Below are 101,752 nucleotides of genomic sequence, written 5' to 3'. Positions count from 1 at the left end.
CCCCTAGGGGGAATGATCAGGCCCTTCGGAGCACATGACCCCACTTACCCTCCCTGAACCCCTGAGCTAAGATAGTGAAGTTCCCACCACAAGCACTCATCCCTCCTCCTTCTCCCTGAAGACCCCAGCCCAAGCCCTAGTCCCTAAATTTGATTAGGAACTCTAACAGACATCTCCTCTCAACCCTTCTGCAATAGAACCAGAAACTCATGGATTAACAAAGCTGGGAGGAACTTAGAGGAAGTTTATGCCAGTCCAACCCCTAACTAAAGACCAGGAATAAGAAGGCCTTGGCCTAAAATTGTAGCTAATTCATAACAGAACCCAGAACTCCTGATTTGCAGGCCAGGGCTAACACCTGACATTTACCCACACACCACACTTTGCACAAGTCTCACCTTCTAAGATCTTCCTTCCCTCCCCACCCTAGCCCAGCCAGCCCCAAACTCTCATCTCTGGACCTCTGGACTACCCAAGGCAGTGACTGACTTGTATCTTGGAAGAGGTCTCCAGGACAACCCACTTTGGGCACCTGTCTCTCTCAGTAAATGGTACTTTTTCTGGCCAGACGCAGTGGCTCATGCCTGTAATACCAGCACTTTGGGAGGCCAAGGGAGGCAGATCACCTGAGGTCACGAGTTCAAGACCAGCCTGGCCAACATGGTGAAACACCGTCTCTACTAAAATACAAAAAAAAATGGCGAGGTGCGGTGGCTCACACCTGTAATCCCAGCACTTTGGGAGGCCAAGGTGGGCTGATCACCTGAGGTCATGAGTTCAAGACCAGCCTGGCCAACATGGTGAAACACTATCTCTACTAAAATACAAAAAAAAATGGCGAGGTGCGGTGGCTCACACCTGTAATCCCAGCACTTTGGGAGGCCAAGGTGGGCTGATCACCTGAGGTCATGAGTTCAAGACCAGCCTGGCCAACATGGTGAAACACTATCTCTACTAAAAATACAAAAAAATTGGCGAGGCGCGGTGGCTCACACCTGTAATCCCAGCACTTTGGGAGGCCAAGGTGGGCAGATCACGAGATTAGGAGTTCAAGATCAGCCTGGCCAATATGGTGGACACCTATCTCTACTAAAAATACAAAAATTAGCCAGGCGTGGTGGCATGCACCTGTAGTCCCAGCTACTCAGGATGCTGAGGCAGGAGAATTGCTTGAACCTGGGAGGTGGAGGTTGCAGTGAGCCAAGATCATGCCACTGCACTCCAGCCTGGGTGACAGAATGAGACTCTGTTTCAGGAAAAAAAAAAAAAAATAGCTGGGCATGGTGGCGGGCACCTGTAATCCCAGCTACTTGGGAGGCTGAGGCAGGAGAACCACTTGAACCCAGAAGGCAAAATGTTGCAGTGAGCTGAGATCGCGCCATTACACTACAGTCTGGGGGACAAGAGTGAGACGTCATCTAAAAAAAAAGTTACTTTTTCTTTTTTTTCTTTCTTTTTTTTTTTTTTTTTTTTAAGACGAGGTCTTGCTCTGTTGCCGAGGCTATAGAACAATGGCACAATTTCGACTCACTGCAGCCTCTGCCTCCCAGATTTAAGTGATTCTCCTGCCTCAGCCTCCCAAGTAGCTGTGACTACAGTAGTGAGCCACCATGCCCAGCTAATTTTTGTATTTTTAGTAGAGATGGGGTTTCACCATGTTGGCCAGGCTGGTCTCAAATTCCTGACCTCAAGTGATCCTCCCACCTTGGCCTCCCAAGGTGCTGGGATTACAGGCATGAGCCACTTCATCCCTCCAGTAAATGTTACTGTGTAACAAGACATTTTCTCTTTGGTCACTGGACTCTACCTGAAATTGCTTAAAGTGTAATCAAAAACACTCTTGTTTCAACATCATTATAATGTGTTAGTTTGAATTTAGGCACAAACAGTTGTTTAGAAGAGAAGTATGTAATTGGCTTGGAGAGGATCCCGTGGCCTCTGAGACAGCCTAGGAAAGGGTAGCCAGGTGTAGAGTGGCACAGTGGCCATTGCACCTACTGAGAGGCCCTGGCGGAAACAGTTCCTCCCTGATTCCCATGGGAATAGTGAGTACCCTTACTCTCCCCTGGGCTATGGCTCCTCCCCTGCCTCCATGCTGGGTCCAAGGGGGTGCTGGGGTACACCATTCAAGCTTGCCTTTCTCCCACACATTGATTTCTCTACAGGCTTCATCCTGATTCCTCCTCTTACCCACGTCTACTGCCCTGTTTCTTTCCCTTAACAGCCACAATGGGGACAAAGGACGGAGTTAAGAGCATTCATTTTAAAGTCACATAGATGAATTCAAATGTCAGACCAGCCAGGTAACCTCCAGTAAGCTACTTGAACTCTTAAGACTTGAAAGGACAGCCCTAAAGGCTTCCTCTCACAGGATTGTTGTAAAGAATGAAGAAAATTATGGCCTAGAATGGTGGCTCATGCCTATAATCCCAGCACTTTCGGAGGCTGAAGCAGGAGTATCACTTGAGGCCAGGAGTTGGAGACCAGCCTGGGCAACATATCAAGACCCCCATCTCTACTAAAAAAAAAAAAAAAAAAAAAGTGTTTTTAACTAGCTGGGCATAGTGATACCCAGCTGTAGTCCCAGCTACTCAGGAGGCTAAGGCAGGAGGATTGCTTAAGTCAAGGAGATTAAGGCTGCAGTGAACCATGATCATGCCATTGTGCTCCAGCCTGGACAACAGAACAAGACCCTATTTTAAAAAAGAAAGAAAGAAAACTGAAGAAAATGAAATGTGTCCACAAGGCCTGGCCAAGGCAGGCATCAGATATCAGTCGCCCCATCTTCCATGGCTACAGCCCCGAAGCTCCTGCAGCTCCCGGGACTGGGCTCAGCTCCGACTCCACCAGAAGCAGCAGCCTCAAGGTCTTCATGAAGCCTGTGGGAATCTGTAGGGCTGCCAATAACATTCCCTTCCTAAAACTTGTAGGCAAAACCAGCCTAGCCTCTGAGCTGGCTGTCATTATCCAAGAAATGACGACCTCTAGAATGCCAGGCAGGACTGGCCAGGAGGATTCCACTGTGACTTGTCTGTCACCATGAAGCCCTGTGGCACACCCCAAGATGGAAAACAACTGAGGACCCTCAAGATAACTGCCATTCAGGAGCAGTCCTACCAGGGTGGGTTCCATACACAGGTGCTTGGTGTGACTGGAGGAACCCAGACGCTCTCTGCACCCAAGTCTCCCACTCCTTGACTCTGATATGCCACAACCAGATGCCATTTCACCAGGATTCATGAGCACCTACCACTTTCCAGGCACCATGCTGAGTACTGGGCTTGATTCCTCTGGATTATATATTACCACCCCTAAGTGTTTTCTTTTAAAATGCAAACACCCTCTGAGAAGGGCAATGCAGTAATTAGATTGCTCACACCGCAGATTGAATTAATTCAGGGTATGGGGAGTTCTTTATTGTAAGATAGCAGAGAAGGACTAGGTATCTTTAGCAAACAGGGCAGCTAAAGTTCAGAGGGCAGAGTTGACTAGAGAAAAAAGACCAAGACAGCTGTAACTTTGCATTTTTCTTCAGTGGATTTCAGGGACCACATCTCCCTCCTTTGTCCTTAATCAAGACAAACACGCCCATGCCCACAACAAGTAGCAGCAGTCCTCGTAAGTGCAGCTGATGAGTTGGACTCCGTAGGAGAGAGCGGCCAGGGGCAGGCGGCCCTGGCTATGCCGCAGAGGAGCCGGCCTGCTTTCACCATCTGCAGGATGAGGACGCCCTGAACCAGTGCCTACTCGCTCCCCAGCAAGTTCAGGGCTTAGAGTTCAGGTAATTAGGCCCTTGGCAGTCTCACCTGAGCCCGCCAATAAAACAGACAAACACCTTCAGCTCCTGTTCAGGAGGGAGAGAGAAAACCAACAGGGTGGAAGGGAAGGAGGAAAACTTTTTTCTATTCTAAGACTTGGCAACCAGAAGGGAGAATTCATTTACAAAGCAGCCACTCCAACACCCCACTCCTGCTCCACACCCAGGGTTGTCCCCTCCTGCCACAGAACCCTGGACTCCATCTGCCACCATCATCGAGGATGACAGGGGACATCTGTGCAGGCTGCAACCTAAGCAGGCACTGGGCACTGAGGGCCTAACCTTGTAGGGCAGGCCTTCACCAGCATGGTTCCTTCTAGCAGAGGAGAGAAGGCTCTCTCCCACTCCAGGAGCCACACCACCCCCCGAAAAATGTCTCAAAGGCTGCTCTAGAGTGTTAGAGAGCAACTGAGTGACTTCTTTGAACCCTGCCTTGTGTCACCACCAGATGTTGAGGGCTCAGCTCAGTTGGTGTCTGGGCTCCTTCAGACCGGGGGCCATTCCTTAACCATCCCTAGACTGGGGCAGTACCCAGGAGATACTAGGCACCCAGATAGGAATTTCCTTTTCCCCCTAAATAATCCACATTATTAATACTTCTCGCATGTGATCACGCTGGTCTGTGATGGAGTTCCATACCCCGCCTTTTTTTACCACCTATATCATCTACATTTACTCCTGCCACACACGAGAGGGAAGGGCGTATCTGTCACATGGCAGTTTAACAGCAATTGCAGTTGATTGGGTGCTTGCTTAAGGGATTGGCAAGTACTCTATGAGGATTATCTAATTTAATTCTTCCTAAGGGTAGATACTGGTATTATCCCAATTTACAGACAAGGAAACTGAGGCTAAGAAAAAAAAAATACAGACATTTGCCCAAGGTCACAGTGAAGCTTTAATGAAGACTTTAATTGAAGGCTCCCGTTTTATGCAAAAAACTAGTAGAAAGGAGAAGGAAGGAATCGTGTCCCCAGACTCCTATCCAATCTTGCTGACGGGTAAGCAGGTCCTGGTGCAGGTCGGCAAAACTTGCCCCATGTTCTTCTACTTGGGAGCAACAAGTCCAGCGAGCTGAAAAGTGTCGGGAGAGCACCGGTCTCCTCCAGTTGGGAGTGGCTGCACTCCACTGCCTCTGGGGCCCTGGAAGCTTAGGATCCCAAATGCTTCCACTGCCTCTGCCTTTCCCAACGCAGGCCCCAATCGAACAGCATGAGGGCTTCTAGCTCCTCACTCTACAGCCCCTCCTCGGGAGAGATCCTGACAGGTGGAAAGTGGGTGCATCACGGTGGGGTCCTCCGGAGTTGAGCTGGGCGGCCCGGAGGCCTCTCACTTCCTTCCCACCACCCCCGCAGGCTGAGCTCTGCCTCGCGCGGGGAGACATGGGCACTGCAGCCTTCGGGCCTGCAGCTCGCCCAGGACCGCGGACCCCAACACCGTCTCCCGGCCCCAGGCAGGAACCCGTGGAGACCCTCCGCAACCTCCGGGTGCACGCGCAGCAGGAAGCACCCTAGAGGGGCCAGGTCTGGGACTGGCGCGCCCGAAGCTCGCTGGTAGCCGCCCCTCCCCGGCCTTCTCCTACTGCCTGGCTCTACGGCCAGAGGCCAGAGCCGCTGGCTAATTTTTCACGCCCCCCCACCCCCACCGCCTCGCTGGGTGACGCTACAGCCTGTGCGGTTCCTTTAAAGGCTGCGGGTTCCGTTCTTCTTTCCTTTTCCACTGGATGCCAAAATATGCAAATCTTGGGACCGGAATCTGCAGCCAAATCGAGAAGGAGAAGGGGCGCGGCCGGCGCGTCACCGGATCCGCTCCTTGTATGGCTCTTCCCGGCTTGGCCCGCCGCCCTGCGACCCTCCCTGCAGCCGCCCGGGCCCCTCCCGCACCTAGCCAGGCTCACACCGCCGCCCACGTCCCCCGACCGGCCTCGCGCCCCCCCCCCCCACAGGGAGGGAACCGGGGGCGGGAGGCGCAGCCTGCCCTGATTCTGACCGGAGCGCGGGACCGCTGCAGCGCGCTCCCTCCCCGAGCCGCGCGGGCGGAGGAGAGCCCGGGGGCGCTGTGGCTCCCTAGTATAGGAGTGGGGAGCCTGGCGGGAGAGGCGGCGGGGGTGGAAAGAGGGGGCTCGCGGGAGGCGGGAATCCCTCCTTTCCTAAGAACTAGAGAAGATAGGGGGAGGCCGGGCCCTCCTGTCCCCAGCCCTACACCGAGTAGAGGGGAGGGGAGGGGAGGGGAGGGGAGGGGAGGGGAGTGAGGTTGTCATCCACCTCCACCACAACGTGCAGCTCGGGAGTTCCTCCCACACGTCCCCGGCCCGCGTGGCCCTCCCACGGCGTGCGGCCCGGGGATCCTCTCTTCCTCCTTGTCAACACTCCCACTCCCCCCGAGAAATGCACGTTCCCCCAACCCCGACTCCCCAGCAGGGGACGAGGGATTCACCGCGCCCACGCGGCCACCGAGGAGGGAATCCTCCCCCGCCAAGCCGAAGTGATTTGGGGTCGCACCCCCATGCTCCCGCCCTCTCCTCCCCCTCGCCCGCGGGCCGGCTGCGCGCGCCTTGGGAGCAGGCCCCAGGGAGCACAGCAGCCGCCCCCGGGATCTGCTGCCGCTCCGGGAGGTGACAGCGCTCCGGGTCGGCACACAGGCCGCCCCTGACTGCGGAGCGCCGGCAGCCAGCAATGGGGACAGCCCTGTGGAAGGCGAGGAGGAGGGCAGAGACTACGGGAGACCGCCAGTGGCTCAGAGACTGTGGGTTCGGCGTCCTCCCGCTGGAACTCAGTGGCGGACCCTTAGCAGGCAGCAGTAGACAGCGACTGCGCCCGGGCCTGCTGGGCCCTCCTGCCATCCTGTGGCCACAGAGGCTGCTTGGAACCGTTAGGGAGTTTACTGGGGATTCAGTGCACGTGTTATCCCTTCAACTTCATTATTTCCTCTTCAGCACCAAAACCGCACATCCTCGACCCCAGATGGATGGGGCTCTTGTCTTTGGCGCAACTGCTGGGGTGCTCCGAATCTCGTCGCCACTGCGCTCAGCCAGGAGTCAGCGCCGGGTCAGGGGCCCAGGGAGGGGCAGGGGCGGCGAATCAGAGTGAAGTTGGCACAAAAGTTCTTGGGATATTGGACCAAGGAATTCTGACACGTTGGAACACCCCCCCCCCAACCCTGCGCGCAGCTCTCCTTCCCCCCACAAAGGGAAGCACTCCCTTTCTCTTAATCTCGGATAGGATCCCAAACGCTGGAGCCGCTGCGGTAGCTGGGGCGCAACGCACGCCTTCCGGGTTCCCCAGCAGTTCCCGGGCTGCAAAGGGACTTTGCCAGGTGTTTTTAACTCTCTTTCTAACTGCTAGGGTGTTGGAGACCACTTGCAAACAACCCCACCGCATCGCCCATCACCCCCCAATGCGCTCTTCTAATGCAAACCTCAAATATAACACACACAATGAGTTACTGGCGTTTCGACTCCACGCTACGCGCTTTGCGCTTTGCATGCAGCTGTAACCTTCTTTCCTCTCTCTCGCATTCTTCTTCTTTCTTCTCCCCTTCTCTCTCTTTTTTTCAAGAGCCGCGAGCGGTGCGGGCGCCGCACGTTGGCTGCGGCCCGCTTCCTGCTTTCTAATGTTCCATTGTGAGGAGCTTCCATTGTGACGTCGCGCCCCTTCGGCTGGGCTTTGTCTGTCCATATATGGGCAGCTACGTCACGGAGCTTTCCCGGGGCTCAGATAAATAGGCTGGTGGAGTTCCCTGGCTGGGAGCTTTTGGGCAGCAGTGAGCTTGCTAGGAAGCGGCGGGGCTGGTGGTGGTGGTAGCGGCGGCGGCAGCGGCGGCAGAGGCGGCGGCGGCGGCGGCGGCGGTGGCGGTGGCGGTGGCAGATCGGGGGGCGGGGGGGCGGCGGGCGCGTGTCTGTTTGCGAGATCAATACTGAGGCCGCGTCCGACCCCCTTGAGCCGAGATCCCCTCAGCCCAGCCCCCACCCCACCCCTCGCACACGCCCCACCCACCCCCCCACGACCCAGCCTCTTACCGCACCAGCTGAGGCACCCAAGAGGATTACCCCCTGGGGCCCCCTCCCGCCCCCCAAAAAAGAGAAGATCCCCTCTCCTGGCCCATCCCTTCCCTTCTTCCCTCCCCCCTCCCCCCGAACTTTCCCTCTCGCATGCTTTTCCCCTGCACCACGGATCGCCTCTCGGATGCCGCTTCCCTGGAAGCTGCGTTAGGAGCGAGCGGCGGCGGTGGCGGCGGTGGCGGCGGCGGCGGCAGCTCGGGAGTGCTATGACCGGCAAACTCGCCGAGAAGCTGCCGGTGACCATGAGCAGTTTGCTAAACCAACTGCCTGACAATCTGTACCCCGAGGAGATCCCCAGCGCGCTCAACCTCTTCTCCGGCAGCAGCGACTCGGTAGTCCATTACAATCAGATGGCTACAGGTAAGGGCGGCGGGGAGGCGGCGAGGCAGCGAGGAAGGAAGGGGAGAGGAAGAGGAGGAGGGGACGACCTGGTGATGGATGGATGGTTGGATGGATGGATGGATGGATGGATATATAGATAAATGGATGGAGAGATGGGGGCGCGCTGGGAATTTTGCGGGGGGCGAGTTGCTTTTCCCACCCACTCCTCCCGCCCTCCTCGATCGAGAAGGCTAGGTTGGCGACGCCACGGTAGAGGCTTCGGTTCTCCCGGGTGGGGGCAGCCGCCGACCGGAGGGAGGTAGGTGCGAGAGGCTCTGGGGTTCTCCCTCACCACGCAGGGGGCCCGATCGCCGGACTACGCGCAAGGCGTGGTGCTGTCGCCCCCTTCCCGGGAGGAGCTCGGCGTCTTTTTCACCCGCGCTCTCCCCCCTTACTCCCTCAGCCTCCCACCCGGGATGGAGCCATGTGCGGCGTGGAGTCCCCGCGGTGGGAGAGGTACTGCGACGCTGCCTTTCCGGGGCGTTCAGCAAAGCCGTGGGGGTGTGGGGACGGCGGGGAGAAGGAGGGGGCTCACCCGCGGGGCGAGGGCCTGCCACGGGGAACGATCTCCGGGCCGGGGAGCTGGAGAAGGGCGGCCGATCCCGCCATGGAGACGCCGGCCGGTTTTCCGCCGCTCTCCACCCTCCCTAGCTGGGGCTAGGCTTTTCCCCTTCAGCAAGAGCCTAAAGCTCCTTCATGCCCGAGGAGGCTGGGGCTGGGGTAGGTGAAGGGAGAGCTCCCTTTGAGGGCGGCACCCTTCTACGCTCCAGGGACAAAGCGTCGGAGCGCTCTGGGTCGGCAACCCGGGAGCAGCGCGCGTGGGGGGCATCGCCGGGGAGGGAAGGGCGCGGCGTCCTGGAGCGGACAGGGCCAAGGGAAGAGGCCGAGTTGTGTGCGGTGGAGAGCGAGAGCCCAGCGCGCTCCGGGTCTGAAACTACCTGTAGCTGCAGCTACCTGCCCGCCCCACCTCGGGAAGAACAACAATGCTTCTCGCGCGCGCGCGCGTGTGTGTGTGGTACGTGAGTGTGTGCGTGGCTTGTGCGGTGTGTGTGCAGCAGCCACTCCACACCCCGATCCGTAGTATTTTGCTATATCCAGGTTGCGCCCGGGAGCGCGGCACCGCCCGCTTTGCGCCGGGCTCAGCGTTCCTCTTACCCCATGCGCTACGCACTCCACCCGGCCGCACCCTCCGCACCTGGGCAAGGACCTGGGCCCCGTGGCCCGGAGCCGGCTCGGCTTCACTCACCCCTCCCCTCTCTCCCCCGCTCTCCGCAGAGAATGTAATGGACATCGGTCTGACCAACGAGAAGCCCAACCCGGAACTCTCTTACTCCGGCTCCTTCCAGCCAGCCCCCGGCAACAAGACCGTGACCTACTTGGGAAAGTTCGCCTTCGACTCCCCTTCCAACTGGTGCCAGGACAACATCATTAGCCTCATGAGCGCCGGCATCTTGGGGGTGCCCCCGGCTTCAGGGGCGCTCAGCACGCAGACGTCCACTGCCAGCATGGTGCAGCCACCGCAGGGTGACGTGGAGGCCATGTATCCGGCGCTACCCCCCTACTCCAACTGCGGCGACCTCTACTCAGAGCCCGTGTCTTTCCACGATCCGCAGGGCAACCCCGGGCTCGCCTATTCCCCCCAGGATTACCAATCGGCCAAGCCGGCGTTGGACAGCAATCTCTTCCCCATGATTCCTGACTACAACCTGTACCACCACCCCAACGACATGGGCTCTATTCCGGAGCACAAGCCCTTCCAGGGCATGGACCCCATCCGGGTCAACCCGCCCCCTATTACCCCTCTGGAGACCATCAAGGCATTCAAAGACAAGCAGATCCACCCGGGCTTTGGCAGCCTGCCCCAGCCGCCGCTCACCCTCAAGCCCATCCGGCCCCGCAAGTACCCCAACCGGCCTAGCAAGACCCCGCTCCACGAACGGCCCCACGCGTGCCCGGCCGAGGGCTGCGACCGCCGTTTCAGCCGTTCGGACGAGCTGACCCGGCACCTGCGCATCCACACGGGCCACAAGCCTTTCCAGTGCCGGATCTGCATGCGGAGCTTCAGCCGCAGCGACCACCTCACCACTCACATCCGCACTCATACGGGCGAGAAGCCCTTTGCCTGCGAGTTCTGCGGTCGCAAGTTTGCGCGCAGCGACGAGCGCAAGCGCCACGCCAAGATCCACCTCAAGCAAAAGGAGAAGAAGGCGGAGAAGGGCGGTGCACCTTCTGCATCCTCGGCGCCCCCTGTGTCGCTGGCCCCAGTGGTCACCACCTGCGCCTGAGGATCGGGCCCCCAGATCCCCACTTTTCCCCTCCAGTGCCTCCCGGCTGCTAGCCTGAAAGCAGCGGGAAAGCCAGCCACGGAGGTGCAGGGGCCGCGCCCTGGTCTCTCCATGGACGTGCGGCCCCTTGCTCCCCTTCGACGCCCCCGGTTCCCAACCTTTCACGCCGGCCAGCGGTCAGGGGCCAGGGCTGGACGCGCCTTCCCCTCGCGGTCCCCCACTGAGCCAAGGCGTGGGAGCGGAAAGGTGGCGTCTAGCCCGCTTTGTTCAGTTCGGATCGCCTTGATCCAGGGGCCGCCGGGCCGCGCCAAGGACCTGCAAGGGACTGAAGGCGGAGCCCATCCAACCCTCGCCCGACCCAAACACCTCATTGTTTCCCCCACGTCTCCCTCTGTACCCCCTCGAAGACTCGAGAGGGGGAGGGGGTAAGGAGCGCACCAAAGCGCAGAGCTTGCTGCCCGCCGCACGCACGCGCGCCTGCGTGCGGGGATGCGCGCGAGTGTGTGCGTGCTCGCGTGTGTGTGTATGTGTGTGTGAGTGTGTGTGCGCGCGCGCAAGCGTGTGTGTGTAAGACTCTTGAGCTGAACTGGGCTGTGTTTACCCCAAACTCTTCCCCACCTCGGGTTCCCAAGCCTCTGGGAGATGTCCCAGGCTGGGGGTCCGCACGTGGCTGGAAGAGGTGGTCTTCCATCCGCTCTGAAATCATGTTTCTTAGAGAAATGCCTCGGATGCCGCCGACGCGGTGCTGCTGCCGCCGCTTCGGGTTTGGCCCCTCAGAACCCCTCCTTTTCTGAGCGCTTCCCTCTTAGGCCTCAGGGCAGTTTGATCTGTGGGGAGAAAGAGCAGCCATCGCTGAGCCTGCCTTTTAAAATATATGTGTATTTCCCTAGCCCCACTCTAAGAAATCTACGTTCCTGAGTTTGCCCTCTGCCCTCCCGCTTCTTCCCCTTCTCCCCTCTAAACCTTCTCCCATCGCTTCCAAAATCTTTTCCCAGAAAGGCAGGCTTCAACCAGCCACTCCAGCTTTGTGTCTTCTCTCAATTACATAGCAATTTCTCCTTCCCACCATCATGGGGAAGCTGGCTCTGCTTTTGCCCTTTGTCATCACCAACACAACAGATAGAATTTAAATATATGTATATGGTGTGTGTGTATGTATGTGTATGTATATGCATGCATGTGTATAAAAATGCACATGCATATATATACATAACATACACACAATATGTATTCCTAGCAAAATAAAATCTCTAAGGTACTTGGTTATCCAGTGCAGTGCACCGGAATAAAGAGAATTTGTAGGCGTATACAGCTTTAAATGATTTATTTTTTATGAAAATGTTAACTGATGAGATTATATCTACATACGTGTGTTATGTGTGTGGATATACATACACACATATCTGTACATATACATGAGTGTACATGTGTACACATACACACATATATGTACGGATATGTGTGTATACACATATACGCATCTCTGTCCAAAATTTCCTCAAAGATATGAGGATTTTTTTCATGAATCCATGTTGATGAATGAGGTGTCTCCTTTCCATACCCAGTCTCACCTTCTCCCCACCCTACCTCACCTCTTCTCAGGCACCCCTCTTTCCCAGCTGTCCTGCCAACCCTTCTCGCACAGGGTGGCTCCTTAGAAGTGGAGTAGTAGGGAAGGTTGCTCTCTGCCACAGCTTCCAGCGCGGTCTTGACTGAATGTACTGTTCCTGTTAGCGTTATTTCTCCTGTGGTCAGTAAGCTGCCCAGAGAGAAGGAACAAAGGTCTGGAGTTTACAGAATGTCTGTTTTTAAAGTCACTTTATGCGTTTTCCACTTTTTTGTTTTTTAAGGAAAAGAAGTACCATTTTGTTTTGTTTTGTTTTGATTTTTGGTGGTGGATAAATAATACTAAAAGGACTCTAGTGAAAAGGGGGGAAATCGAAGAGCAGGGGGTTGTGAATATCCAGGTACTTGGACTTTTTGTAGAAGGAGAGAGAAGAAGATGAAGTTTGCCAGGAGGGCCCATATTTTTTCAGCTGAAGGGTAAAATCTTTCTTTGCAGAGACAGTATTTTGCTGAATACTTTTTATAATGTGATGATTATTAAAAAAGCAAAAATTTTGGTCACTTCCAAGCTAGAAGGAGGAATCAGATACCCTTTAATATTTTTTCCTCGCTCCTTCTGGTATATGCATGTCACTGCATGATAATTGAGTTTTCCTTTGTTTTAATAAAACTGTTCTCAGACATTAAGCTAAACTAAGAGAAAAATAACTTTGTTGCCAAAAGGTTGTGCTATCCAGATTTTTTATATGTCTGCATGTTTTAAAAAAAAAAAAAGCAACAAAAGAAAATGCACTCTAACTTATGTGAACTGAGAGAAAAAAATCAGGTTTTAAACAGGAAAACCTATGGGGAATGATATTTTTTGAAAGACTTTTGTATAAAGTTGAGTACTTAGAAAAAAGACAAACCAGATGTAATATATTTTGTGGATGTTTTTATTTCTTGGATTTATAGTACCTTATACTAAGGTTAAAAAAAATATGCTTGATATTGTGAAAAGGTGAAATTCTTCACCAACATTTCATTTGCTCCTTTGTCATATTGTAATGCCAATATAATATAGTTAATGAAAACAGCATTTTTAAAAACCGAAATATTGAAATGGTGTAATGTTGTACCATTTGCACTGTGAGCAAATGCTAATACAGTAAATATATTGTGTTTGCTGACAATCAGCCGGCCTATAAATCTCCTTATTTTATTTCTTGTTTTTATAGCATAAAGCTTTAGTTTGGCCTGTTTTTTGTCTTGGGTTGTTTTTGGCTGGTGATTTGTTTGATAGGTTGTTATGCCTGGTTGTGCCATTCTTCCTCTGAAAACTCTCAAAGTGGAAATGTGGCACTTGGTGTTATTGGAAGTAGGTCAGAATTTTGTGCAAGGTTCTGGTGTTTCAAATAGTTTTTAGTGTTTACTGTGGTACCAGGAGAATAGGCTTCCCCTCCACCCTTCTGTAAGCCTCACACTGCCAGAGGGGTTAGGCGAACGGGTTAGGTAAATTCATGGGAGTCAGGGCTGGTGACTGGGAATCTTCTAGAACCTTCTTTCCAGTTTCCGATGGATATTCGGGGGTAGAAGGGAAATCTCCCGGTTTATTAACAGTTGCTCTAGAGACAGTCTTAGGGAACGCCAGAACAGGACACTGGAGGGCCTGTCAGCCACATTGAGTAGTTCTCTTGCCAAAGCTTTCGAAGCCTGAAAAACAGGTGGAGACTTGACCAAGGTTCTTCAGGGTTGGCAAGATGACCAGAGAGATTGGCAGCTCTTCTGTGGTCAGATCACTGGAAAAAATCAGGTTTTAAACGTCTACAACTTTAATCCCACTTAGATGGGATTCCTCTAGGCCTCACTATTTGGAGCTGCCTGGTAAAGTTGAACCTCGCTGAAAACCAGCTCCTATGAATGACCTAGGGATCCAATGCCTTGAAAGGAAGAAAGAACATTTGGGATTTGCAGAACACACGGGGAATGTTTGCATAGCCTCAAACTGCCATACCTTATTATTTCTACCTCCCATAAAAGCAATGCTTCTCCTATCCTCCAAGCTGTCTTCCCTAGAACATTCCTCCTCCTTAACTTAGTTTATTTGCCAGCCCTAGAGCTTTCTCCATTTCTCTTGAGGAAAATGTATCCTCCACTTCCTTCTTGTGTCTGCATCTCTATTTTGCACCCCTCACCTTGTTCCCCATAGTCCTTAGAAGACTTTATCCCTTGAGGCTTATTCTAGAGCTGTCTTTGGACAAGTCAGTTTTTGCTGCCTCCCCTTCTTCCTGCCTGCCCTCTAAAAAAAACTCACCTGGGTTCCTTTGCAGTTCATTTCACATATGATCTGCCTCATCCAGGTTTAGGGGCCTGGTGTATAATGCTGCACTATGTAAATGCCCCACCAGATTGTGACTGGGGTCTGTGTCTCAGACCGTGAGGTGCAAACCAGGTCAGCCACAAAGCAACAGAAATGCCGTGTGCCTGCTCAGAAACTGCTCTTCGGCACCCCCAAGGCAGGCCCACCACAGAGAAAAATACGGGTGGTATTTCTGGTTGACTATAGTTATCAAGAAGTTGAGGCCAGACCTGGGTGGAGGAGGTAGGCTGTGGCCCTAGAAAAGAATGTTTTTGAAGTAAGAGATGAAGAAGGAGAATACAGTATGGAATCTTAAATTTTCCCACCCACACAATTTTAGGTCACCGGCTGCCATCTTGAATTCCCTTCTCTTCATGAAACTTAAAATTTCAGACTGAGGCTTCAATAGCCTCAGAGAAGTATCCTTCCTTTTTAACAGAGGGAATCCAAGATGGCAGAAAGGTCCTGACAATTGAGCATATAGTCCATCTCTTTGCTAAACTAGATATTTCCTTCCAGATTTCTGTGTGTTTCTCAAGTGAGTAGTATGGGAGGAAGATACTGTCCCTGAGTGTCTTCACAGTCAGCATCCAGCCCCACCTGCACCTTCTCCAATCAAACCAGGCCTTCGGTGTTACACTTTCATCAACTGTGTACTATGCTGCATGATTAATAAACTCACTATCCATTGGTGGATATTACTCAACCCAACCTGGTTCAACCACTGGGTTACTTGGCAATACGGCAGTCCGCCTGGCTGGCACCAACCCTGTGTGGTGTAATCACTGATTCACACTTTGTAGCTAGATAAGACTGTCCCAGATAGCATCACACCAGCTACCCAACCCGCCTAGGTTTTGTAAATATGGGGAGAGGAGACTCAACCCCGAAACTCAGGGATGAAGTAGGGAGAAGGTGGAGGCAAGGCCTAGATGGGGCTATCATGGGAGGGAATTAGTAGAGGCTTTGCAATGAACAGGCCCTGGGCCCTGGGGCAAAATTAGGCATCAAAGTATGGAAGGGGTAGAGGTATAGCTCCTCCCAAGAACCCCTAGGGTGTTTGGGGATGAATGAAAGGATGCCCCACACACGCGCGCGCGTGCACGTGCACACACACATACATCTTGGGAGTGGTGTACTGAAAGCGATGACTCTTTGCAAAATTGTACTTGGTGAACTGGGGTTGAGTGTAAGTGAATTACTTGGAGAGAACATGGGGCAAGGCATGGCATATGTTTTTGTGTGGTGTGTGGTAGAAGTGGTAGTGGCAAGTGTGTAAGTGTGTCTGTATTCACAAGCATATCAAAAAGAATAGCAAGGTGGATTCTGGTGAATGAAGATAATAGCTCATGGCCAGTTGTTATTGATCTCCTTTTGCTAATCCATAATTTGCTTGTCATAGATGAGGGGGTTGTGAGCTGCCTTTTCCTGCCCCTGATTAGCTTCCCTGGTGTTCTGGAACAATAAGCCTGGGGAAAGCAGGAGGCTTCTGTGTGTCCCAAGAGCTAGAAATCATACTGGCAAAATCTTAAGGACAAAGGGGAAATAACTGACTGTCTAAAAGGTGCCGTGGAGTTTTAAAAATAGGTCATAGTCTCAGATCTATCCCAAGGGGTTCTTTCCAGAATAACCATTCTTTGTGCAGAGAGGAGAGGGTTCTCCAGAGGAAAGGGAAGAAGGTCCACATGGACCACACAGTCTCACTCACTGGTCAGACATCCGCAGAGGCCAGGAGAGCCCCTGGCCCTGGAGCCTTCTCCCAGCATGTCAGCTCTGGAGTGTCACCATTCTTGTGGCTTGAATGTTTCCATCAACTCCATCTCTAATATTTTTAAAAATTGGTCATTTTCACAGCCCCATGTGAACAGGAGTAGGCCAGGGTGGGAGATAGTGTCATGAAGCTTTCCCCAATTTGCAGTAAAGCCTCTGATGTGTCCATGCCCAGGCAGGATAGGACCAGGCCCTGACTATTCCTGCTCCAGAAGAGTCCCCATCCCTGTCACAGCTGGTTCATCTCTAGCCTGGAATTGGAGCAGTTCCTGCCACCACCTCTCCTGGCTTCCACCATCCTCTGACCCCAGGCTGGGAACACTATTTCTTCCCCTCTAGCAAACACACAGATGCCTAGAAGGATGTTTTCTGAGCAATTTTACCAGGGAGCTAATGCAAACAGAACATGGCTACAGAGCTGCAAACAAGAAGAATGTCAACAAAAATGTTCTAACTTCTAGGCTGGGTGGGCGCCAGACTGTGATTCCATACAGCTTCTTTCATACTGCCTACCTGCTTCTGGGTCTTGCCTCCTCCAGGGAGGCCCCCAGTGCATTCTCTCAGGACATGTGTGGCTTCTCTGGTTTACCGAGACCCTGCTCTGCTCCCAGGGTCCCTGGATGAGGAAGGCCCTTCCTCTGGGCCTCAGAAATGCCTTCCCGGGCCCCCAGGCACCCTGTGCTGCTCCTATCAACCCCTCCTTCACCCCATTCCAGGGTAACTCTGGGGTTCCACACCCTCCAATCCTATCCTTGCTCTGATGGTGCCCCTGAGCTGAGCCCTGCTCATGCTGCTTGGAGCACGATGGCTGTCCTTCGGGTTGGTCCTTCCCACCAGACCTGCCCACGGCCTGCAGCCTTCTCTGCTTGGGCCTTTTGTTGTGGCATCATGACCCAACCAGAGACAGACTGCTCAATGATAGATTTGTTGCTTGGGATTCCCTTTTGGGTCACCCACTGAGTTCCTAGCTAGAGTCTCAAGAATGCCTCCAGCTCTCAGCTCCCTGGAGGAATAGAGATGTCTGTCACCCTTGAGTCTGGGGACACCCCAAGCCCTCTTCAGTAGAAGTTACCCTTGTCTGTGGGCCTGTATTCCTTGAAATGGCTCACCCCAGGGGTGGCCATTCACTCACCTAGAATCTGTCAATACCCTGTTCTCACCAAAGAGAGAGAGGTTAATGGCAAGAACAGAACTGAGGCTTTGGGCCCTTTGGTATCTTTTCCACAACAGGCTGCAAGAGAACACTTTTTACCTTAGCGTCACCCTTCCACGTTGTCCAGATGCCTGACAGTCTTCCATTCCTCCCCATTCCTTTCTCTGCACTGCTTAGGAAGGTCAGGTTGGTCCAGCAGGAAGGACAGAAGAAAACTTCCAGTACCCATGGAACCCCAGGGTGCTAATGAAAGCCTTCTTTTGGGTACTTGTTATTTAGTTAGGTTTCAGTCCTAAAAATAAAGAGGCAGTTTGATAACCTGGCAGCTACTCTAGTTTTTCTCCTGGGGCCCTTAACCCACTTTGGGACCATCACCTCCCTCCTACATCTGAATCTCAACTCTGCCACTTTCTGGCAGTGTGACTCTCAGCACGTTCTTAGTCTATCTGACCCATTATTTCCTCTTGTCTTATCATTGCTGTTGCGGAGTTTAAATGAGATACTGTGTATGGTGCCTGGTTCATGGTGGGTGCTCCATCAATGTCATTTATCTTCCAGGTCCCTTACCCCGTCCCCATCCTCCAAACACAGTGGCAAGAAAACAGGCTCTGTCTCCACTGGGGATCAGTACATCAATTCAAACAGCCAGGGGACCTCGCAGTCCCTGCCACCACTCCCAGCCCCTACCATCCACTGCATATCTGTGTTCTGAAAATAGATCCTCTCCACCCTACCCCCTAATCCACTCAAGAGAACATGAGTCCTTTCCCCTCTTGGCCACAGCCAAAGTTCATTGTTGTCATTTCCTGGACTAATTCCTGACCCCTCCTCAGGTCCTTTTGTCCCATCTATCTCGCTGAGATGGGTGGATGGGACACCTTCCTGATCCAGTATCATCTGCAAAGTTAATTAACGTGTCATCGGGCTGTTGCCTGCTTCCTGATCCTTATCAGGGATTTAAATAAAACGCAGCAGCCCCAGTTCTGCCCCGTCCATCTCTTTCCCTTCATCTTAGTCATCGGTCCTTGATCTCAGTCTTCTGGCTAGTTCTTAGCTTCCAGCTGCAGGGCTGGTGGTCCTGCTTCTGCCCAGGCCTGGTCAGGGGCAGAGTTGACATGCAGGGCTTTAATTCTGTCAGAGAATCATGGACATCAGGGCCCTTACCTCAAGGTCCCACTTCCTTGGGTGATTCCCCCTAAATGTTAGTCATAAGGGACCTTAAGATGCCATTTAGTCCAACACTCTCCCTTTCGGATAAGGAAACAGAGGCCTAAAGAGGTTTGTGACTTGTCCAAGCTCATACCTCAAGGAGGGGCAGAGCTGAGAATTCAGATCCCGCCGATCAGTGGAAGGTCCTGCAGAAAGGTTAATTGCTTCATTTATTTATTTAAATATGTGTCAAGGGCCTGCCATGTGCAACACGTTCTAGGCACTGGGGTTATAGCAGTGAACAAAAAGTCCTGCATTGTCACAGCTTACCTTCTCCAGGGCAGAAACAGATGAAAAACAAAGAAGCAAATATGTGTTGTGTCCTATTGTGATAATGGAGAAAAATACAACAGAGGAAGGAGAATGGCTAGCATTGGGAGAAGGGGATTACAATCACATATGGGTGATCTGGGACGGCTTCACAGGGAGGGGTCTTTCAGCACAGGCCCAGGAAGTGACAGGATGGACCACGTGGTCATGTGAGGAAGAGCTGTCCAGGTGCAAAGGTCCTCAGGGGATGATGGTGTTCTTGGAAGTTCGAGGAGTAACATGGAGGCAGAGTGGCTGGAAAGGAAGGGAGTTAACAATAGGAGATGAAGTCGGAGAGACAGTATGGGACCAGGTCACAGGAGCGCTTTAAAGGAAATGAATGTGTCCAAAAGCTGCAAACAAACGCTGAAGGCTAATGGTGAGGGAAAGTCCCCATGACCCCTGAGCAGAGCCCCAACCTGTACTAACTGAACTGCCAGGCCAGCCCTGGGCTGCGGGTACCCTGTCCTTTCAACCCTCAACGCCCCCATTCCTCTGCCTGGCTCTGTCATCCCCTGACTGCAATCTCCTTAGCCTTTCTTTCACATCTGAGATGTCAAAGACCACCAATGATTCCTAAACTCCAGCCTGGCCAAGCAGAGACAGAAGTGCCTCCTTTGAGAACTGTAACCGAGAGCCTTCTCTCTTCCTGTTGACATTTGCCTTGGTACCGAGTTCCTAATGAGATGAATGACTCTTCCTGCTGCCCAGCCTAGGAGTGGGAATCTCCCTTGGCCTCATCTCTCAGAAATCGCTCCTGCAAAGCCAGCTCCCTCTTTTGTCTGTGACTAGACTGACCATGTTCCCTCCCTTGACAGAAAGCTGGTGGATGGTCAGGTTCTTCCAATACGGTCACATTCTCACCCATACCCTAGGCCCTGAGCAGGCAAGATGGTACCCAAAAAATCACTTGATCCACAGTGCCACTTGCCACATCCTTTCTTTTTCCCTGGATTCTGGCAAATCTCCGTCTAGTAGCATCATTTCTATAACCTAGTCTAGGCAGTTTCATGCCTGAGAAAAAAACATTTCTTCCTCCCTCTCCCCACCTTTTTTGGTCTTCCATTTCATGCCTCCCAAAAGTTCCCCTCAGTTCTTGGCTTTTCCTTGCAACTTGGCATCATCCAGAGCTTCTTCACATCTCATTCATTCATCCATGAATTTAGCAAAACTATTAAGCCAGGTAATGTTCAGCATCGGGGTGGGGTGGTCACAGTCTGAAGATGAACAACACACAGTCCTTGAAGATCTTACACTCTGTCGAGGAAGCAGATACAAAAACAGATGATTTCAATACACTGGGACTGGTGTCATGATAATGGTTCATTCTGATAGGAAGGCGCCTAAATCAGAGTTTGGGGGTAAGTGGGAAGGATAGGGTGGGGTAGGGAAGCTTCCTGGAGGATCTCAGTCTTCTTTCAAGTCCCACATCAATAACAAAACCACTAAGCTGCTGAGGACTTCCTACGCACCAAGTGCTGTGCTAAAGGCTGGACATGTATTATCCCATTGGACTCTAGGTAGAGTAGAACTACCCCAGGGTGCTCACCGGGTAACCTGTGGGGCTGTTCACTCTGTCCTTTCCCTGGAGGAGGAAGAGAAAATCCCAGTGGCCCACAGGCCCCAGGAAACAACAGAGCAGCTTGGCATCTCTGGAGTATGCCCAGCTGGCTTAGTGGAAGTTGTCCAACCCAGATGACATGTCCCTGTGTTACATTCTGGCTGCTTCTCCTTGCTACAGAGCAGAGTTTTCTGGAGTTTGAGGAGGGATAAGCCTCCATCTTTGGATTCTTTGGATACGGGTACAATATCCCTCCAGGTGACCTCCACCTACCATGGCTCTGTAGGCACTAGCTCCTCAGCCCAGGACCTGAGGTGGTGAGCTGGGAGGAAACGCACCAGACGTGCTTTCCTTCCCGGGGTGCTTAGGGTCAGGTTCCACAGTTCCAAGCATGGCCAACCTCCACCTTCCCCTCTCTCAGCCCATCCACTTGCTTCTCCTGTGCTGTTGGTTGAAGAGATCAGACAAAAGACCAAGGCTGTGGCTCCAGTTCCAGCACTGCCTCTCTCTGACCCTGAGTCAATTTCTTAACTTGGCTGAGCTTCTATTTTCCTGTCTGACAGTGGGGATAATATACCCTTCTCCACAGAGTTATTGAGAGGATCCACTGGACTGTAAATTATGAAAAAGAGCTGTCCTTTCAAAAAAGCCAAAAGAAGACTGTTGGAGGAGGAGGTGGGCGATGCCATTCTCCTTCGACAGGTGAATATACTATGGGGAGACATTTCTAGGTGGAGCTACAAGCCCAGTCTGAACTCAGTCACTATTCTTACTAGATCAAGTGAGAAGACCACACAGGATTCAGATGGCTCAGAGGTGGCAAGCTCAGGAATAATCCCTGCTTCACTGTTAGAAACTGTATTTTCTGCGTCTTAAGACATGGAAATCTCCATCCAATGAGGATGTAGATCATTGAACAGATGTACACCCTCTGCACTGCACTGCATCAGGCATCAGGAGACCTGGCTTCTAGTCCTGGCTCTAACATGAGAACAAAGCTCTATGACGTCTGCAAAGTCACAGCCCTTCTCTGGGCCTTGAAGTCCCTGTTAGAAAATCAAGTGGTCCCACTAGAGAATCCATATGATACCTTCAGTCCTAAAGGGCAGAAGTCCCAAGACTGTCACTCTGTGCAAGACCCACCCCCATGTCACGGCTGGGGACTGAGCCACGGCTCAGCAATGCTAGCATGAGACTCAAATGCAAAGATCCTGCTTCCCATTGCCTCAAAGTACCAGCTCTCTCTCTCTCTCTCTCTCTCTCTATATATATATATATATACACACACACACACACACACACACACACACACACACACACACATCTCCTCCTAAGAGCCTCCAAGGCGCCATTGGCTTCTTGGGGCTCTGAGTCTGCCGGCCTCTTTCCCTGACTCCAGTTTCTTCTGGCCTGAGCCAATGGGGCAATGTTCTGTGACTGCATTTGTATCTTGGGTTGTGTTTTTAAACCCATTTTCTCTCATATTTGCCTGAAAAATATTTAGAAACTCATATACAATGCAATCCTCTGGTTTGGGATCCCATTCAACCCAATGCCAGAAATGCTTCGCAGTGGTTTGCGGTACTCGGATCACTTCCTCTCTGAGGACTGGAAAGCTCTGTGGACTTGTAGGCTCCTGAATGCAGCCTCTGCTCTAGTGAGGGAGCAGCAGGGTCCCCAGAGGGCTCAGAATCTCTGCCTTTGGGGCCCTCCTGAGAATTCCTGCTGCTGGGAGTCTCCCGTTTTGGGATTTCAGCCTTAAATCTACCATCTGAGCCGCTGCCCTACCTGCTGGGTTTTTCCTCCCAGATCACCATCACAGGTCCCTCCTTCATCTCAGGAAAGGACCCAGTGGTCCTAGAAGCCCATCCCTCTTTTCATCCACAAAGCCCAAGTGTGCCCCACCCCATCCTCCTCCCAAACTCTGCCCGGAACCAGCAGCCCCTCCCTGCCAGCACGCCCTCTTGCCCTTATCTCCAGCATCACCCATTTATTCCAATCCTCACCCCACTGGAGCGTCTGCTGAGTTACCCAACCTCCCCTAGGTCAAGCCTGTGTTGGATGAGTTGAGTCATTACCTCCATCTCCTCCCAACCCTCCCAGGTCTCAGGAATTGGGCTGGTTTGGCAGGCTGGGAGGGAAGCCTCCATCTCTTCCATGGAGGCAGCCTCCTGGGACCAGGATTTTCCGGGTATTGAACATAACTTTGTCTTTCCCGGAACACCCTCTGTCACCAACTAGACCACCCAATCACCCACCTGAGTTTGCTCACTGCCCGTCTCCCCACACTAGCTCCTTCTGTGACCAGTCATGGAAACTTGGACACAGCAATGAAGCTCTCTGGGCCTCAGATGACACATCTGTGAAATGGGGGATAATGATACCTCTCCCGCCCCAGGGGAGGACGCGGAGCTGCTACTATCCCATGGTCCTCCTCCAGCTCCCCTAGGCTGCTCATCTCAGCTCCCTCTCTCTCTCTTACTCTTAGAACACCTCATGTGCAAGCACTTACGATTCTTAGGTCACTATGCAGCCTAGTCTCTGTGCCACCGGCTCTGTCCTTGGCTCCTACCTCTCTCCCATCCACATCCTCCCACCCTTGGGGTCTTGGTTTGGTGACAGCCACCAAACAGGAACTGCAGACAAAGCCCCCAGAAGTTCAGGCCACCTCTTCCTTCCTTGCTCTACCCCACACTGTCCAGGCAAACCCAGAGGTTAGACAGCAAGGTCCAGATTCCCTCTGGGGACAAGAAGCCAGGCTCTGTCCTTAGTTCGCACAGCATTCTGGAGCTGGCAGGGCCCAGGACGATCCTTTGTGTACAGCCCGGGTTCTGTGGCTCCCATCTTTGTGCATGCCCTGCACACACATGCAGGCAGCAGCCCTACTCAATTCTCCCACGAGCACACGCTCTCCTGCTCTCCCTCCCCCTTCTCTATTTCTCTCTCTGAGCTGTGCTCCCAGAACACACCCTCCCAGCCCACCAATCCTACACACGCCACTGCGCTTTACAAGCATCAGCTCAAGAATCTCCCAGTTCCCCGCTTGCTCCCTCCACTCCATCTCTCAAACTCCTCCACCCGCAAAGGGTGGGCCCTGTCTGCCCACAAGACTAGGATGCCTCAGCTTCTCCAGGCCTGCCTTTGTGGGAAGAGTCTTTGCTGGCTTCTTGCAGCCCCTCACCTCCCCTTCTCTACAGGCAAAAGCAGCCCAAGGCCCCCACAGCCCGGGCAGCCCCTCCCCAGCATCTGGTGAGAGGACAAGAAGAAGGAAGAACTGTGGGTTCTTTTCCCTGAGACTCCTAGATTTTGTACCAAAATGCAGGGTGTGCTCCTGTTTGCATTTTTTTTTTTTTTGTTTCCTTTCTGAAAATAACCATGAAACTATCATTTCCTCCCACTGCCTTTTCCCTATCTTATTTGGATTAGCAGAGTTGCTGCAAGAGGTGGTTTGGAGCCACTGACAGCCTCCTTCCCTGACCTGGGTCCAGGGAACTCACAGGTGGCTTTGGAGCAGGCGCTGCCAGATGGGTGCTGCCTCCTCTGGGGTGGCAAGAAGGAGTGCAGGCACTGGGCACCCTGGGGTCACCATGACCTCCTCAATCAGAGACCCCTGGGAAACCAGGTGTGAGCCTGCCTTGTGCCCACATTGGTAAATATCAGGAACAACCTCAGGCCTGGCTTCCTCTCTGTAACTTTTCTGGAATGGGGGAGCAGCAGCTCAGCCCTCTCCCTTGGCTGACAGGTGGAGAAGATGCAAAGGATACAGGGTCTCCATGTGGGAAGGGGACCAATACAGAAGAACTGGTGCTTATATAAGAAGAAAAATGGGGTGCATGGTGAGAGGGGGTGCCTCTCTTCTCCCTTTGTTTGTATCCAATGCCTCCTCCCACGCAGCTGTTCCAGGCCTTCACGCTGCTCCCTGAGAAGCAACCTCAAAAAGATCCAGCTTCAGGGTTGGGGTCAGTCAGAGAGACCCCCAAAGGAGCCTGTCTCTTATGACATCCAAGGGCCTACAGGGCACAGCCCACCGAACCCCACCACTTGCTTGAGAAACTGAACTTCCCTATAATTCCAACACTTTGGGAGGCCGAGGGGGGAGGATCGCTTGAGGCCAGGAGGTCGAGGCTGCAGTAAGCTATGATCACGCCACTGCACTCTAGCCTGGGTAAACAGCAACACTCTGTCTCAAAAAGATAAAAAAGAAAAACAAAAGAAAGAAAGAAATGAAGGGGGCAGCAATGCAGGCCTCCCTGCCCTGAGGATGGTTCTTTCATGAGGCCCCTTGCCACAGGCCTTCAACCTCTGAAGCCCACCACTGCCTGACTTGTTTCTGGTTGAAGAGGACCCCGGGGGAGGGCCCCTCTGCTGGTGCTGCCATCCCTGGGGCCTGGCCAGTTGCAGTTCCATGAAAAGAAAAGGATGGCTGAGGCTGGAAAAGGGGACCACAGACTAAAGTTGCTTGTCCTGACCTTCCTGGCAGAGGGCGTTGGTGCCCATGGGAGCCTTCCTGCGCTTGTTTAGCCTCTCTTCCCTCCTGCTGTGTGCCTTCTTTGGGAATTCCTTCCTGATTAGTCCAGAGGTACAGCAGGCCAAGGCTGGAGGGTGGCAGCTGGCCTGGCCTCAGTGGCACCACTGTCTCCTCCTATCCATCAGTGAGGCCTTCTCCATATGCCCCTCATGCTGGTTACCACCTTTTCACTGTGACCAGATTTGGCATGTGCCCCATCTAATTTCTCTAGGCCAGGCTGCTGCAGTGGGACCTCATCACTTTCTTTGAGGGTCCTGGCTTGCCCCAAAGGTGCAAGCCTTGGTATGAAATCCTCCCCCAGCCCCGTAGTCCTTCCTGACACATCCACACTATGCATCCCTTAGTTCTGCCTCTTCCTCCCCAGCAGGACCCTTCTCCTCCCCCAGGCTGAGCTCCTGGGCTATTTGGGGCACTGCCGGCCTTGTGGTGTAATCAGTGCCCGCGGATAATTACCACCTGCCCTGCCGGTGTCTGGGGGCTGTCTCCACCACAGCAGCAGGGGGTGGACGCTGGGCAGCCAGGCCTGCAGCAAGGTCAGGCTGGGGCAGTCCTGCCCTCTCCCCAGGCCTGCTGCTCACGCGTGGGACTTGCAAGGATTCCCTAGGAAAGCCATGCGTTCCTACAAGCTATGCTCACCTGGGATGCTCTGTGGCTTCAGCTGGGGGTGGATGGCTATCCTAGCCAGGGGACAACAGTCCTGAGGCTACTCTATGCACCCACAGTCAGCCCAAACCCTGTTCTCCCATACTGCCTTCTGAGGTCAGGGGATATCCCCTGGCTGCTGACCTCTGGACAGAGCAACAGCCAAATCAAGAGGGACTTGGATTTGACCTTCAGTTCACCAGGCCTCATCATCTTCCTTCAGGGAGGCGGCAATGGCTAATGAGATGACTGTGAAAGTGAGTCTACTATAAATGCTAGCTTCCTCCCTTTTTGCTACATTATTTTCTGCTCCAAGGCAGCCTGGGTTTAAATGCCTGTCCTTCTCACTTAGCCAACTCTGTGACCTTGGGCAATTAGTTCAGCCTCGGTTTCCTCATCTGTAAAAAGAAGATGATCAGAGGAGCTGCCTCACCAAGTTACTGCAGAATACATGATCTAATACATGTAAAATGCTTCGCCCAGTGCCAATGGGACTCTACAATGGTGGGTATTATTATTGGGAACTGCAAAGGGCAGAGAATGGGGGTTGGGAGCATCCATACGCCAGCTCTAGGATGCCCAGGAAAGCCAAGCGGGGCTGAGGGCACAAACCACAGGCAGCCCCAGGGTTGGACATTCTCTATTGCAGCTAAGATCCTGGAGGCTGTGGTGGGGCATCTCACAGACCTTCTCCATCTAGGAGCACCCACTCCCAATCTTTTGACCTCATTTCCTGTAACATGGTGCCATATAAGCTTTTTGAGGCCAGAGCACACCAAATACCTGTGAATACTTTATTTTGCAAAGAGAAAGTCAGCAGCAGCTACATCCAGATGAAATACTCGGATCTTGAGAGATGCAGAAATTGAATTATGTTTCTGTCTCTTCCTTTCCTGTTACAGTAAAAAGGTTATTTGTCCTAATGCTTAAAGTTCTTTACACAAATATTCATGGCCCTGTCACTTGAAAGGCCACTCAGATAAATAAATATCTGCTTTCCAGAGTGAAGCATTTGGGGGTGGGTGGTGAATGGGCTGAGGGGCTGGGCCAAAAGACTAGGACTGACAAGGTCAGCCTGCCCCCAAAACAACCAAGCAACCCAGCACCATTTTCTCCCTGCTTCAGTGCCTTCCCCAGCAGGGCCCAGAGCTCCCACTTCTGACACCTTGCACCAACAGGCTAGACCAGAACCTTAGCTCTCCAGCCTCACCAGTGCCAAGGTGGGAGCAAAGAGGGCCGCATTGGGTAGGAACATCAGTCAAAAGTACTAGATACTGCCCCATGGAGATGGAGAAGAAGGGAGAAGGCCAAAGGGTGGGGAGTGGGGCGTGAGCACCAACCTCACCTCCCAGGAATGTCTCAACCCCAGCTAGAGCCATGAGGGCCCCAGCTCAAGAAAGCAGCCTTAGCCACACCACAGCCTGGCATGAGCCCCACATCAGAGCCATCCTGAGCCCCACCTCAGGAGCCATGTCTTCAGTGATTTCCTCTGACTTCCCCTTCTGGGTGTACCCTGGAGCTACCTGGAGAAACAGGCCATCCAGACCCAACTCAGAATCTCAGGAGCCTTGGACTCAGTGGTCCTCCTGCCAGTTATCTCCAATGGGCACCTCCTATTGTGGGTCTGGGGGCATCTTAGAGCCTACCTGTCAGGGGGCTGCCCAGGCTGGACAACACTCGGCCTGATGCCCAGGGAACATATCATCCTGGGGGGATTGTTTTCCCTACTGGTGCACTCTCCCTCACTCGAGTCTCCTCTTGGGTTCTGTGAGCTAATCAGAGAGAAGGAGGGGGAGGAGGGGGTGCTGCTTGCCTTCCCCGTTATCTGCAGCAATCCACGGTGACTAATGCTCCCAGTTGGTAAAAAGGCAGTGTAATCAAAACACTTTTTTTTTTAGTCCTTAAAGTTAGTCATTCTCCCAGAGTGGAGGAAAAAAAAAAAAAAAAAGCCCACAGCAGGCACCACGAGATGCAAGCTGAGAGGCCTGCACTGCTGGGTGGAACCAAAGCATTGGCTGTGGCAGCTCCTGTGGGTCAGATGCCAGGGCTCCTCCTCCTCTGGGCCCTTGGGTATCCTTCCTCCACACCCACATTTGTTCTTGCTTTCCCCAACATCTGGGCCTTCTGATCCCTGAAGGACATCCATGCCATGTCAGGGGCTGCCCTTTCCTCTCACCCTGCCCGGTGCTGCCACCTGCTGGCCTGGCGCTCTCCGTGCTGGAGGAAGCATATAAAAGCTCCCAGGATGAGGCCCAGCTTGGCAACCTGGTCGTAGGGTGGTACTCCCTCCATCCACAACCTGGCTATTTAGTAGCGGTGCTTCTCCTGGTTCCATCTGCCTGCTGGCTTCTGACCTGACTGTGCCTTGACAGAACCATAGGTTGTTGGAGGTCAAATGGCAAACTGTAGTGGCAAAAGCATACGGATCAAAGCTAGGGTACTTAGGTCAGAAACCCCATTTCAGTGCTTCATGAAGCTATACTATACCTCCATCATCTGTGAAATGGTAATAATGGTAGTATCCACCTCACAGGGTTGTGGCAAGGATTAAATGTGAACTGCAGAGAATAGTGCCTGTCATGTCATGAGTGCTCTATTATTATTGACTTATAATAAAAATAATAACAATAAAGTGGAATATAAACCATCTCATTGCCCTTTCTTGTCCAAGGCAGACATGACTAATCAATCACAGAACTTCCCCACTGATGGCAGATTCCCCAGAATCCTCAACACTGCATTCCAGGCAGACAATCAGAGCAGGCACAAAGGATGATATCCATTCGCCATCCCAGATCTAACCTGGACTTTTCCCATTGCAGTTAAGGAAAATGAGGTCCATAGGGGGACAAGACTTCCTCAAGCCACTTGGGGGCAGAGTCACAGGTCAGACAGGCGTTCCTGGTTCTGCCTGCTTCTTGCTGGCCTGGCTTCTGATGTGTCACTTCACCCTGACCTTTGAGCAGTCCATGTGGGCTTCCTGCCACTGGAAATCTCACCTGATTTCTTCCATCTTCTCCCACCCTTGTTCCTCCTATGTCCTTGCCCCCCAAAGGCCCTGGGAAAGCTATTGTTCTGAGACATCCTACTGAGCAGGTACAGAGCAGGGAGAAGTGGGGCAGTGAGGCCACATAGAAACCTGAGGCCTGTGTCTGAATATCTGCAGGAGCCTCCCTGAGGAATCAAGACCTTTAGGGCTCCAAGAGAGCTGAGCCCACCAATTTGGCCCTGTCACATTCAGTTTTTCAGCCTTAGCCTGGTGCTCTAATGAAGCCCCTGACAGCCCAGGTCCAGGTTCTGGGAATGCTCACTCTTTACTAATGAGAGTTGGTATGGTGAAAGACTCAGGGGCCAGCCCTAGACTTCCGTGTGGGAAAGGCTGGGAGAGGACAGGACATGACAATCCCAGAAATGAGGGTCAGGGGGAAGTACCTGCCTACCAACTTCTGAGTAAAAAACTCCAAGGAAAAGTTGGGGGCTGATGGCGGAGCAGGTTCTGCTGCTGCTTTTCCTCTCATAAACAGCTTTGCCCAGAAGTAGACCTCTGCCACCTGAACACTCTTTTAACTTCAGGCTCAGACTTCTGGGGAAGAATCAGTATTTACAAGGCTGGAAACCAGGAGCATCCACCTCTACCCAAAGTGCCTCCACTCTCAGCTTCTACTCAGAAACCCAATTTTCTCTTTTCCATTCCTTCCCGGCAGGGGCAGGATCAATCTGTATCATGCTGTCCCTTTGGTTATAAATAAGAAAGATATAGCTCCCGACCTTGTAGGCTGAGTTTTTCACAACAGTGGGAAGTGTTTGTGTGTCTCCATGTTCAGCTCCCCAGGGATCAATGCCTCATGGCACAGCAGGCTCAGGACAGCAGGATGCCTGACTGTCCCTCCTCAGCCCAGTGCCCCTCTAGCTGAGTGAATGAGCCACAGGTAAGGAGACCAAGCAGGCACATTCCAGACTGACTCCTGGGAGGACACCATTCTTTTTAGTAACCTCAAAGATCCTGCTGGGGACATTAAAGATTTGAGGTGACCTGTCAACTGCACGGCCCCAGAAAAATTCATATTTAGCTTTATCCAAGATATCGCCAGTTTCTCAGACCTGCCCACTTCTCTGGGCTTGCCCCTCTCTTCACCTGCCTTTCCCATTCTCCTATTTCCCCAGAGTCTCTAGAGTCAACAAGACAGCTGACTTGGAACCTTGCAATGCTGGAGACTTTGGGGATGTGATCTACCCACTCCATCTTATAGATGAGGGGACCAAGGCCACAAAGGGGATGTGACTTATCTGAGGTCAGTTACAGTGTCAAAGGTGGAACTAGAAATAGAGCCCCAGACTCCTCCAGACTTGTAGTTCAGAACTTATCCATTCTAGACCTCTAAGATGTGTCCGCTGTCCTCCAGCCCTGAAACAGACTTCTCCTAGGATATGGCAGTTACCTAGGCTAAAATTTGGAAATAATTATCCCTGTGGGGCATAACTGAGGGAGGCAGAACATGGGGAAGGGAGGAAGCAGGTGGGAGAACTATTCACAGGTGCTAAATGCCAGGAGTCTCCTAAACCCACAACAGCCCTTCCATCCATCACACTCTCTGCAAAGCAGCAAGGACTCTCTCTCTCTCCCTTCACCCACACTCTCTGCCCAGGCTGCCCTTTGGTGACTTCTCCTCATCCTCCTTACTCTTCAAGGCTGCTCTTGTTCTCATTTTGGCCTGTTTCCTGAGGAACAACATGGTGATGAAGCTGATCTGCACGATGTGCTTGGGGACCCAACCTCCATTGGAAACTTTGAGTCAAACTATGGACTCTCAAGAATGGAAACAGAAAACACAAATGAGAGACTGCATCCTGTGGCCCACCCTCCTACCCCTCCTGCTGAAGCCCTCTACTCCACCCTAGGAGGTCAGAACAAATCATACACTACTTCTGCTCTAGGTCATTGATCATATCTTTCACGGTTAGGTCATTGATTAGCAACTCCCTAAGCAGTCGCTGAAGCACTCCTGGTCCATTTTAGGAAGGAGAATTCCTAGAGAGAAGGTCACTGGGGACCCAGCAGCACCTGCACGGGCCTCACTGCCTTCTTGTCTCTCTTCTAAGGCAGGGAGGTACTTAGGGGTGAGGAAACCAAATCAGCCCAGAATCTCAGGCAACTTGTGAGCCACAAGGCCCTGAATTCTGACTTTAGGAGACCCAAGGCAAGTCAGCTGCTTGTTGGACCTGTCTGTGTTTTTGCCATGGTAAGTTCCCTCTGCCTGGAGCCTCCTCACCCCTCATCTCAGATTCACCTGGCTAGCCCTGATTCTGCCTTCAGGGCTTGGCTTACACACTGGCTCCTCCTGGAAGTCTTCCCTAAAACTCCATGTGCTGCCTCAGGGTCCCTTTCCAGGCTGCCACCACACCTCATTCTATCCCATCATATAGCATGACTGTAATTGCCTGCTCGTCTCTCCCTCCAGGAAAGTAGCTCTGGGAAGGAACAAGGGCAGGGCAGATACTTCCTTGAGATGGTTATATCCTGAGATTGGCTCAGTACCTGACACTAATATTAGTACAACTAATATTAGTTAAATGAAGGAATAGAAAGAATGGGGAAATTTCCATCATTTGAGTCCTGTAGAGGAGACCAACGGGAAGGGCTGAATGGTAGGGAGCAACCCATACTCTGCATCTTCTCGTGTTGAATAAATCTACAGAACATTCCAACCTGAAAAGGACCTATGTATTGATATTCAGAGCCCTGTGCCATCTTGGAGGGGAAACGTCCATTTGTTTGTAACAGGTAATGCATGTGTGGTGTACAAACTGTAAAAGATAGGAAACAGCATTCAGAAAATGTAAGTTTTCCACCTTCTCCATCCCCAATGGCTTCTTCTCCCATAGACAATTGCTGCCACTGTATCTGGATTAGAAACCACTTGACAGAGAGAACAGGCCGGCTAAGGGCCCCGCGTGGTCCGGTGAAGAGATCTTTAGGAGTCAGTGTTGAAGGCAGAAAATGGCCCCAGAAGTACCCCTCATCGCCCGTTGCAGCTTGAGTCTCTAAGTGCTAGGCCAGAGCCAGAGGGTCGCCGGCAAGCGAAACTCCACAGCGAGCACGCTGCAGCAGAAGGGTTAACGCGCCGGGCTCCGCCTCCCAACCGCCTCTTCCGGGCAGAGGGGCGGGCTTACGTCACTTCCTGGAGACTGGCTGAATCCGGAAGTGATCCCAGAGGAACGAGTTGTGGCTGAGGACCCCGGCGGCAGGCCCAGGTTCGGGACCATGAGCTGGTGAGTGAGGCCCAGGCGGCGGGAGCTGCTGGACCCGCGGACCCACGAGGCCCCTGGCCCTGCGTCAGTGCCGCGTCCCGGCTCTCCCCGGTCCCGCACGACCCCTCCGCCCCAGAGCAAGGCCCGATAGCCCCTGCCCTAGGGTCGTTCCCTCGGTGCTTTCCCGGAGTCGCCATCTCTCCGCAGGACTCCCTGGGAGAGTGGCGGAGGATCCTCTTAGCCTGGGACTCTGCGTCTGACCCCTGTTTTGCCGGACTCGTGTCCTCCTAGCTCCTTGAAGTGAGGGACTTCCTTGTTCCCTCCTTTTTTAAACACCCATTGAGGTGGAGTCAGTGTCGTCTTTCTCCCCTGTGGGCATCTCTGCCCCGCGCCAATCCCTCCAGAGCTGTGGCCCTCTCTGTGGCAGCCTGGACCCAGTTCACTAATCAAAACCCACTCCCTTTTGGGTAACTATCCTTTGCACGACTTAACAGTCTTCAAAAGACAAGGAAAACTTGCTTCTCTTCTTAAAGGGGCCAGAATTACACCCCGCACACACCCTCCCACTGTGGGATTGGACTGGTTTTAATCATTCCAGGGCTATTACTCACTGCCTGGCCTCTAAATAGGCATGGTCAAGTTTAAACTTATGGGAACTATCATGCCATAAGAAAAGAAGCCAGGGAGTCTTAGAGTAATAGAGTCATAATTGCAGTTGCTGCAGAATGATGTGATACTTGGGTCATAGTAGACACTGCATAATGGTGTATCTATTTTGTAAGACTCAGTTTGCCCAAAAGGCAATCCCCATTTGTTGCTCTCGATTTTATGTTCACAAGAGAGAATTGTGACTTGCCTGCCTTCGTGGGGCTTTCTTAGAGGATACTCATATACAGGACCTTACCTCACCGTCAGGCCCAAGGACCTGTATAGCCACAACCCTGTAACTCAGGGGATTCAACTATAATGTGTGAATAAATTGACCCCCAGAGATGTACAAGATTAATCAGCCCATGGGCATAGGGAACATATTTGCCACTCTGTCCTCAGAGTCTAGTGTGCTTGTTTATGCAAAGTGCATGATAACCAGTTATGAATGAATGAAGATGGTAGAATATCCTTCAGGAAGACTTTTGCAGTTTAACTTTTGGCCATCAGTGGAGACCGCAAGCAGCTGATGTCAGTCAGTGTCAGGGATAGCGCTCTAAAGTAAAATGCGAACCATCTGTCCCCTCCCCCACCTGTTTCTTAGACCAAGATTGATGGACAAATGTGAGACAATCACCGCTAGCACGTGAGGGAAGCCCGAAGCAATGCCCTAATAAGCCCCCACAGGAGCTGCTGCTTCTACCTCCACCATTTGCTCCAGGAGGCCAATAGGGGGCTGGAGCCTTAAAAAGCTACCTTTCCTGTCTTGTGAAAACCTTAGATAGTGGTGGGCAAAGCGGCAGTTCTTCAGTTCCCTTTCCTGGAGGAATTACGTCCTTTCAGTGTCATTCTGGGCCCCCAGTCTTGGGATATAGATGTCCTCTTGGCTGCTGTGTCTTGAATCTTTAGAGTGTTCTTGCCTAATTTTTCAAAGTGAACAGCAGGCAGTACAGGTGCTTTATATTGCCTAGATTGACATTTACTGTCTTTGCTTCACAAGTTGGGAGAAGAGCAGAGCAGAAACTAATAAAGGTAAATGATTCTCTGGGTGATCTGAAACAGGTTGTTTTCACCTGTCTCACAGAAAGTTTCCCTTCTGAAAAAAATAGTAGCCCATTCCTTAAAGGTTAGCCTGTCAGGTTGGAGAGAATTGAAATTGACAACTGTCTAACAAGAGCTGAGATTTTCATCTAGTAGCTTTAATTTACCAGTACATGCACATCTTGGCACCTCCTCAGACTGAGAGTCAAAACCAGAAGGGTGGCTTTTGTCCCTCAAAGCTGAGATTCCTTTCTCTTCCCCCTTAAAGGGCTTCTACGTCATCTCTTGCGTGGACTCTGACCCTCTCAAAGAGAGGAACAGCACCGGCGCCTGGGCACACAATCACACTCAGTTCCTAGCTCAATGGCTGGCAAGGAGACCGGGGCTGGGTCCTTCTGATTCACTCCCTGAGCGGTTTTCCTGCCCCCAGAATGAATCCATCCATTCATGTGAGACTGGAATTCTCATTAGGGGAAGAGACCAGAGTGACGTAGAGCCATCATGGGAGGCTGATGCCCAAGGTCAAGTTCACCAAGTACATGGGCTGTGCCAAGCCATCATTAAATAAGGCCCAGGGGCACATGGCCCATGGTCCCCAGAGGATAACCATTGTTCTGGGCTAGGCTGAGCTTTCAAAATGTCACAGTGAGAAATGTCCAATATTGATGCCCTTTGCACACTGTGGACTTTGCATGAAGAGTGAGAGGCCTTTGTTCCCTGCTTGCTCTGTGCAGGCAACCCGCCTACCCCCTGTTTGTTTAGTGGGTACCTGCTGTCTTCCTGCACCATCTACCCATCCACTCAGCCACCACCCATACACCCATCTGCCTTTCAGCAGAGTGACCCAGTGGTCTGTCCTACTAAGAAGAAGGCCTTTGATATTCACATCTCATGTCACAGATTCACTTCTTGGCCTCAAGCCAAATGCTTCTCTCCCCCTGACTCTCTTTTTCTCTCCCTCCCTCTGACTTTTTTCTGACTCTTCTAGGGTCTTCTGCCACTGTCTGCCCTTTGCACTTTGGTGTTCCTCACGCTTGATCCTTTTTGTTTCTTTCCTGTTCTCACCCTGTATTCCCTTGCCATCATCTTCAGGATAGAGGCCCAACTCTGGGCCAGGGCTTCTGAGGCTCTCTGGGCCTGGCTGTCCGTCTTCACTCTGTGTGTGCCATGCTCCAAGCTTCTCCTGCTCTCTCATGCCCTTGTGCCTCTGGATAACTGTGCCTTCTGCCTGAAATGCTTCTCCTTCACTCGCACCCTGTCCACCAGGCCAGCATCCACTCATCCTTCAAGCATCAGGCCACGCTTCACCTCCTCTGAGGGTCTTCCCTGAACGGCCCCCCACACCCTGCCATGCTGCACTGGGTGCTGCCTCTCTGACCTTCTCTTCTGACTTTCATCAGCATCTGTACTCCACTGGCTGGTTTACTTATCTGTGAGTTCTTGAGCATGGGGACTGTCTTGTGGTCACCGCTATTCCCTAGCACTGTTCCTGGCAGTCAGGAAGTGTTTATTAAATGTATGAATGGGGCCTTTTTTCCCTTTTCCTGACTTGCCTCAGCTCAGGAAAAATGTTAAGATAAAAACGTGCAGAACCTACAAACCACTTCCTAAAATGAAGAGCCTCTGAAAGTACTATTGTTAAATTGACTGGCACAAGTGGCTTCCAGGTCAGGCTGTCTGTGATTTCTCCTCCCCACTCCTCTCTGATCCTCCACTCCAAACTGCTTTACTGGGTTTCTTCTGTACTTCCATAGTGCTTCTACTGTAGCGCTTCTGTGTCCTTCTAGGTGTCACAGACACGCACTTCCCTTCCACACCAACCCCATGAGAACAGGAGCGACATACAGCTTCTTCATCTTTATGTACACATAGTGGGTATCATGCACATAGTGGATATCTAACAGGTAATTGTTAAATTAATGGAATGTAAAGAAAGAAGGGTAAACTTCTGGGTCAAACAGAACCATTATTCAAGTCCTTTCCCCTATGGTTACCATTGCTATCTCACATGTGTAAAGTGCTTCTAACTTTTCAGATGGCTTTCCCATCCTTTGTCTGACTTCATGCTTACATCTGGGCAAGCAGTGCAGTCTTATTATCCCCCTTGGCAACTTACTAGAATTCACTCAGCCAGTACCTGGCAGAACTGGAACTAAAACCTGTATCTCCTAAGTATTCTGTCCCCATGATCAGGAATATTAGAAGAGTGGCAGACCATTCCCAAGCTGACTGGATCATGGAATTTCGCTTTGCTGGGGTGTATTGACACTAGCAGGTTGGTAATGAATCGCAGGGAGTTGTCAGTCTTCACACACAAGTGATAGAGGAAGTCCTTGTGCCATGCAGACCTCTAGGTGTTCTGTAACTGGCTTAGCTTCTTCTACCTATGGGGCTCCTGCCTGGGGCAGCCTCACCAGTCATGTCTTCTGTGACTTTGGACACACCAAGCTTTTCTTCCTCTCTGGAGAGCATAGTAATGCCTTGAAGACAGAGGCCCTATAAAATGTCTGTGAGATTCTGTATGTGAGCTTGCTCTTATTTCAGATGTTTAATTGAGAGGAGAAGGATGTCTCCCAGATCTTGGAGCAGTCAGAAAGAGTCAAGTGTCTTGAGTCCCATAGCTACTTAGTCAGAGGTGTTATATGTATTATACTCTTTAAGGAAATCTGCTGGGGTAGTCTTTAGATTCCGTTGTTAACCTATTAGAGTTGTTTTCCCAAACTCATGATTTTGGTGGCTAATCCATCAAATAGGGCCCAGTATAGTGCGATGCACATACATGGTACTCAACAAATATTTGTTGATTTAATGCTTGTTCAACATTTATAATGTGCAAAAGTCTGTGCTAAATGTTGAGGAACATTTAAAAGACTTGCATGAGTCAGTCTCTGTCTTCAACCAGAGTATGGAAAGTGCTAGGGATTCAAAAGGACAACCGATCACTAAATGTCAGCGTGGCATCATCAAGAAAGACTTGAAGCAGGAGATGTAATTTTAACTGAACCTTGACTTAGCAAATACGTGCTGTTTCAGTGGGAGTGAGAGAAGGATCCAGGTTAGAAGCATGGTATGAAAAAGGTGTGTGGAGTCAGAATGTGTCAAGAGTGTTTGTGTGGACTGTCAGGAGGCCAGCTTGGAGGTGGTAAATAGTGGTTTGGGTAGAGGCTGTGTTGGGGAGAATTGGCACTCCACCTCAGAGCCACGTTATACAGTGCTTTCAGTGCCATGCTGAGGACTTGAAATTGAGCCTAGGCTTTTGAAAATTGAAGGCTTTTGAGCAGGGAAGTGGCATGGCCAAAGCAATGATTTAGTCAGATTATTTTGGCAGTGGCCTGCAGGATAACTCAGAAGAGAAAGAATGGAGCCAAGGACGCTAACTTGTACAATAGTTTCCTTTTTTTTTTTTTTTTTTTTTGAATTGGGGGGTCTCACTGTTGCCCAGGCTGGAGTGCAGTGGTGCAATTACAGCTCACCACAGTCTCAAACTCCTGGGCCCAAGCCATCCTCCTGCCTTAGCCTCTTGAGTGCCTGGGACTATACGTGTTAGCCACCACACCTGGACTAGTTTCCACAATTTTTTGAACACAACTCACAGTTAGAAATACCTTTGATGTCACAACTCACACACACACTCTTATACTTGAAATAAAAGTTTCACACAGTATGTGTGCAATGCACTCTGATATTTTCTATTATGTTCTTGTTCGTGGTTTTTTGTTTGTTTTTTGAGACAGGCTCTCACCCTATTGCCCAGGCTGGAGTGCAGTGGCGCCATCTGAGCTCACTGCAACCTCTACTTCCCGGGTTGAAGCGATTCTCATGCCTCAGCCTCCCAGGTAGCTGGGATTACAGGCATGCGTCACCATTTCTTAGTAGACTGGGTTTCGCGAGGTTAACCAGGCTAGTTTCAAACTTCTGGATTCGAATAATCTACCCGCCTCGGCCTCCCAAAGTGCTAGGATTACAAGCATGAGCCACTGCGGCCAGCCTTGTTTGTTTTTTTAAAGAATGACCCACCTCAGTTGACCTTTTTTTTTTTTTTCTTCCTGAGGTGAGTGCATATGATTTTTTAATTTCATGACCGATTTTGATCTATGTGTACAACAGAAGACTGTGTAGCAGTTTAAATGATCTTTGAGTGATAGATATTCTACAAAGATCTCAAGTTTGAAAACTACGTATCTAAGAATATCGTTGCAAATACTCAGACTATAAGCTAACATCTTTGACTCCAGCAACTGAAGATAGGGTTGCTTGTATATCTGGTTGTTTCACTGGGTTAGTAAGAAATACAGAAGGGGCAGCTATAAAGAACACTGGCTGAGTTATTTCTAAGAACTTATTCCATAGATTTGAAAACTGTCCATTGCTTTCCAGAAAAGAAAACCCAAGTGAACAAAAGCTCATACGAAGATGTTTGGTCCTTTTAGTAATCAGGAAAAACAGATTAAACCAACAATGAGATGCCATTTCACAGCCATCAGACTGGCAGAAATTTTAAAGCCTGACAATGCCAAGTATCTGAGGGTGAGGAACAGTAGGAACTCACATACACTGCAGGAGGGGGTGTAAACTGGAGATTTTGCGGTTGGAACAGTAGCTATCCCCTACCCCAGAGAAACTCCCGGGCCTCCATGCAGCAGGGAACACATGCGGGAGTGTGAGGGGCATCATCATGTCCAGATGCCCAGCTTCTGGAGAATGGAGAAATAAATTGTGATGTCTTTATGTGATGGAATATTATGGGCAACAAAAAAAATGTAGTAGTTAAAATGGGTAAAATAGAGCTTTGTGTACCAATGCGGGCAAATCTCGAGAATCTAATGCTGAATGTAAAAAGCTAGCTTCAGAATGATACATTCAAATAAATAAGAATGATACACTCAACATTGCAGGCCGGTCACGGTGGCTGACGCCTGTAATCCCAACAGTTTGGGAGGCCAAGGCAGGCAGATCACTTGAGGTCAGGAGTTCGAGACCAGCCTGACCAACATGGTGAAACCCCATCTCTACTAAAAATACAAAGATTAGCCAGGCATGATGGTGCACGCCTGTAATTCCAGCTACTAGGGAGGCTGAGGCAGGAGAATCACTTGAGCCCAGGAGGCGGAGGTTTCAGTGAGCCAAGATCACGCCGCTGCGCTCCAGCCTGGGTGATAGAGCATTCAACATTGCACTATTTATATAAATATTAGACCTATAAGGCAATACTGTGTTTTGCATATGGACTTAAGCTTACACAGTAAAAGTATGGGAATAGTACTAAATTCAGAATAGTGGTTACTCTAGGATAACAAGGAAGGAGAGAAGGAAATGGAATCTCAGGGGCCAGTCGAGGTGGCTCACATCTATAATCCCAGCACTTTGGGAGGCCAAGGCAGGAGGATTGCTTGAGTCCAGCAGTTGGAGACTAACCTGGGCAGTGTAGTGAGACTCTCTACAAAAAAAATAAAAAATTAGCCAGGGGTGGTGGTGCAAGCCTGTAATCCCAACCCCTTGGCAGGCTGAGGCAGGTGGACTGCTAGAGCCCGGGAATTCAAGGTTGTAGTAAGCTATGATCACGCCACTGCACCTCAGCCTGGGTACAGAGACCCTGTCTCAAAAAAACTAAGTTAAAAAAAAAGAAAGAAATACAATCTCGGGGCCTGATACTCAGGGAGCTTCAACAGTATCTGTACTGTTTTGTTGCTTAAATAATAATATCTAAAGCAAGAGGGCTTCGTTAGAATTTGACAAAGCCAGGTGGTGGACACATAAGTATTTATTCTATATTCTCTGTATTTTTTGTGTGTATTTACAATATTTCATATTTATTTAATTTTTAAATCATTGCTGGGGCAGACCTCACTTTCTATAGCAAGAGAATGTTTGCCTGCGCTCCCCTAACCCCCAATCCCAGGGTGGGGACGATCTAGGGAGGGAGCCTAGAAGTCAGTCTCCATCCGCCGTCTTCCTTCTACCTCTTGCTTTTTAGGGGCCAAACTTTCAGCAGAGAAGAGGAAAAAGGTAGTGTGAGAGCTCTTTATGATTGCTGATTGGTAGGAGACAGGAGCGAAATGAGATTAAAGATGGTACCTCAGAAACTAAACAGACGGTGTAGTGCTGTCAGAGTCTAAGCCACTGTCAGCCCATCGGAATGGAGATTAGACCGGTGGAGGTTCTCTCAGTTTGTGGAGTCCACAGGACAAGCCTTTCACCTCCAAATGCAAACCCATGTTCTACCCCTTCTTGTGTTACAGATTAGAATGAGAATAGGTGATTACTTGTCTGTCAGATATTAGGATCTTCTTAAGGGGCTGCAAAGAAAATCCAAACTGCCTCCTTGGGTTGCCTGCCTTCCTCTCTTAGGTGCTTCATCAGCCTCCACACTTTTGTCAAAATCCTTTCACTATTTAGGGGGAAGTCGCCACTCAAATTTAGGCAAACTTATCACTTGGGCCTGGTGGTGGTGCATCATGGTATGTGTCAGCTGCTTGCCCCCAAAACAAACAAATAATTTCAGGTTTCCTAACCATTCTTGGCGGGGGTGAATATGCTTATCTCTGTAACTTCTTACAAGTCACCCCTTCTGGACCTGGTTGGTCATCGTCTTCAAAATATCACAACCACCTTCTCTGCAATAAAACAGACTGCTTACTGTGTGTCAAGATCTGTTTTAAGCATTAAACTCGTTTCACCTTCATAGCGACCCTAGAGGATGAGTAAATTATTATCCATCCTATTTTACAGATAAAGAGATGGAGACACAGGGAGGTGAGGTCACTTGCCCAGAGTCTCACAACTGGTAATAGACAGAGTGAGGATTTGAACCCCAACTGTCTGGCTTCAGGGTCCATCCCCTGATCTCATGCGCTCATCCCCTGATCTCATGCGCTGTCTCTCCCATGAAGTGCAGGAGTGGACACTTCAAATAAACTGATGTATCAGCAGTGCCTCTGCAGAGTCCGGCAATAGTAGATGCTCAATAAATGGTTGCTTTGTTGAGATGATCTCCCAGCTCTCGTGCGACTTAACGTTGGGTGCTTCATCCTGTCTTTACTTTTCAGAGGTCAGCCTGTGGAGCAGTGGAGAAGAAGGGATCACAGCTAAGCTGGAAGACTGTTCTGGTCCAAGTCACAAACCGCCAAGTCACAGTCATCCCTTTTATTTTTAAACACACACATACCTCCTCAGACTGATGGCGGGTCGGGGTCAAGTTCTGTGTGTGCTGGTTTTGGATCAAGCTAATTTAGAGAAAGGACTGAGGTGGGGCTGGAGGCTGTGGTCATAGGCACTGGGGAAAGGACGGATTTCCAGCTCAGTTCATGTCCCTCTCTGCTGGGGTCTCCGCCTTGCTCAGGCTGAACTTTCCTTGGCCTTTGGCATTGTGGCCAGCTGGCCCATCAGACAGAGAGGATGGCATCCAACCAGCAGCTGTTCTGCCGGACCTAGATAGCTCTCGATAAGCCCTGCCCCGGCTCTGGCCCTCTGTTGTTTCTCTCCCACCATTAAGGTGGTGGTGGCCTTGTGGGGCCTCAGGCCAGAGCAGGCAGCAACCCAAGGATAGAGTAACAGAAGGCCCAGGGGGAGGGGCTTGTCCTTCCAGCCTGCTGGAGCTGCTGCCTCTCGCCCACCTTCCTGCTCTTGCCGAGACAGTGACTCAGGCCCAGACCACTCCCCGGGGAGCCAGGATTTCAGCCACTATCAACCACCACCGCCTACTCTTTGCTCAGCCCTCCCTCCATTCTCACCTCCCTTACCTCCCTCGCCCCCAAAACTGTGGGTCTCTTGCCCAGCTAGAGATAGCAGAAAGATACGGAGTGGGGCAGACTGAATCACTCCAGGGTTCTTTCCACCCCCAAGCCAGACCTAGGCTTATTCACATTTAGTAGGATTCTGGAGGCCAAGCAAAGGCCCAGGAAGCAGGTTTAGGGTTCAGCCTCTTTCCACTCTTTGTCATGAAAGTGGGACACTCCAAAGAAAGCAGGGACAAGAGCTCTGCTGGGGTGACCAGGGGATCCCCACCCAACTGCCATCTGGGCCTGCGTTTTATCTCTGCCTCTGCAGAGCCGGTGAGGAAACAAAAGATGGAGAAACCTAGCAAATTGAAAATGCAAAAGAGCTGTTTTTGTAAATAGACATTACACAAGAGCAGGGGCTTTTTTGGAAAGGTTTTACTGAGACAGACAGAATTAGCCAACTGGCATCATGCTGCTAATAGAGATATTTACTGTTTGAAAAAGTATATTTGTAGCTTTGGAGAACATCCTGTTGACTTTTTCTTTATTATGAAAGAAAATAGAATCTTGCCCCCCTTTGCCCTCCGTACACACAGAACTTTTTTTCTTTTTTGAGGTGGGGCAGTTGGGGGTTAGAGAAGAGGAGGGTTGAAAGAAATGTTTTCTCCATTTTGTTGCTGAGACTAAAATATCTCTTCTCCTGCCCTCTGGTGCTCATATTTATGGAATGGGAAGCAGAATCAAGCTAGGACTCCTACTCCAGAGGCAGAGAGCTCAGAACCCTCTTAATTTCTTCCAGAACTCAGAGACGCCCTGGGGAGCAAGCCCTGTCTTCACTCTGGCTCTCTGCTCACATCCCTGATTCCAAGGGGAGCACTGAGGCAAGTGTGAGGAGGAGGGAGGAGAGTCCTGAAGCCCAGTTGGGCCTCCTGCCCTGGAGCACTGCCAACCCCGGGCTGCTGTGACCTGGCAGTACCAAGGCCGCTGCTCTCAGGCTGTGGCACTATCGCTCTTGCCCCATGCCCTCCAAAGCAGCTGCTTCTCCTATGGAAGTCCCCTGTGCCTGCAGTGGGAGAGCCACGGGGATGAAATGGGAACTCAAGGGGAGAAGAGGCATAAGAGTCTGCTGAAGTGCAGTTGTGTTGCCTTTCCTTTCTCCCTTCCTTGCCGCCTTTCACCGCTTTCTGCAGGAATGCTCTGTTTCAGTGCAGGGAGAATCTGATCCTTCCATCAGGGCACCTGCCCAGTTTTTTGCCCACTTATCTGGCAGAGTGGGCTCACATCTGCCATTTGGCAGCCTCAGAATAAACCCAGGAGGCTCTTCTCCTTTCATATATCCTCTTAGGCTCTGTAAAATATTTTCCCTTGATGCGTCGTACTCCAATAACTTCGTCAGGCTTTGCTCTCAAGGCCAAGGGCCCACTCCATTTTCTTGGTCTTCACTGAATGTACTGTTGCTGGACTCCAGCACTGGTGGGTATTCTTTTTAGTTTTTGGTTTTGGGGGTTTTTTGTTTGTGTTTTGTTTTGTTTTTTGGTTACGTAAGGATTGGGCGCCCAAAGACAATGATACTACCTTTCTTTGTTCTTTATGTAGCATTACCTAAGCGTAGCTTTCTTCAGGAACCTTAAATCAGAGCATGTTATTTTCCAGGCCCCTTGGGCAATGCGCTTATTTTAGTCATTTAATTATTCATCCAGTGCTTACTATGTGCTCAGAACTAGACTATAAGCTGCATGAGATCATAGAAGGAATCTGCCTCGTTCGTCCTGATATCCCTAGAACCTAGCATAGTATTTGGAACAAAGGTGGCCCTTAACAAATGTTTCCTCATTCAATGAAAAGTTGAAAATAGCACTGTGCCTAGTACAGTACTTAACAGGGGTTGCCAAGAAGCATGACATAACAGCCCTTGCCCTTGAGGTGCTGTACGTCATAATCCGAAAGCAGGACATTCACACATCAGAGTTAATTAGCCTGTACCCTTTACCATGCAGAGTTTACTTAAGTAATGAAAGGATGGCTCAATATTAGGAAATATGTTTACACAGTTCAACACAATAATAGGTCATAGGAGAACAAACTGGTCATCTAAATGCATGGTGAAAGGCATTGGTGGAATTCAAAAACCTAATCTTTGTAACTTTTAGTAAACTAGTAACAGAAAGATATTTTCTTACTATTAGGAACCTTCCTGGCTGAAATCAAGAAGAGCTGCCTTCATATTTGATAGTGAGGAATCAGATGTAAAGCATTTTTACCAAAGTCAGAAACATTTTTCTATAACTTCAAGCTAATACAATAACATAAGGCAAGAAACGGGTATAAATATTGGGGAAAAAGATGAATTTTATCGTATTTTCATACTCTAAGACTGTCTACCTAGAAAGCCTAATTGGTTATTTTTCTTCTTTTCCAGTTGAATTTCTTAGGCTATATAAATTAAGTATGTAGGTATGGTGACTGGTTACAGAGTAAATGTGCCAGGAAGATAAATTGAAAAAGAGAATCCCATTTACAGTATAACCAAAAATATAAAATTCCATAGAATGAACCTAAGACATGTATAGAGCTAAAACTTCACATATGTTACTTTGGGATCTTAATATTTAACAAAATATATGTAGAGGATGGATATGAAAAAAAACCCTTAAGACCAAGAGAGAGAAAAAGGCTTGGATGAATGAAAAGAAATATGGCCCTGAATGAGCAAACCAAAAATAGGATCTTCAAAAGTTAATCTATAAATATATTGCACTTCTGGTAATATCCTTATCAGGGGTTTTTAGGTGTGGGGGTAAGAGCATACAGCTAGTGAAATTTATCTTGAATAATTAAAACAGCCAAGAAATTACCTGAAAAAAGAAAATTTAATGATAAGGGATTTGCTTTGCTAAGTATTAGGAACTTTGATACATCTTAATAAATCTGTTATAGGCAAAAAGAGTAGATTACTCTGTGATATGAAATAGTAGATGCATTTAATGTTGATAAAATAATTTTTCAAAGATGGAATTTTTTAAAACTATGTTGAAACACCTAACTAGTCATACACTCAAACTCTAAATACAGCAAAGATTTAAATATAAAAAATAAACCACTAAAATTCACGTGGAAATGCAAGGGACACAGAATAGTCAAAATGATATTGACACAGAACAAAGCTGGAGAACTCACACTCCCCAGTCTTAATACTACAAAGCTACAGTAATGAAGGTTGTGTGGTGCTGTCATCGAGATAGACATGTCGATGAATGGAATAGAATTGAGAGTCTAGAAATAAACCCTTACGTATATGGACAATTGATTTGTAACAAGGATGCCAGAACAGTTCAGTGGAAAAGAATAATCTTCAACAAACAGTGCTGGGACAAATGGATAGCCTCTTGCCAAGGAATGAAGTTGGACCCCTACCTCACACCATATTTAAAAATTAACTCAAAATGCATCAAAGACCTAAATGTAAGAGCTAAACTATAAAAGTCTTAGAAGAAAAGACAGGAGTAAATCTTCATGACCTTGGATTTGTCAAAGGATTCTTACATATGACACCAAAAACATGAGCGACAAAAGAAAAAACAGGTAAATTGGACTTCATCAAAATGTAAAACTTTGTGCTTCAAAGGACACCATTAAGAAAGTGGAAACCCAGCCCATGGATGAGAGAAAATATTTCTGATTACGGCCTAATACCCAGAATATACAAAGAACTCTTAGAACAATAATAATAAAACAGTTTTAGAATGAGCAAAGGATTTAAATAGATATTTCTCCAAAGATATACAAATGAGCACATGAAAATATGCTCAACGTCATTAGTCATTAGAGAAATGCACATCAGAAACACTACCTGATACCCACTGGGATGGCTGAAATGAAAAAGACTAAGTGTTGGCCAGGATGTGGAGAAATTGGAACCCTTATATACCACTGGTGGGAATGTAAAATGATACAATTACTTTGGAAAACAGTCTGGCACATCCTTAAAAGGTTAAACATAGAGTGACCATATGACCCAGCAGTTTTGCTCCTAGATATATGCCCAAGAGAAAAACATATCCACACAAAATCTTGAACATAAATGTTTGTCACAGCATTCATTAATACCCAAAAAGGGAAACAACCCAACTGTCCATCAAATAAGTGGATAAACAAAATGTAAATCCATACCCTGAGCTAGTATTCAGTGATTAAAAAAATAAAAGGATGGAGTACTGATATATGCTACAACATGGATGACCTTCAAAAACATTTTGCTAAGTGAAGGAGGCCGACACAAAAGGCCACATACAAATATAATTCTATTTCTGTGCATTGTCCAGAAAAGGCAAATCCATAGAGACAAAGCAGAGTAATGGTTGCCAGAGCTGGGGGAGGGGAGTTGCTTGCTAATAGGTGTGGGGTTTCTTTTTGGTGTGATGAAAATGTTCTGAAATTAGATAGCAGTGATTTTTGCATGATTCTGGGAATATACTAAAAACCCCAAATTGTACACTTTAAAAGGGTGAATGTTATGGTATGTTATTTAAAAATAAACCAGATTCTGAGTAAAGACGACAGATTGAATACATACATCTAATTTATCTCCCTCACAAATCCTACAAAAAGCACAGTAAAGCAATTTTTTTAAGGCATAAATCCATAGTTCAGGGAGAATAGAAGAGACATCAACAACGAAATTCGGGAATTAGAGTGCAGTTACATGAGGTAACTGACTTAGTTCCAAGAAAGTCAAATCCCAAACTGGCATTTGAGAAAACCAAGAGTTATCCCACCTTACAGAATTCTCAAAGGTTTGGGAGTTGGTACTAAGTACCTCTAGAAGTTAGGTGAAGCCAAGGACTGAGATCAGGGTGATTGGTTGAAAACTATGAATAGTTTATAGCCCTAACATCTCCCTAACTCCTTATCACTGGGAGACTGTTCCCACCCCACCCTAGCAGAAGAATGAAGAGTCGTCCACCCCAACCCCCACCTCCAAAGAATTCTGTACCAGGGGACACAAAGGTGGATTTAAGGTGTAAAAGTTGTAAAGGTTAAGCCTCAGGGCCCCAACTTAAATGGACTTTTTCCAAGACCCTAGAAGGAACCCTAGGCATACCTATGTTGTGGTAAACTGAAATATAAAGTATTTATATTGCAATGAGTTTGGCAGACCTCTGTCTTCATTCCTGCTTTTACTTCTTCATACTACCCCTCATGTCAGGCAGTCCTGGAGTAGCCTAGGCTTTTTTGGGGGATAGAACTAGGGAAGGGTGAATTGGGAGTATACTGTTTTAACTGTACTTGGTAAAGACATCTTTGGAAATTGTTAATAAAACAAGAAATCACAGATTCCTGAGTTGGAAATGTATAAAGGTTACCTTTTGTGGTCAATTTTAAATTTACTTAACTAAAGAGAAAATTGGATTTAAAAATAATGGAAAACAAAAATGATAAGGTGAGTGCTTAAATATATAGAAATCATTCTGAAATCAAAGCATAACAAAACATTTTCCAATTGTACCAAAAGTGAGTAATCCATTAAGAGAACGAGATCCATTTTAAATAGGAGTGATGATTGTTAGATAACTTGGTTAACGAAAAGGAGGAGCAAATCAGAGAAACACATTGATAAAACATTTAAACTTCTAGCAGATTTAACATGAAAGACATAATGAAGATAACAAAATTCAAAATATACTGTCCTACAAAGACATTAATGACAAACTGGTCACTCATTAATTCAAAGAACATTTAAGATTAGTCACTATACAAGAAACTTTGAAATGTGCCCTGACATCTTAGTTTATTTGCAGAGGAAACATGAGATTTTTCTAAATTTTACAGTAATCCTAAAATTTAATTATTACCAGTAAGCTGAAAAAGGCTTTTCTAAACCATCAGTAGTAGAAAACAAATTTCAAACAACCATACCAGAGGAAAGAGGGAATTATCTTTTTTACTCTAAGAAAGTGATGCTACCAACTCTGTGTCACGTGAAGAGGCAACCAAACACTAAGCAGCCCAGAAATGTAGGGAGACAAAGACAGAGGTGTGTTAGGCAGATGATTCATAAAAATACTACATTCTTTTCTGATGTTTGTGTCATTTATTAGCTAAAACTTGGCATTTGTTATGCTCTTTTCTCTGCCTAAATATTCACTTTCATGCCTATTTATATATTTGTAATTTTCTTTAAATGGGGCATACAAAATTGTATAAACTTCAGACCCGCCTCTGAGAGGGCAGCCAGCACAGCTGAGGGTGGGACTGCCCTAGTGAAGTCAGGAGGATGAAGTGAATGCCCGCCCTCAGAGTGCCAAGGCACACCCCTTCCCCTCCCCACCACACAGGCATGTGCACACATACATGCACACACAAGCTTTTCCATTGCCAAGTTCCCAGAATGGCAGGAGATTGGAAGAATCTTCTCTAAGGAATTTTACCCGCCCAAGAGAAAAGACTAGAAAGATAGTGACATCAGGGAGTTCCCCACAAAACTGTGCAGCCAGATTGCAGATTGCCCTACCCAGTAGTTAAACATGGTTCTTGTGCTCAGAGCTTCTTGTCAACTCTTTTTGTCTCCCAGTCATATATGAGAGTAGGCAACCAAGAATTACCACACATACAAGGAAAGCACTTAGTATGAAACATAAAGACTCAACAAAAAGAAAAAAAGCAACTTGGAGGAAAATTGAAACTATAAAGGGAAGAAGAAACTTTTTAATTAAAGCTGTTAAGATCCTCTGAGAGATAAGGCATCCATGAAATAAAAACAAGATACCATTTTAAAAGGACATCCAGAAAATTTAAAAGAGCTCTTAGAAATTAAAAATCTGATAGCAGAAATGAAAAAAACAAAAAACAAAAACCTTCCTAGAAGCGTTAGAAGATAAAATTGAGAAACAGAAATTAGAGGACCAGCAAAGGAGGGTCAGCATCGAAATTGTAAGTTTCAGAAGTAGGAAACAGAAAACAGAAGAAATCAACAACAAAATTTTTAAATCCCAGAACTGAAGATTATAAATTGCCAAACTGAAACAGTCCTGTGAGTACCTAGCACAGTGGATGAAAATAGACCCACATCATTGTAAAATTATACAACACCGTGGCCAACATAGGTTCCTATAAGATTGTGTAAGAAAATAAAAGGCGAGTTATCTACAGAGGATGGGACTCAGAATGGCTTCAGACTTTCCCACAGCAGCAGTAGTGGGAAGTTAGAAGATGGGAGCAATGCCTTTGAAATTCTGTCAGAAATTATGTCCAGCCGTCAATTCTATGCCCAGTCAAACTAGCCTGCAGGTAGAAGGAAAAGGTTTTCGGATGTGCAAAGTCTCAAAAATGACCTCCCACACATACTTTGTTCCCACCAAAATAAGGGGTAAACCAAGAAAGAGGAGGACCAGGGAAAAATCATGAGAGAGAAGTCAAAGGAATCCCAGAAAGGTTGGTGAAGGGAGAACTGGAGCTGAGAGCCTCACGGCTGGGGAGCAGGCAGCCAGTCTAGGCTGGAGCGAGAGGCAGCAGTTGCAGAGCAGACTCTCCAGAAGATACAGGGTAGAGAACGCCTGATATGATGAATGTGTTGAAACCAGAGTTAGACCACAGATTGAATTGGGGATAAGTACGTAGACAATTAAGCAAATGAAAGAAAAGTGACAATTATCAATTTTAGGGAAAGTAAAAAAAAAAAAAAGTATGCGTGTTATTATGTATTACTGCTGCATGACACATTATCCCACAACTTAGTGGCTGGAAACAACAATAAATAGTTTCTGTTGGTCAGGAATTTGGGAGTGGTGTAGCTCGAGCTTTGACTTGGAAACGCTCATGAGTTTGTGACTCAGTACATCAGCTGCATCTGCAGTGCCCTAAAGCTTTGACTGAGGCTGAACAATCTGCTGGCTCCCAAGGGCAGGATGGAAGAAAAATCACAATATCCTCCTAATAGTTGACTTAATATTGAGCTATCCAAGTTATACTGTAACTATATTGAGAAGAAGAGTGGCTGCAAGTGTGGCTTCATGAAGTAGGGATGGGTACCCAAAAATATTTTAATTAAATCCTCATCTTCCAAAGTAAAAAGTCAATAGCTAAAGTAGCTTTTTAGCGCCTAAAATCCTAACAATCTAGAGGTAGCAATATAAGCATTTATCTTTAGATGTGCAAAGGTAAATACTAGAAACTCAGCTGAGTTGAAAGTGGTTGTTTCTGGCAAATGAGATTAGGGAGTCCTGGGAGCTAAGGTTTTCCTTAAGAAATCTTGTTGCCTTATTAGACTATTCACCCTATAACTTTGATACTAATAAATAGTTTAGATTAACAAAAGGAAGCCATAAAAGTAAGTGAATATAGATGAATAGTTGCAAGTTGATGGAGTGGAGGAAGGAGGTCATCCTCATTTTGATACCAAAAGAAGAAATCACAAAAGAAAAGGCAGATTTAATAGATTTGATTTCATACTCATCAAAAACTTATGTACATTAAACACAAACATGTACAGAAGTGAAAGGCAAACACTGATCTGGGGGAAAAAGTCCTGATATACAAACCAAAGGATGGTTAGTAAAATGTAAACTGTTTCAATCTTTTCAAAAACGTTAAATGTTTCAATCTGTCTCTAGGGCAGTTTGTTATATACCGAATTGATCCTGTATGACTCTTGGTGCACACCAAGATTTAGCTATTAGAGTTTTTGTTCATAACAGAAGAAAAATTTGAAACAGTTGAAATGACCAGCAGTAAGTGATGAGGTTACAGAAATAAAATGAGCGGTACACTTCCATTGTGTACCTGAACCATGCATTTTACTTCTGTAGCTCTTAAAAATCAGGAGAGTGAAAAAATATATTCCCATAAAACCATTCGTGATATATATTTCTTTCACTTTTTAATTTAAAACTTACATAAATATTTACATATACACATGCACACATATGTACACACTGTGATTCAGGGTATTACTGTTAATGTTTTCCTTTGGGGTTGTGTGTGTGTGTGTGTGCATGCATTTTTTCCTTTGCGTTTTTCTGTGTCTTCCAAGTTTTTAACACTGATCAGGTGCTATTTTTGTAGTCAAGAAAAAAAACAGGGTTTTTTTGGTTTATTTGAAAAAAAATGTGGAAAGTGCAAAGAAGAAAACAGTAATCTTATTCTCACCACCCAGAATTAGCCACTACCAACATTTGGCATATTTGCTTTGGTTTTTCTTTCTGTAAATTTAAAAAATATAAATAACAACACTAAAACATTAACCTTGGCCATATTTTAGATCTGAAATCATGGCTGGGTTTTTCTCCCTCTTCTTTTCCTCCCTTATCCCCCCCACCCACCCCATCCCCTTTTATTTCTCAAGTTTTCTGCAATGAGCATGTTTTTCTATAATAATTGTTTTAAAGTTACTGTTTCTCATGTGAATACTTTTTTGAGGAGATGAACTGTAATTAACTGTGAAGGGCAGAATTTTTTAAATGCCAAATAAGTCTTAGACATTTAGAAGAAGGCAAGAAGTTTTCCTGGGAGCAGAGAAAGCATTCCATATAGGTGGGGTAGCCATTTGTCCTGGTTGCCCTGGGCAGTCCAAGTTGTTCTGATGATGTGTACTCCAAAATGTCCCAGTTTGAGACAGGAAATTATAAGGAGTCTAGATCTGGGGGATTAATGAACAACCACTTGGCTGAATCATGGCAGTTGTACTGAGTGAATAGGAAAGAAATTAAAAGTAAAGTTGAGACCATATTACAGAAGCCCGTTGAATACTAATGTAAGTTCCTCCACTGATTCTAGGGCTGAGGCAGGAAATGTACAAGATGCACTTGGTACATGTTGTAGTGCCAGAAAGTAAGGAAATACTAAACACACACACATACGTACATACATACATACATACATATGTTGATGTGGATATGTCAAAGGGACACAGGCCAACTGAAAGAGCTGCCAGTGGTGAAAGCTGGAACAGTTTGAGCATCAAAATAATGTATTGGATTATAACCCAAAATATAGGATAAAGATCTATGAGTTCATACTGATATTGAATGGTTGAATAAATAAGAAATAGGACTCTGCATGATGCCTTCCTCCCAAGGAGTGCAGTAGGGAAAGGGAGAAGGGGGAGTAACTTCACAGTAGGAAGCTGGGAAAGATGACCCTGAAGATGACCCTGATCAGCCTGGTGATCAGGGTTCACATCAGCAGGGTAAGGCATGTTGACATCGTGGACCCTGGGCATGTTGTAGTGAGGATGACTCTTCTGCTCTGTGATCTTCTACCCCGAAAGCCGTAACTCCAGTCTAGTCAGGAGAAAAGCATCAGACAAATCCAAGTTGGCATTCTATAAATATCTGACCAGCACTCCTTAAAATTGACATGGTCATCAAAAGCAGGGAGAGATTTAGAAACTGTCACAGCCAAGCAGAGCCTTGGGGCACATAGCGACTGAATGTGACGTGGTGACCTGGGTGGGATGCTGGAACTGAGAAACGACATGGAGAAAACTGAGGAGGTCTAAAGAAAGGATAGTCTTGACCCTGTTTCTGTTGGTTCACTGATTGTGACCAATGTACCACACCAATATCGGATGTAAATAAAAAGGGAAACTGAGGGTGGGCGACATAGGAATTACATACTTCCTTCACAATTTTTCTTTAAATCTAAAACTTTTTCAATGTGAAGGATTTTTTTTAAAGTATTCTCATAGGGCTTTTGACCAGGTGAGTTGAAAAATAATTAGAACAGTATGATAGGTCTCTGTGATCGTCAGTAACTGTGGTGACCTGTTCCGTCTGCTTGGTGTACATAACCCCTTATTGTGCCAGAGCACCCAGTTCAGCACAAACTTCCTCCCGTTCATTTCCAGATCCTTAAGAACAATCAGCCCTTTGGAATTCCACAGGACTTTAAGACTAGGTATTTTCATTACATACTTATAACAAATTCATATGAAAAGAGTATTGAACTGTGGGTAGCAGAGAGAAAACTGGGCTGGACAGCAGGGGTCCTGGTTGTTTATTCCTGGTTCTCTTGTGAGCCAGCACAGTGACCCTGGGCTTGTCACTGAACCTCTCTGGATCTGCTTCCTCATCTACAAAAGGAGAGGGTTGAACTGGGGAAAAAATTTCTATGGTAACTTACAGTTCTAAAAATACCATGATACTAAATTAAGGTTTAGAGGGAGGCTGTAGCACCACAAATAATGGAATCTACGTTTCTGATTTCTTGGTCCCTTGTCTACAGTACTAAACTCCAAGAATCGTTTTGAAGACCACTCTGAGACTTCTTTAGAATTCCCATCCTACTCCCCATATTCTTGGAGTGGAGATTCAGTTTAGAATTCCAGTTTTAGATGAGCTGAAGGGATTCCAACTGCTTTGTTTCATAGTTTAAGAAACTGGGCTCCAGAGAGATTGAGATTTGTTCAAATCACAAAATGAGTCGGAGGCAGAGGGCAGGTTTTCTGATATCAGGTCTAGAGCGCTTTCACCTGCAGCGTGCTTCCCACAGAATACGGGCTGTCTTTTTACAATGCCACCAGGACCTCATTTGCAATGTCTCCAGAGTGGTCTTTGCCACCAGGACCTCATTTGCACTGTCTCCAGAATGGTCCTTGAGGGCAATTGCTCGCTGTCCAAAAACCATCATGTCTGTCAGCTCTAATCCCTGAGAATGGGAAAAGTAACCAGGGTGCGGGGAAGGGACCCATCTCCCTGTGAACCTTTCCTCTTTAGGTCTGAGAAAGGAAACAATTTCATTTTTTCTTTCCCTTTCATTTCCAGACCTTACCTTTCCTCCCTGGTTATTATGTAGCCAGAAATTATTTGTTTACAGAAGATGCTAATCAGCCAGCCCCTAAAGGGTTAACACTCCCAAATTATGGGGCTGGGTTAACAATAAACAGGATGTCCTCCAGAAATTAAATTTAAACCGCTGTGACTCAGGCTGGCCCATCCCCTCCACTGGATCACTGCTTGGGGTTATATTATCGGTAGTTAATTACACTCTTGGGTTTAGCAACAGTGTGTTGGTCAGTTTGGGCCAAAGGAAAGCAGGCTCAGGGAGAAGGGGTTGTGGAGGGAAGGGTGGGTCCTGGGCCTTGTGGAGCAGGTCTGGTGCATTGTGGAAGGCGGGAGGTTTGAATGGAAGAGCCAAAAGGAGAGGGATGAGCATGGCTGGCTGAGAGCCCTCTGCCAGAGCTGATCCCAGGGGTTCTTGACTCACTTCCTACCTGTAGTTAAGAGCCTACCCTTTCCGTAGCCACTGGGATGCACTTTCTAGCCTGGCTGCTTTTCTTCCTGGAATCAGAGAATCATAGAATGCTCAGTGCCTCAAGGAAGCTCCTAAATTACCTACTTTAATCTATTCATTTTATGGAGCAGGAAATGGAGTCCCAGTGCCCAGTGCAGCCGTCACCTGCCAAAGGGCAGCCTGCTCAGTGGAAGCAGAGGCCAGGCTAATCCTCAGGTTGAGACTCCTAGACCCATGATCCTCCTTCTGCTGTGCCATGCTGTAAAGTAGGGAATCTGAGGTGCAGCTCTTCAGAGCAAGTCCAAGGCAGACTTGGGCTGGATTTCAGATTCTTTTCCAAGCTAGCAGCTTTTTGATTTTGTGAGTTTTCCCAGGGAAATAATCCAGCCTCGCCAATCATTAATGCCTCTGTTATTTATTGCCTCTCCCCAGCCTCCCAAGAAGACTTGCAGATCCACAGTTTGCCTCTCTATAGAGAAGCAGTGAAGGATCTAATATAGACCATAGTGGTTCGTGATTTCAAGGAGAGCTATTATAGTGAGTCTGCAGTGAGTCTGTAATTTCTGAGTTTGCAACTCCTCAAGACACAAGGTCTTATTGTTATTCACAGGATATCTCCCCTTTCCTGCCCTTCTCACCTTTCCTTTCCTTTCCTTTCCTCCCCCTCCCCTCCTCCTCTTTCTTCCCTTCTGTTCCCTTCCTTTATCTCTTTAAGAGACAGGGTCTCCTTCTGTTGCCCAGGCTAGGGTGCAGTGGTATGATCATAATTCATTCCAGCCTCGAACTCCTGGGCTTAAGTGATCCTACTGTTTCAGCCTCTCAAGTGACTGGGACTACAGGCGTGTGCCACCACACCTGGCTGATTTTTGGTGGTGGTGGTGGTGGTTGTTTTGAGATAGGATCTTGCTGTGTTGCCCAGTCTAGTCTTGAACTCCTGGTTCAAGCAGTCCTCCACCTGGGCCTCCCAAAGTGCTGGGATTACAGGTATGAGCTGCCATACCAAACTGATTTTTTTTTTTTTTTTTTTTTGAGATAGGATCTTGCTCTGTCGCTTAGGCTAGAGTACAGTGGTGCAATTATAGCTCACTACAGCCTCAAACTCCTTGCCCTCACCTTTTCATTGTCTTTAAATGACAGACTATCAGTAGCAAAGATGTTCTGGGGCAGAACAACCTGCGTCTGACACTGTAGGTGGGAGGACCTCTCTCTAACCAAGCCCAGATGCCATGGTTGTATGCCCACCAGGGCACGTGGTCCAAGTAGCAAGTAGCAAGCCATGGCCAGGCTTCCTCACCCTCCTGGAGGAAAGTGGCCTGTACTGTACTGATACTTTCAACTGCATCCTTCCCCACTTCTCACAATATCCCTCTTTGTCTCTTTCTTTTATAGGATTCCTTTTAAGATTGGGCAGCCCAAGAAACAGATTGTGCCCAAAACAGTGAGTAACTCGATTGTTGTGCTGTGAGATTCCGTTCTGTATCACATGGCCTTTGCATAGAACCAAAGCTTTGAATCAACACATCTTGGGGCTGGGAAGACGGCAACCTGGGCCTTATTCCCGCTTATGCGGATCTAGAACCTCACACAGACTGGGGCTTAGGGAGGCCTCCTGTCCTGGGACATTTCCCCTAGGAAAGGTTAGCCTGGGCTCTTTATCGTCCTTGGGCAGGTGGAAGAGGTGGATTACAAAAATGTAGAGAAAGATACTGCTTTAGAACAGTCCGCCTCTAGGGACTGGCTTGCGGTCTACACTTTTCCTGAGAGAGTTCCTGAAACAGAGGCCCCCACCAAAGATATTGCCCAGGCGTTTATTTCTGTTACCTCAGCTGCTGAAAAGTCCAGGAAGCTTTTCCCAGTGGCCTCAGCCTGTTTGTCCCAACTGCCAAATGCATTCTTGGCCATGACCCAGTCACTCAGCAGGAAGGGAAGGTTGAATCCTACCCCTCTGTAAGCCCACAGTTTTTTTTGTTTTTTTTTTTGAGATGGAGTCTCGCTCTGTCACCCAGGCTGGAGTGCAGTGGCAGGATCTCAGCTCACTGCAAGCTCCGCCTCCTGGGTTCACACCATTCTCCTGCCTCAGCCTACCAAGTAGCTGGGACTACAGGCGCCCGCCACCTCGCCCGACTAGTTTTTTGTATTTTTTTAGTAGAGACGGGGTTTCACTGTGTTAGCCAGGATGGTCTCGATCTCTTGACCTCGTGATCCGCCCGTCTCAGCCTCCCAAAGTGCTGGGATTACAGGCTTGAGCCACCGTGCCCAGCCAAGCCCACAGTTTTTATCCCTAGAATGTTCTTATCTCCAGAATGGGAAAGGAAGAGAATCATAGATTCTTAGGAAGTTAGAGCTGGAAGCTCGTAGAGATCATCTAGTCCAACCTCCTGATTTTTCTTGATGAAGAAAATGAGGCCCGTGGAAAGTTGCAGCGACTTTCTCAAGTTATGAAAACCCCACACTGGCAAAGCTGGAGTTAGAACTCAGGCGTCAGCCCCTGGCCGATACTCTTTCCATTGCCTGATGCTTGCCTAGGCTGTGAGGCCCTCCCATTGTTTTGGAATCCCAGTGCAAAATAGCCTTTTCAACCTCCTGACCCACAAATCTGAGTGGGTCTCTTGGTTTTAACATGGGAGACCACAACTGTAGAGCCTCTCTGATGTGACAGCTACAGAAAGTCCGGTGCTGTGCTGGTGGCAGAGGCCCTCGTCTGTCATCGCAGCCCCTGACAGTTCTTGTCTTACTAGCTTCTCCCCTCCTTGGCAGAGCTCTCAAAAGCATAGGAAAGAGATTGCTTCAGTCTGGTGAGAAGTTTGGCACACATCTGACCAATGGCTCCATCTCTAGCAAATCCATAGTAAGATCACTTGAGAGGAGCAGGCCCAAGTTAAAAGCACCCTCACAGGGTACAGTGGCTTATGCCTGTAATCCCAACACTTTGGAAGGCCCAGGTAGGGGGATCATTTCAAGCAAGAATTTTGAGACCAGCCTGGGCAACAAAGAGAGACCCCAACTCTACAAGAAAAAATGCACGCCTGTAGTCCCAGCTACTTGGGAGGCTAAAGCAGGAGGATTGCTTGAGCGCAGGAGTTCAAGGCCACAGTGAGCTCTGATTGCACCACTGCACTCCACCCTAGGTAATAGACTGAGACCCTGTCTGTTAAAAAAAAAAAAAAAAAAAAAAGCTGGGGAGGGGGCCCTCTGCTTCATGCAGAGGCAGATTGCTGACCAACTCAGCGATGACCTCTCATGCAGAGGCTGACCATCTGTGGAGGCTCTCAGCTGAAGTCCAAAGAATCTGGGTGTGCATATGTTGGGCTCTAGCCGGCTGCAGGAAGTGGGAAGGTGTGGCTTTGAGTCTCCAGAGTTTAATCCATGACAGATCTGAAAGAGAAGTGGTTTCAAGAGGGGCCTTTTATTCTGAATGCTCACTACAAACAAAAACCTTCCCAGCACCCCAATCTTTATCAAAATGAACTTTGTTCTCCACAGAAAGTGTAGGCAAACCAGCTGCTTTGCCAGTGTGTTGGTGGCAAGATCTCTGGCTCCGTTCATCTAAGGAGTGGCAAGGAGTCGCAGTGAGGGCAGATGCACACAGGGCGTCCCTCTTCCCTTTCTCACATCTGTCTTGCTGGAGATGGAATTGTGGTCTCTGATTATGGCACCTGCTCTCTAATAGACTTGGGGTCAGGTAGAGGTTAAAGAAGCCAGGTTTGGGAGGCTGGCGCCCTGGGTCCACATCCTGGCTCTACCACATGCTGTCTGTGACCTTGGGCAAGTTCATTAACCTCTGGAGCCTTTGTTTTCTCATTTGTAAAATGAGGATGATGACAGTACCTGTGTCACAGATGTTACTTTGAGGCTCACACAAGGTAATACATTGAAGGCACCTAACACAGTGTCTGGCACAAAATAAGTCCCCAGTTAATATTAACTCCATCACAGGAAGCTGGTTGATTTGATCCTCTTTATGAACCATCAGGGACTCAGCCTGTCCCACGCAGCTAGATTTCCCAATGCAACGAAGTCGGCTAGGCCTTTGATCTCTCACAAGGAATCACAGCTGAGCTACAACTTGGAGTAGTTATTTGCTTCCCTGGCCTATACCCCTCCACTCCCCAGAGGCACTAAAGTAGAAGTAGCAAGACCCTGCCTCTTCAGTCTGGTTCCCCACCCACCACCCCCTCCCGGCCCCCAAAACAGGCCTGGGCTGTGTGGCTGTCTCAGCATCTCTGGCAGCTGCCCTCGGACAGCAGTGACGCACTCTGTTGTTCTTGCCCAGGCACTTTCAGGGAGGGGAGCAGCTGTGGCTGCCTGGGTTATTGGAAGTCATGGAGCCCCTGTCATGGGAAGAAATGCTCATGTTATCTTCAGGGAGTTTCAGGAGGTTTTTGGCTCAGGGCACCCAACTGTCAGGCACAAAGACAGCATTGTGTCCCTACCCTCACTGTTCTCCTGTGCCCAGGTTATTAACACAAATTCCATTATTGTCAAGGCTTTGGCTAGAATGACTTGTTGCTGCTGGGGCTGACCATTAGAACTGAGGTGGAGGAACGAAAGCTCCCCCAGTCCCTATCCTCACCTTCCACCCAGTCCCCTCCCGCTCCCCAGGTCCCATAAAGTGACTGGAGCATCTTAGCATAGAAAGAAGCCACCGCACCTTCCTGCATAACCTGGGAAGATGGAAGAGCTCTTCAAAGCTTTGCTCTTCATGTCCCCCTGAAGCAAGGGTTACTGTGAGTCTTGCACACAAGGAACATGCACTCCAAGGTTCCTAGCCAGGTGGGTGCTCTGCAAAGTTAGGGCGAAGAGAGTCTGGCCACATGCAGCCTCGCCACTGGAGAAGGATTTTCACCTGCCAGGCGACAGGGCCCTTAGCCTCATTAATCCTGCTAGAACACACCTACAGGGAGCCCACTTTCCACCCAGAGCATCCCTTGAAGGAGGGGGCTTCCCAGAGTGCTGAGGATTCTGGGCTTCTCAGACTCCGATCAGATGCACCTCAGCCCTGGGATCAGAGCCCCAGCCCTGCCTGCCAGTTTCCTTTTTCACTTCACCATGAGCATAAGTTTGGGTGGGAACTCAGCCTGTTCATTCACTTAATACTGAGTTCCCACTCTGTGCCAGGGCGTGACCTGTGCACTGCCAATAGAGCAGGGAACAGCAAAACCCCTTCCTCCCACCGTGGGCCTTGGAGAATGAATGCAGGGAGTGGCCAAAGGTAGTGTCTGGGGCTTGGTTCTCCCTGCACTAACCTCGCCAGCCTGGCCCAGCTTGCCCTGATCCCCTGACGGTCCATGCACATGTGTTTATACTTGCATTGTTGACTGGGGTCCAATTGCCTTTTTGGCAAAGGCATCAAGCATTCAAAGATGTTCAGATCTTTTCTGTCTGGCTCTTTTCCTCAGAATGAGGCTCCAGTGTGTCCCTTTGGTCCCTTAGCCATTATCTGAGAGGCTAGAATTCTGGCAGTGTCCCCGTGCATCTTTCCCCAGTGAAGGAGAGAGCTCTCGGACCAGTGAGCTAGAGAAGCAACACGCCCCGGCCGCTGGAAGCAGGGAGGTGAAATGTGTCCGAACTCCTCTCAGGCTGTCAGATGGCCTTGAGCGGCACCAAGTAGAAAACGCACTCCCGCCCCCAGCCTGCTCCTCGGCTTCATTGTGAGACCTCGAGTTCCTCAGCTTCCAGAATGATCCAACCTAGCTGAAAACCTGAAGTCCCTCCCGATACAAGTCCAAACAGTCCCCAGCCAGGGAGACCAGGTGTTCTCTGACATCCCACACACATCGGCACACTTGGGGGACTGCAAAAGAGAGGAAGGGAGCCAAAGGCTGGGGCCCCAGGGTACAGCTGACACTCAGCACCCCTCCCAAAGAGCACCCCCTGTGTGTTCTGGATCTCTAGGAGAGTTTGGTTTGAGCCAAGTAGTGCTTAGTTTTAATTTTCTCTTTCTGGAAATAAATACTTTTAGTAAGTAAAGATGCTGCTCAGCTATCATATCCTGCAAAGTTAGAAGAAAGATGTGGGCCAGGTGCGGTGACTCATGCCTGTAATCCCAGCACTTTGGGAGGCCAAGGCAGGCAGATCACTTGAGGCCAGGAGTTCAAGACCAGCCCAGGTAACATGGTGACCCCATCTCTACCAAAAAAAAAAAAATTCAAAAATTAGCCGGGTGTGGTGGCTCACTCCTATAGTCCCAGCTACTCAGGAGGCTGAGGCATGAGAATTGCTTGGGCCTGGGAGGCAGAGGTTGCAGTGAGCAGAGGTTGTGTCACCGTACTCCAGTCTGAATGACAGAGTGAGACTGTCTAAAAAAAAAAAAAGAAGGCTGTGTCTAGCAGGCTGGGCACAGTGGCTCACACCTGTAATCCCAGCACTTTGAGAGACCGAGGCACGGGGGATGATCACCTGAAGTCAGGCGTTCGAGGCCAGCCTGACCAACATGGCAAAACCCCGTCTCTACTAAAAACACAAAGATTAGCTGGGCATGGTGGCGCATGCCTGTAATCCCAGCTACTTGGGAGGCTGAGGCAGGAGAATCCCTTGAACCCGGGCGGCAGAGGTTGCGGTGAGCTGAGATCGTACTATTGCACTCCAACCTGGGTGACAAGAGTGGAACTCCGTCTCAAAAAAATAAAAAAATTAAAAAATGTGTGTCTAGTAAAGGGAGCCAGAGCACTGTCACAGCACCCAAGCATGGGGCTCCACCCTTAGCCAACATCAGAGTTTCCCTGGCTGCCGGTTTCCTGTGTACTTGGAGCAGCTTCTCCTCTCTGCAAACAGGTTTATAGCCCAGCCTTCAGCCCCAGATTGCTCTGGTCTTCCCAACACCCCAGTGAGCAGGAGAAAAACACAGAAACTAACATTTAGTGAGCACTGCCGTGGGCCAGGCGCCTTGCAGTCTGTTCTGCACGCACTGCCTCTTAATCCTCAAAAGGAACCACTAAGGTAGATATTATTATCAGCTATTTCCTTGTAAGCCACCTAAAGTTGGCTGGGTGAGGTGGCTTACACCTGTAATCCCAGCACTTTGGGAGGCCAATGCAAGAGGATCACTTGAGGCCAGAAGTTCAAGACCAGCCTAGGCAACATAGCAAAATCCCGTCTCCACAAAAATTTTTTAAAAATTAGCCAGGCATAATGGCATATGCCTATAGTCCCAGCTATGCAGGAGGCTGAGACAGGAGTACTGCTTGAGCCTAGAAGGTCAAGGCTGCAGTGAGCCATGATGCCACCACTGCATTCCAGCCTGGGCAACAGAGCAAAACTCTGTCTCAAAAAAAAAAAAAAAGAAAAAAAAAAAATGCTCAGTACTGTCAGGGCTCCACAGCTAGTATCAGAGTTCATATCTTACCTGTCTCTGCTCATGCCTCTAAACTGCATTCTTCTAGCCCTGCTCCAGAAAACTAGGCTGACACCAAAGTACAGACTTTCAAGGGCCCCGGCAAAGCTCCTTCACACCAAAGCAAATTTCCCACCTGCAGTCACACCATGAGCCTTTCCGTTCCTTTAGCTAACTAAGACTTTGGTTCCTGCAAACTTGCAAATCCTCTGGGACAGGCAGCACTTTAAACGCTCATCAAGCATTTGTGCACTAGTGGGAGTGAATTTTGAATTTTTTTCTTATGAGTAGCTTTTGCTAGATCCTAAGGAAAGTAATGATAAAAATATTGGGTTCCTGGATGGAGAAAGAGTCTGTTGAAAAGAGGAAGAAAGATTGTAGGATGGGAGGCGGGGGCACCAATGGTGGATTGTACGTCACAGTTTTGTGGAAGATTCTAGATGCTAGGATCATAAAGTAAGGAAAAGAGCCTTTTTTCCTGCTTCTGGATTTTACAGTTGAAATGAGGAAGGTAAGCTATCTCTATGCAAGGAGTCTGTTGTGCCTGGAGAGCCAGAGCTAAGCAGACTCTCTAACTCTCTCTGGCCTCATCCTTGCTCTCCAAAAGGCCCATCATAGTCAGCATGTAGATTTGTATCTGGCTGTTGTTTATCTCCACCACCAGGGCCCATGTCTGTTTGAATCACCAGGGTATCCCCAGAACCTGGCAGAATGCATCGCACTTAATAGGTGCTCAATACATGTCCGTAGGAATGAATGTTGTTGAAATTTGAAACAAAAAGACCTGAACCAGGACTCTGGATTCTAGCCTTGCATTGCCACCGGAATGTCCTGCGTCCTTAGGGAAGTTACTCCTGCCTCTGGGCTTCGGGCTCCTCGTTTGTAACGTGAATGCTGTTTTGTCATTCCAGGGCTATGTTGAATTAATCTAAATCCAAACGTGGAATGCTAAGGTTGATGGGCTTAGAATACTCTCATCAGGTCAGCGTTGCTGGAAGGCAGTGGTGGGAATAGTGTGGCTTTGACAGTTTCTGCAGATATGTACTCCCTGACCCTCAGAGCCCTCAAGGGCTCTTGGGGACAGGATTCCCGGGGAGCAGCCAGGAAGACTTCTTTCTTAGGTCAGGGCTTTCATTTATCAGCAAATGCCTTCCAGGAGAATGATGGTTATGAATACAGGCTGTGGAACCAGGCTGCCTGGGTTCCATTCCCACTGTGCTCAACCCTACCCCTCATCAATGGGGTGACCTTGGCCAGGGTACATAACCTGGTTCCCAGTGACCTCCTCAGTACTATCGTCTGATAGTCACACCTGCCTTGGAGATGAGTTCAGAGAACTCCATTCTTGTAAAGCACACAGTGAGGGCTCTGTGACAGTGAGTTAGCGGTTTTGACTTCTCAGAGCACGAAGCCTGAAGCTGGCCCCTGACAGCTGCAGCTCTGGCCAGGGAGAGCAGGAAGGACTGGCCTCTAGCTTAGTCTCCTTTGCCTCTCGATGTCGTTTACTTCCCATTCTACGCCCATAAGAGACCAATCATGAGGCTCCATTTTACAAATAGTGAAGTCTAGGCACCAGAAGAAAGTACTAGACTTTATCTTCCGCAACAAGTGCAACCCCGGGTTCAGAACTCACCCATTTGGTTTCAGTGTTGCTGGCTCTCGAGAGAGTTGATATCCAGTCAGGAGTGGAGAGAGCCTGGCCTGAGTCAGTAGTCATAGTGTCTGTGTTTGATGCATCCCAATCACAAAGCACAAGTGCATGATTGGTCCTGACCCACCCTGAGCCCAGCAGGGGCAGGGGGTCCTGAGTGGAGGGCAGGGTAGGAGGGGAGGTGCCCTGCATGGACCCGGAAACTAGGAAAAGGCAGAGACAGCCTCCAACTCCAGACCCACCCAATCCTCTGCACCCTGCTGCCTCCCTGGATGGAGTCAAGTCATGTTCTGAGCACCGTGACCACCTCCAGCCTGGGGTGAGGAGGGCACGCAGCGAGTGCCTTGCCCCAGGCTGGGAAGAGCAGATCCACGGTCCGCTGGCACCTGCCTGGCTGGCCCTTCTGGGAGGGGAGCCTTCCTCCGTAAATCAAACACTTAATTAACTTGGGAACACAGGAATATCGTGTCAGGAGCGATCTGTCAGTGCTTGTGTGAACCGGACCGTGTTGTTTTCTGCGGACTGGGGCTGGGTGTGGAGAGAGTTTCAGGAGGCTGGAAGGTTTTTTCCACCGTGTTGTCATTTCTCCAATAATTGAGTTATCTCTCTCGTTGCAGGTGGAGAGAGACTTTGAAAGGGAGTATGGAAAACTTCAGCAGTGAGTGTCAACCCCAGAAAGATGAGGTGGGAGGTAGGGAGGGACAAGGGCCCCCTGCCAGGTCTCAGTTGTCTGCCCAGTGCCCTTCCCTGGGCTGCCCCTTTGCCCCGTGAGTACCCTGGAAGCTGAGGGCAGTTCGGGTCACCAGGCTGCCAGAACTGTTCCCCAGCAATGGCCGCGCAAGAGTCGTTCACTTGTAACTTTTGGGTGTAGTGGCACTTCTGTGAGTGGGAAAAGTCCCCACGGAGAAGATCCCCTTCTCCTCCTCCATGGCAGGCCCTCCAGAGCACCTGGACTTCGCTCAGGTAGGGGGAAGGAATGAGACCCCAAGCAGCCTGTCCCCTGCCTTGCAGGCTGGAAGAGCAGACCCGGAAGCTGCAGAAAGACATGAAGAAGAGCACCGACGCTGACCTGGGTAGGTGACTTTCCACCCGCACCACTGGCTTGGTAAGGTGGGGCAGAGGTGGGCACCCTCCTCCCTCAGGCCTCCAAGGGCTCTGATGTCACTGTACTCAGAGGACATGTGCCCAGTGTCCTGAGAAGCAGCCTGAGTTACCCCTCACCAGTCAGATCCCACTTCGCACAGAGCTCACACCACCCCACTCTGGATGTGGGTGTTAGGGCAAGACTCTCCTGGGACTCCAGTCAGGGCAGTACTGCAGCTGGTGGAAGCTTCTGCCATCAGATACCTCCACTGCTTCATAATCCTGGCCGCCGGCTCAGGCTGTCCAGAGGGAAAGGGAAGCACGTTCCCTCCTGCAGAAACAAAACTCCCTGTCCTGCTGGGACGGGCGCTCCAGTGGCAACAAGAATGGAAGCTGTTGTGTGTTTGAACAGCTTGGGTTAAAGTGTAAGGCCAAAAATACCCCAGATAATTCTGTCATGACAAAGGGCACTGGGAGGCCCGTGGGAAGTGGGGGCCAGCAGGTGCTGGGAAACAGCCAGGGCCCTTGGGGAGGTTTCTTGGCTGGGGAGTTCTTGTTTGAAACAAGGAGGAACTAGGCCCAGGAGCCTAGAGACACAGGCAGGTCTGGAATAAAGGAGTGTCCAGAGCCCCTGCCACAGGCCATGTCCCAGGAAGGAGGCGACGAGCAACCGGGAGAGATGGAGACCATTCCTTGAGGTTCTTTCTCCAAGGCCTTGACTCTCCCACCCCAGAGCAGCAAGCACTTGACGAAGGTTGATCAATAGCTTCAGCACTCCCTGCACGACTCTGGACAGCCGACTTAGCTCAGCCTCCATTCCCTCACCTGAGAAGCACAGGTAGTGCCAGTCCGAGTGGCATAGGCTCATGTTGAAGATAAAGTCGGATGAGCAACGTAAAGCACTGAGAACAGAGCCTGGCGAGGGTCAGCTCTTGGGGCGTCCGCTCCTGTCATCACTGTCATCGTTGTGGGCAGCAAGGCTCCCTGACTGGGTGGACCTCTGCAGCTCCCTCCCTGGGTCCGTTGGGAGGGCTGTGTCCATATACCACACTGGGACGGGGACCTGAAAGAGACTTGGGTATGGCCAGGACTGCCCACTTCCTCTCACTCAGCAGATACTGACTGAGAACCCACATGTACCAGGCACTCTCAGCACTAGAGACTCAACAGCAAGACAAGTTGGGCGCTTATGTTCTAGGAGGAAGCCCTGCAGGAGGTCCACAAGCGGATCGTATTATAATGACATGTCATGGCGTGTTGGGTCAAGAAAAATAAGGAGGTAAAGAGTGACAGGGTCAAGGGAGGCCTTCCTGGGGAAGTGTTCTCTGGGCAGAGTCCTGAAGGAATGAGTAACCCACACAAGTAGAGTCAAGGGAAGAGGGCCTGAAACACAGACAGCAAGCGTGGAGGCCCAAAGGCCGTGCACATTGACCAGAGATGCAGGAGAGGCAGCAGGAGAGTGGAGAAGCCATCTTCAGTCCCCTCGGCCACTCCAGCTGCTGAATAATGCCCTGTTATGGCTGTGAAGAAATTTCACCTACCTGAGCTCTTCTGACCTTGAGATTGGCGGGGCACATGACACACCCATTTTATAAACAGGCATGTCCATTTGATAAAGGAGGAAGAGTTCAGCTCCTCTTCTCCAAGTCCAGGACCCTGTCTCCCCAGCGAAGGCTGCCCATGTCCCACTCTTTCCTTTGCCCACCCCCACCGCCAAACTAGAAGGCGACTGAAACAGCCCCTGCTCCAGAAGGGCCCATCCACTCTTGGCTTGGCTGTCTGTGAGCCTAGTGCAAATGGCAGCATCACTGTCTCCTGACACCATTCAAAGGGCCACAGGGCAGTGGGCACCTAAGGGTGGGATTTGAGGACCAGCCTGCTCCTACTTGGTACGGCAGTTACGAGGAAAACGCTTGAAATGTCCCTAATAGAGGCAGTGATTTGAATTTGTTCCCATTTTATGCCAGCTCCTGAGCCTCGGCCAGTTACTGATGTGTAAACACACCTTTCCTACAAAGCACTGTCACAAAAGGAAAACATTCCTTCCCTGGCAGCTGCCGTCACCACCACCGCCGCCACCACCACCATGCCCTGGTGAGCCCTGACTACCGGTGCAGGGACTGGGGCCGTCTTGGTCTGTGCCGTGAATTCTCATGCCAGTGCTAATTCCTGGGCCGTGGGCCGGTCTGAACATGCACCTTGCTCCTGGCCTCTAGCATTGCCAAACTATGTGTGTCACAAGCCAAGGACCGGATTTGGAAGTTTGTCTGCAGTTGTTTGTTTTGTAGTTATTTCAGGTCTGAGTTACTTGGGTCACATTTTTCTTGATCGGTCCCCACTGCCTTTCCAGTTCAGGAGCTGCTGTGACCCGTTGCTTCCTTTCCTTCCTGCTTCTGCAGACAGCTGCACTGTCAGAGCATAAATGAAGCCAGGGTGTGCTGTGTTCACAGTGGCTTGCTCCGGAACCAAGGAGGGCATCAGGGGTCTGTGATGCACTGTCTGTGGCTGTGGAAAGCTTAGTTTTCCAGCAGAGAAACCAGAGTTTGATGGGTGACTGCAGAAGCCTAGCACTGCTATCCTCAGGAATGGATGTGGGCAGAGACAGTGCCTCTGAAGAGCCACGGTGCTGGTCATGGGGCTGAGGCGAGCCTGACGGCCACGTCAGTCACATACGGGGCATCAGCGTTGTGGGTGGGCTTGCTGTGCTGCAGGCCGCCGGGCCCCACCTCCAGCCTCCAACTAACTCATGGGCTGGGCGAGACCTGAGGATGTGTGTCCCTGGAGTTCCCAGGTGACGCTGAGGCCCACACTGAGCACCACTGATCTGGACAGTTGAGGGGAATGGAAGGATGCCTTTCCTGAGCGTGGAATTTCCTAAGCTCCCCAGCAAGGTGGAAAATCCCCAGTTATTCTAAAATAGATGACCTTTCTTTCAGAAACTCATATTACTTTCAGAGTGCTCTGGTGAACCTTTGACTCTTATATTCCAGAGGCTGCATCAGGACTCTGGAGACCCAGGTGGGGTCCAAGACCCTCACTTTCTCTAAGGTTCAAAGACCACCAGCCTCCTGGTGTGGGCCAGGCTGACTGTGCCCCTCTCCCAGACCCTATAGGAAACAATGAGAGGTATGGGCTGGAGCAGGGACCACAGGTCCAGAGGGGCATGGAGACCTGCTGTTCTTTATTTTTGTTGAGGGGGAACGGAGTCTCACTATGTCATCCAGGCTGGTCTCGAACTCCTGGGCTCAAGGGATCCTCCTGCTTCAGCTTCCCAAAGCACAGGGATTACAGGCATGAGCTGCCACGCCCAGCCAAGGTCATGGTGTTCTTAGTGTCATCTACCCCAGCTCTGCTCTGCACACATGAAGCGGGGGTATCACTGGGCGGAGATTCCAGACCCAGTTCTGCCCAGGGCTGGCCACTGAGCCCACTCAGTTCCTTGACTTCCTGACAATGCAAGAGCTTTAGGAAAGAAAGGAGAAAATGGGGCTGGGCCGGGCGCAGTGGCTCACGCCTGTAATCCCAGCACTTTGGGAGGCCAAGGCAGGTAGATCACCTGAGGTCGGGAGTTCGAGACCAACCTGGCCAACATGGTGAAACCCCGTCTCTACTAAAAATATAAAAATTAGGTTGGTGTAGTGGCAGGCACCTGTAATCCCAGCTACTTGGGAGGCTGAGGCAGGAGAATCACTTGAAGCCACGAGGTGGAGGATGCAGTGAGCCGAGATCATGCCATTGCACTCCAGCCTGGGCCACAAAAGCGAAACTCCGTCTCAAAAAAAAAAAAAAAGGGGGAAAGTGGGAAGAACGTCTCCTTGCTCCTCTGGCTTTTTGGGTTGTTTTCCTCATATTTTTTTTAAGAAATAGCAGAAGATATTTTTTAGAAACATTTCCAGCTTTATCTAGAAGTTTATTATCTTTTTATTATGCTGTATGTGATCGTTTCATAAATCAAGTTACACATAACATTTGTTCCTAAACCTACAGGGTCACTCCACAGAATTTAAGAGGTGTTTTTCCCTCCGTTGCTTCAACATTTCTGGAAAGTTTACATTTCCAGCCTTCTCCCACAGTTTGCCCTTTTGCTGGGTGACTGTAGCACTCTCCCAGATTCCAGAAAACCCCCAGGAGGATGCTCCTGGCCGGCCAGTCCGCTCAGCACTGTTTTGCTGGCTGGTGAAGGGGCCTGGAGGAGGCAGACCCTTCCCTGGGGAGCCCAAGGTCAGGGGTCGGATTCATACCATGGAGTGCTAGGCGAGGCCACATCTGTAATTAACTGGGAGGCGGACCTAATGTCATGGGTCCTAAGACACTTTTTCCACAGTTAATGTCTCTGAAATGAAAGGACTGAAAGTGTAGCCTGGTTTGATTGACAACAGTTTTTTCTCTCTTAGTAGTTTATACAATAAATGACTTACGATGAAGAGCATCTTAAATTCAGTAACATGCATATGGTAAGAAATGCATTTGCAATGTGTCTTCTCCCCTGAGACCTGCCCCAGACGCACTCTGACACTGGTACAGACAGCATCAGGCCAGCATGGCCCTTCTCCAGGCCCGCCTCCTGCCCCTCTAGAATTTTGTTTCTAGAATCTAGAAATAATGGAGGCCTGAAAACATGTTCAGGACCAGGAGCTCCGAAGCTGCCAGCAGGTCTCCAGCCCGCCTCTGAGCCGCCTGTGACTCCCAGGCTTCCCATCTGCCCAGCAGGGAATGTCAACAGAGGAGGGAGGAGCACAGAGGGGTGGGTGGCACATTCGTGGGGATCGGGTACCAGGGTGCCTTGAAAAACATCAGTGGATGCCTGATGGACAGAGCTTGATAGACCTGTCCACTGGCTTCCTCCAGGCCAGATCACCATAAGGAGAGCAGTGAACAGGGAAGCAGCTGCCCAGGGTCAAGGGTCAGGGCCCAGCTGGCATGTTCAGCCATTTGACCTTGGAGGCATTACGAACCCTTTTGCGCCTGATCTGCCTCCTCTCTAAAATGGAACCAAAGTACATTTCCGCTAGACATCCCCTGGGTTGTTTGAGCCCTAAATGAGAGTGTTTGGGACTCTTTATTTAGTAGTGGTAGAACCCCAAGATGGGGACCTGCTGGCAGCTTTGGAGCTCTTTGTCCCGTATAAGTTCCCAGGTTTCCATTATTTACAAACAAAATTCTGGAGGAGCAGGACACCCTGAAGGAGGGCCCTGCTGTCCCAGTGCCGCCTGTACCAGCTGCAGAGTGTGTCTGGGTGAGTCTCAGGGGAAAACACAGTTTCCAGTGTATCTCTTCCTACTGGATGTCGAGGAAACCAGGGGTTGACAAGCTACAGCTGCTGGCCTAATCTGACCCAGTTTTGTCAATAAAGTTTTATTGAAACAGCCACATCCATTTTTTATGTGCCGTCGCTGGCAGTTTTCACAGCACACGGCAGAGTTGAGAAGTTGCAACAGAAATCGTGCGGCCCTCAAAGCCTGAAATATTTACTATTGGGCCCTTTGTAGTAAAAGCATGTGTAAACTGGAATACTGTTATTCTTGTCCCTCTGGGAGTCCCAAACCAAGTGTCACATCCAAACCACCTGGAGAGGTGGTTTTAAATGCATATTGTTGGGTATCAAGTTTACTGAATTAGAATCTTCGGAGCCAGAAACATATTTTATAGCCTCCCACCCAGATGGTCCTTTTCTAACCCAGGGTTTGGAGAACAGGTAAAGCTGCTCAAAAGAATTGTCGAGAGCAGTGTTAGGGTCGGGAATGAGTATTAAAGCATGGGGATCAGCAGCTTGTAGCTGTGTGGTACTTCGCCATTCTGATGGCCGTGGCTGTGGGAAGAGGTCTTCAGGGTGCAGGCCCCTGGCATAGGAGGACGTGGTCCTAGAGAGAAGGCCGTGAAACCTGCCCCTTCATAGAAGGCTCACTGAGCTTTGGCTTCTCACAGCCATGTCAAAATCTGCCGTGAAGATATCCTTGGACTTACTCTCCAACCCCCTCTGCGAGCAAGACCAGGACCTTCTGAGCATGGTGACAGCCCTGGACACGGCCATGAAGCGAATGGACGCCTTCAACCAGGAAAAGGTGACTAGGTCTTGGTCTGGGGTGGGCAAACATGACTTCCACCCCCGGTGTGGGCCTCTGGGTGGACTGTGCAGGGAGGCCCGAGTGCGTTCCGTCTGCCCTCGGGGTTCTAAGCCCTCTGGCCTCGTGTGCTGCAATGTGCTGCAAGCCCACAGGGCTCTTTCCAGACTGGTCTGCCTCGGCTCTACCTGATTCCTGAGGCTCCACAAGCTCGGGTCACCGACGGCAGTCCTGTTCGCCCCAGCCCCTGAGCCTTCTGTGGCCACCCACCCGGCCATCCACCCTGAGCAAGGCCAGGCCCAGGACAAGGACAGCACCCCGTGGCCCTTCAGACTTTCTAGCCCAGCGGTAGTTAGGGGCCCTGCCTTGCCTGTCGTCCTCCCCTCCCTACCAGTTTTAATGTCTTTGGGTTTTTCTTTGACAGGTGAACCAGATCCAAAAGACTGTGATCGAGCCCTTAAAAAAGTGAGTAAATGTCACCTGGGAGCCTCGGGGCACTTATGGGAGAGGCAGGTCAACAACCACTTGGGAACTGAACAGGATTTCTAGCTGCCTGTCCCCAGATTCCCATGGGGCCTGACGGGAAACTGAGTGGGGACGTCAGCTCTGTGACCTGTGGCCTAAGCATCCATGCTCCTGGGGGCTCCAGAGCACCCGCATGGCCCAGGTGAGCTCAGGGTACCCCTGCCACCGCCCCCCCCACCCCACCCAGCAACCGCCGCTGCTCTGGTGGTCATTTGACCGCTTCCTCCTGATTGAGAGCCACTGGGCCGGGGCTTGCTGAATGGAGCTAGCAGAGATCTTGGCCAGCCCTCAGTGGACATGAGCAAGGCCTTTCATCTTGCCCCGCTGGATTGGGAGAGCAGCTGCCTGCAGCACTCAGCTTTGGAAATGTGGGGGTGGCCGCACACGGGGAGGGGCGCGGCAGCGGGGTCTGGCCCGGGAAGGTTCCCTAGCTTGTGACCTGTTGGGGTCAGGAATGCTTCTGTGAGACTCATCTTCTGTTGGGCAGGCCCTGGTCAGCGATCAGACAGGCCTATTCCCTCGGTCCCCAGGGCGGGGAACAGGCAGAGCCGTGCCTTGAAGCCCGGAATCACTTCATCTTCCCTGGCCTCTCACGAGCAGGCTGTGACCTAGAAAGCTCGTGCTCGCCCAGCTGCACTTTGTTGCCTCTTCTGCGGTGGTCCCGGGCAGTGACTTGCCAGGGCCGGGTCATGAGGCTCTGCCTAATTATCACTGGCCTGGCCCAGGGCCCAGAGGGCAATGAGGGGAGCAGTTTTTGATCCTGCAGCCCCTGGTGTTTGGGATTGCTGAGCTGTTCGTTGACTGTGCAGACCTGAAGTTTAGGGTTAAGAAAAGGCCCCCAGACCCTAGCAAGCTCTTGTTTCTACACCAGGACCATGGAGGCTCAGAGAAGGCAGGGAGGGAAGGGACTGTGCCTCCCGCTCCGGCCCTGGCCCCCCAGCCTCCCCAGAGTGGGCATCCACCACCCCCTGCCTACTGGTAACGGTGCAGCCCCAAGCCACAGGGTTGCATAGGGAGCTGGGGTGCAGAGAGAGCTCCGTGGCTGTGGGTTTTGGTCCTCGGCTTCAGGATAGACTGTTCAGGGCTGGTTGGGAAGGACGCAGGCTGAGCAGACCCTGCCCACAGAGGGCTCTTCTGTGCCAGGGCCACACGGGTCCCAGAGACGGACACAGAGGCTGCTACAGGCACCCATGGCTGGCAGAGTGAGGCAGGGACTCAGAGAACTGGGGAACTGACTCCCACCTCAATTTCAGTATCAACAAGGCGCCCTTGAAATCTGATTCCTGGCTTTTGAAGCCCAAATGGAGAGAAACCCCAGCCACTTCCCACCACTCTGGTGGCCCACCACCTGCCAGGAAGGTGGGGGCGTGGCAGAGGGGGCGCACATCTCCGCAGCAGATCCGCTGACCTCTGCATGAGCCCTCAGGCCTGCCTGGCTGGCTTCTCCCTGCGTCCCCACAGCTGACATATGATCTCCCCCAACCACATAAAACTGCACAGCCTACAGCCTCCTCCCATTGGCTTCCTCTTGCCAGAAGAGAAGCTCCCAGGGACCCCAGCACCGGAAACAGGAAACTCCAGCTTTCCTGTCCTCTGATGAAGATCATGGCCACATGGCCACCCCACCGCCCCCGGCCTCCCTGCAGGGGCTCGGCCTCTAATCCCCAGTCTCTGGGCCGCATTCACATGTCGGATGGGGATGCTTTCAATTTCCCTTTCCTGGTGGGTGGAAGCTCCTGGCTGCGTGGGTACAGACCAAGGCATGGCAGGCATTCCCCACCAGTGCTGGCTGCGCCCAGCCCACCTCCCAGCCGGCCTCGCTCCCTTTCCCTCTCCTGCTCCTCTTCGCCCCTCCCATCCCCAGGGGAGTGAGTTTGATATTGAGCCTTAGGACAGACAAGAATTGGGCAGTGATCATGGGTAATTCTTTGATCACTGGCCTGGGCCTAGCCTGGCCCCCTTCTTTGAGGATAAATGTAAAACAGACTTCAGTAGCTTACAGTCTAGTGGAAAGCCACGGCGTGTTCTCGGGTCAGCGGCCAGGCGTGGCGCAGGACCATGGAGCGGGGCGTGCTGAGTGGGCTGTCGCACCTGCCCCAGCAGGCCTCAGAGGCTGTTTCCTCACATGTGGAAGGAGAGAGCCAAACTGACTTCTCAGAATGGGACAGTCAGCGCCTAGGAGCGGGAGAGGTTTTGGTGGGCTGAGGTGGGCAGGGAGAGAGGAGGGGTGAAGTGCGCTAGGACAGCAGAGTGGAGCCTGGGTCCTGGCTTCACGCCTGGGGAGAGGCCCCCCCGCCCCCAATGTGGTTGGGTAGAGTCAGCAGGGCCTCTGTGGGGTCCCAGGGGCATATCTGGGAGGGGCTGCCACAGGGGCCCAGCCTGTGCATGTCTCCACTTCCCCTGCCAGCACCCTGAGCCCTGACCTGAGGTCCCACACAGCACCATCGCACGTCCACTGTCCACCCCGAGGCTTTGGCAAAGTCTGTTCTGTTGCTAAGAAGTAGAAAACAGGGAGATGGGGCCTCAATGGGTCGGTGACCAGGGCAGATGTGACAGAGTCCTGGTCCCCCACTCTTCAGCCACCTCGGCACAAGCTGCGCCCTGCCCTGACTGATGTGAGTCCCCCTGAATGTAGAAGGGTGTGACACTTGTCCCTACCCCTAGGGAATCCCAATCCCAGGACCCAACCTCCCCCCCACCGCAGTGGTAATTTATCAGCAGTCACCTCCACTGGCCTGAGCAGGCAGAGCCTCTTGGTGACTGAGGGGTGCTGTCATGGGAAACAGGTTTTCACGGTGAAGACGTGCTCTTCCCACAGGGGTAGGAACAAGACAGATGAGGCCCTGTCCCCTGGAGCTTGTGCGAAAGCGGACAATGCAGGTGAACTGCAGCCACGTCTCCTGCAGAGGCAGGTGGTCTTGGTTACAGGGGGCTGGCAGGAACCCATGCAGCCAGGTAGCTACCTGGAGATACCACCACCCCATCCCTCGAGGAGCTCTGTAACCCAGCCTCCCCCACCCCTGCTCGGCACTCCCCTGTAGTCAGTGCTCCTGGTGGCTCTGACTCTGGCCCAGGAAACAAGAAGCCCCAGCCGACAGCTGTGGGAAGGAGGCTATGAGAGTGCCGCAGGGGATGTGGGGGGTCAGGCTGCTGGAGCAACGAGCATGCGGCTCCTCCCATCCCGCGCTGTGGAAGGCGCCTTGCGCACACATGGCTTGACACTGTGATGCCCTCCTTCCTGAGGGTGTGAGCTCAGGGTGGTGGGATTGAGGCCAGGGCCAGAGAGCTCTCCACCTGCTGCCTCCTGCCTGCCTCTCATCCATGCCCTGTCCCAGTGCCTGCACCCACCCGGCAGCTCCCAGGCACCCACAAGGCCCAGGCACTGGGACCATCCAAGCAGCAGGTGGCTTCTAACACAAGGATAGGGCGAGGACCGGGGTGGCTGCCGGTGGTCCCTTGGCCATTTGGGGTGGTGGGAGAGGTGGCCTGGTATCCTCTCAGGCCCAGCTGCACCTGCTGCCAGAGCACGTGCCTCTCAGCTGCCCAGGAAGGGGGCGGGGCTCCCCAGCAGCTGCAGCTCCACCACGCAGCTGCCCTGGGCAAAAGCATCAAGCCTAGCTCCTCCCAGCGGTCTCACTCCAGCCCACGCCATGGGTGACCATGCGTCCTGGTGGTGTCTGCTTCCCACCCCCCAGTTCCGTAGTGCTGAGGGGCCTGCGTTCTCTGCACAGTGCTGGGAGGCCCATGGCTTCTGCCCAGCAAGTTGGTCAGATGCTGGTTTGATTACTGTCTAAGGGCACGGGTGAGGATTCAGGGGGCTTTGGTGGCTTCACCCACTTAGCACCTTGTTAGACAGGGAGTTAGTTACGGACACTGTTGAGGTGGAGGATTCATGTTAGTAGCCTGTCTTGGGGATAAGCCCTTTGTTTCATCAAAATCTGCCCCTGGGTCTGTGACTTAGTTTGGGGCATTTAATGCTTTGGTAAAGTTTATATCCACTTATTCTCTGGCAAAACTGTTACCTCAAATGGACACCTGATTTGTGAGGCTTTTTAAAACCAGGCCGTCCGCGATGGCTTATGCCTGTAATCCTAGCACTTTGGGAGGCCGAGGCGGGTGGATCACTCAAGGTCAGGAGTTGAAGACCAGCCTGGCCAACATGGTGAAACCCTGTCTCTCCTAAAAATACAAAAATTAGCTGGGCGTAGTGGCGCACGCCTGTAATCCCAGCTCCTTGGGAGGCTGAGGCATGAGAATCACTGGAACCCGGGAGGCAGAGGCTGCAGTGAGCAGAGATCACACCACTGCACTCCAGCCTGGGTGAGAGAGCAAGACTCTGTCTGTAAACCAGATTCTTGGTCATGCCCTTTGAGAGGCAGATCTGGGAAGTCCTGCTCTGTGTGGTGCCTGAGCTCCTGGAACCTGACAGTGAGTCTCTGAGCGCCTGTGAGAGGCTGACCCAAGCTTCAGTGACTGCCTCCTGCCCTCCCTCGTCTTTCCTCCTCTCTGGGTTCCCATAAAAACCTCCAGGAGGAACCAACTCTTCTGGTCCTGGGTCACCTCCGCATGGCCACAGAGTCACAAGCTCCCTGGGCTGCACAGCCAGATCCCGGGCACTCAGGGTCTCTGGCTTGCCTGGTAGACGCCCCCTGCCATCGTGCCAAGGGCCAGCCCTCTAGCAGCAGCAGCAGCGAGAGCCTTAGGAGAGCACTGCTCTGGTCACTAGAGGCCACATGGGTCACAAAGATGAGGCCCGTGTGGACCTGCAGCACCACAACATCCACTGCTGCTCTCTCTGGGGCCCCTCTTCTGAGTCTCCCATGCGGTCCTCTAGTCACGGTGGGGTAGTAGGAGGTCCTCGGGCCATTTTCCTGAAGCAGCTGGTTGACACTTTGGCTGTTCCAGTGGCAGAACCATAGGATTTCTGCTGCTTTCGTGTTGCCAAGGAGCCCTTGAAGGAGAAGATGCCCTGGGCCAGGACTGAGTTCAGATTTCAGTTCTGCCACCTGCCAGTGGCACTGTGAGGGCTGGAAAGGGTGCCAGACAGAGAACATGGACACCTGTGTTGTCTTCTAGACCTTCTCTGCCCAGTGGTGACCTTGGCTGAGTCATAGGTCATCTCTCTGTCCTCAGTTTCCCTCCTTTTTAAAAGTGAGGTCTTGGCCAGATGACTTCAAGGCACCTTCCCCACAATTCTCTAGTCCATTGTGTGATAAAACTCACAGGAGGTGGAGGTCAGGGCACCTTTCATTCCTGGGCCACCCTGTGCTGCCGGACTCCCGGGACCTGGCCCACAGCCCCGCCGCCTCTCATCTGCCCTCACCCCACGACATTGTCTGCTTTCGCACAAGCTCCGGGGCACAGGGCCTCATCTGTCTTGTTCACGGTGAACTCCCCAAGACCTAGAGCAGGGTCTGGCACTTAGTAGGTGCTCAGGGCACATTTATGGAAAAGTGAGTGCTGACTAGGCTGCCCCTCCAAGAGCGGGCCCATCTCCAGCCAGCTTGTCCCACAGGTTCGGCAGCGTCTTCCCGAGCCTCAACATGGCGGTGAAGCGGCGGGAACAGGCCTTGCAGGACTACAGGAGGCTGCAGGCCAAGGTGGAGAAGTATGAGGAAAAGGAGAAGACGGGGCCAGTGCTGGCCAAGCTCCACCAGGTACCAGGGGAGACAGGCAGGCAGGGGCTGGACAGATGGGCCATTGTGGTCACCTGTGGTAAGTCCCTCCCTTCACCTGGGGACACCAGGACCAAGACACTAGCCGTCCCCACGCCACCCATCCCATATCCCACACCCAGCATGAGACAGAGCTTTGACAGCCAGGGCCTTGTTCCCCAGGCGCGAGAGGAGCTGCGGCCTGTGCGGGAGGACTTCGAGGCCAAGAACAGGCAGCTGCTGGAGGAGATGCCGCGCTTCTACGGCAGCCGCCTTGACTACTTCCAGCCCAGCTTTGAGTCCCTCATCCGAGCACAGGTGAGGCCCAGGCGCTCTTCCCCTGGGTGGACATAGCTCATGCCACTCCCTGTTACCCACGCTGGAAGGGTGGCTTAGCCATTCTCCACAAAGACAGGGCACCCACCCCAGGCACGGCCCCGAAGGAATTCATTCCAGTACCAGAGTCCCTGGCTCGGCAACTTGGGAGCCCTGTCTGCTGCTAGAGTCCTCACGTTGCTCTGGTGAATCCCAGAGCAGGCATGGCCGAGATTCCCTTTTGTCCGGCAGTTCCTCCCTGGATCTCTCTGCATTTCACTCTAAGTAGCCCCTCTGCCCCGCACCCTCAGGTGTGCAGGTTCTTGACCCGGGGTGATGCTGAGGAGAAAGGGATCTGGAGAGTGGAGGCCTATTCTGAGGACTCAGCTCCCCTCCCCTACCCACCCTGAGCCAGTCTTCTTTTTAGCAGGAAACGGCAGGAGTCCTGCCTTGGAGCCACTAGGGAAGGGGTGCCAGAGCCCTGGGGAGAGCCACACTCAGGGCTGCTGCTAGGGCCCTGGGGTGGAAAGGCAGGCCTGGAGGCATGGAGGCGCCACTGGGGGTCAGACACAGGCCAGGCCCCAGTGTCCCCTTCCACTCGGGGATGGGAGGACACGGAGTGGCAGCACCTGTGGCTCCCACGCCCCTCACCCTCCTCCATCTTCAAGCCTTTAGCAAGGATTGTTCCCCCAACTGGCAAAATAGAAAAGGGTGGGCACCCATGCCAGAAGCGGGTCCCTTCCACACAGGACCCTGTTGATGGCTCGCACTCAGCGACAGCCTCAGTACCCCAACACCCTTAGCAGCCATCTGCACCAGGTCCCTGAGCCGCAGACTCTGCGCCACCTGGGTGGGCATTTGGCGCCCTCCAGTGGCCGTTCCCTGCAGGCCCCGCAGTCACAGCCACGAAGCCCTGGCCCGCACACCCACCCTGCCGGGCCAAAGTCAGGGTGGCCACCCACCCCAATCAGGACGCCTGAGCAGGGTTCATGCTAGGGCTGGGCCTTGTCAGTGACCCACGTACTTGGGCCTGTGCCATCTGTAGGCAGCATGAGACCTAGAGCCTTATGCAGGAGGGGTGGGGACTTCTCCCGACACTTGCTGCTGCAGTGAGGGCTCCCTTCAGCCGCCCCATTGGGTTCACGGGAGACCTGGCCCTGCCCCTTCCTTACTGTCACCTAGGTGCTGCCCTACACCCTCCCTCCTGTTGCTCACAGGAGGAAGCCACAGGGTGCCAGGCTCCCGCATGCCCAGGTTGGAGCAGATGGGAGGCCAGGGATGCCCTGTAACCAGGCAGCATTGCTGGGGGCTGTTGACTGCCTCCTGGGCCCCAGCCTCCTCCTCGCCCGCCCGGCTGCCATTAGTCATGGAGAAGTGAGCATCCCCGGTGACTCAGTGCGCAGTGGCTTGGGCAGGGAGCGGCGGGTAGGGCAGCCCACCCCCAGCCCAGAGGTGACAGCAGTGTTGAGACCAGCTCACTTTAGCTCCCCGTCGGCCAGCAGAAATCTCGCCTCAGAAGTGTCAGCCGTGGGTCCCTGCCCCACCTGGCATTTCCCACAAGGTCCCCTTAGTGTCTAGAGCTCCTCCTTGTGTCTAGAGTGCAAAGTGTGGAAGCTTTCAGGAAACTGCATGTGTTCATTGGGTCATGAGATAGAAACTGAGGCAGAAGTGGCCCCTGTTGTCTGTGGAAAAGCCCTTGTGAGAACTGACAGGCCTCCCCATTCCTCCACCTGCCCCACCCTCGTCCCTGTGTCCCTTCCCACCCCGGTTCTGGTGCCTCCCTAGAGGGAGTGAACCTGGCCTCTGAGCTGTCCCCTTGGCCACACAGCTTGGGCCATGAGCAAGGGTGGGATGCAAGTTGGGAGGGAATGGAAGGCTAGACGGGCATCCCCTTTCTCGCCTGTGCTTCTAAAGCTGGCTTAGGGCTTTGGGAGCCACCAGTCTACCATACCCTCTTTCTGCCATGGACAAAAGCCGTGGGTTCTCCCCTAGCTTACAAAAAGCAGTAAAACTCGTCATGGTGCCCAACATCCCACAGTTGCCCTAGGAGGCCCATGCCTTCCTGCACCTGCTGCTGGGGAAACCAGTCGCCCAAAGCAGGGGCACCTCCACCTGCAGCCACTGAGGCCCTGTTGCTCCCCGGCTCCTTTTGGTTCAGTCTTAGCTAGAGCCTTTCCATGCCCTGCACATTCCCAAAGGCACACTGCTACACAGCTCCAGAGGGGTGAGGGCAGGGGGTAGCAGAGGAGTGTGAGCCTCTCACCCTCTGAAGCACATGGTTTCCTGGAGCCAGCATGTGCCAACCCGCCGCCTCCCCCAGGTTGTGTACTACTCGGAAATGCACAAGATCTTTGGAGACCTGACCCAGCAGCTTGACCAGCCAGGCCACTCCGATGAGCAGCGGGAGCGGGAGAACGAGGCCAAACTCAGTGAGCTCCGGGCCCTCTCCATTGTGGCCGATGACTGAATCCCCGTCACTCTTGGACGACTCCTGTGACACGGTCAGCCTCGCTCGTCCTTGCCCTTCTCAGGGCTAACTGCTCCTCTCACAGGCTGGGGACAGAGGTGGCCCTGGTTCACTTGCCGGCCCTTTGCAATGAGTGACTCTTCCTGAGCCTGGCACCAGGATCCCTAGACAGGCCGCCATCTCCCCACTCACAGCCCCAGCAGGTAAGCAGTGTAGACAAACCCTTGGGGCTTTTTTATTTGGAAAACCGTCCAGCATGCATCCTGGCCCATGGCCTGAGCAAGCTGCAGCCCTTCTGAAGCCATGGGCTTTGTCGGCTCAGTTGGGGGTCTTAGCCCTGCATGCATTGTGGGCATCAAATCTACCTCCAAAAGACCCATCCTGGGGAGCCCTCTGGCCCCTCGTTGCCTTTTCACTTAAAAGCCTCTTTTTTCTGGGAGAGGCCCTGAACCCTGCCCAGGAGAGCTGTTCCTCCACCCTGGCAGGCCCTCAGCCAGCTTCCCAGCAAGACAAAAGCTACCCTCGTGACTTTGGGACCCAAGTCATTGGGGTTCCCGAGGTCACTGAGAACTGTTACCTCGGGACCTCAAACTGTCAGTGGAACTGTCCCACCACACAGAATGTCCCACAAGAATTCGCAGGTCTCAAAGCAAAACAGTGGGTTTGTGTCTCACCTGAGTATTTGGAATTTTATTTTTTCAAGTAAAGTTTTCAATGAAATGTGCACATGGTATTGTTATAACTTAGGGCGAGCAGGGGAAATTCTCTTCCAGGGCCTGCTGCCCTCCGCTGCACAGCAGCACCCTCCAGCAGGCAGCCCAGCACGCAGGGGTCTGTGTGTGCCTCCCCGGCCCTGCCCCACCTTTTGGAGTGAACTGCACCGTGGTCCAGCAGAGATGCTGGGCGGAAGGGCACGCACGCAAGCCTAGGAGAGGAGTAGGAAGAGCTGTGGAGGACACGCTCGGTTTGTTTTTGACTTTGGTTTATTTAAAAAACAAGCCAAAAAAAAAAAAAAAAAACCAACTTTATATACAAAGTCAAACTGAAACCACGGATTATGGAAAGAGGCAAGAATTATGGGTAACAGGGGAGAAGGCTGGGCCAGAGCCAATACCACATTCTGAACACAGGAGCCACGGGAAAGAGGTGCTGGTTTCTTCTGGCAAATCTGGGGTGACTGGAACACAGTGTTCTATTGGCAAACCCAGCCCAACACTGAGCACTTTCTAGCATGGACTCCATTCCCGTGATGGCCAAGGGAGACCCTTCCCCCAGGAGCCTGCATCTGGAACCTAGCAGAGCCTGTGCCATCCGGAGGAGGGGTTGCTTAGCCCCAGCCAGGCTCCACGTCTGTCTCTTCAGTTCAGTTCACTGACATCAGACCTTGTCACACACTTGAAAAGCCTTTTTCTCCCCTGTCTTATTCTAAACTGGAAAAGGACAGGAGAAAGTCAGCACAAGACTAAAAGGGCCCCAGGAGAAATACCAAGGTTGAGGGCAATATGACATTCTAGGGGTGCAAAAGATGTTGTATTTAGTTGTTAACTGGAACCGGGGTTCCTCACACATCCATCCCATATAGCACAGCCCCCAGCCTGATGGCCTGCCGTCCCCTAGAGGCTGAGCATGGGGTCAGCCACCCCTGCCCTGGCTCCCAGGTCTCGCTCCCGCTGCTTTCTGGTACCGCAAGGGCTCCAACTTTGCCGAGCGCCACCGCTGCCCTCACAGGATGGCAGTTCTGTGTGAGGCCGTCAGTTGCTAGGTGCCGGCTCCTCTTTCTCCACCCAGCTGTCAGCCTGTTTGAAACATGTACCCAGAATCAGGCCTGGCAAGGCGATCTGAGGACTGCGGACTGTCTCCTGCTGGGAAGCTCCCGCTGCACACTGCTGACTGCTCAATTCCCAGAGAACCTGCAACCAGGGGCACACAGCCTGGCAAGCGACGGAAGGAAGAAGCTGGTGCCTGCTGGCCCTCTGGTCACTCCGGACATAGGGGCAAGCACCCTTCCAGGGGTTTCTGGAGCTCAGGGAAAGGAGCTGTGCTGCCTCCTGGTCCACTCCCACCTTACCTTTTCCACCACCCGCTGGATCTCCAGCTGCAGGGGGGTCAGGCGCCTGCGGAGCTCCTGCAGCAGCCGCTGGAGCTGGCTCTTCTGTCGCTCCGCCATCCGAGCGGTCTCCTCAGCCTCCGCCAGCCGGGCTCGCAGCTCCTGCATCTCTGCCGCCAGAGTCTTATTCGTTACTTCAGTGGCTGAGAAACGGTTATGGCTCTCCTCTGCGAGGTGGAGGAGGAAACAGAGGGACGGCTGCTCCATCAAGGCCCAGAGCATAGGGCAGGGCCTGAGCCTAAGCAACGGGTTCCCTACTGGTCTGCACATGCCCCCGTGGTGGATGCAGCCCCAGGCCCTCACCCAGCTTCAGCTCCAGTGTGTGGATCTTGTTCTCTAGGTAGAGCCGGCCGCTGTCCTGCTGTTCCGCGCGCTGCAGCAGGCTCCCCACGTTGATCAGGCTGCCATTGTGGGACACCAAGGCTTTGTGTTCCGTAGGGGCGGCACCTGGCTTCGTGCTCTTCCCAGAAGGGGGCAGCAGGTCCAGGTTTCCTAGAGGGAACCATGAAAAAGATTGCAGGATGGGGTCTCCGGAGAGGGCAGCCTGCCCTACCCGTGCCCAGGAAGGCTGCAGGGCTCAGGACATACCAAAGAGCACCTCCTCGGGAAGGCCACCATCCAGGCCCTCCTGGCGGCTATACTGAAGGCTCCGGTACTGGCAGATGTTCTGGGTCACCACCCTGCTGACCAGCTGCTTGGCCTGCAGAAAACACACCCCCAGACACCTGCTGACCAGAAGGCCCAGTCCCCGACCCTGGCCATGGGCAGGAACCTGGAGCAGGAGTAAGTGCAGGCCTGTGCCCATGTGCTGAGGCAGAAGAAAGAAGGTACCTGCTCTGCACTAAGCCGGATCCCAAGGGTAAGGAGGATCCTCTCCAAGTCTCGCCGGTGCAAGTAGCCACACCAGTTGGCATCAAAGAACACAAAAGCAAGCAGACAGTCCAAGGGGAGCACAGCAGAGGGATCCAGCTCCTTGGGCTGCAAAGAAAACAAAGATGAGCAGGATTTTCAAATAGTTCCCTCAGTGGCTCTATCGCCCAGGATTCAGCCTGTTCAGAATCCAGTGGCTCGGGCCACATGCAGTAATGCATGCCTAAAGTCTCTGCTACTGGGGAGGCTAAGGCAGGAGAATCACTTGAACCCAGGAGTTCGAAGCTGCGGTGCACTATGCTCATGCCTGTCAACCACTGTGCTCCAGCCTGGGCAACATAGCGAGACCCCGTCTCTAAAACACAAAACATCAAGCAGCCTGGCTGATGTTCATCACACCCAAGCCAGCCTTCCTCTCTGGGGCACTTTCACAAAAGCTCCTGTGCTCCTCTCTCAGGAGAGGATCAAATACCTCTCTCCCATTCACCCTGACAGACACTGAAATGTTCTCCTGGAGCCTATGAACGTGTCCTTCCATGAGCCAAGGACCACACTGTGTGTTGGGTCCATCAAGAAAGGAAATCACTGGTAAGTATCCTTCTCCCAGGAGTGTGCCGAAGGCCTTGCCAAGCCTCACCACCACTAAGGCCCAGAGAGGTGGAGAAGAGGCCTCACCATGTCCTGAAGTGAAGAGAATTCCATCTCTGACTGGTTTGAGGCAACGGACCGGACCTCCGAATCCTCCAGCTTTGCTCCTGCTACAGAAAGCCCAAAATAAATGGAGAGCAGGGCCCATCCAGCTCCACAGTCCAAAAATTAAAACCAGCTTGGCCACAGGTGGAAAGCCACATCCCGAGCCTGCGAGCTCCCCTCTCACCACTCAACATACCAAACTCCTCCTCTCCATCATCCCTCAGAAGCAACAGTTCTGGGTCCAGGGCCATCTCACACAGGTCCTCGGAAGCCTCGCCCCGGGGTTTTTCTTCTTCCTCTCCCCCAGAAGAGGGTGGTTTGGGCAAAAGCCCATCCTCCTTCTAGGGAGGCAGACGAAGGTGATTAGAAGGAAGGCAGTTACCGTAATTACCAATAGTAATCATGGCTGACACCTGAGTAATAAGTATGCCCCAGGCACTGTATGGAGGGCTCTAGACACCACCTCATTTCATGTATTTAATTTCATTAAGTGGAATTCAGAGCATACCAGGGCATCACCAGACACCTGGGCTTTTTCCCTCAGGAGTTGATCTTGGTCCCACAAGAAATTACATTTATTTGATAGTATTTAAACAAAAAACAGCTGGGCACGGTGGCTCACGCCTGTAATCCCAGCACTCCTGAGGTCAGGAGTTCAAGACCAGCCAGGCCAACATGGTGAAACCCCATCTCTACAAAAATACAAAACTTAGCCAGGCATGGTGGTGGGTGCCTATGATCTCGGCTACTCAAGAGGCTGAGGCAGGAGAACCGCTTGAACCTGGGAGGCAGAGGTTGCAGTGAGCCGAGGTTGCGCCACTGCACTCCAGCCTGGGTGACAGAGCAAGACTCCATCTCAAAGAAAAAAAAAAGACTAGTATTTTAGAAAAGGTTTACAAATTTTATTGTTTACTTTTTTTCAAGAGAGTCTTGCTCTCTCACCCAGGGCGGAGTGCAGTGGCACGACCTCGGCTCACTGCAACCTCCACCTCCCTTGGTTCAAGGATTCTCCTGCCTCAGCCTCCTGAGTAGCTAAGAATACAGACATGCACCACCACGCCCAGCTAATTTCTGTATTTTTAGTAGATACAGGGTTTTACCATATTGGCCAGGCTGGTCTCAAACTCCTGACCTCGTGATCTGCCTGCCTTGGCCTCCCAAAGTGCTGGGATTACACCCCGCCTACAATATTTTCTAGTTAACCATCAGACAATCAAAGCACCCCACTCTGCTAAGGATTCTCAGTGACTGGGGTTTCTATGCTGTCAGGCTCCTCAGCCATGCTCCCTGCACTCCTCTGCGCCACCTTCCCTTCCACTAGGTGTGCCACTTACTAGCTGTGCGGCCTCAGTGCGTGCTGAGCAAGGGAGTGGGGAATGAGCTAGGGCACAGGAAGCACTCAGAGCCCAGGGTGAAGATGCATGGTCATGGTAAGCACTACGACAGCCTGAGGTGGCAGGGTACTCACCAGTGGGGGCTCTGACTCGGCAGCCGGGCCCTCATTCTGTGCCTCATCCTTGGGCTCCTTGACCACCTCCTCTTTGATGGCTTCTTCCTCCTTGGTGGCTTCCTCCTTGGCCGCCTCCTCCTTCTCAGGTTCAGGTGGGGACACGACCTTTTCAGGAAGGCTCAGCAGCATCTTATAAACCCTATAGCCAAAATCCCTCTGGAGCATCTCCAGAAACAGCTCAGCCAGCACCATCACCTGACGGGGAGGTGGCACGGTCCATGAGCATCAGGAAGAAAGACTGTTCAAGGCCCACAGATCCCAGCCCATAGCCTCCCCAAGACTCTGACACCTGCCTCAAAAGAGATCCTTTCTTTTGGCCTCCGATCCTCCACAATCCCATGGAGGGACAGGTTCACACAGCCAGGGCGTGCAATGACAGCAGGTTCTAGCGGGGGTGGAGGGGCCTCTGGGAGATCAGTGTCCGTTTCCTGCTGTGTGCTGGCCTCTGAAGTTTCTGCATTCCGTCTAGAAGTGTCTGCTGCTTGCTCCAAGGTGTCCGGTGCCTGTTCAGTAGGCTCCATTTCCTGTGACAATAGCCAAGATGAGACCCTCTGGGTCCCAGGATCAGGCCACCTATATCTCCCGCTGCTGGCTAAGGCACAGCCTTACCCCTAGTACCTCCTGGGTCGAAGGAGCTGCCTCTGCAGCTTTCTGCTGGCACAGGGCCTCCCACTCCTCCAAAGTAGGCATGATGGTCCAGACGTCCGGCAGGTACACCACCACTGTCTGGAGCCGCCGGGGGGGTCCCGGCTGCAGGTACTGAAACTCGGCAAAGCGCCACCTACATATAGCAAAAGGAAGTACCAACTTCGTTACTGACAACTCCACGCAGACACCACATTCACAGGCAAGGGCTTCGGTTTCCAGTCAGCACTCAATCAGCACATACTGCGAGCCAAGCTTTGAAAACACAACAGCAAAGCTACAGACCAAGTCCTCAAGAAATGGTCATGGGGAGGCCGCAACCATACAAGCACCCTACAAGGTGTGAGGACAACTTGAGGGTCTCAAGTGCAGCCTGGGGCTCAGCCGGCTTTTGGCATACACCCCACCCTAGCCTGAGGCAGCAGAGGGGGCAGGAGCGGGACTAGGGGGCAGAAGAGAGCTAACCAGCAGAAAGGGGCAGGGACTGGGCCTCCCCAACAAAACCTCCCCAACCTGCTGGGTTGGTACAGCCGAGGCTCAGGAAGCCCACTCACCACTTGGTGCAGCCACTCAAGTCAATGCCGGTCTGGGCCTGCGCACAGCGGATGGCGGTGCGCACCAGCACCTGTGGGTCAGCCTGGGGGTCGAGGCCATCCAGGGAAGGAGACCATTCACCCCCAACCAGCACTGCCTCTTCTTCTTTTCTGCCCAGCAAAAACTGCAAAAAGAGATCAGGGATACGAAACAAAAAACTCCGTTACCTGGGTCTCCCACTGCAGGGCAAGGCTGCCGCGCATCAAGATGAAGGGAGCAGGAAGTGGGGAAGTCCATCACACAGTGAGGTCTCTATCTGCTAACATGAGCCAGCCACCTAGCTCTCTCTGACTAGTCAGAACAGCTCTGAGCTGTACCTTCCTCCTGGGTAAAATGAGGGGCATTCGGCTCCGAGATGCCTCGTTTCTGTGCATTCAGGAACAGGAGCCAAGCACTCAAAACATGACAGGTTCTGGACATTACCAGTGAATGCATCTCCTCCTGCCCTCCAGCTCTTACCTTTATCTGCTTCAGAGGATGCTCTGGCGTCTCCCTTGGCTCAGCCATGTCATCCACAAAGAGCATGCAACAACGATACAATTCCTCCAACCCCGGGGAAGAGAGCAGTAGTACCTGTGCAGGAGGAGACACTCAGACCTGCCTTCAGCCTCCAGAAATCAGGTTAAGTGACAGACACCTGTCAGCTTACCTTGGAACTATAAGCGGGGTCACTGTCTGCAGGGATGGGCTCAGCACCAGCATCTGGAGCTGCCTCCTTTTCAGAAGAGACCTGGATCCGGCTCGGGTGATGGAGGGAAAAGGGTTGGCTCAGAGGGAAGGCTGACAGCCAACTCAGATGCACGGACAGAAAATCTGAGGGGACCAGGAGGCTGCGGTAACGACGCTGGAGTTCTAGAAAGTCACAGACGGGGCTACAGGAAGACAACAAGGGAATCCAGACTGAGCAAACACTAAAAATTACAAATGAAACCATCAAAGAGTTTAAAAAATGGGCAAATTTTTTTTAGTCTGAGAAAGAACTTTTGAAGTAAGGCACCTCTCAAGAAAGCTAGATCAGATCTGACCACTTAACTTACAACCTCTAGATGGCAAAAGTCAAACTAGGAAAGGGAAAAAAGAAAACACTTATAATACAGGACAAAGAAATGGATCACTGCCTTAATATAAAAGAACTTACAAATCAGTAACAAAAAGTTCAAAAGCCTAAAACAGAAAATTGACATAATAGGTTCTTAAGAGAAATACATAAGAATTAAAAGCCCATGAAAATATGCTCAATCTCACTTATAATTAAAGAAATGCAAATCACATTATCATGTGTCACCAACTAGACAAAGATGAAAAAGTCAGCTAACAGTGTTGGGAAAGGCATGGGGAAATAAGGATTCCATACCCCACTGGTGGCAGCAGAATGGGCACAGCCTCTTCGGGAGAACTAGCAATAGTTATGGAAGCTTAAAGCAAAGCCTTTGAGCCAGCTGCTCCATTTCTAGGAACTGATCTCAACAAATACACAGGTGTAGGTAGAAGGATGTTCATTCCAAGAAAATTTAGGATAGAGTGCTAGTGGAGAACTGGTTAAATAAATCATGTTCATCCATTCAATGAATACTGTGTAGTTGCCAAAAAAAAAAAAAAAAACTGGATCTAATAAATGTTCATATGAAATAAAATCAAAAGTACATTCAGCGAAAAGGCAAACCACCAAACAGTATGTACAACAGGTTTCCATGTGCTTTTTGTTTTGTAAGAAAAGGCTGTGAGAACACACATATGCACTTGCATAGACCCCATCTCATTTACATGAGAAACTATTACCAGCAGCAAGTCTCAGCCCACCTCAGCCTCGCCGCTCACCTGTCCACAGTGTAGGGAGTGAGGTGGACCCGGTAAGGAGGCAGGTCATGCCTTGGCTTCTTAGCACCCCAGGGCTCTCCAGCAGCCCGCTGTTTGCGTTTCTTGGAGTCATAGTCATCGCTAGAGGTTGACCCATCACCAACAGTAAGAAATCACATTGTTATATGTATTCAATACATACTGAACCAAAAGAATTGGAAACAAGCACAATCCCTCACATTCAATACATGGAAAAATAAGCCATGCCAACAGCCATATGACAGAATGTTACAAAGATATTAAAATGGATATTTACACTCTTTTAATAACATAGAAAAACATTCCTGTTAAGCAAAAAGCACACTCTGCAACATTGTATACACAGTAGGCCTGAGCTACTGCAAAAGCAACTTTAGAAGACTGAAAGGAAATAAAATATTAATGGTGGAAGCCTCCAGTAAGCTTACAAATAATTTTCCATTTTTCTGCACTTCATAAATTATAGTTAACATGTTTTTTTGAAATGAGAAAAAAACTCATTTCTCTTTTAAAAACAAGGGATGCATATATGAATCCATGCTATGCATTCTATAAAGTTTATTAGAAGAGACAGTTACAAGGTGCCTGTAATCCCAGCACTTAGGGAGGCCGAGGTGGGCGGATCACTTGAGGTCAGGAGTTCGAGACCAGCCTGGCCAACATAGTGAAACTCTGTCTCTACTAAAAATACAAAACAGTAGCCAAGTGTGGTTGCACATGTCTGTAATCCTAGCTACTCAGGAGGCTGAGAGAGGAGAATCACTTGAACCCGGGAGGTGGAGGTGGCAGTGAGCCGAGATCACGCCATTGCACTCCAGCCTGGGCGACAGAGCAAGACTCTGTCTCCAAAAAAAAAAAAAAAAAAAAAGTGACAGCTACAAATCCTTAATAATACACATTAAAGTCATAAAAACACTCAAATCATTTGCTCCAATAGTTCCACTCTTGAAAATTTGTCCCAAGAAAGTTAATTCAAAAGAAGAAGAAGAAAGGCTATACATAGTGAAAAAATAGGAAGCAGCATAAACAGAGTAAAAAACCAAATACCCAAATTTTTATAGTAAATAAAAACAATCACGCAGCCATTAAAACACTCAGGATTATGCTGCAATATGGAAAACTGTTTATAAATACACAAAAATAATTTGAAGTCTAAGATTAAAATTGCAAAAAGCATACACATGTATAGATTTAAACTAGAACACAGGAGAAAAGAGTGGCAAGAGATTTTCCTTTTTTTTTTTTTTTTGAGACAGTCTCGCTCTGTTGCCCAGGCAGGAGTGCAGTGGCGTGATGTCAGCTCACTACAACTTCCGCCTCCCGGGTTCAAGCAATTCTCCTGCCTCAGCCTCCCGAGTAGCTGGGAATACAGGTACCCACCACCATGCCCGGCTAATTTTTTTTTTTAGTAGAAATGGGGTTTCACTATCTTGGCCAGGCTGGTTTTGAACTCCTGACCTCAAGTGATCTGCCTGCCTCAGCCTCCCAAAGTGCTAGGATTACAGGTGTGAGCCACCGCACCTGGCCTACATATTTCTATTATTTTAATTTTATATAATAGCATGTACTGCTTTACACATTTTTATAAGTCACTACAGTATTACACTATAACTACATTGTAAGTGCAATAGATATGGGTACAATAAATAAAAATAGCTGAGAAGAAAAAACCTTTAGACCATTCATTATAAAGTACCAGACTGATAAGGGGAAAAGCCCCCATATCACATGAGAGAAATAAAATCAACTGTCATTTATCTGTGCCTCGGTAACTGAGTTGATTGTATTTACCGGAAGGTTTCTGTTCTGCCTTTTAGACCTGCCTGGGTCATTTCCCTATTCATCACACCCCAGTGACTAAGCTGAACAGATTTATCATGAGGCCTGTTCTTTTCTGTTGGCCTGGGTCACTTCCATGTGCATGAGCATCTGCATCCTAAAGTGGCCTGATTCTCAAGCCCCGATGGGATGTCAGTAGCCCGTGTGTCTAATAGAAGACCCATGCCAAAGCCGCTGTGACAGCTTTCCAGCTCACAGTAATGCCATTGGCCTCTAGCTAAACTGTTATGATCCACTCAACGGTGTACACTGTGTGGCCACTTTCCTCCCCTTCCTGTACACTGTCAGGAGGTCATAAGGCAGCACCAGGGGTTGACCTCTCAGGACCCACAGCAGCAGAGCCCACCTGGGTACACCTGTCTAAAAACCGCAGCTCAGCAGTAGCTGCTCAATAAAGACATTGTTCTCTGCATCCCAAAGCCAGGAATTCAAAATAAAGCTTGGCTTCCATGCAAAACATTAATGTGGTTGAGTCCTTCATAAAAGTTGCAAAACTAAATAAATAAAAGTTACTCCCCCAGAATGACCTACTTTGTACCACCCTTGGCCCCACTCTGCACATTCTCTCTACTGACCGATGTTAATATAATATCTCCTTCCCAATGGTGGTATAGGTTGAATATCCCTTACCTGAAATGCTTAGGACCAGAAGCGTCCTGGGTTTGGAATGTTTTTCAGATTTTGCAATATTTGCATTATACCTACTGGCTGAGCATCCCAAATCCAAAACTCCAAATCTGAAATGCCCAATAAACATTTCCTTTGAGCGCCATGTCAGCACTCAAAAGTTCTGGATTTGAGAGTATTTTGGGTTTTAGGATTTAGGATGCTCAACCTGTACATCCTTTCTGTAGAAGCTGTGACACTGAAGCTAATGGCCAAAGTAATACAACAGACCTTGCATGGGTCTCAGCACATCCAGGACAATCAAATGCAACTGACTAGAGAAAGCCTGAAATTAACCCTAAAGCAGAAAGTCCACAGCAGTCACAGAGCTTCACCCAGGCTACGCTGTCTCAGAAGGCACCTGCTGTGATTTTGTAATGAAGCCTTTAATAAACTCACACAATGTGAGAGGTAGAAGGTCCTTGGAAACTTAGGACCAGGAAGATGCACAGGACAAGAGAAGTGGGTAAATGCAAAACATATACCAGCCACTGGATATACTTATATACTTATGAATATGGTGTCTACAATGGAGAATGGGACACAGGGTTTCAAGTAGTGGAAACCCCATGGCAAACAATCCCAAAGCTTCCCCCTAGTTAGAATTCACAATGGTGAATTCCCACACCTGTAATCCCAGGGCTTTGGGAGGCTGAGGTGGGAGGATCACTTGAGCCCAGGAGTTCGAAACCAGCCTGGGCAACATGGCAAAACCCTTTCTCTGCCCCCCACAAAAATAAATAAATATTTACTTATTTTTTGTAGAGATAGGTTCCCAAAGCACTGGGATTTATAGGCATGAGCCACTGCACCCAGCCTTACAAAAAACGTTTTAAAAAATTAGTCAAGCATGGTGGTGCACACCTGCAGTCCCAGCTACTCCGGAGGCCGAGGCAGGAAGATGGCTTGTGCCAGAGAGATCAAGGCTGCAATGAGCCATGATCACGCCACCACACTCCACTCTGCGTGACAGAGCAAGACCTTGTCTCAAAAAAAAAAAAAAAAAAAAATAGGGTTAAGGGTTACACGAGATTTCCCATTTGTCAAAATTGTCAAGATTTGTGCATTTCAATCTACGTAAGTTCCACCTTAGATTTTTTTTACCTTAACAAAATCAAGTAGGAGCAGTGAGTAGATGGAGGTAGAGATGAAAAAGAATGGTAGCTGATACTTGAAGCAGCTGGGTAATGGGTATAAGGTTCCTCATACCTTTCTGTTTACCTTGCATATACTAAAATTCTCCACTATGACAAGTTTAAAATGAAGACAGAACTAGAACAAGTCTTAAATCAGGCTAGAGCTTAACTTTTAGAGGTATAAGCAAAACACTCAGGGAGAGTGAGACTGAGGAAGGAACATGTGAACTAGAGAGAGGACAGGACAGCATGCTCCTGGTGGTCCCCAATGCTACAGATGAGACAGGATCACCAGAATACCCTAAAGGCCCAAATCAGCCATGCTTGCTCCACACATGGCTGAGAAAGCTACCTGCATGTCCAAGGCAGAGTGCAATATACACCTTCTAACAGCATACTTATGAGAATAGTGTCTATAAAAGAACATTTTAAACAACTAAAAGAGATACTGCAATGTTACTTTTGACAAGTTACTATTGAGTTTCCATTCCTGTCATCTCAACTTAGGGACTAGAAACAAAAGAGTATTTAAGAAATATCTCAACATGACATTTTCAAAGATGAACTGTATCAACTCCCTACTTGCTAAACCACTGTATAAAATTCCAATATTTTTATATACATTTCAGTGTGTCCACATACTTCAGAGAAAAGGGACTAGGATCTAGCTGCAGGCAGAGAATGTTAGTGGTAAGCATAGCCACCTTCCAAGCAGTAGACCTGGCTTCACTTCCTGGCCAACACAAAAAAATAGTAATAATAAAATGAAGAGAATGTTAGTGTCAACAAGTGGCCAAAAAAGGGACATCATCCTCTTACCTTCGGCCCTGATCCAACCGTCCATGAGGGCCCCGGGCAGGAAATCTGTTCAGGTGGCTCAGGTGAAGTGTGTGGGATGTCTGGAAGAGACTCAGAGCTGCAGAAGGGAAATGACTGGTGACTCAAAAACCCTAAAAACCAGCCGGGCGCAGTAGCTCAAATCTGTAATCCCAGCACTTTGGGAGGATAATGCGGATGGATCACTTGAAGTCAGCGAGTTCAAGACTAGCGTGGCAAACACGGTGAAACCCCGTCTCTACTAGAGATACAAAAAATTAGCCAGGCGAGGTGGTGAATGTCTGTAGTCCCAGCTACTCAGGAGGCCGAGGCCAGGAGAATGGCTTGAACCCAGGAGGTGGAGGTTGCAACAAGCCAAGATTGGGTCATTGCACTCCAGCCTGGGCAACAGAGCAAGACCCCATCAAAAAAAAAAAAAATTCCTAAACACCTATCCAGATCACCCACCTTTCTTCCAGTACACAGAAGTACCCACCTCTATGCTAATGGACTTTCAGCGACAACCTGAAAGTCCATTGATCCAGACTACCCCATAAAGCCACACTCAACAATAGTGCCACTCGTACTCACGCTTCTGAGGAAAGAGTGGGGGAATCCGGTGAGGCTGGAAGATCAACTGAGGCTGAGCTCCCAGGATCCCTTGCTTCTGGCCCAGGGCTGCTACATGCAGAAGGGGAGGTGCTGGGGACTTCAGTAGGGGCTGCAGAACAGGAGCCAGGAAATTCAGGGGACCCCATGGTTGAGGCACTCACTACCTTGGAAAGATGCAGTCCCACCCCCTTGAGAAAAGTCAGGGTTTTGCCCAGCTGTCAGGCACAGGGGCTTCCATCCCTCCCCTTTCCAATGCACATGCTAAGGAGAGATGAATACCTGATTGGAGAGTGTTTGCACCTTGACAGCATTCCAGGGCACTGCCTGGCCTGGGTTGTATGCAGCCTTCACCAGCACCTTCTCACCCAGCTGGGGCAGCCGGCCCTTCACCACACTGCCAGCACACAAGCCAGGAGGCCCCGTTAGGAGAGGGACCCTGGCCAAGCCACCCTGACTGCCCCATGGGGCCTTTCCATCAAGATTTCCCACACCTTGCACAAAAACAGCAAAGCAATGGCTTTGGGGAGGGGGGTGGGCAATCCCAGCACGGTGACAGAACGGAATCCAATAAGCATTTCCAGTAGGGGACCAACCTCAAGCCTACCTTAGCTGAAAAAAGACCTCTTCATCCACAACCCCAAAGTAGTCATGCAAGCTGGTAACAATACCAGTGAAGACCCGCTGTTTCTCCCCACCCTGTAAGAAAAGGGAGCAGTTGAAAAGTAAAAGAGAGGAAGCTGGACAAAATCACACTCTGCCATGAAAGTCTCATCTCAACCCACACCCCTGCTCAGCGTACTGCATCAAGAGTTCACACAGAGTGAAGTACAGGTGTGTGGTGGGCATACGCCATCATTAAGGGTCGGGGCATGTTTGAGCTGGTTCTTGACCCACAATCTTCTTCTGGGACTTCCAGTTCATTAATTCCAAGACGTATACTAAAGATTTCCCTGGAGCGAGAAATGAAGATGCCCCAGTCTGAAGGCTATCTGGGAAACTCCACATTACTACTACCAGGAGAGGGGTCAGGAATGATAAACACTATTATGTAAGAGATGAAGAGCTCCAGACCTCCATGCATCCAGTCCCAAGGGCAGAAACTACAAGGGATGCCCAACCTACCTGAAGGTGCCTGGCATTCTGGGACAGTTCTGTGGCCACAGGAGGAGTGAGCAAACCAGGAGGAGGGCCCAGAAGAGATGTTGAAGCTGTGCCTATGGGGAAAGAGAAGCAATCTACAGGAACCGCCCCTACCACCTTAAGCACTAGAGTCAACCAAAGGATGTGGTAAATCCAAAGGCTACAGCTCCAGCCAGCTCCTCCACAGGGCTTCACTGGCAACCACGGTGGGAATCTCCTGTTTTCCAGAGGAACATCAGCAGCAAACTGCTCTCCACCAGGGAAACCCCAAACTAACTCCACAGCACATACTTCCCAGGATGAGGCCAGGTAGGGAAAAAAGTGATCACCTGAGAAGTTGCGTCCCCCTGGAAGTGGGTTGATCCGCTGGCGCTTAAACTGGGACATTGGGAACGCTGTCCTCTTTCAGAGTCGTGGGGAAAAGCCTTCAATCCAAAAAGAAAGAAGTTAACAGCTCACACGGGAAATTTCCATCTATACCTGGAAAAGTGGAGAATCTTAAGTAAGGATATTAATGAAAACATGGAGGTGGGTAATGAGAATGAATGAAGGCAATGGATGGAGAGAATATAGAGAAGTAGGAAATGGAACAATAAATTACATTGTTTCAGTTTGCCCTCACAATAACCTAGTGGTGGGTCATATTGTCATGCTGTTTTACAGACAAGGAAACTGGTGCTCAGAGAGATCAAGAGACTTGCCCGGGGCCACATAATCAAGTAGTGACAAAACTGGTACTCACACCCAGGCCACCCAACAACTTAGCGCTCCTCTCACTATGCCACGCCACCCCCAGAGTAGTTGGCGGGGTGAGGGGCTGGAGAGAGCCCCGATGACATTCCTTCATTCAAAAACATCCGCCAAAACCCTCCACGCAGGGCCCGGAAAAATGGAGGAGGCCGGTGCCGGCGAGGAGATGGTGTGAGCCCTCTCCCCGGAAGCCCGACCCGTTGTTTCCTCGACCGGCTGGTGGGAAGGCAGCTCCCTGGCCGACCGAACGCGAAACCGGCTGCGCGCCACCCTCCTGCTCCCACGCTCCCGGGCCCTCCGCTCCGGCCTCAGCAGCCGCCAGCGCCAAGTCTCCCGGCAGGGCCGCGGCGAGGCCACCGAGGGAGGACTGAGGCGCGCGGTTTCTCCTCCTCCCGCCCGCCCCCAAGGCCGAGACCGTTGCCAGGGAGACGGGACTTGCAGTCCAAAGAGGGGCTCGGCCCCTTCCGCGCCCCACGCATCTTCGCCGCCCGGCCCTCGCAGTCCCTCGGTCAGCGAAGGGACGGAGGGGCGAAGGGGCAGAGGGGCGGCGAGGGGCCCCCTAACCCACCTGCGGGCCAGGGCAGCGACACCGGGGGGACAAAGACACCCGGAACCACCACAGCCGCTGCTGCCGCCGCCACCGGAAGCGCCTCTCCGGAAGCGCGACCACTGGTCGGAAGCTGCCACTCTCCCGGATATGGTCCCTCCCTCGTCTCCGCCGACCTCTCCCTTCCCCCACGCCGGCCTGCCATCCCGCGGCAACTGGGGAGCGGAAGTGCGCCTTCCCGGATCGGATGCGCGTCAGGAAGTCGCGCCTCGATAGTGTCCTCGCTAAAGAATCCCATCAGAAAAGAAGGCTTCGGATCATTGGTTCCGGAATCTAAGGCAGCGGGAGCTGGACTACCCCAAACACAAGGAACCCCCGACTGCTTACCACGCCCGCCTCCCTCTGGCAGTCGAGACTGCAACAGATGAGGAAACCAGCCCCTCCTGACTGGAGGAGGAGGATGCCTATCAGTGGCCATTTCTAAGAGACATTCCTGTGTCTGACTCAAGCCAGTGACCCCCATGCCTATAGCCAGTCAGGAATCAGTGCCCTAATTCTCAAATATGAAATCTAAGGGGCCTCAATGAAGTGGCCTGCTCAAAATCTTGCCAGAGATCTGCCAGTTTAGTCCTCATTAGCAATCCCATGCCCCCCTTATCCCTCCAGCCTTGCTTTCCCCGTTCCTATTCACTTAACGTTTACAAAGCACTTTGAGGCAGTTTAATCTCACTTTATCCTCATAACAAGTCTGTGAGGTAGGTAGGGCAGGCATCATTATTCCCAGCTGGAAACTGTGGCTCAGAAAGGTTGATTTAGGGTCTAAAAACTAGTACAGGCATCTGGTTTGAGTTAGGGCCTGTAAACGCTAGCACGGGGGAGAGAAGCTGAGCACTGGCTTTGAAAGTTATTCTTCTGTTCCCAGGTTGTCCCTGATCTTCCTCATTTCTGGTGCAGTCTTCAGGAGTCTGGGGCAAGACTCCATGCAGAGGCAGTCAAAGCCACACCGTTCTCTGTCCCAGGGCTGCCAGCACGGCTCTGAGGCAGAAAGCTCAGTAACTGCCCACTGGGGAATAAAGGTCAGTTCCATCCTTCTGCAGTGACCTCCCCCAGAATATCAGCCCTTTGGATGCATTATTTCAGAAGAGATGGTTGGATCCAGCCAGCTTGCAACACTGACAGTCACACAGAGATATGCATACCATTGTGCATAAATACACATCTGCAACATGCTGGGCCCAGACAGGTCACCGTGTCAAAAACACTCCATGGACACCTGATAATGAGTGAGTTCACATTGTGGAAGCCCAGGGATTTCTGGTGAGGAGGAACAGCCCTGGAGCTGCCGCATCTTGGGGGCCTCTCAAGAAACCAGGGCTCCTGACCAGACTGCTTAGAGGAGAAAGATTCACCCTCCACTCAAGAGAGGAGGGCAGGCGTCAGCAGCTTTTCCTGGCAATGTGGAGAAGCAGCAACAGGGCAAACGGCGAGGAAGACTTCACAGCAAGTCCCCTCCACCCAGGGTCACCAGGTGCACCGAGAGGTCTCAGCCTACAGAAAGGTTTTGTGCTCGTTGTTTCTTAACCACTAATGACGGCATAAAGGTTTTCCGGTGGGGGCGGCACTGAGGCCTTTCAGGGAGGTCCCTGGACTCGATCCTGTGGAATAAAAAGAAGACATTAGGCTAGGAAGAGAAAATAAAACTAACAATGGTCCTAGAGTTGAGAAAACATGATTCATCTACTGGCAGGTAGCAGGGTGGGGGTGTGACCTGGGGCTGTTAAATGACTTGGTACTTCTTACCCCTGGAGAACTATTCGGTACAAGCCCCGAGGCACGATGGCCTTCACTCACTGTGAAATCCTTTGTGCTCCACCTTGCTCTCCCCACAAACCTGGGAGGTGGCCTAAATGTCAGCATTGAGGGTGAGGGGTTGCTAAGCTGGGGTTAGCAGATTTCCCACATTCTGGTCCTGGCTGTCGCTGACGTGTGGCTTTGGAAAAGCAACTACCCCCATCCGCACCCAAAACCCAGCCTCCTTATCTGCAAATAGGGTGTTTTAACTACTGTTTCTTCTAGCAGCCCCTCCCAGACTGCCTCTCAAGTTTCGCGGGGACAATACTGACAACTGGCATGACAATCTCTGCATCCTGGCTCATCAGTCTCCTCTCCGTGCCCTAACCTGGGCTGGGCACGGGGCTCACCTGGGGTCAGAGCCATCAGGAGGGGCAGGGGGCTCAGGGTGGTGGTGGCTTCTCCGGCAGATCCGGTTGAGCAGGACCTTGACCTTGTCCCAGTGGGAGAAATCCCGCTGAGCAGAGGAGGAGGGGTCACCAAGAGCCCTCCCCACACTCAGACCCCCAACCAAGCTCCCCGAGACAGCTGTCACCACAGCCAGGATGAGTCGCCTGCTCCAAACAGGAATCAATCCTGTCATTTTCCCAGAGTTGCTGACCCCCAGGATGCCCAGGCATCCCCACCTCCCCTCCCCCCACTCCAGCCCACCACCTGCCCCACATACACCCGTCCCCTACCTTGTGTCCCTGGGAGGATGGCAAGTGGTACGCTGGCTCCACTGGGGTTTCTGGCAGCCTGGGAGGGTTGGCGCTGGGCACCTCCACCTTTGGGGGTGAAGCAGCCTTTGCCCCTTCAGAAAAAGAATCAGGTTGGCCAGGGCCAGAAGACACCTCATCAAGCTTCAGCTCAGAGGACCTGCTGGTGGGACCCCAGGCATGCAGGACAAAGGGCGACACGATGGCCCCTCACCTGTCTGCTCTGTCTGGCTTAGCAGCTCCCATGGCCGCTGCCCCCCATTACCTGGGGTGTGTAACGGGGACGGTAAAGGGGCTCGGGCTGACTCCTCCTCACCGGGATCCTGTGCACAGGAAAGACAGGTGATCAGGGCCTGGTTAGAGGGGTGAGGCTGTTCTGAGGGCAGCCACAGTTCCCGGGGTCCCATCTGTCCTCTCCCTCCCCCACTCGCTGGCCCGACTACCCCCACTCGAATCTCACTCACCCCTGGGGGCCTCTGGATCTGCAGCTGAAGGTAGAGCTGCTGGAGCCTTGCCATCTGCTCCAGCACTAGGCACAGGTGTTCCAGATAGCGAAGACCCTGCCCAGGGAGGCAGGCCCAGGCTCCAGGCCTCAGGCCCCCCACCTGCGGGACATTGTGAGCTAGGGGAGATTTCAGTCAGGCTCCTTTCCTATCCCAAGCAGCCAGGCTGGGCTCAGCCAGCAGATAGGAGCGGAGTGGGCCCCGAGGAGGAACACACGCAGCCAGCTTCCCCACTGCCCAGCGGGCCATAGTGCCAGGCAGGGCCCGTAGCTGCCCAGCTCCTCTGCGGAGGTGGCCACGCACAAATGGAAGTGGGGTGCAGCAAGAATCTAGGACACAACCCAGCAATTAGGGGCAGGGAGTGCCGCACCCCGAGAGAGAGCTCCAGGGAGAACCAGAGGAGCTAGGCTGTCCATCCCGCTCTTAAACCCAGCCTGAGAGTGGGCACTCACCGCCTCTTCCTCCAGGCCTGCCTCTAGGTCTGTGTCTGCCTCCATGGACTCCGGTTCCCCTGCTCCAAAAAGGGGTACTTCACGCTCGCACTTGCTGGGCGGCCGCAGGCAGCAGTGTTGTCCTGACAAGCTAGCGGGAGCTGTTGGGAGCCGGTGGGAACGCTCCAGCACTTGCCCCAGCTTCTGGCTGGCCAGGAGCTGGTCTACATGGGCCGGGGGCTCGGGACCCCCTGAGGATTCAAAGTCCAGGGAGTCCTGAGAAAGGCCCGGTAAGGCAGCCAGGGGGCTGTCCCCAACTGCCATCTCCACTCCTGAGTCCCGGGAAGCCAGTTTGAGAAACAGCGCCTCCCTGTTGACACCTCTGAGCTTGTCACCTCTCTCCCAGGATGAGCACCCGTGGGTGGCGTCCGGGATCCGTCTGTAGGTGCTGGTGACTCCAGGCACTATGCAGCCCCGTGCCAGGCCCTCGCCAGGCCCATCTGCATGGAGAGTCAGCGTCAGGCTGGGCAGGCCACCCCCAACACCCCCAGCATTCCTGATGGCTGGCAGCACTGCCCCAGGGAGGAGTGTCCTGGACCAGTGAGGAAGGGTGGTCACTGGACAGCCATGGGCCGCCCGGATATGGCCCCAGCTATTTGGGAGATGTGTGGATGGGATTCCCTTCACAACAGTTGTTAGCGACAGGGAACCCGTGCTCTGAGCTCTGTGGTAGGCAAAGCCCTGGTAGGCCACATCCATCCATCCCTTAGATGGCCTGCGCCTGCACTTGCCACCTAGGATCAGCCCACCATCTCCCAAGTCAGAAGTGGGGAGCCACAGGCTCTTCCGCTGCTCCCCAAGCGGGAGTAGGACTGTGTCCAGCTTCAGGGAGAGGGGAGAGGGTACAGAGAGGAAAGCCTGGGATCCAATCTGCTCTCTGGGGGCCCCTGCGGCATCAGGATGCCAGGTGAAGTCTCTCCTGCAGCTCACGGGGAGAGTGATAAAAATCACCGCTCTAACCGATTTGGGTTTCTGTTGTAAGTGAGGAATAGTGAAGATTTTATGAGAAGTTTAAAATTAAAGAACTAAAGTGAAAGAAAGGGACGAAGGGACAGCATTAGCACCCCCTCACTGTCACCTCCGCCAGGCCCTCTCGCGACGAGGCGTCCTGGCGGGATGAACGGTACAGGAAACAGGCCGGGGGGAGCGGCGACGACCTGCGGGGCACGCGGAAGCCGGATGCCAACCCAGGCCCCTCTGGGCAAGGAAGTGGGCTAGGAGGTCACTGGGTGGGAGAGGGGTCCGCAGCCACGGAGGGGGCTGGGGCGCGGGCGGATTCCCACATCCTCAGACGGAGCGGGAAGGTGAGGGAAGCGGAGCCGGAGGAAGTGGGGCGGAGGCGGTGGCTGGTTTAACGCCTGAGTCCAGAGGGGCTCCAGCCTGCACGGCGTCCCCTGATGACCGCCTCTCCAGAGGGAGGCGGTGAGGGAGGCGCAGCGGGGCGGGCGCCGCCCGCCGGGTGCGCGGGGCTGGGCGAGGAGCTGAGAGAGGCTGCCCGGCTTGGGGGCGGGAGGCGGCTCCGGGGCGGGGGGCCCAGTCAGCCTGGGGGTGGGCGACTCACCCCGGCCGTCCACGGCGAAGGCGCGCCGCCGGCCCATCATGGCCCGCTCCCGGCCCCGGCCGCTGCAGCCTCCCGAGGATCCCGGCCCGAGTCCCCGTGGAGCGCGGGCAGCTCAGGGCGCGCGTCCCGTCCCGACCCAGCTGGGCGCGGCCCCCGGACACTCCCAGCGGGGCTGGGGGGCGGAGGGCGGGGCGGCGGGGGGCGTGGCCTAGGGGGAGGGGAGAGGAAGAAGGGAGAGCGAGACGAGGAAGGGAGGGGCGAGGAGAGGGGAGGGGCGAGACGAGGGAGGGGAGGGGCGAGACGCGGGAGGGGAGGGGCGAGACGAGAGAGCGGGGGCGAGACGCGGGAGGGGAGGGGCGAGACGAGGGAGGGGAGGGGCGAGGAGAGGGGCGGGGCAAGACAAGAGATGGGAGGGACGAGGCGAGGGAGGGGAGGGGAGAGGAGGGAGGGAGGGGAGGTGGGAGAGGAAAAGGAGGAGAGGGGCGAGGAGAGGGAGGGGAGAAGTGAAGCAGAGTAGAGACTCGAGGCAAGGGAGGGGAGGGGCGAGGACAGGGAGGGGAGGGGAAAGGAGAAGGGACGGGCGAGGGAAGGGGCGAGAGAAGGAAAGGGTGGGGTGAGGCAAGGGAGGGGAGGGGCGAGGCGAGGGAGGGGGTCGAGGCGAGGGAGGGGGCGAGGCGAGGGAAGGGGCGAGGCGAGCGAAGGAAGGGGAGAGACGAGGGAGAGGAGGGGCGGGGAGAGAGAGAGGAGGGGCGAGGCGATGGATGGGAAGGGCACCAGGTGGGGGGTTGCAGGTGGCGGGGTCGCCAAGAATGGGCATACTCGGCCAGCACCTCGAAGGCCCGGACTGGGTGGCGCCCCCAACTGTGGCAGGAGCCAAAATAAGGGTCCCGATCCGCTGTTCTGCGAGGACCCGGCCCCGGCCTGGGGACGCCGTCTGGCTCGGGGCGCCGGGCCACCCGGCTCCCCAGGTTCACAAGCAGGGTCTGTTTTCCTGCCGCGGACTTACAGCCGAGGCTGGCTGGAGGACCAGACAAGAGCCCAGAAGGAAATGGGAGCCCCACGTGCCGGCGGTGGGAAGAGCCCTGACCAGGACGCGGGCACCTGGTGCTCCCCAGCCGTGTGGCTTGGGGCCAGTCCCTTGGCCGCACGGAAAGCTGGGCGATAGGAGGGGAAACGATTCCTGCCCACCGGGAAATCCTTTACAACTGCAGAACATGCGTGTGTCCTTGGCTAGATCTGAACCCCCTCCCGGTCCCGTGCCTCTTTCTCATCCCTGGCTTCCTAAAGCTGGGGACTAGTTAGGTCTCAAGGTCTGGAAAGACGCGAGTCAGTGGGGAGCCGCCTGGAGACTGGGCCAAAGTGTAAATGTCCCCCTGTTCCCACCTCACCCCGCCTTTGGCCCGTGGGATTCCACCCCTCACTCCCCATCCTAAAAGGAACCCAAGCAGCTACTGAAGATGAGAGACAGCTTGGTGACCAGACTGGGGCTGGTGGCCTCTAAGGAAGGCGCCTCCTCCAGAGGGAGGGGACAGGACTGGAAAAATCCCAGCAGGACCCAAATCCCCCGGAGGCAGATAAGGGAGCTGGCGGACGTGCAGACTTGCACCTGGACCTCTAGGGGAGGGGGGAGGCTGGAGCCCGAGCCACTGGAAGGAAGTGGCTGTTAACTGGGAGGTATAAGACCGTCTGTGCATCCCCTTCCCTTTGCTCCTTTCTGGAACCAGTCCCCAAACACCCACTGCAGTCCCCAAACACCCCTTTATCAGACAGCCACAAACTATCAGATTTTAAAACTTTATAAAATGGGGAAACTGAGGCCCATGGCCAAGCCCTGCGCAGGCCGGCTGAATGACAGCCAAGTGCCGGAATTGCTGGCCATGTCTCAACAGAGTCATGTTCAAGCCCAGGCCCTTCCCTGCTAGCCACGGGTCCTCTGGGTTGCCCCCTCCCAGCCCAGTCCTCCTAGATAGTACCCATTCTGCTTCCCACAGGCAGAGAGAACCAGAGTGGTGGGCCTCCAGGAACTGCCTTATACAAGCCCAAGAAGATGTGTGGCATCACACTCACTGCCATGCCAGAGCCCTGCCAGCCCTCCCTGGTTAGGAGGGAGTCCAGACTCCCTCCAAAGTAAGAGGGTGGGGGAGGGAGCCTTTGCCAGATCGCGCCCTGAATTTGGAGAATGTGGGGCAGGATTCCAAACAGTCTCTGTGGTGACTCTGGGGCAGGAATGCATTTGGAAACAGGAAGCCCAGCCAGCAGGAATGCAGTGTCTCAGCACAATGCTTTGTGTGTGA

The 101,752-nt window shown here is 51.3% G+C and overlaps 4 protein-coding genes across 7 annotated transcripts; 2 read left to right on the top strand and 2 right to left on the bottom strand.

The window, feature by feature from the left end:
* Positions 1 to 6,309: 6,309 nt before the first annotated feature.
* EGR3 (early growth response 3) lies at positions 6,310 to 12,913 on the top strand. Of its 2 annotated transcripts, none has more exons than XM_007961912.3 (2): positions 6,310 to 8,237; positions 9,534 to 12,913. In XM_007961912.3, exons 1-2 carry the CDS (start codon positions 8,084 to 8,086, stop codon positions 10,541 to 10,543), a joined length of 1,164 nt encoding a protein of 387 aa, XP_007960103.1. In that variant the 5' UTR covers positions 6,310 to 8,083; the 3' UTR covers positions 10,544 to 12,913. The 2 variants fall into 2 exon arrangements, with proteins under 2 accessions (XP_007960103.1, XP_072874094.1); XM_073017993.1 differs by lacking the exon at positions 6,310 to 8,237 and adding an exon at positions 8,255 to 8,714.
* An 18,880-nt stretch (positions 12,914 to 31,793) lies between these two features.
* Positions 31,794 to 79,317, top strand: BIN3 (bridging integrator 3). Its single transcript, XM_007961907.3, has 9 exons — positions 31,794 to 31,889; positions 54,893 to 54,941; positions 63,105 to 63,145; positions 63,499 to 63,560; positions 69,496 to 69,632; positions 70,057 to 70,097; positions 75,673 to 75,814; positions 75,995 to 76,129; positions 78,447 to 79,317. Exons 1-9 carry the CDS (start codon positions 31,882 to 31,884, stop codon positions 78,591 to 78,593), a joined length of 762 nt encoding a protein of 253 aa, XP_007960098.1. The 5' UTR covers positions 31,794 to 31,881; the 3' UTR covers positions 78,594 to 79,317.
* Positions 78,623 to 94,491, bottom strand: CCAR2 (cell cycle and apoptosis regulator 2). 3 transcript variants are annotated; one of them, XM_007961905.3, is made up of 21 exons: positions 93,800 to 94,178; positions 93,387 to 93,482; positions 93,040 to 93,131; positions 92,522 to 92,613; positions 92,197 to 92,311; positions 91,897 to 92,026; positions 91,309 to 91,405; positions 86,831 to 86,950; positions 85,662 to 85,884; positions 85,472 to 85,585; positions 84,973 to 85,136; positions 84,383 to 84,554; positions 84,067 to 84,297; positions 83,732 to 83,968; positions 82,460 to 82,604; positions 82,246 to 82,328; positions 81,532 to 81,678; positions 81,289 to 81,400; positions 81,004 to 81,192; positions 80,662 to 80,867; positions 78,623 to 80,389 (listed from the first exon to the last, which is right to left on the bottom strand). In XM_007961905.3, the coding sequence occupies exons 2-21, from the start codon at positions 93,442 to 93,444 to the stop codon at positions 80,345 to 80,347; spliced, it is 2,772 nt and encodes a 923-aa protein (XP_007960096.2). In that variant the 5' UTR covers positions 93,445 to 93,482; positions 93,800 to 94,178; the 3' UTR covers positions 78,623 to 80,344. The 3 variants fall into 3 exon arrangements, with proteins under 3 accessions (XP_007960096.2, XP_007960095.2, XP_007960097.2); XM_007961904.3 differs by lacking the exon at positions 93,800 to 94,178 and adding an exon at positions 94,376 to 94,491 and having other exon boundaries at positions 79,559 to 80,389; XM_007961906.3 differs by lacking the exon at positions 93,800 to 94,178 and adding an exon at positions 94,376 to 94,491 and having other exon boundaries at positions 79,559 to 80,389; positions 84,392 to 84,554.
* A 568-nt stretch (positions 94,492 to 95,059) lies between these two features.
* On the bottom strand, positions 95,060 to 99,624 carry C8H8orf58 (chromosome 8 C8orf58 homolog). The gene is given in 8 exon segments (XM_007961901.3): positions 95,060 to 95,918; positions 95,921 to 96,009; positions 96,556 to 96,662; positions 96,886 to 96,998; positions 97,118 to 97,226; positions 97,368 to 97,508; positions 97,859 to 98,337; positions 99,459 to 99,624. Coding segments are annotated over 8 exon segments (1,206 nt in total). The 5' UTR covers positions 99,499 to 99,624; the 3' UTR covers positions 95,060 to 95,790.
* Positions 99,625 to 101,752: the final 2,128 nt, after the last annotated feature.

The sequence above is a fragment of the Chlorocebus sabaeus genome, chromosome 8 (genome assembly GCF_047675955.1).
Source record: "Chlorocebus sabaeus isolate Y175 chromosome 8, mChlSab1.0.hap1, whole genome shotgun sequence".
NCBI lineage: Eukaryota > Metazoa > Chordata > Mammalia > Primates > Cercopithecidae > Chlorocebus > Chlorocebus sabaeus.
Note: the sequence above shows the minus strand (reverse complement) of the source record. Positions and strands in the feature narration are given on the sequence as shown.

Excerpts from the sequence above, each read along its gene's own strand:
- EGR3 (XM_007961912.3), top strand. The coding sequence starts at position 8,084 with ATGACCGGCAAACTCGCCGAGAAGCTGCCGGTGACCATGAGCAGTTTG. Across the intron at positions 8,238-9,533 it reads TTACAATCAGATGGCTACAG|AGAATGTAATGGACATCGGT; the intron begins GTAAGGGCGGCG and ends CGCTCTCCGCAG.
- BIN3 (XM_007961907.3), top strand. Across the intron at positions 63,146-63,498 it reads GAGTATGGAAAACTTCAGCA|GCTGGAAGAGCAGACCCGGA; the intron begins GTGAGTGTCAAC and ends CCTGCCTTGCAG. Across the intron at positions 76,130-78,446 it reads AGTCCCTCATCCGAGCACAG|GTTGTGTACTACTCGGAAAT; the intron begins GTGAGGCCCAGG and ends CGCCTCCCCCAG.
- CCAR2 (XM_007961904.3), bottom strand. The coding sequence starts at position 93,444 with ATGTCCCAGTTTAAGCGCCAGCGGATCAACCCACTTCCAGGGGGACGC. Across the intron at positions 85,586-85,661 it reads ACCCCGCTTATAGTTCCAAG|GTACTACTGCTCTCTTCCCC; the intron begins GTAAGCTGACAG and ends CCTCCTGCACAG. Across the intron at positions 82,605-83,731 it reads CCGAGTCAGAGCCCCCACTG|AAGGAGGATGGGCTTTTGCC; the intron begins GTGAGTACCCTG and ends CTGCCTCCCTAG.